Raw genomic sequence first — 125,008 nt, 5'->3', positions numbered from 1 at the left:
TGACATCGACAGGGTTTTCATTAAGTGCTAAAAGGACTATCTAAATCACTTGCAAAGTGTGGGTTACATAGTGATAGGGATGTCCGTCCTTCCTTCCTTTCGTCCCTCCGTATTTCTTTCTTCTTTCCTTCCGCTACAGGGGCACATCTCTTATACGTATTCCTCCAACACCGCTTAATGGAAGTTAATGAAACATTTATAGAATCTGTATATTATACAAGTTCTCCTCAACAATACAAAAAAAGATAAAAAAAAATTCTTTTCAATAACAGAAAACAGTATATCTTTAATATTGAACAGTAACTGTTTGATTATTCTAAAAGCCTTAATTGAATATATGAATAAATGTATAGCCTTGTCAATTAAATAAAGTATTAGTTTCAGGCACCCCCGCTCCAGATTTTCAATATGGTTGTTATTAGAACTGTTATTTTTTTATATGTTTAAGTTTGTGTATTGTGTCATAACCATTTATTGTTAATGTGTTTGAACGAATAACTATTTGTATTTGTATTACAATTGTGCAGATCCTATTTTATATTTTTATCCGAATCAATCTGGGGGTTTTACATAGCAAAACATAGATATTTTGGGACGGCGCGTCGTACCTAAAATTCTTAATTGTCAAAAACAACAATACTTGTATTTTACTCGGTAACTATTTAAAACAAAATCAAACATATATGCTATAAAATATACGCTTCTGAAACATACCTAGCTCTGAAAGGCCAGATAAGAGAAACTGGAAAAACTGAGCAATCCTCATTGAGTTTATACCCCCAATTCCCAATTTCACAACATGCACATTTTGACTGCCAAATTGATTTGGGTCAAAATCAAAATAGTAGGAACACAATTAGAATATGTAATAGATTCTGTGCAAGTTTCATTACATTTCAATTAGCAATGTAGGAGGAATAAGGCTAAGCCTTGGGTCTCCTCATGTCCACATATTCATAAATGACGAAGTCCATAGTTTGTTATATGAAACCCTCAAACTGATTCAGATCAAAATCTGATATAGGAGGTGCACAATGGGAATGTCCAATAAAGATTCAATTTGTGACAGTTTCATTAGATTCCATTCAGTGGTGTACGATCCAGAAATAACGGATATATAAAATAAGATATGTGTCCCCAATGTGCTAACAAGATTATTGTGTTTACTCCTGTTGAAGATCCCCGTGCAGGTCCGGGTGTTTAAAAGAATAGGCCTGCAGCAGCGCTAAGCTTGTCGTAAAAGGCGACTAAATAGTGCTCAGAAACCTAGCCGGTGGTTAGGCGCTCTGCCCACAGAGCAACTGGGATGTGTGCCCCAGGTGGTGGAATGGGGTACCCCTGGCATGTTACATGCTGGGGTTGTCAGGCTATAATACGGAAAACCTGACCGCAAACCATAGTGGTGCACCGTGTTGGGAAAGATGCCACGTTCCTCGCACGTTAAAGAACCCTGCTGTGGTATTCGATAGGAGTAGGAACCTTTGCGCTCCGCCACAGGAGGCTAAATTCCCCGACCTTGCCCATCCCCCCTTTTTCTATTGGCAATCAAAATTTGTCGACCCTGTTCTCCTTGTGACTGATCCTTTTTTTTATCATTTCATGTTCATTTTATCATCCATTTCATGTTCATTGTCTGAATATAGCTGAAATATTGCTGCTCGGACGTTAAACCCCAACAAACAAACAAACAAACAAACAAACAAACCTGTTGAAGACCTTATGGTGACTTCTGAAGGTATTTATCGATTTGGATTAAGGATTTGCTTCGTTTCGCCATATCCGTCCTCCCCGGCATCTTTTGTTGGTACATAGGCATTCTTAACGGTTTCTGAATACATGTATTAATGCTGGTTTCCCGTTGCATGACCGATGACAAAGTCCATGCTTTAAAGCGGTTTTATAGGAGTTACGTATTAGAAAGATGGTCCCCTACCCTAAATTGGTTTTCCAATGACAAAGTTCATGTTATGTACTAGTAAATCCCTAAAAAGTCATTCAGATGAAAAAGAAGAAGGAACATGGGAAGTGCACATGTGCACAATGGTATATGTGATAAAGAATTTGTGAAAGTTTTATCAACGTTTATGATGAGTTGCGGTGTAGAAAATTTATGAGGCACCGTTCAACTTTGTATTCCCTATTTTTCTTATATCAATTTTTTATTAGAAAATCAATTTCTTGATATCTAGAAATGTTTTGTGATATAAAACACTCGATTTTATACATATAAAAAAATAAACCATATTTACTATAATCAAAATTTCATAATATCACGAAATATATTTTTTGATATTAAAAAATCAAATTTGATAAAAAAAAAAATACAAAAGAATTTTTTACATCGAAAATTCTACTTTCTTACATCAAAAAGTTATTTTCTTACATAAAAAAACATTTTCTGATATCATAAATTAAAAAGGCATTCGTGTGTATATTTATGATTCAAAGACTGACTGATTCAAATTAAGTTTTTGATATCATAAAATCATCAAATATGTTTATTAGAACAAAAAATCCTATTTAATTGATATAAAAAAAAAAGCATTCTTTTATATCCGAAAATCGATTTTTTTTTATTAAAAAGATTTCTTGATAACAGAAATTTGAATGAAAAAAATTGAATGTTAAAGAAGACAGGAAAGAGTAATCAAGGGAACCAAGGTTCTAGCGGTAATCAAAAGAATGTAATCCAGGGACAAAGACCAGACATAGAAAACAGACATACACCACAAAAAAAATATAAAGTAACTAAAACCATACAAACAAAGTAACAAAAGCAAATGAGCAACCGGACTCCACTAAAAACTGGGAGCATGGGCCAGGTATACCGGTAGGGTAAGCGTCCTCTGCTTTTCTAGAAACACCCGCCGAGTTTCTCATAAAAGGTCAAGTCGCGGGTAGACGAATGAGGAAAGGAAAACTATGAAACGTTCAAACAAATCAGTTTTCATGGCGCAGATGGATACACCGTAACGATCTACGAGTTCATGATGTCGACCATAAAACTTCTACATCAGAAAATATCTTCTTGGTAAGATAAGAGTAACAACAGAATTACCGAACACTAATCCGATTCATAATCAAATCAATTAAGTCCAAAATAAATCCGACAAAATAGATATTACACCACCGAAGCAGATGGTACCGCAATTGTCCTGACTTGGTACAATCACTTCGAACGAAATGGTGGGCTAAATCTACGTTTTACAGCGCGCTATACCTCCCTCTTCCATTGCGGCATAACTATACCAGTGGTGATTAAAATGCATTTGCACGCTATTGTCATAATCCGCAAATCAGCGGTCACATCGGCATAAAAAAAAATCATTACTCGCTGTTTTAGAAGAGAAAATCAGAGTAGTTAGCACTTGCACTAGCGTAGCGAATCAATTGTGAAATATAAACACCATATGCAGGAGATGAAGGTTATTGCTGCACAGGTAAGGAACATTTTGATATTAAAATTAAAGTCGTCTCTTTTATCATAAATCTTACTGCTGAAATTACCAGTGTTGTCAAATTCGAGATGCAGGTCAAATAAAAAATGCAGAACAGGCTGTTTCTGTATTCTCCTTTATCTCAAGCTGTGGTGGATATATTGACGGAAACCATTTACCAAAAGAAGGGATGTTGATGGACAATATACATCATCAGTATATCTGTATGTTAAGTTAAATGAGTTAGGATCTTTTATTTTTTTTATTCCTTACGAGGTTCTGAAGAAATTCATTTTCGTATGAATATAAAAACAAATCGGCTAGGATAGGAGCACAGTTAGTGCCCATTAGAATGCTAACTTGTTGAAAAATATCTCCTGCAAATGTGAAAAATATGTTATCAATGAGAAAATCAAGCATATCGCAAACCTGCTTTTCTGTATAGCACACTTTGCCCTTCTGCAATGTTTTAGAAAAATATGTGGATTTATTACCAAGAACAACATATTATTTTGAAACAGCAAAAGATTTTTAACTATCCGCATATGATTAATGCCACTACGAGAGTATGTGGTACTGCAATAAGCTTGCTGTCCATCTTTCACTGCGGACAATATCTCTGTAAGATAAATTGACTTGTCCTTCGTGGAGCAAGATGAAGATCCTGCTATATACCTTTCTTTGTATTGATTCTTAGGAAGTTTGAGAATCCAATACAAGTATATACTGTAAGTCCTTACATTTTGTTTCGATGTTGAGAGAAAACTTGGAGGACTTGTCGTTGTTTCATTTTTATCAAAGGTAGTACGTTTGTATGTTGCATTACCTGGGATATTACTATCAATGCACAATTCCTTAATAAGGCAACTGATGTAATGAGTTAAACAAACAAATACAATGTTGTTTGAAGCTTTGTCCGCAGGGACGATAACATATTTCTCATATAGTGAGGAAAGGCATTTAAGTGCACCACGATCGTTAAATACGGTCTTTAATTGACATGAGAAAAACTATTCTTTTCATTGAAAAAACGAAACTTTCGATATCCGGATATCGAATGTTTGATTTCAAGGAAGGATTTCTTGATATCAGAAAATAAAAAAAAAGATATATTCTGATATCAAGAAATGTTTTTGCTATCAAATAATCGATCAATAAATCCCAAATATTCATTAAGATGAAAAAAAATAATAATAAAAAGAGGGTGTACAATGATATATGTGATTGAGAATTTGTGAAAGTTTTATCAAATTCCTTTTAGCGGTTTAGGAGGAGTTGCGATTTTGAGAATGGTCCCCGGTCCTAGGTTTATGATGCGCCGTTTAACTTTTTATTCCCTAATATTTATATTAAAAATGATTTATATCAGAAAATCGATTTTTTTTTTCTTATCAAGATTTTTTTTTATATTACCATATTTTCTGTAATCAAAATTTCGATTTTTTTAAATCACAAAATGATTTCTTGATATCACAAAATATATATTTATTTGAGATCAAAAGACTGCTTTCAGAAACTAACTTATCAAAGATGTTCTCGAACTTGATTTTTTTATATTAGAAAATGTTATTTTGATATCAGAAAAAAATCATATTCATTAATTTCAAAAATGGAATTTTTGATATTCGAAAATTGAATTTTTTATATCAAATTACTTCTAGATATCATCAATTCGAAATTTTGCACAAAAATATTCTGAATTCTCCCAGAAGCTGTCATGCCATTAAATATATATGTTATTTCACTTTCAGATACAGAAGAAGATATTGAGAGAAAAACAAAGATGTCCCACTCTTCCAATGAAAACACAAAGAAGATCATAATAACTAGAAACACAAACAAACAAATTATGTTAAAACAGTTGCGAATGAAAAAGGGGTGCTGTGGCGTTAAGGGGATCGTTTGTCCTCGTTTGTCTACCCCGGACTTAACTTTTTATGAGCAACTCGGCGGGTGTTTCTAGAAAAGCAGAGGACGCTTACCCTACCGGTGCACCTGGTCCATGCTCCTAGTTTTTAGTGGAGTCCGAGTTGCTCATTTACTTTTGTTGCTTTGTATGTATGGTTTTGGTTACTTTATGTTCTTTGTTGTGTATGTCTGTTTTCCATGTCTGGTCTTTGTCCCTGGATTACATTCTTTTGGTTACCGCTATAACATTGGTTCCCTTGATTACTTTTTATAAGACAGTAGATGCAGTAAATCATGAAAAGAATTTCTATTTATCTGAGAACTCGCAGAAAGAAACACAAAGCTTACGCTAATGAATTTTCAACGCACATCATCTCTTTTTTTTTAATGCGTTTTAATGATGACTTCTGTCGTCTACTGAGCTACGTTCTTTCGGTCAGTGGCCTTCTATTGCTGACCGAATGTAACCTGCACTGAAACAAGGTTGGGGTTAACCGAGGTCGGTCACCAACGCTGGTTCAAATCGATTTTACATGTCACATTAGCAGTCGTGGTTTGATATCAAATTAAGCTTTAAGCTTGACGGAATAACGATACAAAGAGCAACCTGGCGTGGGATCTTCATCCATGGTTATATCCATTATATATCTTTGCTGTAATTTCAAATGCAAATGGAAGAGTCAAATAATGATTCAATTCAATGAGAATAGACTATGAGTATCAACGTAGATGTAAAAGATCATGGACAATTCTTAATATTATCTTGAAAATTTGAACGAACTACTGATGTGTCTATGTGAACAACAACAATATTAATATACAGAGGAAATCATAACTGTATCGTCAATGAAAAACTCTATAAAAGTAAAATTATTATTTTTCACTCAATGAAAGTGTCCATCGTGCTTTATTTCAGCACACAGATATGCGAGGTATTTTAAAGTGAATTTGGAATTTACAATTCAATTCAATATCAAACATTTTGAACTATATAATCTCTGTTTTTACACATTTACGGTTCTCGATTCTGTTAAACACATACATGTAATTCAATTGTTCTGTAGGCAGATTCTTCAATCTCAACACCAAGTGACACGTTTGAAATGAATAAGCTTTCCGAAAAAAGCTTGCACACCGATATCATTACTATTTTTTTTCATTGCAGGATTTTAACAGGACTGAGTGTTTGTGTTGTATGACCCTTATGTAGGGCTTGGTCATTTTTACCAATCATTATTGAAGAATATTCACAAATTAAGATGGTTAAAAAAACAAGTTCGCATGGTTGGGCAATACATTTTAAACAAGTGCCTTATTGATAGTATTCAGATATATTAGACCATTTTGAACTGTTCAGTCTTGTACTTAAAAGTAGTTGTAATAGATGTTTTTGTATGTAAATATGAATGACTATAGCACTTTCTATGCCGTAATGCACCTCTTAATTGTTTGGTTTTCTATCTGAATGACTTTTGGGGTTTCTTGATTCAAAACATGGACTGTATCATAACAGAGTAACGGCGTAAATTGCTTATAAATACCAAATAAGCCATTTTTTATTGAAGCATAAATACTCGAGAGGTTTTGACATTGAAAAATATGTCAAATCGGCGGGGTAGGGTACATTTTTTTTCATTTTACCGCCAACCCTAAATATTACCGCAACTTCCTTGGTACTGTTGTAAGTTGTAAAGCTGAGGCATTGGGCTATACGATGATACCTGTATTTGTTTAGTTTATTCACACATGCTATCCTAGGAAGGCTAAGACTCTCAAACAATTGAGTCACAAAAAATCTTGGCTTTTTGACCCAGAGGGTTACAGATATAGGCTTACATTGAAAAAGAATCCGAGAATATTCTTTGGCGACAAATTGATTCGGTAATGGGAGGTATAAAGGTACTAAAAATAACCATGAAGTTGATGAGTGGGGGTGCACGGTGGACCCTCCCAGGCCATGGACTATTTCAGCCTTCTTTATTTCATTCAGTATTAGACAGAACAGTTGATGAATACCATGAAAAGATATTTGTACCACACTAGGTCAAACTAATGTCGACATACAGACATACAGACAAATAATGTGATAAAACCTAGTATATGATTCGGTTTTTCTTAATATGGCAATCACTTTCCCACGTATTTCATTCATAAATATACGGTTGTAATCTACGTAACAAATAAATATCAGCTTAAGCACCTTCGTCATATGTTGACTTATTCATCCGCCTACTATTAAGAGTAAACAACTTATGAACCTCTGGTCTAATAGTTTAAATTCCGTCTGCTTGTGTCGATATTTCGATTGAAAACACACTTTTTGCACTGTCAAATGGGAAATTGAATCTGCGTGAACATGGAAAAATTCCAATCAGCCGTCTGCATCGTTGATGGTGATCAATACAAATGTACCGAACTGGGACGAAGGAAGAAACATACGAAATCATGACGTAAAACATAAGCATGTTTGTTACTCATTATCTCATTGAAAATGTCAGGTTGTACATCCTAAAATAGCTGTTATGAAATAAAATAGAAATTTGAATTTCTCTTGTCCAGCTTCAAGCGGGCATCGTAGCTGAAATAATCAACCCGAAAAAAGATAAAAAAAGATTAAAGAATCTCATTTATTTGGTTAACTTCTGTGGGTAGATATAGTGACTATGTTTTACTTGTTTGATCATGTTATTGTGATGAATATACATGAAAACTGCTGTTTTGACGCTTAATAATTAGCAAGTATACCTTATTGTAAATGCATTGAATGCAAGTTTTGTTAAATATTTTGAATTGGGAATTTGTTCACGTACACCTTCCATGGACTGTTATGTATGTCAAGACGCTCGCTCTGGAGTACAAGATGGGATATTTATTTGATTTGTTACGTAACAATACACCAGTCTGTCATAAACACTCACGATGACCAAATATTAAATACCTCCATGGCTGCCTGAAGGCAAACGACCACCATTTCACGCTATATTAAGTGAAATGTAGTCTATTTATAATACAGGAAACTTGTAACAAAGAACGTAGAAACGAGACAATGTTAAATATGAAAGGTCCATAGTTAACTCACTAACACATGCAGTCGGTCATTCATGAGATTATCGGTGTAATCAGAACTCCTTCCGGAAGGACTTTCCAAGATTTACTAAAGAACTTAAACAAGCTGTGATCCAAGACTTTTGGTCAACTTCAAAAGGCTTCATACAAACGGAAAGATTGTCATCTAAAGTCCTATTTTTTCACTACTTTTGATGGCGTTACATTCGATTTGGACGGGTCGTGGGGTTGGTGAAAAACACCGACTTGCATACAAATATATTTCTGTTAGTTATACATCTCTCACACATTCAATATTTTGGCGAGGACATATATTCTGGCAAATATTAAGTCACACAGCTGTTATACTATTTTCATTGTATTTATTGAAACGTAGAAAACTGGATGATTCTGTAAAATGAAAGTTGAAGTTTCTAAAAATCTACAGGAATGTTGTAAATTCTACTTTCTCTTTGTTTAAGTATACAATGAATGGTTTTAAAATGAAAATACAATATAAAACATCATCTCATGACATTAAAACGCATTCATTTTGGTTTCTGAAAATTTGCATATCAGAATTGTTGAAGACATTCACCTCTTTTACTAAAGATAAAATGATTCTTCCTTTGTCATAATAATACGTTCACTACAACAGTTATTACATTTAGAGAAACCATACTGAAAACAGCTATTAAATGAGTATACAAATTCAGATTAATGTTGGAAATGGTTCCAATCAATAAAAAAAAAAGTATCACATTTTGCAGCACAGTTGATTTTAAGTTTTTATTTTGGTAAAGACTTATGAAATATAACTGATTTTTTTTTAAAGTTTGAAAATGGGTTTAACTTTCTATCAAAATACTCTACGAAATGACAGAGTTCAACTTAAGCCCACAAATGGTAACAAACCAAATTTACATGTCTATTCCAGAGAATAAAGGAACCCAGGTCATGAACCCATTATGAATTATTTTAATCAATAAGGTGAATGTCCGTTGAGGACACTGACTACCAATGATTTTACCAGATGCTAACAGACAATCATGCTTTTAATGACTTGTAAAGAAGTGGGTCAAACTTTTGGCAGTTTATTTTTGTTTTAAAGTACATTTTGAACACATACTTCACTACAAAAAAATCACAAAGAAAATGTGAATTAGGAAATATGTGAAACTGATTTGTTTATGAGATGAAATTTTAATGACAAAATGGCAGGCGTTGCTTTAATGCATTACAATTTACAACAATTATAATTTTTAAGATGTTACAGTGTAATGTTTAAAAATACAAACTATTTCACTAAATTTTGCATTAAAATTCTTCCTACTGTTACCTTTCATACTACACAACACCACAGATGTCTTAGAATCCAAACTGATCAATATTATACTGTCTCGCAGAAAACCATACTGGCCATATTCTATGGATGGAATAAAAATGGAGATTCATAAGGGACACACAAATCTTCATGAGGGGTTTTGTAGATAAAGAAAAAGTAGTGTCATGGTCTTGTCTTACACAAAGACTGAGTATAAATAACAAAAACAACACTAGATTAAGATGTAAATGATGAACTTCAGGGACATGAAGTATTTTGACATGACTTGTGAAAGAATTTCTTGGCTGAGCTTTACTTTGGAGAAGGGTAACTGTCGAATTGAAAATATGAAGCACTAGCATGTATGAGACACACACATCATTGCTGAAACGCATGCCAACTAGGTTTCAGTTTATCACATTCTCATAACAGATATATTTATACTTTCTATTTCAGGAAGCTTATTTAATAAAGGCATGAACATATCTGGAGATTACTTCTCACCTATGAAATGCTATTCTAAATAAAAAAAACTCTGTACAGTTCTATATGAATATCAAATTATATGAACAACATAACAAATGAATATTGGTAATTAAAACTAAATGTACTCAACAAATGCTAACTGGTAGTCTTGGCATTTTTAAATTTGAAATAATCTAATCTTGTACAGTTTACTTGGAAAAAAAGAAAACAAGTATTGTTTTTAATACTTTTTATACCACTGTTGAAGTACTTATACTCTGAAATCAATTTTGAGGTTTTAAGTTTTATCTAGAACAAGAATCATAAAATAAGGAAATCCTATCTATTATTCCTTTTACGGCAAGATGATAAACCTCCTGACGGTCTATTTCAAGGTAAGTTCCACCCATCCACTTAACCTCCCAAGCACACACTGTTAAGGATTAACATTTACCTCTATAGCCAATAAAATTATCCTTAACAACCGGGTATCTGTATTGAATCAAGGGTTGAAATAGGGTATTCTATGTTAAAGTCAAATGGAGACCATTAGAAAAAAAGTGTTGACATTAATCTTTTCAAAACACCAAATGAAAGATATATTATTAGAATTTAGAAATGAGTTAAATAAAATACTTTGTCCTTACAATTAGACCTGTATTTCAACCCTTGTAATAATCACTGGGAAACTCATCCACTGTCTGACTAATTTGATCTGATAGAGAAATCACAGGGTACATCATCCAGTTGAGGTATATTTATAACAACAGAATATTTACAGAAACATTAGGGACCACACACCAACAATACACACAATGGAGCAGACTATACTCTAAACAATAGCTATTGTTAAAAAAGAAAAATATGGCAAGTAATACCAGTACTTCAAAGAAAAATAGTGAAGCCAGAAAAAATACTATATATTAATCCTAGTTAGTTTTGCAAACACAACAACTGATATCATACTTTTGCTCATACTAACCCATTTTATTTATATTTTCTGCAAGGGAAGGTTTACTTTCAGTTTTGTTACATTCCTTCATCATGTACCACACATATCATCTAGTTTAGAAACATCTGTCAAAACATTCTTTATCAAAAGATATAAATTTTCTGACCAAAATATTTCCATAAATATCAAATTCATCTCTAGACATGTGGCTACTTTGACCCCAATCTGGGGCCATCTAATAAATCCTGAGAAGACCAAACTTGATTGAATATTTGCGTGGTCATGTAGGACATAGGCCAGCCCAGGTCGAACCCCATTTAAATCATTTGTTTATCAAATATTTGAACAATGACTGACCAGGTCAGTGTTCAGTTCAAATTGTTGTATATCTGGTAAATGCCACATGTCTCTTTAAAAAGAAAATCACTGGAGCAGTAAATTATCACTACAATGCTAAATTAAAATCCACACAGTTAATGAACTATTACATGTATTGCCAAACAAAGGTAAAAATCTGTGACTGTCAAGTGTTAAAAAATATTTTTTTCCAAAAATTGGTTTTTGTCAAAATATTGGTATTGGTTCTATGAGACCTCATTTATGAATTTAAGTCTGCTACATTGTGTAGATTCTGTATTTACATTTCAAACATGGAGGTAAAAATACTAACAATATATCTATCTACAGCCAACATGAACACACTGAGATCTAAATTTTTTACAGCATAATATATTTGGTAACATTAATAATTTAAGTAATAAATAAATTAACTATAAATATATATATTAAGAAACAGACAACAATACACCGGTCTCCATTTCAATTTGATCAGGATAGTATCTTAACAGTGTGAAAACTTAGGCCATATACATATGTAAATCTTATTCTAAAATTTTCTGATAACTTCCCATGAAGAAAATTTGAACTTGCACTTAAAGTCATCCTTACAGGAGTTTTGAGTCAACCTTCACTCAAAGTATGAGTTCAAAAGGCATATCTTTTAACATGGTTCAAAACTACAACAGAGGAAGTCAAAATAAATGTAATATTTCCACAAAAATGCAGCATGTTTTCCTAATTTCTTAATGCATGAAGAGATGAACTTGAAATGTCAATGACGAAAGAACCAGAGAAATTATACTATATGGCCTAAGAACTGAGGTACACTTACAATCAACCAACCACTAATTTCTGTCCAATATTAAGTACAGTTTAAAGTAACTAAATGGTTTTGATCAACCTGCAACTTCATAACAAATATTTGTGGTTTCAGATGAACTCAACTTGCCCCAAGATATACTGAAATTAAAGAGTTTTTTTTATTTGTATGTGGATAAAACCAGATGCTTTAGGTTTAGGGATGCATTAATCCCTGAATATAACATTTGATCAGAAAAAACTGAACATAACAACTATTACAACTTAGTAGGAAACACAAGTTTTAGTTGTTCTATATTTACAATGCTCTTTAAGATCACCTTTCAAACACAAAATTACTTTTGAAATAGAGATAGGTTGTGTGGAGAGTTATTACAGTTATTTACAATTCACAAACTGGAACACAAAACAGAAAGAGGTGACATATGGTAGTGTCAACAAGACACATAAATAATACTACCAGAAAATAATATGATGACATTTACATAACTTCAATGTACAGTTCTAAAAAATTAAATAAAGTTTTAAAATCTTTACCAACAATAACATACTTTAAATTAAATAACAGATCTAACAGAGTTTAATAAATAAATGACTATTTACAAGTTAAAATGATGTTTACATGATAAAAGAGAAGATTTGGCATGTGATTGACACTAAACATATTCTTATGAGTATTTCTAGACCAATCTAGAACTGTAGGATCTTGATTTCTCCCTGCTTGCCTCCTTTAATTATCTCAAATAAAATGGGGTTATATCAATGATTATACTCAAGTCTTTCATATTATTACTGGATATTTGACTGCACTGTATTTACACATTTACATATAAGGAAAAGGAAGTGACTTTACCCCAAACACCTATCATGTTCAAATTGAGGCAAAATGTAAATCAATGCCAAACCATGTTAAGGTGTATTATTATAGATGCAAGTATAAACAACATTTATCTACATTCACATGTTGATACACCTATAAAAACTACCAGACCATTTCTACAACAAAGAAGTTCTTCAGTCTACATCAATGTTCTGCCTTTTTGTAACTGTACCCCAAATGTTTACAATTAACATAATCTGAACAACATTGTTTTCAGTTTGTGACAATGTATAGGTCAAATTAACAGACAGGATAACTCTACAAACAGAACTATTGGTTCCATATTGCAGTCTGCACCACTGGAAGATGATGGAAGACTATAAATGAATCATATAATGATCAGATCAGGAACCCTTTCAAACAATCCTTCAATTTCACCCTTTAAATACTTCAGCTTTATATCATTTCATAAAACTGGAACAAGAATCCAGAAGAACACTTGCTTCTTTTTACATTCAATTTTTCATTTACGAGATGAAAGCTGATATAAACCAGACCTTGTTTGAGGCTTTCTTCAAAAAATGATACTCTGAAGAGATGTACTATAACTTTTAGTGCATTATAGCTTAATATTCTCTTGTAAAAAATAAGCACTTAACTATTTTCACTCATCAGTTTTCTTCAATGACAGATGTAAGTTGGATTATACATATCCTAATAAACAAAGATATCTTATATAATACAAGTAAATAAAAGGTCACAGTAGTACATGCTTCTTATAAGTAGGACACATTGTACATATCATTCAAGCTTGTCCTTCAAAACATCTTTTATAACCTTTCATATATTTTAACATATTTTTTTTACATATTCAGTTATTAAAATTTATGAATCAACGTATGGGAACCAAGACACACCATTTCCTTTCTTTCAAAATCTGATACCCTTCACAATTGTCAACCTGAGCTGAGCTTCACAAATGAGTTTGCTGTATGATAAATGAACTGGGGATTCACATAGCAAACTTAAAACAGTTGAAATTTCCAACTAACAACATCACTTTCATACCAATTAGTTACACACAGAAGTACCAGCACTACAAAATGCAAAATGTCTTGTCAATATTTGATGAACGTTTGCTAATAACCTGAGTATTTGTAAATAAGAAGTTTTGTGCAAATAAGGGCACATGGTGTGATGAATTAATAATACTTTTTATTACCTTAGTAAAACTTTCATGACATTTCAAAAACTTGAATGATGGCTAAAATGACATAAACACATCACAGAACACACTTTTGCATTATTTAATGTGGTTACAAAAAGCCACATTCATTTTCAAGCTATTTTATACCTCATCAAATATTTTATAGCATTTTTTTTGTACTAGGTACATTAATTTTATTGAAAAAAAAAAACTTACAAAAACACCTCCCTTCTGAAGGAAAGTAAAATGCTGCAAAATTAGAACCATTGGAAATATTTCACTTCTGAGCAAACACTTCAAACACACAAATTCACATGTATTCCAGAGTAATATGAGTAATCCCATCACACAATCTATTGCACTAACTGAGGTAGTCAACTAAACTGACCATTTACTTATAGAAGTTTTAATCAAATATTGAATTAGTACTCCCTTAAGTTAGCACATTTGATTCTGTTTCAAAGAGTGTCCTAAAAGACAAATTTGAACATGTAGGCAAAAGACAAAAGTAGAGCTTGATATTTAAGAACACAAATGCCAAAGTTATATCATTAAATGATGTGCACGATATGATTACTGGCCATTTTGTATATTTTGTCTTCAGTAAATCATACATGTTGTCATGTGAGCAAACACATATCACAGTTTTCCCTGAATGTTTGAGACAACAATATTATATTTCATGCACCATTTTCAACAATCAATTCTTACCCATATTAAATATACCAAAAGAAACTATGGAAGATCCTTGCTTTGAATATGAGCAGCTGCCTTGGGCATAGCCATTATTCACTTAATATCCTTACTCAAAAGGGAGGTAACTTATAAATGTGAACTCCTAGGACCTCAGTTTACATCCTTACAGTGGAGAACTATGACTTTGACTAGAACATTTTTTATATACAGCACTCATGTATACTGGCAAGATTCATTCACTACATTTCACATCCATCAACACTCCAAAGCAAGCGGTGGTGGCTGATTATATGAGCTTAGTGCAGAACCGTCTGCACATGGATAATTAGCAATTGTCAGATCGGGTGGACTGTTTTCAGATACAATGTCCATATCTTCAGAGTAACTATTACTACTAGTTGTACTCTCTGCATCTTCTGTTGATTGACTTCTACGTAGCTTTCCGGGCTGAGATTTACTTCCCTTTGTACAGCTATAACAAGGATGTAATAACTGTGGATCAACTAACACCTCTCCATTCAAACCTTTGAATATGATGCCACAGCATACTTCAGTTCTGAAATGAACAAAAATTATTAATCAATACACAAGTTACATCATCAAATGACTTGTTCATAAAATATTTCTAGCCTGGAGGCATTTCAAAGTACCTATTATGATGTAGACTACAGTAATGTGATAGACAAGGCATCATTCAGGGGGTTTTGGTATATGGTTTCTTAACATTTCAATACCTAGGTATTCACTTTAAATAATCAATGAAATTTTTTTATGCTCTTATCTTTCTACCAAATATAATGATGAAAGACAACAACACCATGATAAAATAAATATAGAACACTAATTGTATAAACATGTTCAACTCCTCCACTGTAGGTTTCAAGGTAAAGGTTGAGCCTACCAGTCTCATCCATTCAAGCTTCAGACAGCGTAGGTGTTACTTTCATAAGAAAAATGTGTCACAACTTGTACAAGAATTTCTCTGTTGTAATACTTCAAAAAACTTCCCAAAGCAGGTTTCTCAGATTACACTGACACAATGATATACTGAATAAGCTTTTTAAAAAGAGATGTTTTACAATTCATATAAATTTCTTATGTTCTTCTTTTTTAACAATCACACCTTTGAAGTTAAGTTTGCTTGAGGATAAAAAAAGCCTATGTGATTTAAATCAGATGGTGGGTGTGGCTTTCTCACCTGGGAGAAGAATAAAATATTTTCATTGTGAAGGACATTGAAATTCAAACCACTTAACTTACTACTGACTGTGTGATTCTAGCCTGATTGTAAAAACTTTATGACCTTAACTTGACATAAAATTGAACCAAGCCAGTCATGGGAAAGTGAACTAATACCATTCTTACGTGATCTGACACACTTTGAATCATGTAACGACTAAATTTGATATAGTTCATCATGCTAATCACATTTAAATGGAATTAAAATACATTTTGGGTATTTTTTGCTAATTAGAGAAGGTAACTACATGAAGTAGAAAAGTCCCCTTAGAAAGAAAATGCCAATTAGACACTTCAAGTTGAAACAAGGTCAAATATTGTAATTTAAATATTATTTTCTTTATACAATGTCAAAATGAATGACAGTTCATTAATACAGCCAAACATGTATCCAAGTTATTAATCAGACATGTAGTGATTATGAGAAATAAAGTCCATGTTAGTGCTTCAAAGAAAAATCTATTAAAAAAATTTGAAGTCTGTATGGGTTGAGATATCATGTGCACCTACAGAACTTGTTCTTGTCATCATCCAAAATGCCCAGGTTTAACCCACTCTGCATCTTTTAACTGTTTTTGTTTTTTTTTTTAACTCGCATAGCAAAGCCATAAATTTGAAGAAAAAGGAAAGGAGCATTAGATCCTTTAGAAGTCACTGCTATTCATCCACAGCAGAAAAATATATAGATTTCACCATGGCCTTTTTTCTACAGGATTCCATCACTATACAAGCTCATCTACCCACAGCTGAGCAATACCAATGACCCTTAATTATAGTACATTATCGATCAAGATAGATAATAAAGCATCAGCATATGACCGATATTACCATATAAGGAATGGTCTGAATCAAAAGAATAACCTTGTGAAAAGTTCATAAAAATTTTGCTGTTCTATTGGCCATCGACCCTGGGAGAAAATCTCATTTTCTCAAGGATAGTGACAAGAGTTAATTCAAGGCTGTGAAGTGATACATAATATATTGATTGTATGGTATACAGATTAGTTCTGGTATGGTGAGCGGAGAATGGATTGCTATTTAACTTGTATGCCCAACAAAAAATAAATAAATTCTGAATATAAAGAAGGATTTTTGTCTGCAGCATTCCATATCTCAAATTCAATAGAAATTGTTATTTTTTCTAATGTTTAAGTAGAATAGATGGACATTTATCCAATATCATAAAACTTGGTGCATTTAATGTAATTTTTAGCAATTCATCATTAGATACAAAACCAACACAATTTTAGAGTCATCTAAGGGCCATATCTCATGCTTTACCTACTTTTCTAGTACATAAGATATAGAAAAAATGTATTCTGGGATCTATGGACTTTTCTATTTGGTTTCTTTACTTACTTTTTCCAGTATGTGAGATCTAGGAAGGGACTTATTCTGGGATCTGAGGACTTTCTCTTCTGTTTGGTTGGTTTCTGTAAAGTAGGTACAGGGACTTCTTCCACCTCTGACTCCTCACTCTCACTAAACATGTCTTTGTCACAACTGTCTTCATTGACTGAAAAATTAAATAATTGATTACTGCTCAATCTATTCAAACCAAGAAAAAATGATAACCAGGATACAGCATTAATCTTCTTTATTCTTCAATGGCCAACTTTCCTTCCAGAATTTTCAAAACACTAACCTGCCTCCTAGGAAAAGTTTTATAAATAATGAACTTGTCTGAGTTACTGAAATTTCTTCCTTACAACTATAGACAATTATAGTATCTGAATTTTTTTGTGAATCCACATGAATTTTTGTAAGACTGTTTTCTGTTTTCAACTTTTTATGTCTTCTATCATTAATTACATCTATAGTGTATACATTGTAGTTTGCCCTTATAATCACAGGTACACATCAATTACTATCAATTAAAGCCATCTTTATATCTTATTTATTAAGTGAACAGAAATCTGAAGCCAATCATATGGAGGAAAAAAATCAATGTCTTAATCTAAACCAACATGACACACATACTCAGAAAATCCTCTACACACCATGCACACTTCAGCAAACCATCCTTTAATTTTACTATCAGATAATCAGAACACATGTTAACATCAAAATGTTTGAATAAAGAAAAATATTAACTATGAAATTGTTGGCAATGTGCAGCTTTAATCAATATTTCCATTCCAGGAAGTTAGCGTTGCAGAAAAATCTAATTGTTATCCTGTTTCACAGACATATTCATCAATTTATCCACCAAGTCAATACTTTGTTTAGTAAAATTTTAAAACATTTTTTGAAGAATTTTTCACAAATTTGTTATATAGTGTATTGTACATAATGTGTACTAAAACAACTCGTTGCTTGAAAGAAGGAAGCCAAACAGATACCAAAATATATACTGTTTACTGTTAAAAATTATATTCTGTTACAATTTATTTTTATATTACTTCTTGGTTTCAGAAAACTACTGTCAAGCAATCATTGAACAGGCCAGCAAGGTCCACTCTAGTAATAAAAGCTTATTTCAGATTTTAAACGACCAAAGACAAAAATGTCAATACTGAGTTTCTGCTAGCTGTCAATGTCCTAATGCCATTATTGAGTTGACAAGATTACCCTGTATTAGTAAGATGAGGCCTTACAATGAGTAAACAATTATTTGAAAGTGGAAATCTCCAAGGTAGGAATTATAGGAGACTGGCATTCATAGTGACAAATGTGTAGAATTCAATTCCATTCAATTACACTTTATTTCAGGAATCCAGATTTAATATGATTATGACAAATATTTTAGGTAATCAATGATCTATCATCGAATTGAAGCATCACAATCATTAGTCATTGAAAGTAATGGGTTTTTAATCAATAAGTACACTGTGAGGGCTTTAACACACTTTTAAGTGTAAAGGATACACAAATCAGTTATATAACTAGGACCTCTACAAAAAATAGATCAGAACTTGAATGCCAGAACTGTGTTTTACTTTGTTTAACAAGTATTAATTATGACAACCTTGTGCAAATGTTTAAAAAAATATTTGTCCATTTTTAACCATTAGTTGAACCAAAAACTGGATACAACATTGAACACTTGCCCTCTTACACACTGCCATTATTATCAATAGTTCGGGGCCCCATCACCTAAAAGCCTTGTTCACGTAATTGGACATATCTCACATCCTACTGCTTTCCTACCAAGGATGTGGGTTTCTGATTAAGCCAGAGAGAACAGATGTCCTTCATGATCCTTGCCCTGACAGATGTTATTTATTATCATAACATACTCTGTGGTCATAGTGACTGATTTAGTTAAATCCTATCAAAATATCTCTCCATAATTATCACCTAAGTGTGCATATAATCACACACTAATTAGCATAAATCTGATTAACTGATTCATATTATGATAATTTTTATGGACCACTGACTAACACAAGACCAAAAATTACAACACAAACATATGTGATAACGATGCTTCTCCCATCAAACTACCCTAGCAACACAATGTAGCCCCTTCCCTTAAGGAACCCCATACTAGTTAAAAATCATTGGAATGCATCTTGATCAATGACCTCAGATACTCTGTTGCACAAATGTTGATTAGAATAGGGTTCATACAGCTTAAGTTTCTATCTTTCTAGGTTATCAATATTTAAATACTTTGACTGCAGACAGTGTGTTATTGCTGACATACTGAGCTAAAAAAAAACCAGTCAAGCTTCTTGAATCATGTAAAATACATTAAGAGATACACATAATTTGTCATAAATTTTCTCTACCAACACCAATAGTTTGCTAACTAGACTCAATTCAATTCTCTGCCTAGAGTAGTTTTTTAGCTACCACTATTGATTGACTAGATAAAAGTAGGTCAGTAGGACACACACAGAATTTACAATATTATAAAAAAAAAAATAGTAAAAATGATGGACAAATTTTCATTTAAATTTTCAAGTGCCAACATCATCTTTTACAACAAGGCACACCCTAACTCAATGATAATGTATTCCAAGGACATAAAACAGTAAGACAAATACTCATTGAACCATGCAGTCTGACTCTTATGTACCTAAACGAATATATGATTTTAGACATCTTCAATGTTTCTCTTTACCTTAAAGTAAAAATCAAGCTACCAAATTCATAAATTGTTCAAGGTAGGTATGGAACACAGGTCATATGGAATGAACCACACCAAATCAGACTGAGACATCCTTGTAGTTCAAGTACAGTGTGGGAAACCACCACTCGCCAGCTCGCCAAATACGAGTATATGTGTAATTTGGTGAGTTCTCATTAGCTTACACTCGTCAATTTGCTAATAGACATTTGATTGGGGAGTTCCAAGGAAAGTTAACCAGCCAACAGGTTATTTAGCAAAACATCCCTTAACAACATACATTAAAAACATGTTCCCTACATTTTAAGAAGTTTAGCTTTAGATCTAATATGTCAAATGAATTTTGCCATGATATGCACAGTTTTATTGATGTAAAGCATTGTTCACGATCTGCCATTTTAATTTCTGGTAAACGGGATGTGCCAAAACCTACGCAACGGACCCGATCTCGAATTAGTATTCAAATGAAATTATCTTGGTAATTTATGATATGTTACCTTAAATTTATTTGTTTATTGTCAAAATAAAAAATGAACAAGAAGCAATGATCAATATTTTCTTGTTTCATAATGATGAATCAGTTGAAATATAATTTTATTTTTAAAATATGAGTTCAGAAATAGAGTACTTAAAGTATTAGTCTTTCTAAAAATAAGGCAGAAGGTGATTCATGCAAGTCAAAAACCCACCAAATTCAGTTTTATTTCTTGTTCATAAACAGTAACTGATCACATAACCAGTCTTAGTTTTTCATTTGGTTGTTGCACTTTTCAGATAAAAATTATATAGACTGTACATGAAATTTGCACTTTGCAAGAGTTGTCGTTCTTGATTTGGCTTTATTTGGTTGCTTATAGTGGGAGATAAATGTATGATTTTCTCAAAAGTGCAAATATGAATACAGGAAAGGTTGTTGTTATGTGAAAGTACAGCATACATAGACTAAGAAGCATCGTTTGTTTGGTGAGTTTTTCTTGACCATGAATCACTTTACCATTGGTAGTGTCTGAATTTTATGTGGACTGGTACTTCAGTACTTGAAAAACTTCAACAGGAGGGAATATTTGAAAATAGAAAAGTTTTTGATAAATTAAGAAACAAATGAAAAGATAGTTGAAGAAAGAAAAAGAAAGGCAGAAGACAGTCAAATCCAAGAGAAAACAGATGATAGTACAAACAAAAGAACAAAAAAAAATTTGGCTAGTTGAATTTCTATTTGGCTAGCTAGATCAATATTCCAGTAGCCAGTATGGCAAGTCCGGGAAAAAAATTGTTTCCCACACTGAAGTGCACTAACTGTGTACTTTGAAGGTATATATCAATATATAAAGAGGTTCATTAAACCCTGAGAAGTCAAAATTTTACTCACTTGAATTTTCATCAAAGAATGAGGAAGGACTTGAAGCAGGAGTATTGTAAACAGACTGAGACTTTCTTGTCTTCAGGGGTGATTTGTATTTTCCTGTTGTGGGACTCAACTGTTGTTTACTCTTTAATTTTGTAGTTGATTTGATTCCTGGACCAGCTCTAGCATCAACAACCTGGGAAAACAAAAAAAATATTACGTTTTTAATAGTTTAATACATGTAATGTTAATACATTCTACATCAATGATAATAACAGACCTGGTTTTGCTTAAGGTCCACATACTAAGTGGATATAGGCAAAATCAACAGGAAATACATTTCATACAATAAAAAATCTTAATGGTAAAAAGCAGAATTCCACTTAAAAGGGAAGAAAATCAGGTCTGTTGTAAGATAAATAAAGGAAAACAACAAAATCACCAAAATGATAAACTCTAGGCAAAAAGGAAGTCTGTAATATTAATGGCACTTGTCTGATCTACAGTTAAACTCTACAGAGGTGGAAAAAAATATGCTGTTTTCTTCCATTTTTTGCCACTACATTGCCAGAAAAGATTAAACTGATTAGAAACCTACCTCATAAAAAAATATGGGGTTAGCAATAATCATTTAGTACTTAGTAGAACTAAATAACGCTTAATATTTTTTCTTTTCAAAATCAGTGTACCGGTTAGACACAAAAAGTTTTTTTTATAACAATTCTATAAGAAAAATAATTGCCACTAAAATACAATTCAACTCATCATATATAAAAAGTTCAAGAAACCTTTTGATCAAAGAAATAGAACAAAAGTCATCTGCTCTTCCACACTACTTTTACAACAGATAACAACCTAACAATTGATATAATTATGTACAGTTACTTCTAAGGTAAACCTGGTACTCTACTCAAGTTAAACTTTTATAAAATTTGGTAGCTTAACATTTCAGAATGATTCCACATAAAAAGCTTCACAAAGCTAAAACTTGGAAATATACATTTGCTAATGCCTATGTGGGATCATGTTAACACTTGCACAAGAATTGAAGGGTGGAAAAAGTTAAATGGAATCTACATCAAAACTGGACCAATATTAACACCTAGAATGTCAAACAACTATATATGTATTTGTTCTTGTATTCATAGTACTAAAATTAAACATTTAAGAAAAAGCTCAAATGTCAATATGCTTTCTGAACATATTATTATAAAAGTTATTTATACAAGATGTATGACCAGCCCATTTATAAGGAAGTGAAACAGACTGCAATCACATAATCCTACTTCTTCAGATGACATGACCCAGATTAATTATACATGAAAACAGGATGAGCTTGTCTAGCTACTCATTCTTTTTATTCCAGAGGGGGATGTAATGGCCTTAGGGGGTAATAAATGTAAACTATTCTATCAATACATGGCAAAAATGTGTTATTAATCCTCAAAGTGTCATTTTGAATAAACAATTATTGATCATGATACTGATCAAATTGATCTTAAACTGGCCAATAGACTAGAAATGTACGGATAAAAAATGGTTCAAAATAATTAATCATCATATGTAGTCATGTATTTTTTTCAAATAATAAGAATTTTCATGCTTTAATTACACCCAAGTTCATAATGGACAATACCAAACTATATACTTTATAAAATACTTAAAACCTGTGACTTACAATGAAATAAGCAAAATCCATATATTTTTTAATCCACACACCTTACATAAAGTCAAGTTAACATGTGGAATGATTTCAATATGTACAAGTTATCTTAGTTAAAAACCAATAACCAGTATAAAAGAATACAAACACTATAAGGATATAACCACTTGATACTTGTTAAGAAATTACAGGTAAGTTGACCCAGTTATGACACACATTGATAAGTCTGTTAGGAATGAAAAGAATTTAAACAATTGCAAACATGAAGCCTATTTTTAGAATAAAATATTAACCCACACACATTTGATACATTTGACTTTTTTTTTTTCTGAAAGTGAATAAAAATTAAAATAGAGGAGCATAAATTCACTAAATAAAGACATGCAAAACTAAACAATATATATAAATTTGTTATAAGTATTTGATTTATGATTGACTTTGTACTATTGAATTCATAAGCAAAACTTACATGATGCCAGTGTCGATTTGTTCCCATTGGCAATTTTTTCCATCTCTTTACTAATAGGACACAGGCATTACAAATTTCTCCTGACCGTCTTTCTTTAATTCTAAAGCAATTTTCAAAGTCGCACTCATATCTCTTGCTGTCAGTAAAGCGAGAACTAGAGGATTTTGCACGGCATATGCAACAACCATTATTGCTCCTGTAGATCTTTGGCTTATGAAAACTAAACATGTTTGACCTCTTTAACTACTGGGTTACCTGCAACCAAGAAAAAAATATTTATATTGTTTACTGGTCAATATTAATTACATGTAGATGAAAAATTGGCAGTGTCTATTGATAAAAATCTATCATAACAACAAACCCTAAGCCAATAAAAAATATTTTAAATAAAAATACCAAATATTTATTTGTTTTAACACATTTACAATAATTGCCGCATAAGCAAAAATAGAAAAATGAACAGATTTTAAACAACATAAATTCAGTAACTAAATTAATATAATAATATATATTTTCAATATTAATTCAACTTTTCTTACTTCCATGATCACTGAACAACTTAAAACTTCACGAGGATTTTCTTTGTTGATACGTAAAAGTTTTTTTAACAGTCAATGTCCTGTCCTCTGTTACATATATTCTAATATACTATTCAATTAAGACGATTCTCGAGCTGACTGGGTCAATGACCGCCTCGGACATGATACGCATCAAAGCGTTTTCCTATTTTGGAACAAAGGAATTTCTGATTGGCGCAGGCCCAGATCAAGTTCATCGTGTACATACATGACATGTGCTTACAATCTTTGATTTCATCACAGAAAAAAAATATTTCATCTAACCATGATAAAAATGAACAATCCATAATATAAAGTATTAAACCGTAGAACTGTCAGTTGAAAAAAACTTGATAAATTTAAAAGAACAGAACCGCTCCTTATAGATGCCGGTATCTTCAAACGAGACATCAGACATGTAATTACTTTTAATTTCAGATAAACACATTAACAACTCACAATTTTGGATGAGAAATGTAAAAAAGTACCAAAAGTACCAATTTCAATTCATTAGTTCTTACCCGAATGATTTTTTCAGGACTGTCAGACCTTTTTTCTGTCCGTATGTGAGGAACGGAATTTTCTGATGATCGCCAGAAGTGCAACATCAATGAACGCGCATGCGTATTCAAATTTATTATGACAACAGTGCAGGTACATTTAATTTAAAAAAAAATGTGTATTGGTAATATCAATTCATTTTTCACAGAAATAAAGAAAAGACTAAAACAGAATTTAAAAAAAATATATTTAAAAAAACTATAGTCTCGTTGTCGCGTTGAAATTTGATAATAAGAGAATCAGCGTCGCCATTTTGTGAAGTGCTCGTTCCCGCCTGACATGATTATTTCTAGAATTATATAGTTAATTCGATGAATTAAGAATTAGTATGCTGGCATAAAAATCTTTACACTATACATATTTATATGCAGACAATGTCACGTTCCTAAACGCCCCATGATGTTGACATGTCACTAGAGAACGATACTTACCATTTGATGTTGAGTCATTCGCTTATGTTTACAGGCCAAAAATAATATTTAAAAACAATCATTTCAAGGTAATTCCTGGCATAGTAGCATCAACAATCACCCTATATTTATATTTGTTTATCCAGTTGTTGCCTGGACCTTTTGCATTATGAAATTGCAGCTGACATTTTATGCCATCCCCTTGCTAACATAGTTTCATTTTCGAATTGGTATATTGACTTTCATTATGATGTATAATTTGGATATGAAACTTCAAAGTATTAACCTTGTCAATTTTAAGCATTGGTATGGGCAATCTGGTCTTACATTTTCCACTATTTAAAAACAGAAAATCACTCATATTTGACAAATTAGGAAGAGGTAAATACTGTTTATGAGTTCAATACTAACATTAATTTTGTGAGCTAGACCTAGTTTAAGATTTTAAGGGGACAACAGTTTGCTTCTAAGGTGGGGGTCTGGCAAATTTTTTAAATAAACAGAAAATAAATATTCTGACCTCATTCCAGATACTTAATATAGTGAAATGGAAACATAATTGTGCCCTGATGCGGTTGGAATTAAAATCAAAATCAAATGGTCATTTCCTAATCATCTTTGGTAATTAGGAAGGCCACAAAAAAGTGATTTGGATAGAAGTTGCAATGGCTACAGATTACACATTTTTTTATTACATCCATATATAATTTATATTTTGTGTTTTCATTTCATAATTTTAAGTAGGTTTAGCAAAGTACAATTTAGCTGTTCATTATTTATACCTTTTTTTCTGTATGCAATTAAGAAAGATCATTTACTGGTTAAGTTTTGGCAACATAGGAATACAATGGAATATATTCTTTTTTGCTAGCACTGTAAACCGGGTGAAAGATATTTTTTTAAACACTTCTGGATGCAGCTGAATTAGTACAAAAATCTATGCTATTTCTTTATTAAGATCATTATGTCTTTCTACACCAGATTTTTCTATTTCTTTGAGCTAAGAACATTCCTAGGTTTCATCTTGGACGTTGAGACAGGATGTGTTTTCCCAAAAAATGTGCAAAGAATGAAGAGTTTTCATACATGTATCTAACCAATAATAATAATTGTAAAAAAATTATTTACTGCACAAGGATTACTGGCACTTCTGTAGAGAGATCATTGGAAAATTGTCAGCAATTCCACTGGAAAATCACAAGACCAGACCTATCGTCCATACCTCTCTAGCTTCATCGTCTATTTTTCTAAATCAAACTTGTTCAAGACCATCATTGAATTCTACAGAACCAGTACATATGTATTATTTCTACCAGAAAACACTTGCATCAAAGCAAACCACCTATTTACAAAATGAACATGGCTACACTTGAACGAAATATCCCTAATATCTTCAAAATGAACACCTTCCATGGCCACAAAAAAAGAATAGTTAATTTTTACTATTGAACATTTGGACCCTTCATAATTCTGTCAGACATGTTGGGTCCCGTGCAGGTCCGGGTGTTAAAAGAATAGTCCTGCAGCAGCGCTAAGCTTGTCGTAAAAGGCGACTAAATAGTGCTCAGAACTCTAGCCGGGGGCTAGGCCGCTTTGCCCACAGAGCAACTGGGATGTGTGCCCCAGGTGGTTGAATGGGGTACCTACCCCTGGTGTGTTACATGCTGGGGTTGTCAGGCTATAATACGGAAAACCTGACCGCAAACCATAGTGTTGCACCATGTTGGGAAAGATGCCACGTTCCTCGCACATTAAAGAACCCTACTGTGGTATTCTCACGAAGTAGGAACCATAGGGCTCCGCCACAGGAGGCTAAATTGCCCGACCCTACCCACCTCTCCCTATTTCCAGTGGCAATCAAAATTTGTCGACCCCATTGTCCTTGTGTCCCATCCCAGGGTTCGACATTAACGGTTGCCCGATTGCCCGGGGCAAGTAAATCGCCAGTCTGGGCAAGTAAAAACGACATCAAAGTTGCCCGACTGGGCAAGTGAAAAAAATATGTGCCCAAATTACATTATTTCTGATCATCGCAGCTCTAAAACATCGAAAATTACTTCTGTATAGTTTGCCGTTCTTCCCGACCTTGCTGACCTAGATTATCATTGGATAGTTTTCTGATTTTCCCTTTGCCAAAAATAGATCTTATGATATTAATGTCGACCAATCAGATGCGTCCAATTGTACATCTATTTTCGTTATCCAATTGAACATCGCGATTTATTTATGGAATTTCTTACTTTGGAAAACTGTAAGAAATCTGTATCGAAAACTTCGAAAATATGATAGAAAAAGAGAAATAAAATTCTATTGAAGATAGTTATTGTTGTCCATTTGTTAAACTAAAGATGTGAAATAAAAACTCCTCACATGAATACTTGTAATTTCTTTGCTTCCTGTTTTACCCCTTATTCCCGCAAAAAATATGACGGCTTTTCGATTTATTTAAACAAGGGTTTCTGGTTTAAACACTATATAGTGACACAAAGTTCCGGGCAAGTATTTCAATATTTCGGGCAAGTGAATCACATATGTCACTTGCCCGACTGGACAAGTGAATATAAAAGTTAACGTCGAACCCTGCATCCCTTTTTCATTTCATCATCATTTCATGTTCATTTTTTCATCAATTTCATGTTCATCGTCTGAATACAGCTGAAATATTGCTGCTCGGACGTTAAACCCCAACAAACAAACAAACAGACATGTTGGAGGGATCAAAATACTTTATTTCACCAGTCCATCGCTGGAACTTCCCTACCATTTCTGAACACTACACAAAAATATAGTCCTAATGCAATTCCTTTCTATAATTCAATTACTCTTATAAACAGTAAATCAGTTTCTTGCCATTAATCATTTTAATAATGTTCTATTATGTCTGTAAATAAAATTTGAGATCTAGTCTTTATATTAAATGAAGATTTGAGGGACTCCTTTTTTGGCCTTGAAAGATATTTGGTAATAAATTTACATTTAGGAAATTCATTTCTTGCAGTAATGCGTCTAGAAGCTTAAAATGTGTTAAGCATGTTCATTTTGACACACTTGCAAGTCAAATTCTCCATCCTATCATCAATATTTCACCATTTATAAACAGGAAGTGAATAGCAGTGATTTTGACCTAGTAAAATTGGCGGGAAAATTCAAATTGATAAAAGTGTCTAGTTTTTGAAAATCTTTTGAAATTAATTTCTTAAGCTGAAATTGGTTTTATTTGTAGGATATATACTCTGTTAATATAGTATTGAATGAAAATGCACATTGATTTTTGAATAGGTTTAAAATTGGGTAGAAAGGTGAAATGGAACAAAAATTTGTAAATGTGTGTGAAGTTGTATCAGTAGTATGGATTAACTTGCAGTTTATTTATATTATAAAAAGGATAGTTCTTAACAATATTTAAAATGAAAATGTATGAGCACAATTTTATTACACATCATGTAATCTTTGAAATTTTGTTCATTTTACATGTTACAATTTCACAGCCCCTGTGCAGGTCCTGGTGTTACAAGAACAGGCCTGCAGCAGCGCTAAGCTTGTCGTAAAAGACGACTAAATAGTGTTCAGAACTCTAGCCGGGGGCTAGGGCGCTCTGCCCACAGAGCAACTGGGATTTGTGCCCCAGGTGGTGGAATGGGGTACCCCTGGCATGTTACATGCTGGGGTTGTCAGGCTATAATATGGAAAACCTGACCGCAAACCATAGTGTTGCACCGTGTTGGGAAAGATGCCACGTTCCTCGCACGTTAAAAAACCCTACTGTGGTATTCTCGCGAAGTAGGAACCATAGGGCTCCGCCACAGGAGGCTAAATTGCCCGACCCTACCCACCTCTCCCTATTTCCAGTGGCAATCAAAATTTGTCGACCCCATTGTCCTTGTGTCCCATCCTTTTTTCATTTCATCATCATTTCATGTTCATTTTATCATTAATTTCATGTTCATCGTCTGAATATGGCTGAAATATTGCTGCTCGGACGTTAAACTCCAACAAACAAACAAACAAAACAATTTCCATAGGAATCAAAACACTCCAGTGCTGTCAGTACTTTGATTATGTATCATGATAGATTAACTGTTGTAAGAATTCTGAGTAAAACAGCATTGAATTTGTTTTTTTTTTTTTCAGATACCAAAATGTTTTGGAAGTTTAATATAATATCTACATCAAAGATTGATACCCTTCTAGAAAAAGATGTAAGTTACTTTGTGAAACTCAAGGTCTTCTAAACTATACTCACTTTAAATTAAAATAGTTGGGTTCTAATTAACATTTAATACAGTGTGGAAAAAAGAAGAATATAGAAGTGCTCACCTTTAGCCACTAGCCTGAAGCTCAGGGCTAGTAAAAATTGATTCAGGCTAGTGAAATGATGTGTACATTTCTTGTTTTTGGCTAGTTTAATCCTATACAGTCCTCTATTATTTGGGCTAGTCATTGAGAATTTTGAAGGAAAGGACTGATATAGAGGTATGATATGAGATTGATGAAATAAGAAGTGAAATCTGTGTATGTTTATAGTTTAACATATTCAATTTCACACATTTATTAAACATTAGTTTTTTGTTACGACATTTCATGAATTGAACTGTTTAAGTAATGTATTGAGTAGCTAAAATATTCTAGCATAAACTTAATTACACTTAGTGTATTTATCATGTTAATCAATTTGAAATTTCATTGTAGGATGTCACACTTCAAGAACTTATGGAAGAGAATGATATCTTACAAGAATGTAAGGCACAAAATAAAAAACTACTGGATTTGTAAGTGTCATTGCTTTTTTCTGCTTTAGATAAGTCCTTGTACATGCAATGTCATGACTTGATGAACTGTATGTTCAAAGAATTTAAATCAAGGTGCCCTTTTTATGCCTGCTACTAAAAGTTGTTGGGGGGGTATTATTTTACCCTCATATCAAGTACCAAGTAACCCCTGTACCAAGCAAATTAAAACTTTTGGAAAATGTATATATCCATTATATCCATATTGTAAAGCTTCCTTTAGTTTTTTTGTTTGTTTTTGAGTCATGATAATGTATTCATATCAAAGATGGAGGGCCCCAGCTTTTGCTCAGTAGTTTAAGATTGCTTTCACCAATTTAAATGAAACTTGGCAAAAGGGTATGTATCCATATTGGTAAGCTCCCTTTAATATTTTGAAAAATCAGAAATTTCTGTTTTTCGTTTGAAAATACTTCCAGCAACTTGTGTGATAAACCAAATTTTCGCGATGATCCTTATCAGCATGGTTAAACTATTTCTAATGTTAATACCGCTCCATATGTAGTGGTGAGGGGTAATGTGATACCCTCCAAAAAATTATGTGTCTGTCCATCCTAGCGGTGTCCAGTTTATAACTTGAAAACAGATCAATGAATAATTTTGAAACTTTGCACAGTTGTTGCATACCATGAAATACAGGTTAAGATAAATTTTCAACAAAATCCAAAATGAGATTTCAAGTGAGGTCATTTTAAACATTTTTCCATCCTCCCTTTTTATATGCCCATCAAAATTTTGACGGGACACATTATGGTATACAAATGTCTGGCATACATCTGTCCTTTGTAAGCATGTCACAAAGTAACGAGAGCAACTTACCCAAATTTTGTATAACTTAACGTAGTTGTTCATAGTGATAGTCAAACGGTCTGAGGGGAATTCAGGAGGTGCATTAATCCTTAAAAAATATGTATGGGTGGTTGGGTCATAAAAACACTGTATTCCAACCCTCCATACATTTATTGATGGAATAGCCCATAGAAAGAACCAATATGGGGAAATTATTTTAGAGAAATATTATACCATGAACATGGAACATGTTGTAACAATCTTTTTTCTCTCTTTTATCAACTTTCTGTTTCGTGGAACTAGAAATTTTCCAATTTATGTATTGACATGCAAAATTTGCATTGCAATAATCCTTAATCAAAATTATTTCTTCAATTTGGTATCATATAAAGCATGTTGTGAGCAATTTTTGTCAGTCTCTTATATAAACTCCCTGTTGAGCGGGAATAAAGAATAAGTCAGGATATACTTAGCATGATATTCTGTACAGCCCTGTATTATTCCCAAAACATTTATTATGTTGTTTTTTTTTTACTAGATGATGGGCATATCATGTGTTTTTACATTGAGGTCCATTTGTAAGGGGGTTGAGTATTTTTTGTGTGAGATTGCTTGCTTCATTGCTAGTGTTTTTTGTTATTTTTTTATATAGTTGAATACAAAATCAAGAATTAGATTGAAGTGAAGTTCTATTTTTCAGCATTGTCGCTCCAGAGAATATGGATCTGATGGTTAGGATGGTGACTCTTGAGCCAGAAGAGGAAGAAGATGAAAAAGCCAAGTACAAGTAAATTGATATCCTTGATAATTTTTTTGTAAAATTAAAATTTGAATTAAGAGGAAGGGAAGGGGTTCAAATTTGCTTTCAAGAGTGGAAGGTCCTGGACTTTTTTGCATCATAAATGAAAGATCTGACAGAAGAAAATGAAAAAGTTCTCAATGAAAGTAAAAGTGAAACACGATAAGTCCAGAATGAGTTTCAATGCTCCTATGTAAGAAATTGTGGGTCCTAGACCTCACAAGAGGATTAGTTGGATCACTTGTATTAGCTTTTCTTTATGGGTTACATCTTTTTAAACTTGAATACTAGTTAGATTAGTAGCAGTTGCACTACTTATTCTCTATTTTACTTAATAAAGTGGCTAGTTACTTAATTAGATCTATTTTTGACATAAAAACATTATTCTATCTACATTTAATTTCTGATTTTTTATATAGATACCCCAACACAGCATGTGAACTGCTTACATCAGATGTCCCTCAGATAACAGATGCACTAGCAGGAACGGAAGAACTTGTTATTAAATTATACAGTTTTTTAGAAGGGGAGAAACCTCTAAATCCATTGTTGGCAAGTTTCTTCAGTAAAGTAATGGGCTTACTCATCACGAGGAAAAGTGAAATGGTAAGAAGTGTACATAATTTGCTTTTATACGAGTTAATGCGACCACCAACAATTTTTTCAGTTGTATAATGTTATCACCCTGCTGTAGTTGTTGGTGTCTTTTAACTTATACTTAAACAAAACTTATCCAATCTTCTTGTAATTTTAACACATTGTTTCTAGGGACATGGTGGAGGGCCCTATAGATTTTTGAATTTTTTACCCTACCCCTTTTGGAATTAAAGAGCTTTAAGGTGGAAGAAGGTGCTATTATTAGAATTCATAGGAAAAATCTTATTGTTGATCAGATTTGTTGGTTTTTTGAGTTATCAAAATACCTTATGTCACCGTTTCATGCCTGGAACTTCTCTGCTGAACACTACACATAAATATAGTCCAAATGTAATTCCTTTTGTATCATTCAATAAATCTTACATAACCTGTAAAAAAATTTCTGGCAGTTATTCAGCTCCATGGTATTCTATTATTTCTGCAAATAAAATTTAGATCATTTCATCAAATGATTGAACGATTGTTCATTATATTTATGATTTCAATTTGGGTTATTGATTGTATCAAAATTAGAAGAGAATGGCTGTATCAGAACAATCTATATGGCTTGTCAGGAATTTAATTACTTGCTACTATAAAAACAACTCTGGCTTGGTCCAAATTTTAATTTCAACATTTCTTGAAGTTTTCAAGACAAACAAGTATACCCATTGCAGTTAAGGAATGTTGGCGATGCAGCTGTCAGAAATCTGTGCGACTTACAAGCGGGTCAAGGCTAGGTTCAGAAAATTTGGTCTGAAGATGGGATCCGACTTTAAGGCAGATGGACTTGTATATAGATCGACTCAAGTATATACGGTGATTGAAATTACCACACCCAAGACATGTTTAAAAATCACAGTACAAATCTTATCGTCAGTCAAGAATCGTGATATGTATGGGATCGTGGCAGAGTGGAATCGTTGCACTCCAATGAGTCAGTCTGGGTTCCAAAATATCAGATGTTGATGTTTTATATTTTTTTTATTTGTATGTTTGTTTCAGAGCAATTTTTACATGCCTGCTAAAATATCATTGACCTCATCTGGAGACATTTCGTTTCAGTGTGATAACTTAGTTGTGGTTGACCAATTGTTATGAAATTTTGATAAGTTTTTACTAACCACTAAAGGAAGTAAATTTGAAATCAACTGCAATACAATATTTTAGAGGTCTGGAGTTTGTGGCCCTATCGTTTTAGAATAAGGGACCAAAAAGGGTAAAAATCCTATGTAGAATGTTTGGTTTTCTTCAGATTTTGATTATTCTAGTTTTTGTTTGTGTGTTCCTTGTTTAATTCTGGTAAACAAATGTATCAAAGCTGATTTGATGTGTTTTGGACCATTTTCAAGTTAAAGAGGGTCAAAGTTGGGCATGGGCCTTGCTCAATATTTCTTTTAAGTGTTCCATACAACATAATATCCCATGTGCTAAGCTGCCGTCATTGTGTAGGTAGTCCCTATGCTTAAGTATGTCAAAAACTAGCATAATGATGACCATGTAAAAAGGTGCATTTGATTTTGAAGGAAAAAATGGAGAAATGTTGGTTTTTTTTTTTTTTTTTTAGAATCAAAACCTATGAGTGTTAAATCTCTAAAATATTGTATTGCAGTTGATTTAAAATCTACTTCAAAAGATAATTTTTTATACCCCGACTCAACAAGTGGTTGGTATATTGGAATCGCCTTGTCCATACTAATTTTGTTGCAATTATCTTGATTCCCTGTGGATTCAAACTTCGTATGTAGCTTTATATAAATGGGCATACCTTGTAAGCAATGTAAGTTGCTGTCCAATATCAGAATATTGTATGAGCTGGGGTATGCCTATCATGACAACACATGAAACTTCATGTAGAAGGTGAAAGGAATGTGTTTAGTAGTGAAACATAAGTGAAATATTTTGATTTCGTTCTTAAGTCTCTTCCGAATAGTAAGCAAAACGCTCCTTTAGGATGCTTAATTTTACAAAGTCACCCTTAATTTTTGTCAGATACATTATCTGTCTTTGGAATTAGTTTCGTGATAGTGAATAGAAAGTAACTTCGTTTGTGACATGATGAATGTGCAGTGGGCTTTGTGATCAGTTGCATTTTTTGTATGTGTACCTTCCATGCACACCATTTATTTTATTTTTAGATATTTGAATTTTTGAAGTCAAGGAATGACTTTGTAGGACAACTTCTTTATCATATTGGTACCTCAGCAATAATGGATGTGCTGTTAAGATTATTAACTTGTATAGAATGGGTGGAACTAAAACGTTTAGTGGTTGAGGTAAGAATTATAACGACTACCGGTAATTACAAGCTAAAACTGTACAATGGAACAAATCTAATATGCAGTAGGCATTGATGTAAGAAGCTCAGCATTTCTTTTTCACCAGTATTTGGTTTCACTGTAAACAACACATTGTTATAGCACATGAAACTCATTTTTCTTTCTATTTTATTATATGAGAACATTTATTCTTTTTTCTTAACTTTTTTATTAGTATGTATGGTTCTGATTTGAAACAGTTGATAAATGCCACCATAAAGCCAAGCTCGAAATTTTATGAATACTTATTATGTAATAACATTCTTTTATTCATCTTTTTGTTAAGAGACTCAATTCATACAAAAATTTGGAAATTATCTCTTTATTCAGATTGTAATTCAAAATCACTTGTTTTAATGTTCATAAAACTTGGAAATTTGCATAGAAATTTTGAAATGCTTCTTTTGACATATGATTCGAAGAAATTGTTTAGAATTGGTTAGTGTCTAGGAGACCTTTACATGTTGGGCCAGGGATTATTAAAGACTATTTCAGAGTATCATGCTGTCATGTTCAGCATGGTGGTTATCCTTAGACATTTTATGTCTAGACAATAACTTGTGTATAAGTGTATAATTGTCTTAATATAGCACCATGCCACCTAAGGAAGGCAGGGATTAATTTTTGGGGTTGTGACTTACAACCATATAGGAATTAGGGGTCAGAATCAAGCATTTTCATGATGTCTGGACAGTAAATTTGAGTACAATGAAAATGTAATTCTGAAATTGTTCCACTAGTTGCAGTACCACAAAAGGATATCTGGGGTTGTGATTTAAAATGATTGGGAGTGAGGGGCCTGAACAAGCATATTTCTGATGTAAAGATAATACCTCTCTCTGAAATTGCTTTACAAGGTGCCACACCCCCAGAGGTAAGCTGGGATTGATTTTGGGGGTTATGCCAGGAACTACTTAACCAAATATGTAATAACAATAAAAATTCTGCATTTAATCTCATAATAAGCTGCAAATCAATTCAAAGACACTTGAAAGTTAGTATGCAACATTAGTTAGGTGTCCTATACTGCACTTTCATAATTCAGAATACTTCTCTTTTAATGACTCCCTGTACTTTTCAAATATTTTAGACGATACATACTGAATATTACATGTCAAAATCTGTATCACATGCAGTATCAGCTTGAGATTCTGGTGGCCGGTTGGGTGATACAGGTCAAGGGTTGGTACCACATGTGGTACAGATTTTGACATGTTATGTTCATTATATCATGTATTTCAACTTTGCTTTAAGTATGGTCTGTGAAGGGGGGCGTTTGTTTGTTTATTTGTTGGGGTTTAAAGTCCGAGCAGCAATATTTCAGCTATATTCAGACGATGAACATGAAATTGATGATAAAATGAACATGAAATGATGATGAAATGAAAAAAGGATGGGACACAAGGACAATGGGGTCGCCAAATTTTGATTGCCACTGGAAATAGGGAGAGGTGGGTAGGGTCGGGCAATTTAGCCTCCTGTGGCGGAGCCCTATGGTTCCTACTCCGGGAGAATACCACAGTAGGGTTCTTTAACGTGCGAGGAACATGGCATCTTTCCCAACACGGTGCACCACTATGGTTTGCGGTCAGGTTTTCCGTATTATAGCCTGACAACCCCAGCATGTAACACGCCAGGGGTACTCCATTCCACCACCTGGGGCACATCCCAGTTGCTCTGTGGGCAGAGCGCCCAACCCCCGGCTAAGGTTCTGAGCACTATTTAGTCGTCTTTTACAGCTTAGCGCTGCTGCAGGCCTATTCTTTTAACACCCGGACCTGCACGGGGCGATATAGGGTATTGGATATAGGTCTAGGGGTGTGATATAGGGTATGGGATGTAGATAAATAGGTGTGTGATATAGGATATTGGATATAGGTCTAGGGGTGTGATATAGGGTATTGGATGTAGATATAGGTGTGTGATATAGGATATTGGATATAGGTCTAGGGGTGTGATATAGGGTATGGGATGTAGATATAGGTGTGTGATATAGGATATTGGATATAGGTCTAGGGGTGTGATATAGGGTATGGGATGTAGATATAGGTGTGTGATACAGGATATTGGATATAGGTCTAGAGGCTGGATATATAGAGTTAAATCTAAAGCAAAGTAACATTGTGCGGCACCATCCCCTTTCCTCAGAATGCCATGTCCTTTTTTCAGGATGCCATGCCCTTTTCCAACATGCCAATTGCCATTTTGGTCGCGAAATTGTGCCCCTGTTAGAATCTTAGCCCTCTTGAAACCACCTAACTTCTCCGCCATTTTTGTTGTTTACCCAACATTATTTATAGGTCAAATTTTGTCGAAATTACCTAAAAACTCGGAAATCAAACCCCTAATTCGCGTTTCAATCTCATTTCTTTAATTAAAAGAATCATTAATCATAAAAAAGGTGTTAGATGCTGTCTAAATAGGTAAGGCCTAAGGGTAGGTTTTTTGACAGGTAAATAATTGCCGAGAAGCAATCAGCTGATCAGAGTTTGACAATTAGATAATGAATCCCGATTGGATCTACTACAATTTTATCAACAGCCAATTATTTTCTAAAGATTAAATTCTACTCCTCAATTAATTTGACAATACAGAGAAACTTCTCCAAACCGGCCACCACTGGGACAAGAAAAAATGGACGGTTTTGTGAAAAATAGCAATGCATTCTAAGAGCTGTTTCCATTAATGTGGTCTATAACTGTACACCTTGTCAGTTTGTTGGTTGAGACATTTAATGCTAATTCAAAACTTTTGGCCTTTTTATTTCATTTCAAAGCTTGCATCGTTTGTAAATGATTTGATTTTACAAAACGGTACTGCCAATAAAATAATGTTCGTGGTTTTGAAAGAATGTGTATTAAAGATCAAAGGGCTATTGATGGTAACTTGTTATTTGTACTGTTTTCGTAAATTACTATCAACAAAGTCTAATAATTTCACCCCTATGTTGTTTTGGCTTGGGCACAGGTCACATTAATTGACAGTTAATAGATCGTAAAGATCGTACTATTAAATGACCTGGGTTGCCTGACATGTGTACACACCAATTAACAGCCAACCAGTGACAATATGTAATGTTTGGATTAAATTTGTTGTTTAAACTACTGTCCCCTTCAATTACCATCTGTCCACTGATGAAGTGAATGAATTATTAATTACGTAATATTACGTAATCATTGACAGTTTTGTTGACACATTTATTACAAGTGAACAATAACCCGGCGGCCTAATTTGAGAGGTTGTTTTTATTTGAAATATGTAACTTAAACTGTGAAAAACTAGCTGGTGTATGGTTTTAGGGGGTGGCCGGTCTATTGAAGAAAAAAACCCCACAGGTTTTAAGGTATATCGGCCGGTTTGAAGGGAAGACCGGTTTTCTGAGGGTCCGGTTTGGAGAAGTTTCACTGTATTGTCATCTGAACAGGTCTTGAAATTGTAGAACCACGTGTGTAAACAAATTTTAAAATGGTCAATGTTTGTACAAAATGAGTTCCCTCCCCTGCAGTCTTCACACTTCCTGTAATTTCAACAATGCAGTATTTTTCCCAAAAGTTTTGTTTGCAATAGTTAAAAAAAATGTTATTCCTTTCAAACAGTGATGATTTTGGAAATTCAGTTTCAATATTCTTGAATATTTGTTACATTTCCTCGTATGCTGCACCTTCTGGTAGCATTTAATGATAAGTAACAGTTGCCCAAGTTTCCCTCCATCTGTACTTGAGAAACTGTTCAGCGTCATGTTATTGTACTATCCACTTTTGACTTAATTAGCCCCAAAATACTTGCTGAACTGTAGAATTCAAGTTCTCAACATGAATATGATGAATACTAACTCACCTTCAACTGACACTAATGGAAAGAAGGAAACAAGTATTCAATGTATTATTTTCAAATAGTAGAAATGAATTTGATTGTAAATAAATTTTCTCATTTATTTTTTTTTAATATGAAAATTTTTTTATTTTAAATAGATTTGGAGGAATCCAGCACAAAATAGGGGGCTTACCAACTACAATCTATAATAGTGCATGCACATATTGTTCAACTGAAAGAGACGCTTTAATGCTATAGTGATTGTCTCGTTCATACATTACTACAGTAAATGCATAATATATGTCCCGATAATGTTGATTCATACGTTGTCCCACATGAAAACCCCCATTTGGATTTTCAAAAGTTGGCAGGTGTATGACTTTCTCAAAATAAGTTTTAGTTAAAATAAAAAAGTGTTTTAGTTCAGATGCATTTTTAATTTTGTAAATTGTATAACAATTTTTAAACCAATCAATGTGCCCTAAAAATCAAACAAGGCGACAAAAAGTGCCCTTTTGAAAAAGAAAATACCATGCCCTTTTCTAATCCTAGATTTAACACTAGATATAGGGTATGGGATATAGGTCTTGAGATGTGATGTAGGGTTTGCGATGTAGGTCTAGGGGTGTGATACAGGGTATGGGATATAGATCTAGGGGTGTAATATAGGGTATGGGATATTGATCTAGGGGTGTGATATAGGTCTTGAGGTGTGCTATAGGGTTGAAAAAGACACTTATAATGCATATACAATAAAAGGTTATTTTAATCTGGATGTATGATACAATGTAATTTGGGGAGAGTATGGAAAGTTAGAGGTCTCCCAAGTTCAGTAACTATTTAATGGTTTTTTGTTCTTGACTAATGAACCACAGGAATAATAAGTTAATTAATGGAAAAAATGAATAGTCATAATATGATCAGGAGTGCCAAAGACCACCCATATTTAACAGGTGGCATGAAGGAATATATTTTGATTATTCACAATAACCAATTGATTATCCTATTTATTATATAGGTTTTCTCTATATTTTATTGCTATTTTTGACATAAATTTAATATTTTGTGAGTGGTGATTAACATTTGTATTGTGGTCTATTGGTGAAAATATGAAGTGAAATTACGGATTTTTTTTCATATGTGATAAATAGAAATTTATTATACAGGGAACATTTATTCAATTGCTGCTATTTTATAGTAAATAATAACTATGTTGGTTTGTTATTGTTTATTGCAGTGGTTGAATGAGAAACAGATTGTTGAAAGATTAGTTGACTGTTTGATTTCGTCAGAAACGGAAGAGGTATGAACCGTTTATTCTTTTCTGACTTGCTACATATGTTGTACATACAAAGCCATGGACTAACCATTTTATATCACAATTTAGGCCTTGTAAAGTTTAATACTTGGTTTCCAGGTCCTAGTTCACTTCACAACCAATTATTATTGCTAATCAATATAGTAAACAAAATAGTACTTTCCCTGTTATTCTTTTTCTATTAATGAACAATTTCAATGAAAGCTCCATTAACACATGTCAGGATATAAAATGGTGAGATCAGTTATTGATTTACATGTTAATGGCCTAAGAACCAGGAAATTCAGTTTGGAATGCCTGATTTCAGTTTATTTTCTGCTGAGATATACATATCAGTGATCAAAATACTCCAGCTGTATTGGCAGTTAGATGTAAAATGCTAGCAATACTTGTTAATTTGTCATATTAGAAATATTACTAAGCACACAAAAGAATGAATCACACAGTCATAAACAATTCATTTTAGTGTCTTAACAAGAAGTAGACAATTCGTAGAACTACAAAAATTGTGTGTAAAACTATCTAACATATATGGTGTTTCCATTTTCTGTGAATTATATTCCTTGAGGAGATATATATATTTTTTTCTATCACATAAATTTGCAATCTTATTCATTGGTTTTATGTGTGTGTGTCCCTTTTTTGAATGGTATTATTTGCTAATATTGAATGAAAGTTGATATTAAACAGCTGTAAATCTTATATTGTATACAAAGCCAATGAGATGCCCTATGTTGTTGAATAAAAATGACCACATTGAGTATTTAAATCTGAACAGATATATTAGTATTGTTTCATTGACTTTTTACAGGTGCACTGTAACTGTGCCCAATCATTGTGTGATATAGTTAGATTAGGCAGGGAAGCTCTTAATCAGGAATTCCCACTATTGAATGCTGTTGAACAGTAAGTATTATTTAAATGAATCAGGAATTCCCTCCATTGAATGCTGTTGAACAGTAAGTAGTAGTAAGGGCTGTTCCAGTAAAACATACATAGATGGTGGTGGGCACACTTGAAAATTGGGGTAACCTCCCATAGAAATGATATTTTTCCACTCCTACCCACCCATAGAGGTAAAATCCCAAGCTTTATGGATCCAACAGAAGCAAATTAAAATTTATATATATTCTTTAACAGTATTCCCATAGTGATACATTACTTTTTTTTTATATAATTCAGCTGCATGTGACATATTTTATACAGATAATAGCTAGACATTGCATGATTTTATGAATGCTTCATTCCATTTATACATATTCTGTAGTTTTGCCTTTCACTTGGATGTTGCGCATATTCATGTATAGACTAGCGCTTTTACTGCTTGCGTTCATTTATCTGTATATTAAAATTTATATATATTCTTTAACAGTATTCCCATGGTGGTGATTATAATTTTTTATATATTTCAGCTGCATGTGACATACATGTATTTCATACAGATAATAGCAAGACACTGCATGATTTCATGAATGCTTCATTCCATTTATGCATAATCAGTGTTCTAGCTAGGATTTGAAAATAGAGGGTGCGCAGGGAAGAGGGTACTTTAACACATAGTATGTTTTTTTCAACCAAAAAGGGACATTGGTTTATTTGAAGTACCCTAAGGGGATACTGAGTAACTCAGTAGGGGCTGCTCGGCCTCCATTTTGCCTGGCTAAGACACTGATTAAAAAACATGTATATTCACTGTTTTGCCTATTTCTTGCATGTTGCACATATTCATGTATAGACTAATGCTTTTACCACTTGTGCATTCACATATCTGTATATTATAATCGTTTCATATAGTAACATTCATTTTTATGCACACATATCCTTTTTTCAATGCACAGATAAATCTTGATTTTTGTCTTGCCTAAGAGCAAATTTGAAGAAGGCAAGAATATAGGGATTACCTTTCTGGTATTCGCAATTGTAAGAGTATTTGTCCATATCATATTTTCAACAACCACTTTATATCACAGGTCGATGATATTTGGTATGTGAATAGAAATAGAAGATAATGCAAAAGTTGTATTGATCCACACTGTACATCAGTGACTGTATATGAAGCTGGTGTATTGCCATGAACTATTTTGTATCTCATCTAACCAGTTGAAATTTCTGTGTGTATCCATATGATTGCCTTGATAGTTGTGTAATGTGACCTAAAATCCATTTGTTTTATCAGGGATCTATGATTTCAAGAAAACTTCTCTTCTTGTATACCTAGCACTTTCAGCTGGAAATCTTCACTCAAGTTTGCATGTACTCTGTGCTGGTGAGGAACAAGAGAGTATAAAGTAATTTTGATGTTTATCATTATTTGCACACTGGAGGCTGTCTTGTTTAAGGGTATGGAAATTTTGTCAATTGTTGTCAACTCTCTGACAATTTCTAAGATGAAGAACAGAAGTAAAAGCCCTGTTCTTTGATAATTTGGTGTTTTTGTTATCTACACATTCACTCCATAGCCCATACGGGGATACCTTTTCATTTTGAAGTTTTGGAATGGGTTATTCTTGATATCAATATGCAATGACTACATAGTGATTTAACAACTGTTCAAATTCAGTTTCAAAAGAACCCATAAAGTTTAATTGTGGAAGAGTTGCTTTGATGATAATTCAGACACAGAATAGGTACAAGAAAATGTGGTATGAGTGCCATTGAGACAACTCTCCATCCAAGTCACAATTTATTTAAAGTATAAACCATAATAATAAATGTAAGTACGATCTTCAACACAGATTCTTGGATCACACTGAAAAGTAAGCTATAAAGGGCCCCAAAAATTATTAGTGTAAAACCATCCAAACGGGAAAACCAACAGTCTAATCTACATAAAAATCGAGAGACGAGAAACTCTTATGAACCACATCAACAAACAATGGAAGTTGACATCTCGGGTGGCAGCATTGCTCCACAGCAGAACGCTGAGAATACTGGAAGAATAATGTCAGATCAAACATTGGGCGATTTCCATGCGGAACACCTGTAAAAATGGTGTGAACTTCCAGCAACAAAAGCACGTAACTCAACTATACTAAAGGTTTATACAATGACAGGGATTCATTTTGGACCATTTTTAGAATGTAAAAAACAACTTTCAACAGAATGTTTCTTCATTTTCCCAACAACCACTCACAGAAGCGAATTTCCAAGCCCAGTATTATGCTGTAGATGCATTTTCCACCAACCTACAACCAAGTATATATTTTTTTTAAATGCCATCCCAGGGTCCCATGTATTTTTTGCTGGAACAGCCCTTAAATGAATCAGGAATTCCCATTATTGAATGCTGTTGAACAGTAATTAGTAGTTAAATGAATCATGAATTCCTGCTATTGAATGCTGTTAAACAGTAAGTATTAAATGAATCATGAATTCCCACTATTGAATGCTGTTGAACAGTAATTAGTAGTTAAATGAATCATGAATTCCCACTATTGAATGCTGTTGAACAGTAAGTAGTAGTTAAATGAATCAGGTATTCCCTCTATTGAATGTTGTTGAACAGTAAGTATTATTTAAATGAATCAGGTATTCCCTCTATTGAATGTTGTTGAACAGTAAGTAGTAGTTAAATGATGTTATTTGCAGTTTGCAGTTCTCTGTAAATGTGTAGGATCATCTGACATTCTCGAGAAATTTGAGAAGTCATCACCAACTTTAGGTGTCAGATTATTTTACAAATTGCTCCTTTGGTAAGCTTTACTGTAACTTTATTTTGAAAAAAATGTCTTTCTGTTAAAATTTGATTGTGGAATTTGTCTTAATGGTGACTCACAGAACCACTGAATACTCTCAATTAATTCCTGACAATTATATGCACACACAAATTAACCAAATAGCATTAGACACAAAAAAACTAATATTTTGTTTTTAGGATGCTATAATGATTAGTAGATCATTGTGACAGCTTTCATTCTCTGTGTCATGAAGTGGGTAGGTTAACCTTCGCTGTGTTAATGGCTTTTTGCAATAAACATTGGAATTCATTGTATTAAATAAGGATTTAATTTTCTGTAAAATTGCTGTGCAATTAAAGTTTTCATTTTCCAATTTTTGGTTAAATGATCTGTTTGATGTTCTGTTTTCAGAGAGGAGACAGTTGCTAAACTATTAGACAACATGCTTAGTCCTGACAAAAATGAATCTGTTATTGTAAATGGTCTTTCTGTGATACAAACCTTGTTAGAGTTTAGAAAACAAAGGTAAGACTTTTCATGGAATTTACACTTAGCCCTGCATTTAGTTGCTAACAATTATATATATAACACCATGTTTCAATTAACTTTGTTTAAGGGATCCAAAATGAATAAATTTAAGGCACTAATTTTGATTAGTCCACTTCTTGTGAAAGTATGTCATAAACTCTTGGCAGTTCTAATTTCTGACTTATTCTGTAGATTATCTATAGATTATAAAATGTGTATTCTGTTCGGTGATCTTAGTTTATATTACCTTGTTTATTTGGACAAGAGCCAACAACATTCCTTGAAAATTAAATTATTGGCTTAACTGCTGTATTTGCTTAATCCAGTTTGTTTTGTTTTTTTGTTTTCTTTTTCTTTTTGTTTTTTTTATTTTAGAATTCAGTATTTCATTTTTTCAGCCCTGAAGGTTCACAAGAGCACATTGCTTCCATAGATACAGACAGATTAGCACAGGGTGTCAGTAATGTTCTATTAGCTGTTACTCCTAGATTAAAAGATTTTCATAGTTTATTGGTGGAGCCCCCTCAGGTATGTTGAAAGCAAACATATTTCTGAGGAATGAACAGTATTGAGTGAAAAGTATATCCCAGAGTATATTTTTATTATATTATGATCGTAAAATATCATTATTCTCCCTCCAAGAGATGTTGGGTGAGATAAGGTTTCAGTCTGTCGTACATATTTCCTGCAATTCCTTTTTACATTACTCACTGAGGTTAGATTACATAACAATACAGAGAAGTGCATATTGTCAGGACTTTGTTGTCATTGAAAGGTCTTGTATAAACTTAAATATTTTTATACCCTCAAAGTTTTGGGAGGGAGTTTTTTTATAGGAATCACTCTGTTTGTCCATTCTTAATTCGGTCAACATATCTTTCAACTGCAAGTCTCTTAAACTGCTGAATGGATTTTGAAGATATTTTATATGAAGACTAGGCAGTATGTGTTGACTTTCATGAGAGAAGGAAATTGGTGTCCAATGTCTGACTCATGATTTGAACTAATAATATCTATTCAAAGTTATTACAGATAACCCTATAATGCTCAGTGTTTTCATTTCAGCAACGGTTCAATTCAATGCCAACCACTATAGGACATTTAGAACCACCCTTAGGAAATACAAGGTTACAGATAGCAAGATTAGTATCAGCTTTAGTCTTAACCAATACACATTCTGTCAACATAGAATTAGCTCATTTAGGGACCATAGGTGTTTTATTTGTAAGTTTTAGTGATAAGTCACCAGCAGTTAAAACAAGCAAGCCAAGAATTGTTGATTTTATAAGTTGCTGCGAAAATTATGTTTTAAAGAAGATGATTGCATGTATGGATAGATAATATCTTTTCTACCTTGAATGGCATCAATTATTGTTGGAATGCCATGATGTTATGTCTGTGCAATTAAAATTAGGGCATATTATAGTACCTTGTCTGTCTGTTCGTCCCACATTGTTTTTGTATGATAACTAAAAAAAAATGCTTGCACAAATCAAATTAAAACTTTAAGGAAAAATATTTATAGTGGAAAGCTCCCTTAATATTTTCAAACTTTTTATTTTTGAGATATTGTAATTTAGTCGTAGGGAAGGGTGTTTTTTCTGTTTTCACACAGTAACACAAAACCTCTTAAACCAGTTATAGTGAAACCTTGGGAAAGGGTACTTATCTCTAGTTGGAAGCTCCCTTTATTTTTTTGTTTTCAAGTTATTGAAATTTATTCGTAGGAAAGGGTGGTGGTTTCCAGTTTTCTTGAAATAACTCAAAAATGCGTTCACCTATTATAAAAGACAAGGTCTTTCTTTCATGAAGTTTATAATCTGTGTTTCCAGACTCAAAAATGTTTCTAGGATAGTCTTTGACTGTTTTGGCTAAACAGTTTTATCCATGTAGAGTGCGGGGCATCACTTTACCTAGTTCTTGGTAATTTTATGTTCATAAATATAAATAAGAATAATTTGAATTAATTTTATAAGCCTTTTAATTGGCTATTTCTCTTTTGAGTAAAATCGATTATTTTCGATAGACTAATTTGGTACTGTGATGTCATTAATGTTGATTGGTCCACATTACAGAAATTCTGATAATTAAAAACTAAATAAGGCCTTGATCAAGCAACAAATTTTGATTTTAACTGGAATTGATTAGAAATTAAATTATATGTAGAAGGATTGTTTTTAATCTTTGACCAAGTTATGTTTGCATAACCAACTTCAGGACAGTTAAGTCTTGTTTATATACTGCTTCAAGGTTCATGAAGGGTAAACTGCACGAAAGATGGTCATTTAGCATGATTTGGATTAAAAAAATGATAATTCTTGAACACAAAGGATTGGTCAGAAGAAGTCCAGGGTCAGTAGAATAGCTGTTAGGTAATAAAAAAGATATATTGTCAAAAGCTGTGGTGGAGTTTTTCATGGAAAATACATTTGTATTTCTCTTTTGTCTGATATACAGCATGAGGAAACTAATTAATAAATATTGTTTGTTCAGAAATTTATAAATAAAACAAGGGTGGAGAAAAATATTACTATCGTTTTTTTCTTTATTTCTTTTCAGGATTTGTTTTTTCAGTATGTATGGAATAATTTTTTACATGTCCATGTAACACAGTGTGTAAATACAATACTCTATAACTCTCCTGTTGAAGTAGATGGTAAAAAAGAACATCCTTTATTAGCCCAAGTGAGTATACTTCAATACTTAAAGTTCAACAATTTTACATACGATGACGACATAACTTTTTGTAGGTTTAAACTGGTCTGGAGCTGGCATGTCAGTTAATGTTAGGAGTCCTTTGTTTATGCATTTGTGTAACATATATCAGTTCATTATTTCTGTTTTAACAAGGGACTCGGACCTTTTTGAATTGATTTTTAGGTGTGTTTAATTGGGTGATAGTTTTAAAAAATTTTTTTTAATTTTTGCGCCTGTCCCAAGTCAGGAATTTCTGGCCTCTGTATGTCTATTTCTTTTTTAGCTCACCTGGCCAAAGGCCATGTGAGCTATTGCCATTACTTGGCGTCCTGTCGTCGTTGTTAACAATTATATAAAACTCTTCTCCTCTGAAACTGTTTGACTTATTAGAGCCAAACTTGGTATGAATGTTCCTTGGGGTATACTTCATAGAACTGATTTGGGGATTTTTGATTCATCAAAAAACATGGCCGGCATTACTAAAAATAGAACATAGGGGTCAGACGGTAGTTTTTCACATGTATCTCCTAAACCGTTAGGTTTATCCAAATTCTTTCAATAGCTGAAATGATTCATATTACATTGTATTAGGACAACAAAAGTCTTCAGACTCCTTGTAAGAGTTATTGCCCGTGAAAGGGGAAAAATATTTTTTTTTAATAGTTTTCAGTCAGTATCTTGAAAACTATGATAGATTAAAAGAAACTTTCAATTGTTGAAAAGATATTGTGATAGTCCTACCAAAGACTTCTTGAGTCAAAATTGTTAGACAACTTCTTGTTTAATTTATTGCCTTTGAAGGGCAAAATTCAACAAGGTGAGCAATTCAGGCTCCTGGGAGCCTCTTGTTCGCTTGCAGTTTACTTTTATGTTGCTGGAGTATATTGGAGTATATAGGGGCAGCTGTTTTGCTGTGCCTGTTTATAATGTTAAGAGACCAGCTGCAGTCTGCCCTGTAGTATGAGGGTTTCATTGTTGTTCATTGAAGACCCATGGATGGCCTTGAGCTGACATTTTCATCCTGGTGGGGTTGTGTGACACATTCACTATATCTAATCTTGTATACAGTACCTACTTAAATTTTTGAAAAGTTTGGACAAGAATTTCCCATTATTATATACATGTGCATGAAGATAATGCTAATGTGCAGAGTTTTTTCACAAGGAAAAATTCTGATATTTCGTACATAAAAATAGTCTCATTTCACTATCAGACTTGATGACACCTTAGAGTCACTATACATGCTGAACATGATAAAGTATATAGTTTACTACTGAGAGTTCTCACATTAGGGCTTTTCCATCAAAACATATTGGATACCCAGGGAATGCACTTTAATTTGCCTCTATGGTAGGTTATTTCTTAACAGTTCAGTGTAAGAATTCAAAGTATTAAGAATCCTAATTTGCTTTTATGGATGGTTACTCTAAATTGAAAGTGCCTTCCCTGGGTACCTCATATGTTGTAATGGAACAGCCTTCACTGGAATTATGGCACTTGCAATCATATTTCAGTTGTTCTCTTTTTGGAATTAATTAGGTGAAATGTTTTAATTTTTTTTTGCATTATCTGGTCACATTCTGTAGTATGCAATTTGTTCTTTTATATTTTCAGTTATTTTCTGAATTTCATATACTACAAAAAATAATAGATGTTTGGGAAGAAAATGATCAACAACAGTAAGTATGAAAAGTTAACTTAAAATCTTGTGAATTGTCATTAATAACATAAAATGATAAGTGTTAAAATATTGTTTTAATTGTATTATCTTTCTTTTTATATTAGGTTGTTTTTGGGAGAAGTTTTTTGAATGGTTTATATTAAAATATTTTAAGTTGATGAGAATCCTGCCATTTGATTGGTTTGTTGACAAAACTCAACATTGTTTCAATTGTATAAATTAACTTGCTATTTAGGCCACACCCACCTTTTACGGAACTATTTTTTGTTTGTCAACATCCAAAACAGCATTTTCAGTCACATAACGTTGAAACGTTTTTGTGACAATAAATTATTAACTAACTTCATGTCCGCCAGGTTTATGTTAAATTCCTGCTTTAATAACTGTGTCTTCAATTTTGGAAAATAACTGAACATTTCCCAGTGATGAAATGACAGCGTCTTGCCGCTGATTTTTAAATGGCGGCCAATTTGTTTACTAGAATTACTTTGGCGGGAAAATTAAAGCTGCTGTTTACTCAGTGTTAATAAAGTGATGGATATATCATTTTTTAACATTTTTAATAAAAATATAATGAATGTATTGAATTTCTGATTAGTTTATACGCTATAACCTAATTTGGGTCCGTTTATGCTGAATAATCTGTGAAGCGTATAAACTAATCAGAAATTGAATACATTCATTAATTATATAGGTACATACTTTGCATTAAAAGTAAGAAGAACAGGATAATAAATTCAAAATTGAGTTTAATGAATAAATGTTTTGGAAAAAGTGCCTTCCAATCTCACTGCATTTAATCTATAATAAAAGGAGATTGAAAGATCTTTTTTTTAAAATATAATTTCTTATCTTATTCAACTTCTCTTGTTTTATTTGTAGGAGTAGAGATAAAGGAAGAAGGCGGGGTTACATGGGTCATCTTACTAAAATAGCCAATGAAATAGTTGCTGTTGTTGAAAAGGGTGAAAATTCAGAAATTGTTAAAGAACAGATAAGTGGTAATTAAGAGATATGGTTTCCACTTTATTTGACACTAATAAGTTCCCCTCTTCAATCAGTTGTAACTGAAATATGCTGTTACATTTGATAAATGATGTAACTACACAATTTCAATAAAAGAAACATTTTTTTAGGCTTTTATTACTAGGAGATATTACTAGGTTGATATGAAGACGAAAGCTTAAAAAGAATACCGATGACAAGTGAAGACCGTTAAAGGGACAATTTTAGTAAATATTATACCACCCTCTTTTCAAGCAAGGGTATATATAATGATCATGCTGTTCATCTATCCCCAGTTCCAATATGTAACATCTTTAAAATCGCTGGATTGAATTTAATGAAACCTTCACACATTCATTATCACCTGATACCAATTTTGTGTGATAATTTTTTGAAGCCCTGTAAACAAAGTTTTTGTAGAAGGATATATAAGAATTGTTATTAATGAAAATATTTTGTATTGCAGATACTCCAGAACAGTATAAAGAGCAGTGGGAAAAATTTGTTTCAGGGTCATTAGCTGATATTAATAAAAAGAATGCAGTAGAATTAGTAAGTGATCAATGTTTTAATATGAGGATGTTATTCTTGATAGAGAAAGTTAGGATGACAAGTTTATAACATGTACAAGTAATGATAAAATCTCATTCCCTGTCTAATACTGGATATTTATCTTGAAAACTCAACTTCACTGAACTACAATAATGAACGTCTTTTACTAGTTATGGTATGTTCATTTCAGTTAAAATTGTTTTTATCCTATTCATACAACCTATAAGGTTGAAATTCCTCCATACTCCATCCTTTTACTTCCTAGCAATGTCTTGCAAGCAGCATGTTCCTGATGAGGAAAACCAGCAAACCTGGAAATCCTTTACAAAAGAAGTTTAAATGATTTTTGCATTCCATTTTTAGCATTTTGAATGGGCACATCTGGTTAACAAAATTGTGCATTTTAAGTTGTGAAATGAAACTTAAGAATTAACCATTGAAATGCCACTACCCAATTTAGTTACGTTGAAATGTATTTTGTATTCCATAAAATATGTGACGTAATTGAAAATGAGTGGTCACTTTGAAAATCATCTATAATTTAAATTGTTTTCTTGGGATTGAACCAAAATTTAGGATTTTTATCATTTAATTTACAGTAGGTTAAACTTCCTCTTTGTAATTAAAAGACATGAAATATTTTTAAAATCCTGTTAAGCGTAAGCAAATTTACGGTGACTTCTTGTGTGTCAGATGGGCTTTAATAAAGTCAGAAAATAGCTTGCCAGACAACCTCTAGCATTGCTGTAGTAGTATTTATCCCTGCTGCAAACTTTTTAGTATGATAAAATATTATTCTGGTGATAATTTTTGTTACAGATAAGTGGTCACCATTTAGCTTCCAGCAGTGAAGATGATGACCCAGATTTTAAAGATATTGCTTTCCCAGCAGATACAGCATTACAACAGGTATTGGAAACTGATATAATAAAGCATCAAATCTGTAAAGCAGTTCCATAAGCTTGAGAATAAGACCTGTCTGATGAATATTACTAGTAGCTGAAATCATATATAGCAAAAATTACAGCTTATAGTCAAACTTGTCCTCCAGCTGTAAAAATTTAAAACATGATAATGTGGTTTCATTATTATTATTCCTGTAGTATTTTCATGGGTGTTATGGAATCAGGAAATCAATAATTCAACAAACATTTATCTCTATGGATAAAACAACTCAGACATTAAAACTTTAGTGAAATCATACTTGATAATTGATTTTAGATAATGTCGCCCCACAAACCACAAAGTCAAGTACTCCACCAAAAGTTGATTTTCCTTGAACAACGAAATCAAATGAAACCACAGTACTTTAACTTAGACCAATCCGTGAGTGTAACATGTTTAGGTTTGAATTTCTATCCAAGGTAATATATTTTAATAACTAGAATGGCAATTCTGACCTTAATTGATGAATGACTTATTTTCTGCATGATTTTTAGGCCTTCTCTGAACACCAACTACAACAAATGACTAGTAATTTTATTGATCAGTTTGGTTTTAATGATGAAGAATTTGTGGAGCAAGATGATAAAATAGAGTGAGTATTACTTGAGTCTTGTTATCTGTTGAAATCTATTCAGTAATCCTGATGTATTGCATTTTTTAAATCCACTTTCGGCATACAGTGAAGTGTATTTTCATATGTGGTTGTCTGATATAGAAAGTCCTGTTTTTTTAACCTGATGTAAAATTAGCCATACACTATGCTTTCCAAATTTTTATGATCAATTTCTGCTCATGCAGTACACTTTTACATTTGTCAGCATTTGTCATGATTTAATGTTCTCTGTATTTTAGTTCTTCGTTTAATGAAAGAATATCCAGTATAGACTTCAACATACAGGCTAATGAAACTGATGTAAGTAGTTGTTTATAACAGGAATGGGCATTTTTTTTACTGAACAGTCTTTATTCTGCTATCTATTTGGTGACTTTTAAGTCAGAGATTTGTCTGAAATTGTTTTTAACCAAAGGAAAGGGAATAAAGCTCTCTAGAAAGGATCTTCCATCTTTGCACGAGAAAAATTGTCAGTATTACTCTAAAGAAAATCAGCATTTGAATTTCAGTTCTAGAAAAGTTCTAGAAGTGTGTTGTCATTGTTAATAGCTGTTATGACTTTGTAGCACCAGACACAATCAATGTTTGAACAAGCATGTAGTGAACGTATCCAACAGTTTGATGATAATGACAGTGATGAGGATATATGGGAAGAAAAGGAGATTACATTCTCTCCACAGGCTCAGCAACAATTACCTAAAAGGTCTGGGTAAGTCTGTGTTGTGGCAGGGTGGCTGGTTAGTGTAATTGTTTCTTATGAAAACAGTTTAGTGTAAAGTGCAAAACTTTCTGTTTAAGAGACATAGCCTCTTTTAAGAGCTTTCATTTACTTCACTGATATCTGACTTCAAGTGAATCATTACATCATCTGCTTGATAGCCATTGACACATTTAGACTTTAATAGTGTATTGGTTAGATTACTACATATAGATTTTTATTCTCTCCTGAAAGAAGTTGTGTAAAGATATTATATTGAAGCTACCATTTATCTTTTTGTAAATACAAACATACCTTGCCAATTCCATGCAAATTTCTTTTTTTTTTTTTAATTAAAATTTAAAAATTTCCTCATCCTGGAGGAAATCTGACATAGCAATTCATAGTCAAAGGTTCCTTTTCTTAGTGCTTATCTTACTAGGTTTGAAGTATTTGAAAGCTCAGAAGCCAAACATTGATAGTTTCAATGAAGATATTATATTTGAATTCTTATAAGTTAATTAAAGAAATTGATGAAATGATTTTAGTTGAAACAATTGCATAATTTGTAACAGCTTTAATGGAGCTTTATTACTAGTTAGCTATCCACATGTTTTATTTGACTAAATCTTTTGTGCCTCTATCATATTTCCTTTTTTAGCTCACCTGGCGGAAGGCCAAATGAGCTTATGCCATCACTTGGCGTCCGTCGTCGTCGTCGTCGTGGTGAACAAATTTTAAAAAATCTTCTCCTTTGAAACTACTGAACTGACAGGTTTTAAACTTGGCATGATTGTTCCTTAGGGTGTTTTGCACAAAATGAACTTTGGGATTTTTGATCCATGAAAAAACAGCCACTGTTACTAAAAATAGAACATAGGGGTCAGATTGCAGTTTTTTTGCAAATAACTCAAAAACCGTTGCCTTTAGCAAATTTTTGGCAGGATAATATTGTTCAGCATCATGAGACGGACTACTGCCAAAATTTTCAAAACGATTGGTCAACTGTTGTAGGAGTTACGACCCCTGAAACAGTTTTTTTTTTTTTGCATTTTTTGCATGTGCAACTTTGAAAATCTTCTTATCAAAATCCTTTGCACAGAATTTAATGAAAGTTGGAGTTTATGTTCCTTAGGGTATTACACACAAAAAATTATTGTTGGGATTGTTGATTCATGAAAAAACATGGCCGCCAATAACTAAAAATAGAACATACAGGTCAGATGGCAGTTTTTTGCAAATAACTCAAACACTGTTGCCTTCAGCAAATTTCTGGCTGGGTAAAATTGTTCAGCATTATGAGATGGACCTATGCCAAAATTTTCAAAACGATTGGTCAACTGATGTAAGAGTTGCGGCCCCTGAAACAGTTTTTTTTTTGTATTTTCACATGTACTACTTTGAAAACCTTCTCAAAATCCATTACACTGAATTCAACGAAAGTTGGCATATATGTTCCTTAGGGTATCCCACACAAATTGACCATTGGGATTGAATCATGAAAAAACATGGCCGCCATTACTAAAAATAGGACATAGAGGTCAGATGGCAGTTTTTTGCAAATAACTCAAAAACCATTGCCTTTAGCATAATATTGGCATGGGTAAAACTGTCAAGCATCACGAGAAGGACCTATGCCGAAATTTTCAAAACTATTCATTGACAAATGTAGGAGTTACGACCCCTGAAACAGTTTTTTTGTTGTTTTTTTTCCCCATGTACAACTTTGAAAATCTTCTTCTAAAACCATTTAAGATCATTGAATGAAAAGAAGCGTAATAGTTCTTTAGTGTATTGTGCACAAAATGACTTGTGATTTTTAATCCATAAGTAGATATGGCTGCCTATACTAAAAATGGAACTTAAGGCTCACAAGACAGGACCTATGCCGAAATTTTCAAAACTATTCATTGACAAATGTAGGAGTTACGACCCCTGAAACAGTTTTTTTGTTGTTTTTTTTCCCCATGTACAACTTTGAAAATCTTCTTCTAAAACCATTTAAGATCATTGAATGAAAAGAAGCGTAATAGTTCTTTAGTGTATTGTGCACAAAATGACTTGTGATTTTTAATCCATAAGTAGATATGGCTGCCTATACTAAAAATGGAACTTAAGGGTCACAAGACAGGTTTTTGAAAAAAATTCAAAAATTGTTGCACTTAGCAAAATTCTGGTTCAGGTCATGAAAATGCTATGAATAATTTTAGTTGATTTTAACTTAGGCTGTCTCATTCCTCAAGTCTTTCAAATAAGCAAATGGTTAACCAGGTGAGCGATTCAGGCTCTCTTGAGCCTCTAGTTTAATTATTGTTGACTTTTAGTTTAACCCAATTTTATCCAAAAATTTGCATGGCATGGACAGTACTTAACAATTAGTGCATGTAGTAGTGCTATTTTGTTGGGAGTGGATAAAGGAAATAACTCTATATTGACTTGAAATAAAAACAGTATACAGATGATATTTCTTTATACTGCAATCCTTATCATTTTTTAATCAATTTATATTTTTATATGACGTGTTGTTTACATTTCTTCCCTACTTGTGGCCCTCTACAGTGAGGCTACGATAAACAACTAGTTCATGCAAGGGTAGGAAAGTAGGCGGGGCCTAAGTGTTATATACTGTCTCTGACAGTATATCACCAATAAATATACAGTCAACACATTTTTGTTGCTCAAATAGAACGATTGTAGTCTGAATGTATATTCGTCTTTTTGAGTAAAATTAATTAAATGATTCCTTCATAAGTTAAGGCTTTTACTGGGTTGTCTAGTAATTATGTGAAATGGTTGTAGCATTAAAATGCCTCACATCACTGATTCTTTCACTGTAAACCATAACAATTTTGAATACATGGGTTAGCATGAGGCATTGCTTGTTACACCATACTGTGACAGTACTTTTATTTGTATGTACCAATTTTCATGGTTTTGGGAAAAATTGTCATTACATAGAATCTTGAATTCATGGATTTGATAACTACCATTCCAACAAATGGTAAATTTCCTTTTTTTTGCAAAGCAAATTTCGTGGTTTACCCAGCCCACAAAAACCACAAAAATTTGTACCCCTAGAACTATAATACTTTCACAGTAATATAAGATGACAATTATGGTACTTGTATTATTACTCATGTTGATTTTACTTAAGTATAAGACATTCTAACTGTCACTGATGTGAACTAAGTTAGGAAGGTTATACTTTGATTCCAATAATTTCAAAAAACTTTTATGAAGCTTGTAGGTTTGCCTGAATACATTATACATTATATAATACTCAACTGAAGTTTTTACTAATTAAACCCACCCCCACCCCCTCCCCATCCTGCTTGAAAAGTGGGAGGTATATAGTGGTCAAGGTGTCCCTCTGTTGTCTGTTAGTCCCCCGCTTTTATCCACAACTCCTCTAAAACCACTAATTGGAATTTCATTAAAAAAAAGCTTTCATAGATTTTTTATTACAATGATGCCTGTTTTTATTTGCAACTCCTCTGAAACCACTGAATGGAATTTGATGATGAAACTTTCACATATTCTTTATTACATGATGCCAATGTGCACCTTGTTAGCTCACCTGGCATAAGGCCAAGTGAGCTTATGCTATCACTTGGCGTCCGTCGTCGTCATTGTGGACAAATTTTTAAAAATCTTCTCCTCTGAAACTACTGGACTGACAGACTTTAAACTTGGCATGATTGTTCCTTAGGGTGTTCTGCACAAAATGATCGTTGGGATTTTTGATCAATGAAAAAACATGTTACTAAAAATAGAATATAGGGGTCAGATTGCATTTTTTGCAAATAACTCAAAAACCATTGCCTTAAGCAAATTTCTGGCAGAGGTACAATTTTTCAGTATCATGAGATGGACCTAAGCCAAAATTTTCAAAACAATTGGTCAACTGATGTAGGAGTTATGGCCCCTGAAACAGTTTTTTTTTTTGTATTTTCACATATGCTACTTTGAAAATCTTCTCAAAATCCATTACACAGAATTCAATGAAAGTTGGCATATATGTTGCTTAGGGTATCCCACACAAATTGACCGTTGGGATTGTTGATTCATGAAAAGACATGGCCGCCGTTACTGTAAGTAGAACATAGAGGTCAGATGGCAGTATTTGCAAATAATTCAAAAACCTTTGCCTTGAATGAAGTTCTGGCATGGGTAAAATAGTTAAGCATCATGAGAAGGACCTATGCCGAAATTTTCAAAACTATTCATTGACTAATGTAGGAGTAACGACCCCTGAAACAGTTTTTTTTGTTTTTTTTTTCACATGTACAACTTTGAAAATTTTTCTAAAACCTTTAAAGATCATTGAATGAAAATAAGCATAATAGTTCTTTAGTGTATTGTGCTCAAAATGACTGTTGTGATTTTTAATCCATAAGTAGATATGGCTGCCTATACTAAAAATGGAACTTAAGGGTCACAAGACAGGTTTTTGAAAAAAGTTCAAAAATTGTTGCCTTTAGCAAAATTCTGGTTCAGGTCATGAAAATGCTATGAAAAGCATTTTCTGCATTTGACAATTTAGTTGATTTTGACTTAACCTGTCTCATTCCTCAAGTTTTTTAAATAACAAATGGTTAACCAGGTGAGCAATTCAGGCTCTCTTGAGCTCTAGTATTTTGTTTGTTCACCTCAATTCTTAAATCACTTACAGGATATCCCATTTGATTTCTTGGGAGGGAAGTGGGGGTATCACCAACTGAGCTTTGCTCATAGTTTATCCAGTATATGGAGATGTGCATACTATTAAGACATTATTTTTGGACAAAATTGTAGAAATAATGGCTGTTGAATTTGGGTATTTTTCAGCAAAACTTGGGCTCATGGACTTGCAGGATTGTTATAAAACTTAATGGGGTGTTAAAATACCATATTGGAATGTGCATATTGTCAGGAATTTATGTTTGGACAAAAATTATAGAAATGATGACTGTTGGAACCAAGTCATTTTTCAGCATTACTTGATCAGATGTATTGTTCACAACTCCTCCTTCACAACTTAAGAGGATTGTAATGAAATTCAATGGAGTGTCAGGAATGAGTAATAATCTGCTATAGTGTTGTCAACAACAAAAAAATAGTATTGATTGTTGTTTGAGTTGGGTGTTTTAGAAATGACTGCAAATTGTGTGTCAAAAGTGCTTAATCTATCTACCATAAATTTGTGTCCAATATGAATCTTTTGTCTGCCATGGTTCCTAAATGTACATGGTTCAACCGGCTGCAGGGGGTATTAATCATGTCAATATCTAGTTGTGCTATGACTTACTTTTCCATAAAAGTGGGTCATTGTTTTGTTTTACCTTTTAAGGAAATATCCTCAGTTGTTAAGTGATTTGTTATTTGATTTTATACTACAGACGTATGGCAGAAGCTAATGAAGAAGATTCTAGTGATACAGACAGTGAGGAGGAGCTGGACTCCCCTCGAAAGATCGTACAACAACCTACCAGTGAAAACATGGATGTTGATGCTAATGATGGTAGGTATAGTAGACTTTTATCTGCTCATGCCGGGTTTGACATTTACTTTTGCACCAACTTGTTCACTCAGACAAGGGACACTTGTCCAAAAGTCAAAACTGCTACCCCTGATTTTCAGTGCAATATTAGTTATGTAGGTACATTATCAACCATCCTTTAAAAAATTAAAAAGTTGGTTGAACTGCCAGACCCTGATGACAGACCTGTAATTTTGCAGAAATATTTATATTAAAAGTATGAGTTTTACTGGGAGTAGTGATTGCACAAGTATTTTTCTTTGAATTTTATTTGTAAATGAGCCTTAAAATATATCAAAAATAACTGCTTACTTTGATGAAGTTTTATTGCAGTATTTTGTCGCTCATTCAATATTTTGATCACAAGAGCTATATATATTTCCTTGCTTAAACAACAAAAGTAACCAATGTTTTTCATTGCCTGACAAAAATAACCAGGTGGCACACACAGCAATGCTGTGTGACTCTCATGATTGTCTGTTCAAGATAATGTGATCTCTTTTGGGATAAGAGTGTTTTGGTAGTTAAGAACATATTTACACTGTCATTTTTAAAAAAGGAAATGATTTTACTGACAGTAACAAAGCAACTAAATGTTTCAATACATTACACTTTTTTTACTTGAACGATTGGACAAGCAAGGTGCCATTTAATCACATAAACTTGTCTAGGGCAATCATGCAACCGTTAATGTCAAACCTTGTGATATTTTTCTTTTAATTTTGCCCATTTTCTCTTCATATTGACATTTTATTGAGAGCAATAACCTTCAAGATTTTTCATTTGTTGAAGAAAAAAAAGCTACCATTTTTTAGAAAATGAAAGTTCATTTCCATTTCACAAAAAAGCCTCTTAAAATTCACTTGATGATGGAATTGGTATGATTTCAGCATGGACAGCCAACTTTGAAGATGCTCAAATGGATGGCACTCCTGTTGCCATGGATACATCACCATGGTCAAGCACTCCTTCATCATCTGCTGAAAATCTACAAGAAAAATGGGCAGATTTCTCTGACAAAGTACCAAACACTGCGGAGGAGAAATGGGCTGACTTCAGCAGTATTTCTGATATGAGCAGGTATAAAAATCTCAATGTCACTCCCTGATAATAGTGTATATTTTATGATTAATTGTTAAAATTTGGAACTGTATCAAATTTGTATGCTGAGTCCATTTTTGCTGACACTATTCAGGGTTAAACCTCTGTTGTGGTATCAAGCTGTGCTCTGTAAAGCATTTTATTGTTTGTATACCATAAAAAATAAAAACTGTTCTCAATATTGAATATTCTCTTTCAAATGGGTGGATGCTAAAAACTTGTGTGGACAGTTGTTTAATGTAAAATTACTCTTAAAAACCATCAAAATTACCTCTTATTAGAATTTGATGAATTTTCTATAAAAGTAGGATGTAATGAAAATTCTCAATTTTTTGTCTTTCACATTTTGGCACTTACTGAAACATGAAAATTCTGCTGTGGTCTAGTAGAAGACTTGCGTTGTGCTTAATTAACACTATATGATTTTTCTAGAACGGATCCTGGTCCCAGAAGTAGTTCCCCTGTAGCTATGGATACTACAGAAGCCAATACTAGAACCGCTGCCTACTGTAAGTTATATCACAAAGAACAGTTGAAATTTACCTTCTCTAACATATTATTATAGTCTGATATTCTCGCAAAAAGACATAAAAATTATCATGTAAATGATATGAATTGGGATTTGTATAAAATGTAATTCATAAGTAAGTTGAGTTTCTGCTTCCATGATATAATACCTCAACAACTTGCATAACTTTGAAATAACTTATTTTGATTTTTGCTTAATTTTTCTAGTAGCAAAAACATCCCCTGCTGATCTTTTGGTTACCTCAGTTGACAGTACAGAAGGTGAAGATGGTAAGACTGTTCAGCAAGAGGAGGTATCTTCTTCTGAGGATGTTGCTCCATCATCATCGGAGGAGGTAGTTCTTACCACAGATGCCACTCCTTCATCATCTCAGGAATCACAAGATAATAAATCAGGGTTAGCATTTGTTTGGTTCCTTTATATTGGAATCCTAGGTCTGAGGTTTTCATGGCTTTGAAATGAATGAGAAATCATGTAAAATTTAATATGTCCATGAGTATATGAAATGTTATGAATCATGTTTTAATTTTACATTTTTATCAACATAGAAAATTATCAAACAATGCAGTATTTTATATACCATATATACATTCTGAACTATAAAAATAGGATAAAGATTTTTCCCTATTAATTGTTTATAATGCAGTTATCCATTGCCTTTTTCTTATAAGTTGAATCATAGTTGTAATTAGATAAAGTTGATACAATGGGATATGTTATTGTCTCTGTAGTGAATCTGATGTACCCAGCAGTTCTACACAGACTGATCCTAAAGAACCCACTGAGCCTCAAACATCTGATGACAAGACATCTGAAGATGTATCTAGTTCCTGTAATCCTGAGGACAAATCAGAAAAGTAGGTACCATAGACACCTAGAAAGAAAATTTTAAGTTCCTTTTGAATTTTGTCAGCCTAAATACATTTCTTACAATGAGTTTCACAATGAACAGTGTTTTAAAATTGGGGATCAGCAGACCATTACACATTATCATGTATTTATTGTCCTTTTCATACATATTTTAGTTAGCATCTGTACATGTTCAATTTTAATATCATGCTGACTATATTATATTACATCAAGAATGTAAATGTGTTTTGCTGCTTAAAGGTGCGACTCCACCCAAGCTGAAGATGAGCTTAATGACAATTTTAAGTGAGTCTTGTGCTTATAAATGGTGCATGGCTTATATTATGTTGTATCTTAGGTTTTGTGTGATGCTACCATCTTATTGTGTACCATTTGGTGCAAATTCAACAGTTATTTGGTTATGATTTATTGTACCCCTGTAAATAAAGTTAGGAAAGTCTGCTTTTGCTTATGTCTCCATATCTTATAAATTCAACTTGGCCTAAATTGCTCAATAGATGTTAACCCTTGTCATGCTTAGTATTTCTGAAAAAAGTATAGATTTCGATATTTTGCAAATTTATACAAATTGGTTGCACAATGATACTGATGTTGATTGTTATATATAAGTTTAAGATGGGTGATGACGGGTTTGGGTCGTGCGAGGGTGGACTGGCAAACACAGTAAAATGGGTCTGTCACTCAAAAATGGTCATTTTTGTCCATTTCTGGCCATTTTTTGTTACCTGTAGGGTTCAACAGGAACAAAACAGGAACCAAAGCTTATTCATCCCGCAGCCTGTATCCCGTGAAGGCCACTGAAGCCAAATAAGGTTTGCTACAGTCACGAGTGGGGAGGTCAGGAATCGTCTGAAGGATTACTCATGTAAAAAATGAGGATTTTTTAATTTTTGGCCTCTGGCCTTAAACCGGAAGTAGTCTATACATGGGGTTGATAATAAAAATGGTGGTGACAGACACCATTCTTATTCAGATTCCAGGCAAATTAGAGCACTATAGATTAATTTTGCTCTGTCAAGGGGCCAAGAAATGAACCTTGTACCCTAAAAAATCTCACTTTTTTGGACAGTGGAAACTCATGTCCTCTTCTTTCAGCTCTCTAATCATTATTTTTTTTAACAAACTCTGTATCAGATAGCCTCATTTTAAAGCACAGTCATAATGCAGATGGACACAAGTTGTGCTTTCCTAAACTAAGATTAACGCTGCAAGAACCAATAAATCGGAACCAGGGTCAATCCTGTATAGGTCTGGGGGCAACAAGACAAGGTTTAATGAAATTTTAGAGGAGGGTTAGCAATTCTATGAAGTTATTCATAAGAAACATAATTAATTTTTGTCATACTGTCGCAAAGGGAGATAATCCAAATTGTGGTTACACATTTCAGCATTATATAGCACAACTCTTTTTGAAGAGTTCAGTGGATTATGATGAAAGATTTTTAACAAGTTTTTCATTTATGCTCATATGCCTTAATAAATATTAATAGTATCAGGTAACTGGGCAATTATCCAGCTAAAAAGTTCAACATGATTAAGTTCCATTTGATGTGGGGGTATTCTTTTTGTGAGTTTGCACAGATTATTTTCAGTTAATCATTAAATGTAAAATAATATCTACAGTTCTAAAGTCCTAAACATGGGAAATTGTATCTGGTTTGTTGTTGTTAAATGTAGTAGGCTTTACAGTGTAGATGAATTCCCACTTTAAGTAAATTTTAAGCAAACTGTACAAGATGTTCAGGAATGGATACTGTAAGCATATTAATTTTCATGGTGTTCTAACTTTCTCTATTTTTGCGGCTGCCTCAAGAACCTGCAAATATATTCACATTTCTACAATTTTGAATAGAAACATTGTTTTCTGTAAGGGTCTTATTATTCAATGCAATCAATGAATTTATAATAAGTCTGTTATAAAAACGTATATGATAAAAAACATGTGGGTTATAGTTTCTATTTTCATGATCTTGTTTATATAATGATTTGTATCAATGATAACAGAGAACCTATCAAATCAAAGAATAGAATACTGTGCAAACATTCTATTCACTAAAAGAACAAATGTAAATGTCAATCACACGCTGAGAATTGTCAATAAAAAGTTTATTCGTAAACATGCAGTTAAAGTGTCAAAAGTCAATCCCAACAATTAGCTTTGGCTTGGGCAGTTAAGTGAGTTCTTTTTAGTTTTAAATAATAATATACTGTTAGATTAAAATGGCCAGAGGAAACTTTATATGTTGACTTGTCTATTTGTTAATGTCATATAAAAGACAGTCATTAATTTATTGAAATATTAATGGTAAGAAATCAAAAAGAGGAATCGCATATTGTTGAGACTATTGAAAAAACTTTATTTCTTCAACCTTGAAACAGCTAAAATTAATATGTTTATAGTCTTACATTTTTCCTGGCTTACCTACCTTGATTGTAGGCTTCAAGTTCCTTTTGTCTTTAGATTATTATGAGAGATGTAATGATATTATCTTCACCATCATTGTATTCTGATTGTACCATTAAACAACATGGCTTGTTGTTACTCAGAAGATGAGTGATTAGGTATCCTTTTCTCTTTAAAGTTTTCTTTTTGATTAAGCATACATGTTTTATGTTCATTATGAATCAGTTTCAGCAATGAATGGAATGCACATATATTTATACCCCTGTCAACAAAGTTCGTTCGGTACATAGGAATCACATTCCTGTCTGTCCATCAATCTGTCCACATTTTTTGTATGTGCATTTCCTCCTTCACTGCTCATTGGATTTTTAGGAATGTTCAATATCATGCATGTACGAAGGTGAACATGGAAGTAAATGCACTGATTTCCTGTGATTTTCTGTTAATTACATAGTTTATTTGTCAGAAAATAATATGCAATTAACAGAAAGTAACATTTTAAGGGAAATCACCCAGTATTTTCAATGTTGAAATGGGATATATTCTTTTGATGCCTGTCTTCGTGAATAGTCAAAGGAAACAGAAAATATTGTTATGAACAAATTATAAGCCAGTAAAGTATTTTTGTTTTAGCTGCATTTTTTAGTAAGTTTTGAAAAAATGCTTATGAAGTTGAGAGGAAATTTATGTTATGCAAATGAGAGGAATGTGTTGTATAGATAAGTTGGGAAAAGTTTCTGTGTGATTAACAGGTATGCAATAACTTTTAAGTGGAATCCACTGTAATGAATGTCTGGTCATTGGTCTCACTAACCACTTCTAACGTTTCCATTACTTTACATGTTAAAAAAGTAATTTTCAGTTTCACTGTGAATTCCCAGGACAAATGACACCTTAAAGTTGCATACCGTTGCAAAGTTTGGAAAATAAGGCTTCCAAAATCATTATGCTAATGGTACAATGATTGTGGAAATTCTTCACAAAATTTACTTAAATAAATAATACTGAAAATCCCCATTTTTACCTGTTCTACTAACTGACAGCATGGAGGCAAATTACTCACACATGTAAACAATATTCATACACTTTTGTAGTTAATTACATATATGATTTTAAAGTACACATTCTCAGCTTTATTTTGACTACTTTTAATCATAATACACATAAATAATGCACTTGCATTGCATATATCTAGGTTCAGTGTGTTTTTGGTACTACATAGGGGGGATGGCCAATTGACCCGGAAGTGGTTAGTGAGACCTTAAAAACATTTTATGAGTTTTTATGTTTTTTTTTTTACATTTTATGAAAGCTTGTGGTATTTTGAGTCTAATAAGACCAAAACTATCAAAATCAGACATAGGACTACAAAGAAATGGTCCTTTTTATATCATACTCCTCAGTGGTATTTTCCCTAAATTACTAAAAAATTACAATTTTAACTAACTTGTCACACCAAATTGATACCTATGATAATTCAAGAGGTTGTAATTGTAAATATCATTTATCATTATGAAAAAAGAACAGATTTCAACAATTTATATCATACCTATTTCATTACTGTGTTATTCTAAGTCTGTGCTGTGTGACTGTTTGAGTACTTTGAATATCCCAAGCAGTGACGTTGTGTATTTCATGGATGACGTCAAGTTATGAGTCACTGTTACTGATAAAAATCTTGTTGCTATGTTGTTTTTTTAAAATACTTTGCACATGCACCTTTTAAAATATAGCCAGATTACCAATATCACCATACTGATTTTATGGGAAAATGGAAATAATGACCAGTAAAGGCAATTTTCCTCAAATTATGCATTTCTCTGAAATATGCCTTACTTTAGATTATGGTCTCACTAACCACTTCTAACATTTCCATTACTTTACATGTTAAAAAAGTTATTTTCAAAGTTTCACTGTGAATTCCCAGGACAAATGACATCTTAAAGTTGCATACCGTTGCAAAGTTAGGAAAATAAGGCTTCCAAAATCATTATGCTAATGGTACAATGATTGTGGAAATTCTTCACAAAATTTACTTGAATAAATAATACTGAAAATCCACACTTTTACCTGTTCTGCTAACTGACAGCATGGAGGCAAATTACTCACACATGTAAACAATATTCATACACTTTTGTAGTTAATTACATATATGATTCTAAAGTACACATTCTCAGCTTTATTTTGACTACTTTTAATTATAAAAGACACAAATAATGCACTTGCATTGCATATGTCTAGGTTCAGTGTGTTTTTGGTACATGTACTACATAGGGGGGGGGGGTGGCCAATTGACCCAGAGGTGGTTAGTGAGACCATTGCTAGGGTTGATTATTGGTCCTTTTAAAGCAGGAAGTATTATTTTTTGGAGCTTTCTCATGGTATTTCTAGCTTTCATTTAGCACTCATTGAATCTTATTTTGTGTGTCTGGGGGTGCTCATTTTTCATCATTTTCATATGCAGATAATTGATGAGTTCTTAACTATAAATAACCGGCTTCCTATGAATGCTAGTTCAGAATTATTAGAAGTTACTGCTGCTAGTGATGTGTTTTGAACAAATGGTGAATAAATAATCCCAATCAGATTGGTCCAGCTATTATCAAATAAACTGATTTTGTATTTTGGCCCTAACATTTTACTATCCTTGTTTGTAAACAACAAGTAGAACATGTATATTTTCTTTAATATATGAAGTACTTGTTTTATTTGACAAGCATTACTAACCATGGATATGTGTAGCATGAAAATTTAAGCCATATGTCTTTAATCAGGTTCTTTGTGTTGTGTATAAACTTCATGTATTTTGTTGTTTTTCAGTTTTTTAGCATCAACAGGGCTACTAAAAACAGATAAAAATGTTGAAGTTAATGTTGTAGAAGTGAATGGTCCATCCACAACAAATTCTACTAAACTGTCTTTTGAAGAGGATTCTAGGTAATTCTGACCTTTTATGAAGATAGATCAAATTCAGAATCATTGTCGGCGATATATGGATCACAAACTCTATAGAAGAACTAATGACAATAGCTGTCATATCACTCCATCTTATGCATGTATAAGGATGATATCATAATTACTTGACATTGTGGACAGATTTTTAAAAAAAGTTAAATTTTCAAGGATAAATAGTATGACTTGCTTCTTAACATAACACTCTATCAATACATTTACTGTTGATTATCTTCAGGAGGAAAATTTTTGCACAAGTTAGAAAATCATTCTGAATGAGGTAATTTTTTTATAGAACTTCACTAACTTTTTTTTTATTTGTCTTTTTTTTCTTTTTTTTTTCAGTTCTGAAACCAAAGAAGAAAAGACTGATAGTGTCATAGTACCTGTTGCTAATGGTCCAGTATGAAACTAGTTAATAATTTAATCAGTGTCTGTGATGTGAATTAGCCTTAAAACTGACAGATATCTGCAGTATTGACTTCTGTATAAGGTGGTGCTGAAACGTCCGTCGCCAAAATAATTGCTAAAGCATGGCGAGAAACTGTGATGAGAATCTACGGGACCTGCCGCGACGTCAGCTCACTCCTACTACAGAGTTTTATATATTTATTTTTAATGATAGAGTACTAGCAGTCAGTTGTCGTCTCCCCTGCATGTCAGATTTTAAATTTGTTAATTTGTTTTTGTTTTTTATATGCAAGTTCATTTAAATTGATGTCTTAAGTTTTTGTTCTCAAGGCGAATTTCTCAAGTTCAAAAAAAAAGCAAGTAAGTTTCCTCTGTTTAGTATTTCTTTGTTATTTGTTCTTTTTTCTGTCTATACTTCATCATGTTGTACTTTTTCTTTTCTCTTGTCCTTCATCTTTTTCTAATTTCATATGATGTGTCTGTAGTAATGTTTCCAAATACTGGATTAAACTTATGTTATTTGTACAGTCTGTATTTATTTGGTTATGAAATCAATGTAAGTCTAAATTAAACAGAGAAAGGTTTAATTTCAGTTGATGATTAAAATGCTTTTATTTTTTTTTGTGACTTTTACAGTACTACTGTAACCAGTTAAATAAAGACATCTGTAAAAACTAGAAAACAAATTTACCTTATGTACTGAAATATGTTTTATCATCATTGAAAGCAAATTATCAAATTGAATCTATTGCTCACCAAATAGTTTAGAGAAATCATTTCAATATGTCATTATATATTATACATGGCGTCGTTGACTTTTTTTGTTGGAGTTTGTTAGAAAAGGTGTTATATTTTGTGTGTGTGTGGATGACAGACATAACTATTATTATTTATTGGACCATTTTGTGGATGAGTTGTTTCATATGAGTAAAGAATTATATCTTATTCTTTTGAGTCAGTAAATGTTTTGTTGGTAGAAATTCATGTACTAAAAACATTGATCTTGTTTGGCTAAAGGGTTGAAAGTTGAAGCATAATATCTCAATAGGCACAAATTTATCAGCATTTCAGTTAATAAAAATACATGTATCTTTGATGGAAAGTCAATGTATGTATAATGTAAACTATTTTCAAATGAATTCCGGAAAGTAATATAGTTGGATCTGCTATAGATATTATGATTGGCCAATGTTTTTTAACTAAATAATAACATATTAACATTATTTTTGGTAGTCAGAAACATTATTTTAAGTAAGTGTACCAAAACCTGCTAAACATTAATTGTTTGTATAGATTTATCATATTAATAGTGGTATTGAGTAACACAGATATTGCCATATAAGGCCAAATGAAAAAAAGATGTGTGTTTCCTATTACCCTACCAATCCTTTTTTTTCTGGCTAAATATAGTGGACCCAAAAACTTTTTTTTATTACTTTTCAAAATGCTCTGCTAAAATCAGAATGTTTCTTTCATAGAAGGACGGTAAATTCCTACCTATCCTCTTTTTTTTTTTTCAAAGGTGTAATAGGAAATACACATATTTCTTTAGCCTAGAAGAACCAATTAGGTGTAGAAGGATCTGAACAACCGGTGATTTATAAATGAAACTTTTGAGGTATTCTTTTATCATCTTACAATTTTCATGTCAACATACAATCAAACCCTTTTGACTACATCCCACCAGTTTTATAGTTTAATCCTAGTCATGTGACATATTGATATGTCGTTAAAAATTTGGCATTTAAACATTTATTTAATTTATTGCTGCATTGCTTACTTCTAAAGTGTTTGGTTTAAAAAATGCCTGTATTATTTTTCAAATTATCTTATATTTAAAATAAAAGTTTTCTCGGTAGAGGTCAATGTTTAATTTAGCGATATTGTTACTGACATGGGTCTGTCTTCTGAATTAAGCACACATTCCGAAATTTTTATCTAATAAAAATTCTCTTAAAACATTTCATATAAATGCAGTTTGTCTTCTTTTCTTTTTATTTTTGAGAGAAAGGTATTGAGGAAACTGCACTAATCATCTGTAAATTTATTATCTTAATGCTGAAATTGGCATTTGATTTTATGAATTTGGTAATAAGCATGTCAGGGCATATGGTAACTTGATAATGCAGTTTTTCTATTTGTTTTGGTTGTAAATTATTTTTTTCTTATCAATAGACTAGTGCTACAATGTTGAAATTATTTGTAAATAAGTTGAAATGAGAGCATGTCATTGTCAGACCACATAAAGAATATATTCTGACAGATTATTTTGTAATTCTAAATGAACTCTGACCCCTAACTACAAACCAGTGAAGTAACAATACCTATATATATATATATATATATATATATATATATATATATATATATATATATATATATATATATAAAAGGTCTATACAGAAAATTGAACAGTTAAGTCTTCTGTTCACTTTGAATCTGTATAAGATCTGTAACATTCTCTCTGTGGTCTTGTCAATGTACATACAAACAAGGCAGGGTATTATAATGTATATTTAAAGAGATGGTACAGTGTTACTAGAGGGACTACACTATACATACCATTTTGATTGCTGTGTGTTAAGCAAAGTAAGAAGTAATTCATTTTGATGTTTGTGTAAATTGATATAAGCTTAAATGTTTCAAAAATGTACCTTGTTGTTCACAGTCTTTAGATTAGGCAGGTTATAAATAATTTTTAGTTAGATTAAAGTCTTAAAGATATTTTCACCATGACAAACATTCATATAGTGATGTCAATATGAGATAACCTGAAAGACTTATTATTGAAAACTGAGAGTTCAAAGGGGGAACCTGAATGCAGAGATTATGATAGGAATGTGTATGTAGTGTCTTAAACCATAGATGATTTATCGCTTGAAACTAAGCAGGAAGTTTTTAATACAGTAGTTTAAGTTCTTCAAGAATTACTGGTGTGTAGTCAAGTGTCTAGATTTTTTGCCCAAATTAAACCCAGTGGTTGTGATAAATTTATTTGAAGTCTCTGAAGAAATGTTTTCACTAAACATTATCTGTGTAAGTTATAGGTTGGTTGACTGGTTGATATGTTAGTGGATAGTGGTGTTAGTATTAATGAAATCAAATATTGCTTTCTGGATTTGTGTAGTAGCTAGTCAAGATAAGATCAGTTTATAAATCTATACAGCATAACATTTCAACATTTTTCTTCCTGAGTGTATAACTTTGTATTCAGTGAAAGACAATTTTTCTTAGGTACATATAAATTTTGATTGAAACTTATCATAGATAAGATTCTAAGAGATGTTATTATTTCATATTAGTAATTTCTAAACTTATACATACTTACTTTAAGCAAAGAGTTGAATGGTTAATAAGAAATATTTGAGTGGTGTTAGATGTATTCATCTTTAATCAGAAGTAATAATTACCATTTTTACCATGCTTTAACTTTCGATTATATTTAGCCTTTTCCAGCATAATTATATTTTATTAATTTTCAAGTCTGAGATTATTTAGGTCACAATTTTTTTGTTCTTGCAAACTATAATTCCTTCAGGTCTAAAAAGGTGTGTGTTTCTCTGATTTTACTTAATTTTATGTTGACATTCCACTGCATGGAATTGAATGTACATAGGGCCAGTTTTATCTTGTTTTAACATTAGGGAGCAGGTCCCAAATTAGTATATGCAATTCCAATGTTTTATGAGTGTAGATAATATGTGTAAAATAAAATCAAATGGAATTGTCCCAATCATAGAGATTTCCATCAAACTGTACATGTAATATGAGTATTATATTAAAATTGAATTATGAAAAGAATTACATAAAATTTTGTGTAGGTGTTTTTTGTTGGCCTTTATCTAATTTGTCTAAGCTGACATGGGTTTTGGCATTAAGATGCACCTTGATCACATTTTTGAATATGTAAATATTCTGGTTTGTTGACTCAAGCTTAATTCAGCCACAGAAACAGATTAAGGGAAATCCCAATTATATATATTTTAATATATCAAATTTCTGTATGCTATAAAAATGTTTTAAGCAACATTGGAATTAAATACTTGAGAAGGATGTTCATGATTTGAAAATAAATTATAGATAGTATTCAAAAGCAAAAATATTGCAATAGAAAGCGAAAATCCAGCACAGATGAGTTCCACCTTAGAATATCAAAGGTGTTACAACATGTATCTCTATTTTTAATACAATGATTGAAGCCTCAGTATTTTAAGGGTTTTCAATTTTGTGTTGTAAATTTCGGTATTTAGATGCATCGTTCTGACAACCAGGTTGGTGAATACCTTCAGATATCCGTGGTCCGTCAGCTATTGAATTGAGTCCAGTGGTTTCTGAATTAAAAATACCAGTCATATAAAAATTGGAAATTTCGGTATGCTGTACAGCTGTTTCAGTGATTAACTTCTCATCAACAGTATTGGAACCATCTGCTTAGAAATTTCAAGATTTAAAAAAATATATATACAAGAAGTACTTGAAACCAAATATCAAAATAGAACGTCGGCTGAGATATCCCCCCCCCAATACACTCATTAACTCCAATATGATTGTCAGGCACCCTAATACCTACTATTTACAATAAATTTGTAGTCTGAATAATAAACGTTTTTGTATTTTTGCCACTTTTTATGCCAATCTTTTTACTTCTAAAAAAATGTATATATTATGGTATCAACAGGCAGCCCAATATCTTCGCTTTCAAGTAGTACCACGAAAGTTAGGGAAACATACGGTCATTGAGTTACATGCAGTGAATGTGCCCCTATCTCACCAAAAATGGTACAAGTTAATAATTTTCCATGTCCAATCTTCTACTGGCTATAGAGTTTTTAAGCTTCAGTTAAAATGCTTATTTGGTATTTTCTATTAAGTATTATCACAACTTATACTTCAGGGGTTCTTTCGATGACTTGTGGCGCTTAAAATTCAAATTTCTTTGAAGTTAAAAAAAAAATATTTTAAATTGGACTCTTCGAGTTATTGCACGACGAAAACGTCTTAAATTTGGTGTCATCCGATAGATAACTCCATTATATTGACAAGGAAACAATGAAAAGCTTATTGTAGGAATTTTCCAAGAAAATTGAAAATGTTTTCCCTTACCCCTAGAAAACAGGTCGATATGAAACAAAATGCATATTCACAAAATACGAACACTGCAAAACTCAAATTTGGGCCATTATAGTATAAAAAAAACAATGTCTCTGATATCTACGTTCTCGTTTTGGGGTTACAATATTATAATCCCACCGTACAACCACTATCATTTCGATCAACAGCAGCATGATACGTTCAACATTGTTTACCTGTGACATGTACTTATCGTTGGTAAGTAAATCTTTATTATTTACTTTTAATATGAAAGTTATGAATTGTGTTTTGAGTGAGAATGATGATTATATGCTATTTTATGAGACTATTTCTTTTCTCTTATCATCTGCATTTTCGTAGACTTTGAACCACTTTTTGTTCAAAAGATCACATCAAACCTTAACGTAATGAACTTCCACTAATTATATTATAAAACTACGTACTTTCCAAATTATCAATGATCATATATATGAAAGTATTATGTATAACCTTCATTTTGAGGTATGAAACATTATCCTATCTTCAACCGTTTTAGTGTAATTCGCTCTTATATAACGACTTCTGCGAAAAAAAACTCGTACGATCATCGATATATTTTCCTTCGTGATAAATTCAACAGCAGTGTTATGATACGATCAAAAGCTGTATTGTAAAATGTCAAACCTGTCGTTTTCTGTAAAATTGTGAAGATATTGAATGTTTTGATTGACACGAGTCTTAAGTTTTTGTTTAGTAACAACAGTTTTCTGTACCGTATGTGGCTCGATAGTAGAATTTCTTTTGAAAGAGTATATCTGTCCAAACATTTCAAACTTTTTTCCAATTTTCACTGCACTATGAGGCATAGCTTGAATTGCTTATTATAAATGTTGGTGGGTCCAATCTTCCGAAAATAAAGTGCAATACATCAGCAGATAATGCGATGAACTTTGAGGGTCAATAATGATAAATGAAAAGGGTGTAAATAATCAATTCCCCATAATCAGCAATAGTAATGACGAGCACTTTTTTACCTTTCTTTCCAAGTTCTTCTTTGTATGTTGAAAAATTGGCCAACCATTTAGATGTCTATTTGTTTCGGTTTTATTCGTTTGTTTCTACATTACAGGGAAACGGGATAGCCAGAGAAAATGTGAGGTTTCGGTACCCATAAACAGAGTTTGGGAAAAGAATAATATTATGTCAGTCATTCGGACTTTTTGTCAGTTCCTTCTATAACTTACACAACAAAATCCCAAATTTTGTGTTGGACTTCGGAATGACATGGTGGCAAATGGTGTCAGTCAGGCATGATTTTTGTCAGCAAAAACCTTCGGACTGACACTTCTCAGGAAGGCTGCATAAACCTGCTCAACCCACTGGCTTTTTCTAGTGCCGGTACCAAGTCTGGCTATGCCGAGTTCCTATATATATATATCGGTTTGTTGTTTTCACTGTGTGTTTGTGTTTTTGCGGAGTTTTACTCGGTGGGTGGTGTTTTAGTTGGTGTGTTTGGTCATTGTGAGAATTTACTGTCATCTCTTGTTTACAACATGTATATGTCCCTCGGATAGATAAGAAACTAATTTCTGTCGGACACCGACTCTTAATATCATTGGCTTAGGATGTGATTGCATATCCCCCAACTGCATTTTCTTTATTTTGTTCTATGTACCGTAGACGCCGTGGAGATTTCAACAATTTATTCCACAGTAATAAATTCAAAGTCCAGTTAAACTTTATTTAAACTCACGGGTTAGCAACATAAAATTTTTTAATATGATTTTACATAAATTTCAAGTGGTTATAAAAGGCAGTAAATTTTCAGACAGCTCGATAAGTGACAACTCTGTTCCGGGTCCCAAGATTCATTTCAAACTATTCAATTCCTTTTCCCTATACTTAATTTCTTTTCATTATGTTTGACACTCAAATGTTCAATTAGGTAGGAAAACTCATCACAACCATTTTCACAATAGTAGCATATGTAGTTTTCCATGACTCATCCTTGATCTGACCGGAACGAATAAGACAATTCGTGATAAGTATTTGTAAAAGTTAATTCATTACATCTATTACTCAAATTTATTAACCCATGTTGGTCAGGGGCAATTATATCGGGATCATTCGTCGTAAACTTGCAAAAAATAAAAGAAAATTAAGCCACGCCGAACTTGTTCGATAAATTTGAGTAATAAATTCTCTTGAAAGATTATAATACTAATTTATAATTGCTAATATCGTTATATTTTAATTATTTCAGATCGCCGGATATAAACATTGTTCTGCATGCGATGAGAGTGAATATTAAAAACTGTTTGACATCTGAACATTTGTCTAATATAATTATAGTTTCCTGTTCACTATCAAAATTTGTATTTATTATCTTTCCTCAACGGCAGTTGATCATATCACCACTAAACGAATATCTGCTGTTGGCTATCATGCATCGGACGTTGATCGTATCATGTATTTCACACGAGCGGTAGAATAAGAGTGAATTGCACCAAAACAGTTGGATGTGGAGCGATGTTTTATACATCAAAATAAAGCTTATATATAACGCTTTAAAATTAATCTTGATTGACTTGTAAACAACTACCACGTTTTGTAATATGGTCGATTGATGTCACCAAGTAGAATTATGTACGGATTTTTCGAAAGAAAACAGGCCAAAAAACAACGAAAAGGTCAATGATGGATAAAATTAAACGAGACATTACTAAAACAACATAAAGTCATCATTCTAAATCAAAACTCAATTCATAACTACAGAGGACGCTTACCCTACCGGTGCACCTGGTCCATGCTCCCAGTTTTTAGTGGAGTCCGAGTTGCTCATTTACTTTTGTTACTTTGTACGTATGATTTTAGTTTATGTTCTTTGTTGTGTGTGTCTGTTTTCCATGTCTGGTCTTTTTCCCTGGATTACATTCTTTTGATTACCGCTATAACCTTGGTTCTCTTGATTACTCTTTCATATTAAAAGCAAATAATAAAGATTTACTTACCAACGATAATGCACATGTCACAGGTAAACAAACAATGTTGAACGTATCATGCTGCTGTTGATCGAAATGATACAAAGTGGTTGTACGGTTGATAATGTTGCTTTCAGAATTTCTTTTATTTCAGTCGTTTTGGCCATTTTGTGAATATATCTCAATCCAAACAAGCTTTTATATGATACATTACCGTTTATACAGTGCCTTAGCTTTCAAATAGCCCAAGTAATAAATCTATGAACCATTTTAACTCCATTTAGATGAAAAATTGCCACCTCTATCACATCAGCATGAACCAAAATGCTCAACACTGAAAAAGATATTTTGGGCGCCATAAGAATGGATTCAGAAAAAAACCTTGACTGTTTGACCCAATGGTGTAAAAAGGTATGCATACAGTGTAAAGACTCCGAGAATATTCTTTAGCGACATATATATATATATATACGAAAATCATCATTTAGTTTGGGTGCACGGTGGACCCTCCCTAACCATGGAATAAAAAAAGGCAGGCAAATCCAGTACCACTAGTCTTTCCGTCCATTTCTCCCGAGCTATATAGTGACCACCAGCCTTTCTGTCCATTCCTCTCGAGCTATATCGTGACCATCAGCCCTTCCGTCCATTCTTCCCGAGCTATATAGTGACCACAAGCCTTTCCGTCCATTCCCCCCGAGCTATATAGTGACCACCAGCCCTTCCGTCCATTTCTCCTGAGCTATATAGTGACCACCGGTCCTTCCGTTCATTTCTCATAAGCTATATACTGACCACCAGATTTTTCGGTCCATTGACTCACAGTTGTAGATTGATCTTCAGGTAAGCATCGCCATCCATTCGTCTAGATTTAGTGGCCCCACAGGGACTTGCTCCCACTATCAAATATGCAGCCCACTAGAACATAACATATGTTACTAGTGGGGCTGCATATTTGATAGTGATAAAATATTAGAAAATGAATTTTTAATATTACAAAATGAATTTCTAATATTACAAAATGAATTTCTAATATTAAAAAATCTTTCCTAATATTAAAGAATGATTTTGTAATATAAAAAAATCATTTTCTAATATTACAAAATATTGATTTTTGTCCACTTCGGCTTGCCATACGTTTAGAGTCTATAAACATATGTGTATTGTATAGACTGATCTCCAGATGTGAACAGAAGCCACTATATAAAATTATGCATTTGTATTTGAGACCTTATTAAGTACTTCAGAGCCGCCGAAGAATCGGGCAAAATCTTTATAAGGTGTGTTACATGAAGGAAAAACGCAAGGATTTTATTGCATTAACCAAGTGATATTACTTTATAACCTCCAGAAATAACCACCAGTGTATGCTAAATTTGCCTTTTTAAAATACTGATAGGTAAAATTTAGTAGAAATGCAATATGGAAAAATGGCTACGTCACGAATGATTTATGATAAATTTAAATAGATTATTGTTTGTTTCTAGATGTATTGAATATATTTGAGGCAAAAAAGACCAAATTGAAAATAATGATGGGCCACCCTTGCCTGATTCTTGCACAGAAAGGTTCTTAAATGATTGGAAGCGGGAGGGTTAGTGTGCTAAAAAACCTGATTTAACAAATAAGGACCATTGCGTGGTTTCCAACTTTCCAGTTTTACCGTGATATTGCCATTTCTTAAACGGACCTTTAATTCCTTAATGACTTTACCAGTTCGATAATTTTGTTATCACCCTTCATATAAAATCGAAGGAAAAAAAGATAGACATTATACATAAAAGACTAAAGACCAAAGTGCATATATAAAATTAGTCAAATTTCTACGATTCGGTCAATAATTTTATAGATTTGTGTAAAACAGATATTTATACAAAGTATTGATCTTAATTCTTTTACTTTCAAATAGTGAGTCGGCTATGTACTCGTGGCAAAATTCAGTGGTGGAATTTCAATATATAATTATATTCAATTATAAAACATTATTATCGAGAGCGTTTAATAGCAGACTCTTAAGACACAATGGTTGAAACATGATTTAAGGACTCTACAAATGTATGTACACTTTCAGGAGTAATATAACACATTAAAATGGGTATCACCCCATATGAAATAACATGTATAAAAACTCTGCGCAAAGTATGAATGCTATAGGCTCGAGTTAGAGATTACACAAAGTAGGCATCAATTAAGCTTGACGAAAGAATAATAAATGTATATAACTGCAATATTAGTTAAAGTAATGCCACGGTGGTAATGCAGACGTAAATGAAGAGGAATTCTGTCCTGTTAATGTTTGCAATGACAGCAATAGGCAAAATAACAAAAACAAAACGAAAACGAAAAAAGAAAACAAAAAACAAAAAATAAATAAACAAAATAATCCCCAAAAAAAGCGTTTTTTCTTGATTCCAAATAATAATAGTAGCATGAGTAAAATGTATGGGTCTCAATGAAATTGTACCGTAAGGTTCAATAACATAAAACAACTGTTTTATAACCTTTACTGTTTAGGAAATATAAGTTTATGTGTCACCTGAATATAGCTGAAATACTGCTGCTCGGGCGTTAAACCCCAACAATCATTCAATCAGTTTATGTAATTAATTACTGCATCTAAGAAATTGCATAAAGAAAGAGTAATCAAGGGAACCAAGGTTATAGCGGTAATCAAAAGAATGTAATCCAGGGACAAAGACCAGACACGGAAAACAGACATACACAACAAAGAACATAAAGTAACTAAAATCATACATACAAAGTAACAAAAGTAAATGAGCAACTCGGACTCCACTAAAAACTGGGAGCAGGGACCAGGTGCACCGGAAGGGTAAGCGTCCTCTGCTTTTTTAGAAACACCCGCCGAGTCGCTCATAAAAAGTCAAGTCCAGGGTAAACAAACGTGGGAAGGAAAACTATGACTATAAATCAGTTTTCATGGTGCTGATGGATACACCATAACGATCCATGAGTTCATGATAACGACCATAAAACTTCTGTAGTGATGACTTCAATCTTGTAGCAACATAACCCTCTTCCAGAAGCCTATTTGTTAGAGTTCTAGCGCGATACAAAAAGTCTGCGTAGTTTCGGAAGTTTCGGAAATTAGGGGCCGACACATAACATTTTCTCGTTTTAGATAATTACTGCTCCATGAAATTGTATTTTTAGGTTCCACACTATGCTCGGGTTTTGATGAATTTGAAGGGATCGATTTAGTCTTTACCTTTTAGGCATTACAAAGGTCGTTAGCCGGTATGTACAAAATTGCCTCGTTTAAATTGATCAGATGAAAATCGGTGTGCTTGTAAACTTTACTCTGGGTCTCTGGTTGGTTGTTTAAGCCCAGAATGCTTGATTACATTATCATCTGATTACCCGATATGAAGTTTTTATCTCGCAGAAGAGACAAGATCCCTCCAGTCACAAGTTATTTGATGTCACGTCTTTCCGGGTTGGCAACCCACTCGCTTGGCTTGTGATACAGTATATGACGGGTGCCAGTAGCAGAGAAGGACATGCTTACCCTTCCTGAGCACTTGATGTCACTCGCGGTTTATTTGTGAGAGATCATATTGCAAATGCTGCTTTTTGTGCGCTGTCTTCTTTCCATTAGCCTCAGTTTTCATATGTACTTGTAATCGTATTTTATTCTGGTCTCTACATATTGTGTACATATTTCTGTTTTCACTTGTATTTTGAATTGTCATTCAACTTTTATGTTAATTTACTGTACGCCACCGACGTATTGGTCTAAATACAAAACCGGCGTGGTTTGTTTGGAGAACCTGTCATTAGGAATCACGAATAGCTTACGTTGATTACGTAATTGATCACGTCACAAACAGAATCGATGACCTTCACCCGCTGATTTGTAACGAAAGTCTGTGACGGTCGTATGGATCCTGAAGCAAAGTGTCTTGACTTCACTAGGTATCTTGTCTCATTGTCGTATGTATTGACCTTCAAGCACTGTATTTGGCAATCGGATACTTACTAGTTTACCCTTCGTTTCTTGTTGAGTATGAATGATCACGTTCCAACTTCCATATTCTTGTATACCGTCTCATATTTCCGTGGACACATAAAATGATAAATCCAATGACAACCTCCCTTATTTACTACCACATAAGGGGCGGGGCTCTGTCTGAAACAGAGGCCTGGAATAAATTCGTCTGCATGGTTGTGCAAAGCAATAGCGTGGGGTGACCACCACCCGTTTTATAAGAAAATTTCGTCAGTTTTGTGCCAAAAAAGCAAATTTTTTTCATGGTACCTAATGTCTGGTTCGTAACCGTCACATACGAGGCAAGTTTTCAAAACTTCCAAAATTCGACTGTTAAGGTGTTTGTAAATCTGTCTTTGTTCTAATGTTGTAAACATTTTGTGGGTTTATGACTAATTTGTCTCCATTTTTCTATTTTTCCTATTTTTCTTTTAACAAAAAAAATTTAAAAAAGAGAAATGAACCATTTAACTTTTCATTAGACATATATTTTTTTTTGCATTTGCATGAATAAAGTTGACACTGTGCAGAAATATATAAAAAGGACGTCTGTGTAGTATATCAAGTATAAAATTCGATATGTGATGTAACTGCCTTATGATTACTAGATCTATATTACTCCCTTTACAATACCAACAGAACCTGAGATACATTTGAAGTGGATTATAATAAGCGAACTTACAACATGCTGGCATACCAGAGTGAACAACTGTTCCTAGTAATCATCGGATATCTCGGATTGAGTGAAGCTGTAAACAATACAGCCGACAACAATACATGTAAGTGGGAAGCCATTGTAAGTGCTGACTTCTTCTTTAAGCATTTTTTTTCTTGAACATGTTATAAAACCTAATCATTATGTTTATAAACAAGAACTTAAAAACACAAAACAAAGCTAGCCAGAGACAGTGAACCAACAAAACAAAAACGCTGGCACTGCAAATTTTCATTCACTGTTGTTCTGAAAGAAGAGAAGATTTAGACATTATTTTATCACGTTTACTCTACGTTAAAGGCTAGACAGGGCCCTCTTTGTTGTATTTATCTAATTTGTATGCTTCCACATCTCTGTTTTATCACGAATTTGAAAAAAAAAGAATGGGCTGATATCCGCTGTACCTGCTACAGGCAGCACCCATTCATTCCACGGGATACATGACAGTATTAAATACCTGAAAGGTGTGAAGTTAGAAAACAGATAGAATTAACCATTGCAATCAAAAGGTTGTTCATTGCCTTAAAATTTACTTGCAGCAAAACATGTACTAAGTATTTATAATATTTTTCAGTGGTGACATATTACACACACCATGATATTGATGCTGAACGACATGAAGACCTATTGATGGGAGTAACTGTGGCATGTTGTCTGTCTGGCGTATTTCTAGTTGTAGCTTTAATATCATTTTACTATTACCGTAACGTTAAAGCATAGTAAAAATTTTAAAAGTGTGGACTAATGTTGCGTTTGCGGAGTTTTTAAAAGAGCTGTACTTGTAGTCTGAATTAAAGTGCGTGGATTAAAATGAAAAATCAATTAAGAAAATCGTGTAAACCTGTTGTGATTTGATTGTAAAGGAGAGTAAAGAAACTTATTTTACATGTAATAAAACCCCATTATTCACATCCGAGTTACACTAATGTTTATTCTGATGTACATCGACGTCCTTTCAACACTGTCCCGAACAAGCCCAGTTTAGATCTTTTTGGGACCTGTTTTCGATAACGCAAGATCGCGGACGGGCACTTTGACGAAAGGTAGGTGTCTTATATACCTTTCTGGTACTACCTTATGCATACTTATAACTGATTGAAACTGTAACGCAAAAATGCCTTTAATCTCAACAGTACATCGATTGAATTCATGTTTATTGCGAAAAAAAAAATGAAATCAAGCGGAGGGTCGAGCATTCTTTCCATCATTTAATCTTATAAGCACCCATATTTTTTACATCATCAATATATCTGTATGTTAAGTTAAAGGATTTTACGTCTTTTAAAGTTTTATTCTTTACGAGGTTCTGAAGAAATTCAGTTTCGTATGAATTTAAAACAAATCGGCTAAGAGAGTACAGTTAGTTCCCATTGGAGTACCAACTTCTTGTTAAAAATATCTCCTCCAAATGTGACAAATATGTTATCAATGAGGAAATCAAGCATATCGCAAACCTGCTTTTCTGTGTAGCACACTTCGTCCTGTGATGTTATAGAAAAATATGTGGATTTTTAACCAAAAACAACATATTTTTTGAAACAGCGAAAGATTTACGAATAAGTCCTTTCAAACGAGATTTCAATTCATCATATGGTATCGTAGTGTAAAGAATTGAACTGAATATAAATTGCACAAATGTACAAACTAAGGACTACCAGCATTTAATTGACACGCCATACATCATAAGTCATACGATAAGAACACAACCCGTGTCATGCTGAAAACTGCTTTTAACTGTAGCGTATAATTTTTATATAAAGATCCAATGAGCGAATCAATGTTAAAACAAAAACAAAAAATGCTGTCCTTAACGGCAAAACTTCTACACCTTACGAATGAGCTTATTCAACAGTTAACTTATTCGGTGAGTATCGAGCTTTCGTTCTTTGTGTAAAATACTTCCGTAAAACAAATGGTGGGAGATACCCGCATGTATTAATCATTTACAAGTACACCTGAACACAGGATCTTGCTTCCACCATCAAATATGCAGCCATCACTAGTATATAACATAGGTTAGGTTATATACTAGTGGGGCTGCATATTTGAATGTGGGAGAAAGCCCCATGTGATCTGTATTTGAGAGGGAGTTCCTTGTATCGGTTGAAAAAAATTGTGAATGTTTTTACGAGCTTGTGATATCGAAAACCTTCTCGGTTATATAAAAATTCTTTTCGTTAAAATTCGAAACATTGTTACAAATACGAGCAAAACAAACCAGTTGTGATATGTTATCTGTTATCACCATATGATGGTGACAAGGGAACGTCACCATCTAAAAATGGATAGTTGATAATAGTGAATGAAGAATCACCCCATTTATCGTAAATTTTAGTATTAAGTTTACCATTATCGATATGATTTATTAATACTAAGATCAAGAAACGGACATTCTTTATTATCAGTATTTGCTTTTTTCAAAGTCAGTTCTAAATGACATCGTTGTTTAGAGCCAAATATCTAAAAATGTTATTAAATTATTCTTCCAAATGTTGTTTGGGAGGGTCTTTTATTCTAGCCATAAATTGTGATTCGTAGCAATACAGAAAGGGGTCTGTAATAAGTGGTGCACAATTGTCCCCATGGTAATTCCAATAAATTGACGATAAATGGTGTCGCCAAAGCGCACGAAAATGTTGTCTAAGGGGAATTCGAATGCTGTAAGCATATCAAAACAAGTCCAATTAACGTAGTTTTTATGTTTTTCGTTACTAAAATTTGATCTAAAAGAGTTCGAACAAATATATTCACATCCAGATTTATTAAATGACCATTTGATAAGATATGTGAATTTTTGTTTTATGACATTATGTGGAAGTGTAGTGTTTAAAGTTGAGAGGTCAAAACTTTTGTACATTTCTGCCATCTTGAATAAAGTTGAATAACTTTTGGCACTTAATTGTAGTTCGAGTTGGCCATAATAAAAACAAAAAGCAACTCGCAGAATGAGAGTTTACTTAGAGTAATCAAGGGAACCAAGATTCTAGCGGAAATCAAAGGAATGTAATCTAGGGACATATACCAGATATGGAAAACAGAAAAATACAACAAAGAACATAAAGTAACTAAAATCATACATACAAAGTAACAAAAATAAATGAGCAACTCAACACTCCACTAAAAACTGGGAGCATTGATCAGGTGCACCGGTAGTGTAAGCGTCCTCTGCTTTTCTAGAAACATCCGCCGAGTTGCTCATAAAAAGTCAAGTCCGGGGTAGACGAAAGAGGAATTGAAAACTATTACACGTTGAATAAATAAGTTTTCATGGCGCAGATGGATACACCATAATGATCCATGAGTTCATGATGACGACCATAAAACTTCTGTAGTGATGACTTCAATCTTGTAGCAACATAACCCTGTTCCAGAAACCTATTTGTTAGAGTGCGATAAAAAGTCTGCGTAGTTACGGCAGGCTCTGGCATAACGTATGAGTTGTGATATGAAAACGCCGTGCGCAGGTGCTGAAGGGATGTTGCCACAGATGAAAGAAAAGTTGACAATTCTGAATGAAAAGTATCACGTTTGTCTTAAAGTTTGGTCTATAGTTTTCCTTTGCCATCGATCTCTAAGTGTACTAAGATTAAAGGTTCTAGCTAAACGATATTCTTTCTTTCGGATCAGATCAGCTATAAAAGTCAGCCTCCTAAGAGTGAAGAAATAGGTCAGCAAGTAGAGGAGCACAATTTGTTCCCATTGGAATTCCGACCGGTTTTTTTAAAAAGGGGTCCACCACACTGGACAAATATGTTGTCGATAAAAAAAAGCATTTTGAAAACATCTTTTTCTGTAAAGTTGAAATATGATTTGGAATTATATTTGACAAAGTATAAGGAATCTCTACCAAGAACTATTTATTTGTATCTAAGTAATTCAACGTTTGATATATGCAAAATTTGTGAAACCCCAAAAAAATTTGGAAAAAGAGTGTGAATTCTACTGAATACCGGCAAAGTACAACCGAAACTTCGAATTCGCAGACACCAGAATCCAAAGACTTGGTCAGAATGCGAAAACAGGAAACAGAGTACAAGAGTACAAATTAAAAAAAACTGCTGATAAGAACATTACAACACAAAAAAGCTAATGCACTCTCATCATGAAACGGGAGTGGCACAAGGTAAGCGTATCCTGCTTCGCTTGCGACACAGTCATATTTCAAATGAGCGTAAATAAAATTTGGCGGGTTGTCCATTAAATCTGATAAGACGTGAAACCGAACTGAAGATATTTTGTCACATCTGTGTAACAATGAGCATATGAGCTTTCTCTCACTATCAAATATGCAGCCCGACTAGTATATAGAGCAAGGAATAATTCATATCTATCTTAAAACCACCCAAAGCATTGGGTCCCGATGTAATTATTAACAAGGTGCTAAAATATTGTGATTTCTTAATCATTTTCAAAAAGTGATTGGAGGTAAGCATTTCCATCAAGTTAAAACAAGACGGCTAGTTTGATTGAATCTAAGTACGCATGGTATATATGTAATATGGCATCATAGCATCCAACCAGTGCCAGTTTTTTTTTGAAATTCAGGTTCGTCTTCGGTTTATATGGAAGCCTAACTGAATGAACACAGACGTGTCCGAAATCCTAAATAATTGAACCACTAACGATTAGTGTGCCCTTGATTTTTTTATAGTTTAATTTCTGGTCTGCCTTTTTATTTTATACTGTAGTCTGTATTGGATTTTTTTCAAAAAAGAATCCTGTTTTTTTTTCTACCACTCTATTTTACCGAATTTTTCATCATGTAATTTTTAACCATACACCACTGTTTTGCCTTTTTATTTCAAATTTGATCCTAGCCACCCCTATGAAAATCAAATGGTCGATCCCTAAAACAAGAACTACTTTGGAATCATTGGGCATATCGGAGAGTCCAGAAGACAAATACGTTTTTCTTTGGAAAAAAAATTGAAAAGTTTTAATGGTAGATCAAGTAAAACCATACTCCAGCAGTGCTAGATGTTGTCGGGCACGCTATTTTCTGACTTGGTGCCATCCTATTGAAACCTCCAGCATCTGACATGTTGAAAGCTACCGCAAATGTGAATTAGCTAAACTTGTGTTTTAAAATAATTTAAGTCTAATTTACATAAAAGAAGTATAACCTACCGGAAATCACGCGATAAAAATCCTATTTTATTGTTAAATACCTAGAAAACATTTGTAATGAAGACAGTTATCACAGTGACCAGCCCTTTTGAATTAAGGTAGGTCATTTGTTTTTCTTCAGTGTATTCACCTTCTCCCGTGTTATAGTAAAGAAACTGCATAAAACGGTTTTAAATGGTAAATATTTTCTACTTTAATTCTGCCGATTTCAAAGAACGTCGGAACGAGCGGTATACAATATGGCGCTCGGAAGTAAGCGGTTTGGGGTATGGAGGAACGGCATTACAACCTCTTACGTTGTAGGAGTAGTAAAACCAGTGCCAATCTCAATCATTGTCTTTCACAAAAACTAACGGAAGGCCGTTCAAGACTGCACTCAGCAGATCTAGTTTTACTTGAAAAGACGTACTGTCTTTTCAACATTCCAATGAAAATTTACACAAATAAACAGAATGACTTAGAAGCCTGTTGTCTAAATGATTTATTATTAGAGGAACAGTTTGAAAGTCGTAGGATATACACACATATTCATTCTGAATTTAATGCAAATAAGTCATTTTTTAACATTTTATTCAAATAAAAGGAAAGTACGAAATGTTGTATATCCTCCTGATTTGTGTGGTAGACTTCCTGAACAGATTGGGACGGGGAACCGTAGACAATATCAAAATTACTAGATTCATTAAAACTTATGAAAAAAAATTCCATTTAATATTTTAGTCATAAGTATAGAGGAAAAAGATTCATTCGCCAACTTGTTCGTCGTTAGGGTCGAATGGTATTTGGTCCGAAACGTTCTTCAGTTTTCATTATTTCATTCCCTCGTCGATATTTCTCCCCTGAGAATCGAGTTCGCCGGTGAACACATCAATAATGTTACAGTTAAGGACAACTGTTTTAAATTTGGGCAATATTGCCAGGACAAGAACGTTTACACTTCCGCAATTTAGAAACGTGTGTTGCACACAAATAAGATTTAATCGTAAGTTACTCTTTATCAGTGCAAGGTCAACTCCAGTTTTTTTTACCAAAGAGGTCAAGTGTTTGATTTTGCAACAGCCTTCAAGGTATATTAATAAACTGCATGGAAAGCCCGAATCTCCAACCAAAACATATTTATGGCTGCTTGTAATAGGATCCATATTCGTTGGAGTAGTTCTGTTCAGTGTTATGGGGGTTTCAAAAGTGAAACGGCGCATGAGAGGTATTGAAGATGTGAAGGAAGATGCACGCAGTATGAGTAACAGCAAGAACTTTTTCAGATACAAAGGAGTTGTATTGCCCAAATTTACTGAGAAGATATTGACAAAGTTGGAAAACTTTGAAGTTCGCCCAGATGATGTGTGGGTTGTTTCTTTTCCACGCTCAGGTACATGTAGTTACAGTTTAAGAAATTTGTACAGTATGACCCTCTTGCTTTCCTTTTATACTTTCTTGAAAGATTGTACTGTTCAATTATCATGGAATCAAAATAAAAATGATAGATAAAAAATTTGCTCAGCATTTTCTCTCTAATCCTAAAAATCTTTATTTGATGAAATGATCCTTTAAAATGATTTATGAGAGAAGAAATAGGAGTAATTGAAATATGTTTGCAGTTTTATTTCTTCTGCCCAATATTTGATTAAGCAATTCTCTGATCATCCTCATCATGTTGCCTTCTAAAGTTACAGCCTAAATATGTGTCTAAATAAGTTAATTCTAACGAAATGGCAATGCTAGATTTGACAGTTTATGCTGTTTTAGCATTTACATTGAAATCATTGTATATTTTTTCCAATGATAATAAACTCTAGGAAGTTTTTCTATTAATGTGTTAAAATAACTTTGGCTTTGAAAAATCTAATATGAGCAATGATAGATTCATGACTTATACACAAGGCTCCCTCGTTGAAATGATACCAAATATTAAGTCTTATTTTACTCAGGCCACATCAGAGGTAGAAATTAACCTTAAACTTCAACTAGCCAGCAGGACCAGTAGGCTAAAAGATCTACATTGTACTGGTCCTACAGAAAATCTACTGGTCCTGCAGAAATCTTACTCCTCATCAGTAGATTTCTGTTTCTTATCTAGTTGGATATCTCCACATCTTTTCACATTTGTTGTCAAAGAAGCAAACTCTGGATATTTAACAATACTGTTATTCCCCTCTAAGAAGAAATGACGGTAAGATGCAAAACAACTTATCATCAAAGAAGGTGCAGGCACAAAGTAAGATTGTAACCCAATCAGCAAATTTCAACAAACCACTTGACTAGTTAGTAGAAAAAATCTACTGGTCCGACAGGAATTTTACTGGCCTCAGACCAGCGGACCAGTGTTAATTTCTACCCCTTCTACACTATGGAAAACATTTTATGCCATGTTTTGTAATACATGTATTAAACCTTAATATATAACACTTTACAGGAACAACATTTGCCCAAGAGATAGCTTACCTAATCAGTACAGGAATGGACATACAGAAAGCTAAGACGATGACAATAGATGAGAGATTCCCTTACCTGGAATACATCACTCCAGGAGTGGATGCTGTAGATAAAATGCAGTCACCAAGACACATTAAAACTCATTTGCCACTGAGAATTTTACCTAAGAATATTACAAAGGCTAAAGTAATTTGTTGATTTTACAGAAATGAAATTGGGAAGAAGAGTCTGTTGTAGTGCTTGTACTATAGATAGTCAGCAACGTCCTGTATATGTAAAGGGTCTGAAACATGATCAGCTCGAAATACTTCTGTTGAAAATAATGTATGTTGTTTGAACTTTAAACTCATCTGAAGAATGAACATTCAAGGAAATCTAATTTATCCAACTTCGGCAGAGACATTACAACATAATATATTACTACAAATGCCCAAACTTCAAAGCTCACATAACTTCTATACTCCAAAGGGCAAAAGATTAAAGACTGTATTGTCTGCATACTCTTGTCATAAGTTTAGGAATATTCAAAAGCACAAAAATATTTTGCCCTTCCCATTTTTTTACCATTTTGTTGTAAGGTACCACTTTTGTTCCTTTAATGCCTGATTTTTGTTCATTAATTTGATAAAGGATTCATTCTAATTTGTGGTGTTATCAATGGTGATTGTATTTGTTGATTAAGGAAATGACATCGTTACTACTGGTTTGATTTCATTGGATTTTAATATTCAAAAGTTGATCCTTCCATAATACTGCAGTTGGTGCATGTCAATTACAAACTGACCTGAAAGTTTTCTTGGTAGAGTCAGTTTGCTGACCTCTACTCATCACCAAGTGAAGATAAAAAGACTAAGTTCATATTACCGATAAATACAGAAAAAATAAAAACCATCAGTTTAGAAATTGAGATAAAAATATGTCCCAAGCAGCCCAATGTTTAGTGAAAAAGTGATATGTGATGTTCTGTCAAGACATTCAAAACTGACATAAGGTTAAAAGTTAGCATTTTACAGCATAATCATTGGAAATACATGTGTCACAGTAGCACCATGAGTAATTGCTGATACAAGTACAACTGATATGTTGCATGCATTAGAACTGGGCAATACATGTAGCACATTTCATTTGCTGTTTTAAGTACAGTGTATATACGTATTAGGCTTTGATGACTAGTTAATACATATTTACTGATGTGGTATTTTTCTTCAAAAGTTAATGAATAAAGTTATTCCATCCCAGGGGCTGTGCTGCTAGATACTGAGCAATCCAGAGGTACAAATATATTAAGTTTGTTTCATGTCTGGTATTATGTGAAATAGATAGTGGTTTATTAGTGTAATAATTGGTGTATTTGTAATTAATTTTCAGGTGATTTATGTTGCTAGAAACCCCAAAGATACAGTAGTCTCATATTACCATTTTGCTAAACTCCTGAAAACATATGATAAATCATTTGAGGAATTTGTGGATGGATTTGTAAATACTAAAGGTAGTAATGTATGATATAAGATGCCTCAAATTATTTTTTTTTAAAAGTTTTAAAATGTATATATGATATTTCATATCTGTTTGTTATGACATGTTTTAGGAGATTTTACAGTTAGTAATGACGTTGTAATCTATGTTAAAGATACAATTAAAAAGGTATTAATTTCTCTTTCAATCTCAAGCAAAAGAAGTATAAATACACTGAGCTTTGTTTATGACAATGCTTCATCTCTTTCCCATATAGTTGTTTTTGCCCATCATGATCAAAGGAAAGAACATTTGAAGGGCTTGTACCATTTGTCAATGTTCTTGAATTTGTGTAGTTTCTGATTTCCGTGGGTGAGTTTTGCAAGAAAATTAACTTTCCCATGATAAAAATCAACATACAATACTTAAAAATATAAGTTTTCCAGGGCTAAACTTCCCCTGCTCAATGGAATGAGAAATCTAGAGCCCTGCATTTGTGTACAAGTAACATATTTATGTATTACAGTGGGGTACACACCATGGACTCAACATGTGTTAGATTTCTGGAAAATAAGAGATGATCCAAATGTACTGTTTATCACCTATGAAGAAATGTGTGAGGTATCATGTTGACATTATTTTATTCATTCTATTCTCATTAAGCTGTACAGTAGTATTAAAGTCCCCCTGTTGATCAGGTCATTTGTCTGTTGCAGCATTTCATACTTTGTATGCAGTCTTTGTCTTATGAATATATGACAAAAAGCCTGAGCTAAACAAATTAATGACCTTACATGTATATAGCAATCATTGTCATGTTACTGTTAGCCAAATTCTGAAAGTCCATCAGCATTTTACCAGCCATGGCTGTCAGGCTGCTATCAATTTGGAAGACAGTATATGTAGTTTTGATATTATGATTAATGACTTTTATGTAAATGTTTTGATGTTGTCCTATTTATAGCACTGTAAGATCTAATTCTAGTTTGCAGAATCTTTAGGTTGAAAAAAGGGTATGTAATTGTTGTCACATGACTCTGTGATTTCACAAAAATGGGTCCCTATCTACCATACAAATGCATGGAAACTTTGTTATATACCGACCATTGAGTTCTATATTAAAAGTGAATCTTTCTGTATGAAAATACCAATAAAAATGACAAATAATATATATATCTCCATGATAAAAGTGTTAAGAAAAGCAATAAATAAAAAATTTGGCATTGTAACACAGCGTTTGGAGATCTGGAAGTGAACAATAACATGCAGATCAGTCAACAGATTTCCATATGTTTTACACAGAAAATTCCAGCAAGGAAGATGAAACTCTTGCTATGCATTGTCTGTAATATTTTGTATATATCTTCATTTATTATATTACATTTTTTGCATTGTATAATGGCATAAACAGTATGTAACTGTTGTCTTCCAAGTCATTATCAATAGACTCATAGTTTTTTTGTTTTTGTTTTTTGCACTTATTTGAATATATTAGTGATTTTCATAAGAATTTACAAGAAAGTTCAATGTTACAAAGGGAAGTTTTATTTTTTGGGTTATGGCACCAACTATTTATGAGTTAAGGATCAAAAAGGGACAAAAATATGCATAAAAGTGTAAAGATTCCTTACAATAACCTGAGTAAATGTGTAAAGATGTACTGTATGTGATGTTGTATACACCGTTTCTTTGTTGAAAAGGATGGTTTTGATTAACTTTCTGGTATATGGTCCTAAATATTTAGGATTAAGGGACCAAAACCAGGTATTTTTATAAAACATAACTAAATAACTTAATTATAAATATGTGACTCTCTGTGAAATTTTACCACAGGCACTATTACCACAAAGGTCAGTCTGGGATTAAAAGTGGGTATAGAACAATTTGAGGCCAAAAACAGACATTTTTTTTCTGGTTTTCAAGCAATATTATGAGACAAGGTGTATAAATCTAAGAAATTGCACTACAAGGTTCCATACAACAATGAAGAGTTTTGATGACTTATGGCTCGAACACTTTAGAATTTGGGGTAAAAAAGGAGCCAAAAAAATAAGCAATTTTAAACCTCTGTTGAAGTTGCTTTTTTCTTATGTCAAATTGCAAATTTAAAGTTCTTTGACAACTTTTATTTTGTTCAGAAACTTATGATGTGTCAAACATTAAATTACAATTCAAATTTAATGCTGTTTCAAATTTGAACTTTTGCCAAAACTGTTCTATGTTTGACTGCTGAGGTCATATCAAGCTGCCCCAACAAATAATTTCATATAGTGCTGTTGTCAATATAAAAAACTGCTTAAAAGCAGTTATTGATGCTTCATTCAGCCTTAAGAAGAAAAAGTCTGAATTGAATAAATTGATAGATGATTATATTGTTTGTTTAAAGGATTTGGAAGGTAGCATTAAGAAGATTGCCCTTTTCTTGGACAAACCATTATCAGACAAAGATGTACAATATATCATGCTTCACTGTAGCTTTGATAACATGAAGAAAAATGAGAATGTGAATTATGAATGGATGAGACATCTAGGAGTGTGGGATAATAGCGACAAAAACAACACATTTATAAGAAAAGGTAATACTACCATCAACTCATACATTTAAAAATTGTTAAGATATTTTACAGGTATTTTTAGAAACATTTCTTTGATGTCACCATGTGTTAAGTTCCTTCTCCTGACAGTAGAGTGACCTACTACTGATAAACCTACCTATAATTGATCATCTTATGATTCAATATATATTCAGTAAAAATACCCTTTTAAGCTTTAGAGTATTTAGTAGCTGTTAGTAAACACTGACAAAACGTTTTTGGATTGGCATAATCTATAAGGTTGCACAAAATTATCCATGTCACTGCCATACAGAAAAAATGTTATCAACATCTCTGGTTTTTCTGAAAATTCTAAAATTACTGCAATGGTGTTATTACTGGTATGTGAAATATTAAATGGACTTATATTTGGAATAATTTGACCTACCATTATGGAACATTTCACACTGATGTAAGATACATGTACATATATTTCTTAACTTCTCAAAAATTAAATTCATATTTTTGGGCATAAATTAAAAAATCTCAATAATGTATGCATGTAGTATTTTCGGAATTGGTGGTATATTATTAAATTTTTTTAAGAACATGAACATTTTTTTTATCTTATTATTTGACAGGTAAGGTAGGAGAATGGAGAAAGTATTTTGATAAAGATACTAACTACAAGATAAACAGAATGGTGGCACATAAACTGAACAATACTGGGCTGACATTCAAATATGACAAGGAAGATCCTTATAAGCAATATAATGGTGATAGCCAATCAAATGCTGATAAAACAGAAACAAAAGGGTCTTGATGATAGATTTTATATTAGGATTATTATTAGTTAATTATTGAGAGAGTTTGATGTAAAGGTAATGTTCGAAGGTAAATTTGAGGGGTTGTAAAAAAACAGTGATAAGATACAATTTTTTTTAAAATTTGAATTAAATTTCACAAAGGGTTATGTTCAGGCAATATCAATATCAGTCCAAAACATAAAGTCCTTTTCATAAATTTGAAAATTGTGTATTTCGTTAGTTGAATATGTGCCTCTGATCCAAAAGAAAGAATGTGGTTTAGCTAGATCCTATAATCTCAGTTTCCGCTATATAGATGACATATTATCTTTAAACAATTCTAATTTCGGGATTTGATACATCTCATCTACCCCAAAGAACTTGAGATAAAGGATACTTCAGACACTGTGAAGTCAGCCTCATATCTTGACCTACACTTAGAAATTGATGGTAAAGGAAAACTATTGACCAAACTTTACAACAAACATGATGACTTTTCATTCAAAATTTTCAACTTTCCTTTCATCTGTGGCAACATCCCTTCAGCACCTGCTTATGGAGTTCATATCTCAACTCATATGTTATGCCAGAGCTTGCTGAAACTACGCAGACTTTTTGTATCACGCTAGAACTCTAACAGATAGGCTTCTTCAACAGGGTTATGTTACTACAAGATTGAAGTCATCACTACAGAAGTTTTATGGTCGTCATCATGAACTCATGGATCGTCATGGTGTATCCATCTGCACCATGAAAACTGATTTATTCAACGGGTCATAGTTTTCCTCCTTGTTCGTCTACCCCGGACTTGACTTTTTACGAGCAACTGGGCAGATTTTGTTTTCAAGAAAAACAGAGGATGCTTACCTGGTCCATGCTCCCAGGTTTTAGTGGAGTCCGAGTTGCTCATTTGCTCTTGCTATTTTGTATGTATGGTTTTAGTTACTTTATGTTCTTTGTTGTGTATGTATATTTTCCATGTCTGGTTTTTGTCCCTGGATTACATTCTTTTGATTACCGCTATAACCTTGGTTCCCTTGATTACTTTTTCTATAAAAGACAGTTTCTTTTTACAGGTGTTGCACTAAAATTGAAGGTGGAAAAATGCACAATGAGAAAATTTGGTCAAATTGTTGTGAAATTGCTTATATCATGAGACATTTTTATGTAGAAAGTTTAGAGCACACTTGTTGAACTCTTTGATACTTATACAAAAATAGCTTTCTGTATCATTGTAACTCCTGACAAAATATTTTGTTGTTCAAAGTTTGCACTCTTTATGTTTGGATTTAAAAAAAAAACTGCCTCTTTTCTAATTAAAGACTCACTCTTGGTGAAATGATGATGAAGTGATAATCTGGACAAAAGTTATGTAGCCACTGATAACTTTTTAAAAGAGAAATACAATTATTTGTTTTGGCATTTTATTTCATTGATTTGACCAATACAAAAATTTTTGCTTGTAAATAATTGAAGATGTTTGTCCCTTATCCTTAAATAACAGGAAATAAAGGACTTAGGCCATTTCCACCAGTGTTCCGACCACAAGTAGAGCCAATTTCAAAAATTGCTCAAATGTCTGAAATTTTCATTAGAATTTACATAATAACCCTTTATTTTCCCCAAATATAAATTTGTGGAAAAAATTGAAAACATCGTTGATAATGCATTTTCAGTATTTTGTTCTAAATTGAACACTATGAGTCTGGAATTTCCAAAGAAGCACTTTTCAAACCATTACAATGTATGATTTTTTTGCATTCTGTGGTGTCTTTGATAAGTGATGGTTGGTACTGGTATATCCATCAACTTGAAGTTTTGCCATCATTTAGGAATACTATTCATAATGTATGTAAAGCTTTATACCTTTTCATAAAAATATTAAAAAAAACTCACTGTCTGCTTCTATAGTCGTGTATTTGTTAAGCAGAACGTTGAAAACGATTTTTAAGATTGCTATGATAAGAACGGCTATAGTTGTCTCTCTTGTCACTAGGTAAACATATTAACGTATTTTTACGTATTACAAGTTTGAAGAAGTAGAACGGAGATCAGTGAACCTGGATTCTAATGGTGATAAAATAAGAACGTTACCCACTTATAATGACTGGACAAAGAAAAAAGATGCACGTAGCAACATAAGTAACACACGCATTGGAGTAAATGAGCAACCGGCACTCTACTATAAACCAGGATCATTGGCCAGGAAGGCTAACGTTCTTTGCCTTTGCCTTACCGAGTTGCTCATAGACATTTTTTTTTATCATTGGAACTAAAATAGTACACAGGAAGTGAAACAACCTGTGCCTCCGATATGATTGATAATCTTTCCTACTATAATTACAAAATACTTTCTTTTTGTTAGAATTCATTATGAATCATGCAGCGGGTGATGAATAGCTTTAGCATATCATTGCTTCCAGGGGATTTCTGTTGATCATATGAGTCGTTTGTTTCTATATGTTAGTACGATTGTCATATCCTTGAGGACTTCCCATTTGAGATGAGAAGTAATGTACAAAAACATGCAGTTTTTTCTGTGTATGAATTTTCTCGCTGTTTTCTTTTCGTGGGTTCTTGTGAAATGAGTTGTTTTAATTTTCGTTTTTTACAGTCATTGTTTCTATGAAGAAATAACCTCAATCACGTGGTACACCCTGAATAACCTGCGTAGCTCAACATAATTATATAGAATATGAATTGTGCGAAGCAGGGCCCGCTCGATTGATACAGTATGTTTTTGTCCTGAAATGCATGATATATAATCTGGCGTAGGACATTAAACTATAATTTATCAGTCAATAACCGATAATAAAGCAAGATGTATGTAGATGATATATACCCCCAATTTCTGTACATCTACTTTGGCGCCCTCTTTTTATACTGTTAATGACGAAGTGAGTGGTAGCTCGAAAAGTTTTATTGATACTAAGGGGGGTTTTAACGTCATTGACTACCCTGTCGATTATAAAGAATAAAGCTTTATATCACTGATGCAACCACTCTTTTAGGTTAGTTCGCGCCCCTCTGTCGGTATTTTCGGATTCGTCACTGAAACTTTTATCAACATGTGAATAAATATATATCCAACATATGAACAGATTGATTTATTCATGAATATCAAGATTAATGAAAGTAAATATTTTAGCATGTAATTAAATCACTTATGGGCATCGGTATTTATTTATTTATGTGCGAATAAATATGGCACGTTTATATTAATGAATGATGAGTTGATATCAATAGACAAGTAAAGAAAAATCCACAGTGGTTTCGACGACATCCAATAAATTTAAATTGGTTCTAATTTGTTTTGTTTTTTTCGGTATGGTTGAATTTAATATAAGACCTGCAGCCTTGTTCGCTGTATCTTTGAACCATCATGGTACTATTAGACAACCAATCGTATGTATATAGCACTTTTCAAGTGTAATTAAATTATTCTGTATTTATTTATGGAGACACTTCTAACATCTTGATATGCTACTCGGTTGGTACTGCCATCTGAGCCTAAACTCATAACATATATTTATGCAGGATATGATTATGGAATACTAAAGGTTCTTGTCATATGTTTAGTTTGATTCATAATCTAATAAAATAATGCTAAGACTTAGCAGAGATGATCTTCCTCTAATTGCGGAGAGTCCGTAATAATGATCCTGTCAATTCCGTCATGACTCTAGTAATTACACACGATATGGCGGGAATTAATTGGACGTCTGCGTTGAAATTCCCAATATAATAACAAACGTTATTAGAATAAATGTATGATGATAGCAAGTTTTGCCTCTAGACTGTCATATTCATTTCCAGTTTTAACGAAAACATCTGATATTACAACCAAAAAGTGTGATTCTACTAATGAGCTTCCGTTCCGGCAAAAAGCCGTGTTTAATTATGCCGACAAAAGTGTAACCTTAAACAACAAAATCATCAGGAAAAGACATTCCTCATTCAAAACTTGTCAGAACTAATATTTTCATTTGTCTGACCATTGTCACACTTCTTAATAGGTTTTCGTGCCATCGTAAGACTTTTTTCCATACATGTCTTTATGTAGCTTTTAGACATTAGGCAATTAAGAAAAAAACATAAAAAGAAAACAACTCAAATAACAATAAAATTGTTATTGATGGTAGTTGTTTGTTGGAGCGGTTATAAATTGGAAAATTATCCGTTTCGAGTCGAACAACTTTTTTTAATACTTTTCGCTGACAGTGAAAATCAAAATGTAACATTAAAACAGTTTTACAATGAGCCGTTGTTGGATTTCAGCGTTCTTTGCTTGATTCACATTAAGTTTTTTTAGCCTCTGTAAGACTTAATTTTATTAGACACACTAATGTCTTTGATTGCATGAACTTCAAAAAGCGACTAAACTACTAGTATTGCATGGATCAATTTCTTCAATTTTCACAAGATGTTTTTTTTTCAGCCTCCTATGTTTTATTATTTTTATTGTTTCTGTCTTTGCTATTTCGCTGTAAGATGTTTCAGTTGGTGTACATTATTGGTCGAATAGTTATCACTTTTTACCGCTTTCAAAGCATGGTTGAGTTTTCAAAAAATTAAAATAAATAAAAATAAAATGAAGATTTATTTTATAGCATGGTGCTATTTGCTTGGATTGTCCAATTAGGCCCAAAATAAACGTCACTCAAAGCAAATATGAATAAAACGTAAACACGAATGAATTTGACTTTGATGTTTCGGTGATTTTGTGGTAAAACACTTCGTTGTTATTGGTTCTAGTAGTGCACACCATTAATCATGAACAAATCAAACAGTTACTCGTCGTCTTCAATAACAATCCAGACATTTTTACTTTTTCTTGTGCATGCTTTGTCTTTGTTCATTCTCCTATGTGGCAAGTAGCTACCTGTTATGTTTAATCGTCCTTTCAATTTCGTTCCTCAGTTATTGTTATTCCTTTGAGGAAGATCCTTCTTTAGTTGCCTCTGGGTAAAGCCTTTTTTAGACAAAGGTATAAAGTCAATCTACCATATACTAGTAATGTACAATTGTCATTACCATCACAAAAAATGTTTCCCGTTGCAATTCTTTAAAAAAAAGAAAAATACAACAAAATATATTAACTTCTTTTTATTCAGCACTATATCAGTGTCATTAATTCATGGAGTAATTACATTCACAAAAGACTTTGTTCTGGCAATGACATTATTATGACAATTGTTATACTCTACCAATTAAGGAAAATAAGCTCACCTGAAATTCGTACGAATGAGATTCGCTAATTTGACCAAATTCTTGTGACTTAAGTAAAATTTATGCAAAAAACATACGATATGCATTTTCATTATTCATGTGTACAAACCCATATGAATTTTTATTACCACATACGAATCTATATCGTTCGCACCGTATTTGATCCTTTGATGAAAAATCGGTAAAATACCAAAGCATCAAAATAGAAGGACAATTCAAAGACGTGGCACAGAAAACTAAATCACTTGCAGTTTGAACTCCCGCAAAAAAAGAAAAAAAATACAACCAAAAAAAAAAAAAAAAAAAACACAAAAAAAACCCCACAAAAAACAAAAACGAAACAAAGGAAAAAAACTCACTGGAAACATAACCAAAACAAAACAAAACAAAAACCAAAAACGTAACAAAGGAAAAAAACTAACTGAAAAAAAAAAAAAAAAAAAAAAAAAAACGGGAGAGAAATCAAATACTGCATACGGGTATTACAAGCATGTCGTGACCCACAAGCAACACTCGTCACAGTACAAGTAAGTAAAATCCGGTTGTTATTCTGATAAGATTTGAAATTGAACCTTCTCTCATGTTTGAGATGGAAACTTGATATATACTCGTCAATCATATTGTAATGACCACCATAAAACTTCGGTAGCGGGGATAACAACAAAAGTTGAACATAACCATATAGTAGGAGCTTATTTGAGAATATCTTCTAAGGAAGTCCGTGTACAAACGTATAAATGACTTGTACGACACTAATGGAGCAACTGTAAAATGTCTACTCCATGGGCTAGAGATGTTGGTATATTGTTAATAAGAAAGGGTAAATTTACAATTAGAAAGCCAAAGTATCACGTAAGTCATAAAGTTTCGATTTCAAACATACTGCAGCACCAATATATACGATAAGGTCTATATATGAAGCAGACGATGTGTTATGTAATATTAAGTTTATTTGGGTTGATAAAATATAATCTTGTTCCACCTAAGGTACAATATATTTCCAGCTGTCCATTACGAAGAGGAGAGGATATCCTATTGCCGAATTGTAGATTGTCTGATACAAGGGAATCCTTCCTTCCATCTACTATTAAGGAATGGAACAATCTCGACATTACAATAAGAAAGATTGATTCAGTATCCAAATTTAAGTCGGTTTTAACTAGAAATTAGGATCGATTAATTATACCAGGATATTTTTCATATGGGCCTAGAAGGCTAAATATACAGATAACCCAACTAAGATATTCTGCATCTTTTCTATTTCATGACGTGCCCGAGTAAATATCATCACAAATCCGGTATGCAGATGTGGTACTAACATGGAAGCTATCTTGCATTGTTCTTTATATGTAGTCCTAAGACAAACTTTTTAAAAATAATTTAAGCTGGCTTTATGATACTTACACTCTTAACGCAAACATTTTACTATCTGAAAGCCCTGAATTAACATATGAATAAAACATTTGTATCCTTTCCAGCAGGTTTTTCAGCATACAAAAGGGCCAAAAAGATTTCTTGGATAATTTGTAAATGAAGCTGTCATATTTTTTTGTGTGTTTTTGCTGTGTTAAAGATCGTCACCACCGCACCACCTTTCCTAAATTGAATGTCTCTCCAGTTGACTTTTAGCTACACTTATTATAGCAATGGATAGTTCATATATAATTAAAACATGCTCTCTTATTCTACATGTATATGTGTGTTTATTTTATTTAGGAAAGGACTAAATAAGTATTAAATGTATTTACTTTTGTCAAATCCATTTTGTTTTTGAGCAAATAGAATAGGTTTAAACTATAAAATATAAGCAGAGGAGATTATTCCGAGTCGATACATCATTTATACAATGGAAATGGAAAGAGAGGATTGGACTAGCCATTTGTCTTTTTCCGTAGCAGCCCTGATAAAAAAAAGTGCTTCATGCATATATAGAAACAGATCGACAATCATGAGTTGCACATATTTTGCCCCCATAAGCATCTTTATTGTCTGCTGGAACATCTGTATTTTTAACTCAACAAAACAATTGGTTGACCAGAAATTCAATCTTTTTAACATCAAACTCAGAGTAATTCATGTTATCATCATGTTATTTTTTATCTTTACAAACTAGCCCAGTTCTGCTTGCATCGCATTTAATCTTTTCTTAAAACAGCAAGTTCAGATAAATTTACTACAGAGACGTGGAAACATCTTTGGTAAAAGTATTGAATAAATGTTCAAACTGCAATTTTGATAAATAATATCAACCAAATGAATGATTTATTGCTCATACGATCAAAATCGTCTTCTTATTCTGGGAAGATCCATTTTCGACCTGAAACACAAACAAGTTGATTACTTTAAAGACGTTTTAATCTTCTTGATGGAACGTTGATCTGACGATCCGGTTGGTAACTAAGTCTGTAATTTCAACTGTTGCCTTTTATCCGTATAACTAGGATATAAGGCTGGTTGATTAATGTTCCAACAGAAAAGTTTGTCAATATTTAATCTCTTCCCAAAGATAGGAATTTAAGTATGCATGACTCTGATGTCAATTAGGTCAGAGAAAAGACTCAATATTGTTTGCTCATTAAGCTAAAGATAACATTACGAAATTTTCTGCAACATCGAAAATTAGATTGCCGTTAAACATATTTATCACTGCACCTAAATGCCGTCATTAGATTCGTTTTTCAGTCGCACCAGTTGTTTATCATTTTTGTTACGTGGGTCTGTTCAATCTTCCTCTCCCAATGTTTAATTGATTGTGAACAAACCCACTGCAACTTTAGTATCATTACAGATTCATGAATGTGTTAATTTACACTTAAATAATGTTTTCTCACGTTTGATAGCTCACAACAATCCATATTTTGGCATATTCAAATCGAAACATTAAAAGAAATTTCTTACATTACCGACTCACTTGCAATGTGGCTGACGCCAAAACATGATATACTTATCCTTCCGGAGCACCTGATGCCATTACCGGTTTGTTTTTTTTTAGTTCACATGGCATGTGCTTATTATTGCCAATGCTGTCTTGTTTTACTAACTTCTGTTTTCATATGTTATTGTATTTTATTCTGTTGTCTATATTATGTTTGTAGATGGTCTCTGTTTCCTGTTTCCACGTTTCCACGTTTTAGCTGTGTGGTAGCTTTCGATAGTTCTTCTTCTTGGATGATTTGATTTAATTTTTGTACGACATTTGTTATTGTATACAACGGTTATAAAGACAACTAATACAAATATTCTGCTAATCAGAATTAACCCACATAACCTACCTAACATGTTGTCTCAGTACACAGAAAAATACTTCAAGCTTTACGATTTAATATCAAATGGGTTATTTTACTAGAGAACACATCGCAATCCTGACGGTATATAGAATCTGAATAATACTTTTAATTAATTTTAAGTGAAAATGTTGAACAACAAGAAGCAAACAATCAAAAGATAAAAAAAAAAAAAAAAAAAAAAAAAAAAAAAAAAAATTTAAAAACAAACAAAATCAGCATGGCTTTGTCTTGACGCGATGATGCATTAATATTATATCCCAGAATCAATATGGTATAATCTGCAGTAAAAATGGGCTTCTTTCAGAACAACATATTAACAACGAAGAAAAGAAGCATGAAAGAAAGTAATTTAAGTTAAACAGGTTTTATGCTACGCATAGGAATCAACGCTGTGATTAACAATGATTGCCCACTCAGAAGAATTTAACTACGCTTTTAGAAGACAATAACTACTGGGGTTTTAAACAGTTATCTTTTTCGAAGAATCATTAAGATGAGTATTTGAATTATTATGGAACTTGTCTTACAGAACAAATTTAAAGCAAACTAAGAAAATGAATACGGTCTTTACGGTACAGTTTAAAAATTCAAACACCCAAGGACATAAAAATTCCAAATGATAAACAGTTGAACACTTAACAAAAGTAACGCATATGATAAAAAGTAGGAATATAGAAGGCTACTTGGCAGCACTATCATTGAACACATTAGAATATTTGGGCATGGATCACGATTTACAGTATGAATCACTGCTTTCGTTTCATGTTCTGCTTATTTCATGCTTATTTATTGAAATTTTCTAAGTCCAAGGGCCGTAATTTCCATAAAAATCATTCAACCGTAACCAAAGTCGAACTTAATCTGTAACTCATCATAGTAAGACTACATACAAAATATAAAATTAAATGGTGAAAGCATTACACAAAAAAGTGCGGAAAACTGTAAATTCACTGAAAATTTTTAAGCCCAAGGGCCGTAACTTCCATAAAAATCATTCAACCGTAACCAAAGTCGAACTTAATCTGTAACTCATCATAATAAGGCCACATACCAAAAGCAAACTTATTTGGTAAAAGCATAACAACAAAGTGCGGAAACAAGCGGACTGACGGACGGACGCCCGGCATTCCCATGTCCCCTGCGACGCGTCGCGGGAGACAAATAATGAGGTTATTGCCATAGCAACCTTTAAATTTTTGTATTGATACATGATGTTCTAGAAACTTTTCTTACTTGTCTGAAGATGCATGAACCGTCGTTGACGATACGTTGAAACAAAAGGACGGAATCTTCGTAAGCGCGAATATTTATAATTAGATACCTATTTTGGAGACACTTATCTCCCAGAATATTTTTCTTCCGCCGTAATAAAACCCCATGACTTGAACAGTAACCAGGACGTAATTTCAGTTTGTACGACTTTAATAATTGTTTATACAATTGTTGCTTGAGCGTAAAACAAATTATTCTTAGCAAAAACAACTGTTTCCATTCAATAAACATTGTGATAAACTTTCTCGCATGAAAATACTTGTTTTACGTATTATAATTTTTATTTTTAAACTCTCTCAACTGATGCCTCAGTTTTTATACCGGGACATTGGTATCTGATTGTTTATGATATTCTATGTTTCGATGATCCCCTTCCTGTGTCTAAGTGATTTTACACATTGAGAATACTCGGGTCTGTCATTGCAATTTACATATTTTTTCGGTATTCGCATACTGCTTTTATGCGAATTTGTGTTAGTAAAAGTCACAGTGATTTTATACTTTGAAAATATACATAAAAGCAACTACTCTTTTTTAAAATTATTTCTGTATGTGTTGATTCATAGCTTTTACCTTTGAAAACATCTGAGAACCAAATGTAAAAATGAAATTGCAATGCAATCAAATAATACTTATCATAAGGTTTAATCAATTTGTATATCCTGAACTCCAAGACATAGACTGACCAGTATAGTCCTTGCTTTGGTTGCGCTCTGGATTCGACAAAGTGCCAGTAAAGTAAGTTAATTTTGGCATCTGATTTGCTCGTTTCACCGTCATTCCTGAATGTAAACGAAAAATAAACTGCACAGACACACCAGTCACTGGAATGTGTCTTTTTCTAGAGTTGAAATATATCGTTTGAGTCATAAATTTTCCCTTTCTCATGTCAATGGAACATTTTCTACATTTTTTTTCTATAATTAAATGTATATTTTATTGCTTTTCTGCAACCTGCTGGAGACCTAAGTGGTCTTTTAATAAAAAAAAGATGTAGGTACACACAGAGAGTGAAATATGAAGTCCCTGGTGCACAGTAGTAGAATATATGAATGGGTATGTATTTCTTGCGGACAAATATACGGTGGGGGTGTTTTTCCAGCTCCAGCTGCACCCCGTACCAAATTTTAACAAAAGTTACCCCCCTCCGGTGAACACACCATATTGTAACTCGAATAACTCAATACTCTCAGTCGGTAAATGTCCTCTCTAAATGGAGCAATTGAGATAGGCATATATTATTTTGTGGAAAATGTTGGTTATAGGTTTGTAATATCATATCAATTCATTTGAAAATTATATTGTTCTCCTATTACACAATGTATGAGACATCAGAAATAACGGGATATCACCATTAAAATAAATTAAAACGGTATTATTATTGATCTTGACATTCATGTTTTTTTATTTGTAATAGTCTGTAATGATATGAGACAGGAACCTGCAACGCTCCCGACGAAACATAATTTTATCACTTTAGAGGCATGGTCAATATTTCAAACTCCCGAATGAAGGTGTTAACCGGATATTAATTTTTATAGGACATAAGTATAGTAAAGCCAAGTTAATAATACAATCGCTTACGCTACCGAAAAAAGAGTCTCAAAGATAAAAGTGAATTTGTATATTATCTTTAAATGTTAAAGATGCAGGGTAGTTAATCATGAATTCCCTAACTGAAATAATATAAAATAAAACGAATAATTAAATAACACTATAACAATAAAGTTGAAAGAGTAATCAAGGGAACCAAGGTTATATCGGTAATCAAAAGAATGTAATCCAGGGACAAAGACCCGACATAGAAAACAGACATACACAACAAAGAACATAAAGTAACTAAAATCATACATATAAAGTAACAAAAGCAAATGAGCAACTCGGACTCCACTAAAAACTGGGAGCATGGGCCAGGTGCACCGGTAGGGTAAGGGTCCTCTGCTTTTCTAGAGACACCCACCGAGTTGCTCATAAAAAGTCAAGTCCGGGGTAGACAAACGAGGAAAGGAAAACACTGAAAACGATATCCGTTACACCCTTCATTTCGTGCATTATAAAGCTAGGACATCGTTGCTTTGAACTGATAGTTCGACTGTCTTTGTGGAAATAAACCACTAAAATCCGGCCCCAAAAATCTTTCGTAACACGGTGTTAGCCAATCATTCGCGCGATATGAGTGACGTCATCAGCTGACTGTTCCTATACTTGGTTTAATTTTCGATTTCGTGCTAACATATATACTGTTAGACCCGGTTTGCACTCATAAGTGATATTTGTAATACACCCAGGGCAGAGAGGTTTCTTAATGCCATCATACAGCTGCAAAACAAGTACTATAGAGTAGGAAACATTTTCCGGATTTTTGGAAGTTGATAAAATTGTTTGATACAAGAATTATTGATATTGAAGTGTTACCTGTGAGCCAGTATCGATGGATTTAGCCTTAAGCCTTTATTGTAAATTTGATTCTTAAGAATTTTGAATGTGTTCTGTTGAGTACATGACTGTAAGTGGGAAAACTTTACAGTTTTTGCAGTATTATTCTCTTTTGATAAAGAACTGTTTAACTAGGACTAATGTAAATACAAAGACCGTATATATATGTAAAAAAATTGCGGTCGTATATTGGTATGGTGCTGACAGTGGCGTCATCGTTGGCGGCGTCCGTGTCGTCATATTCACTTGGTTTTCGTGCGATGACTTTAGTTATGGTTGATCAATTGTTATGAAATTTTGATATGATTTAACTAACTACTAAAGAAATGCTCCTATTTAATATTGAGTTTATGACCCCTACCGTTTTCAAATTAGGGCCATCCATGTAACTGACAGATACCACACTGCTGGTTTCTGTTAATTTAAAAAAAAAAACTGAGTCCAGAATTTTACCAAGTTAACGTACATAAAGTGAAATGGTCAATCTTTAACATGACATTTCAAGTTCAACACATCAATGCAAGTGCACATTCAAGAAAGAAGCATTGTTATATGTATATGACTTGTCTTATGGTTATGGCAAGCCATTGTGGAATTTGTTCCCCATTTATTGATATCAGTAGATATTTTGTAACATATGTTATTGGATATTTATCAACATACGCATAATTCAATTATTGATATCAATAACTGGAGGAGTTTTCTACACAATGCAAACACATTCGAGACAAAACGTATATATGTTCCAATTTGCGCTTCGGGCAATACCAGTCTGCGTCCATACTTGCCCCTCGAGCAATACCAGGCTGTGTCCACCTTCGTAAACAGATAAAAAAAATAAATGAATAATAAATAAGGTAAGAGTTGGCTATAACAATTATTCGATTCATGTGCATATAAAGACGTATAATTATCTTATTTAAGTCAACAATGTTGAATATTTCATTTCACAACAAAATAAATATTTGAGTAGCAAATACGCACCAATTAATTAATTAATTTGGAAATGATCTCACTGTTTAGTAATGGTACAATGAACGGACCGTAAGTTCATTACGTATATCGGACTGTAATTAGTTAAGCTAACACGACGTGTTCCTTGGAAGAAAAAGGCTAGACAGTAATCACGAGGGGTTTAACAATAACCCAAATTACTCTATCAGATCAATCAACACTTCTGACAAACGTTGACCTAACTGATCTAACTAGTTCTTGTTCTGAACGTTAACATTTTAAAGTGTTATGTTCTGTCTTATTGAAGTTCAACGTGTCATAGTTTTCCATACCTCTTTCGTCTACCCCGAACTTGAATTTTTATGAGAAACTCGGCGGGTGTTTCTAGAAAAGCAGAGGACGCTTACCCTAGGTGCATCTGATCCATGCTCCCAGGTTTTAGTAGAGTCCACGTTGCTCTTTTAATTTTGTTACTTTGTACGTATTATTTTGGTTATTTTGTGTTCTTTGTTGTGTGCGTCTGTCTTCCATGTCTGGTCTTTGTCCCTAGACTACATTCTTTTGATTTTCGCCAGAATCTTGGTTCCTTTGAGTACTCTTTCACCAAATATATTGGGACGAAGCTATCTATCAATAGCCTGCTTTTTAAATAAAGTTAAACCTGTCTGGTACAAATGTCAGTCAATCGATGACATATGGATGAAATCATGTCATATTTTAATTTTCCCAGTAATTCCCCTATTAAACCGCTTATAAGGTGAATTTTCTATTTTGACCTATTGGTTTTTCTTGACTGATTGGTAAATGCTTCCATTGCCCACATTTACATTATGTTATAAGTAATATAGAGTATATATGGGTTGGTCTAGGTTTGCATTGGGATATTTTTAAAAGTAGTTTTGAAAGCAAAATGATTCATTTCGTTTGTAGTACTCAAATGTATTCATCATTATATGAATTTAACTTTAAGTTTTGAAAAAAAAAGAGTTTACGCATTTAAAGCATTTTCTGTAAAATTGTAGATGATTATCACAATTTAACAAGTATATCTTGACAAATCTCTATCAAATAGCACCCTAGACCACTCGACCAGCTAGGCTATATAAAAATATAGCTTTCGTTGGCCGGGTCATTCCTCCTCTTAGGATTAATCTAGGGCTCTAATTTAGTACACGATGTATGGTAGTACGGGACAGTTCATCTAGGTGTTATTATGTAGGAGAGAGGATCAGATTAATGATGCATGTCACAACAAATCAATATTATACAAACGTCTCAGAATGTGACGACTCTATTCGCTACACTGCTCCATCGGATCAAATTGATACAGGGAAGATAACGTAAACTTATAGAATATATATATATATCTTCTGACATGAACTAAACAAACTGCAAAACCTAACAATATATGAAATTGCTCTAAAAATTTGTAATTATAAATTTATCTTTAAAAGCGCTACAACAGTTTCCTAATATCGTACAAAGGATAAGAAAACAATAAATTGCAGTGATAAAATCGCCATATGGCAGAAATATCATAATATTTAACAGTATATATAAGCTTAATCGGAAATCAAATTTTGTATATAGTTTCCTACATAATATCAATATTTTGTGATAGCATCATACTATGTAATAGAGTCAGTGCTCTGACTGACAGGACATATTCTCTATTGTATTGACAATGTGATCTCTGGCTGATAAGCATGCCAACTTATTCATGCTGTATTTATATTTTATTGTAGTAGATTAAACAGTGAACAGAAAAGAACAAATACCACACGCATCAATTGATAGCATATGGCAGATTGTATAAACGCAGAGATTGCAGTGTTTAACAAATACATGCAATGGTAGTTTATCGCTATATTCATTGCAGCATCCGCACGCAAAGTCTTTCACAGTACGATTCTCGATCTGCTGTTTTCGTTAACCTGTAATAGAAGTTAACAGATATTAACATAAGAGTTTTTATATTTTAATGAGAGTACAAATATACTACCATAAACAATTTTTTGCGACTTTTTTATGTCGTAATGACAGTACAAATATATTACCAGTAAAGTTTTTTTACGACTATTGCTTAAAATTACATTGCATCTCTCAGTAATGAATCTTCGATTAAAACTTTTACCCAAGTACCAGCTAAGTTTGGGTTTTAACTCTGATTTTGTCAAGCAATCGACAATTTTTCATATGTCTTCCTAACCATTTTCGACTTACTTTGGAAAAAACCCCATTTATTACAAGCTTTTTTAATGATAACAAATAATGCACCACGCTACTCAACAACAGTTAATTACTTTGCATTGCAAATTACAACAAACAACAACAAAAACAACAAAAAGACAAAAAAACAAAACAAAAAAAAACAAAAAAAACAAAACAAAACAAAACAAACAAAACAAAACAAAACAAAACAAAAACAAAAAAAAACAAAAAAAAAAAAACAAACAAACAAACAAAAAAAACAAAACGCAAAATGAAGATTGTAATGGTAGATCTCCTATCAACAAAAACCCTTATACTAACATGTATTACCCAAATTTTAAGTAACAATTTCAACAGATGAATGCTATTTTAATAATTCCTCTTTAGTGTGCAAATTACTTATTTTAAAGAGTTCTTTATTCAATTAATTTGCTATCCTTCCATATATTGACAGTTTAAAATGTCTGAGTTTTCAGAAATACTTATCGATTCTTAAATGTTTTTAAGTTTAGAAATTCTACATATTAACAAAGGTCGATAATCCTTTTTTAACTGCCTACAAAAAGCTTCCCGAGACACTCTTTTTACTTTTTGACCAGTTATTATTATGATTTATGATCGTAACAACAATGTTGTGAAGATCCTCCTAGGTGTGTCCAAGCGACTTAGAGGAAGGTCTAGTTTACATTTGTAGTCAATGCGATGACCATTCATGCGCCTGTTGAAAGGTTATTCTGTTTCGGCAACGTACTGCATACCACATCGGCACTGGAGAATGTATATGGTGTTTTTGGTTTTGCAAGTCACGTTGCAAAGCAGGGTGTATTCTTTCCAGTGCAGTAGTTTTTATACGTTTGGGTGTGCAGTATCTGGATACAGGTCTTAAATCATTTATCTCACATTGGCATGGTTGACACTGGCCCACTCTATTTTGTTTGGATTCGCTACACTGCTTTTTTGGATCAAGTTAATACAGGGAAGATAATGTAAGTATAGAAGGGTCTGAAAAATTCCCAACGATGTTACAAGGAAGCAAAATTTTGGTCGTTCCTACGCGGAACTCGAACTCGTACCGCTGTGACATATATGGCAACACCGCTAGCACGAGGTACAGCGCCCTAGACCGCCGGGTCATTCCTCCTGGTAGGTTTAATCACAGTTCTATCATCATTTGGAATTTTTCAGACCCTTTCATATATATTTCAGTTTCTTCTAAAATAATGAGTAATGACTGTTTTTTGCTGATCTGACCGCTGATTTTACCGATTATGACCCAATAGCGTGCAAATGCTCTTTAATTATCACTGGTATATTTACGCTGCAATGGAAGAGAGGGGTTTAGTGCGCTCTAGAACATAGATTTAATCCACCAAATTTCGTTGAAATGCCCGTAACAAGTTAGAACTATTGCGGTATCAGCTGTTCCTATGGTGTGACATCTATTTTGCCAGATTTATTTTGACTTGACTTGATTACGGATCGGATTAGTGTTCGGTTATTTTTGTTACAACAACCTTATCCTTACACAATCATATTTTTACGATACAATTTGAAACTGTGTGGACTCTGCCTATTTTCTGTACTAAGTAAATGTTAATTACAACTTGCGGTAAAGTGTTTATTTCTCCTCCAGACAGACACGATGTCAAAACAATAATCACAACTCTTATATTAACCAAGGTCAATGACTGATTAACGAATATTCTTTTTGAAGATGTTCTACTTAAACATAAAAAATATTCCGATAATAATAGCATATTCAGATCAGTTTTAACCACTTTTCTTCACCTTCACCATGAAGAAAGTTCAATGAAAATGTCTTTACTTACATCTATCTGACAAAAGACAACAATTTAAAGAAAACATATCTAATACTAAAAACGTTCCTAGAATTTAACGGTACAAAGATATCACACAGAGAGCTGTTGAGAGAAGGGTTCTTATTCAATAACAAAATTACCCACTTTATATTTCAAGCGAAAGTTTAAGTTGGTAAAATTAAATGCATATACACAGGCAAATATTTTTCATGTGAAATTCATGTGAACTTTACATGCAATTAACGTGGTTTTCACGTGAAATACACTTAACACGGCTGATGTGAACAATTCACATGAATTTCACGTGAAGGCTCAATTCAAATGAATTTGGCGTGTCACAAAGTTTATTTGCTCAATTCAGGTGAAAATCATGTAAAATTTGTGCAAAAATCACGTGAAATAATTTTGCCTGTGTATACTACGTTTAGTTTTACTCTTGCATTAAAAGGTAAAACAAAAGATAAAAGCAGTTAATATGTAATATTTATCTCATGTAATAAATTGAGGAATATGTATTACATATTTGTAATATGCTTTTTCTCGCAAACTCCCCTGGTCGAGTCACCTAGGGTGACGCATCCTGTACAAAGAGTAATATGACGGGTCAACGAAATTTGTATACAAGCATTATTTCAAAATATTAATACATTTGTTTTAAATTAAGAGGTACATTTCTCTTTTCCTTCCCTTTTTCTCTGTTCCAATGCTTTAGATACTATTCAAACACAATAAAAAATTCAGAGTACGCTATGCTCTTTTGAATAAAAAGTATCAAAATGTTTTGGTCGTACAAACATGCACCGTCTTGTCTGTTCACTATATAGAAGTGTCAAGAACCTCAATAAATCATTATCTATTTGCATTGTTTGTATTTGCCTTCCTTTTCACTGTTGAAAAGAAGGAAGCTTATACAAATATATCGAAACAACGAAGAAGCAAATCATTGATCAAAGTCATTTGTGAAAGAGTAATCAAGGGAACCAAGGTTATAGCGGTAATCAAAAGAATGTAATCCAGGGACAAAACCAGACATGCAAAACAGACATACACAACAAAGAACATAAAGTAACTAAAATCATACATACAAAGTAACAAAAGTAAATGAGCAACTCATTTAATACAGGATGAAATGAATTGTCTTTAATAAATTTTAAGTGTAGAGAAATTTAGGTATAATTATATATTTATATTAATTGTCACAAAGATATTCCAACAACCATAAAAAGTTATAAAATCATGCAATGATAAAAAGTGTGAATCGGTGAAATATCCGTCTTTCCTTCCAGTCTATGAATATAATCCACTTATTTCGCAACAACATAGTTTATATTTTTTCTATCACGGAAGTATAAAGTAGAGGTCAAACACACCCAGAGTTATTACAAACTGATTATGTATGTTCTTGTTTTGATTCTGTTTTAGCTGACATTATGTGTTTACCTCGTATACTTAAAGTAATGTTTTGCTATTCATATCATTGTTGTAAATTATAAATTAAGCCTGGTTATTTAGTCTGAATGACATTTTTCTATACTTCAATTCAACTATTTCCTGGTAAATACACTAATGTATAGAAGATTTTTACAATGTTAAATTTATACTTTAATGTATATTTTGGTACTAAAGTCGTGCATTGAATGTGACAAATCCTAAAGTAAATAAAAAATATTTTCATTAAATCAAAATAAATAACTTTTTTTTTGTTTCAGCACACTATTGATGATGAAGACTTTGTGAACCGAAAAGTAATACTTAATAATGTAAATCATTCCAGTATGTCTGTTACAAGATATTTAGGTTAGTTGCGTAAATAATCTAATACATTCACGTATTTAAATGCAACAGAGAAATGAAATATACACAATCTGCAAGCTGTTGGTAGCTAGGTTATATGAAACACTGTTGTAGATCTTGAAGAAATTGTGACAAGAATATGCATGTGTAGCTATCGTTAGTATGCTTGGAAGTTTAGAATCTAATTTTATTTTGAAGCGAATTGACCATGACATATGTTAAAACTTCTTATTACTTTGTATTGATTCTTCAACCAATTCACGTTGAATTTCATGAAAATATCTGATGTCGACAAGCTCATCTAGCATTTGTGTTGATATATAAACACACTGTCGGAATAATGCTAGCATTTTGTCAGTTTTCATCAAATAGACGAGTGATCACCTGAGTTAGTTAACGAATTCTATCAATGTATTACTCTTAAGGTATGTTTTTTTTTTTTATAGTTGGTAGCAATATGAGTTACTTTTTTATTTAAAAAAGCCAGAAATACCCATTATACTCCACACTTAATTCTTATTTTAAACCTGACAAGGTTATTCTGACAATTATTGAAGGTATTTATCACAGCATCATATCCTTTCTACTTTAGCCCAGATCGGCAGTTGATATGACCAACTACAGCTGCAGTAGTAAGTAACTTACCATCTAATTAATTGATTGGTCTCTATCCTGGTCCTGTCCAAATCTATTTTCATTCTTGATTTATAAGTATTATTATTTCGTTTGTTATATTTTGTAAGCTACCGGGTTCAGGTTGATTAGTATAACAAACTGTTTCTATTCCGCACTGAAATCTGAACGGCGCTCATGCGGTTTTGCTACTACGAAATTCTAACAAATTCTCTCATCATTGACATTTGAATTAACAAATCATGCTGTTTCGTTTTGGTTTCCAACCCGATCGTATTCGTGTAAGATTTACTATTTAATGCATCACTAGAATAATAAAAAGATGAAGAGAAAGAGAAAGAGAGAGAGAGAGAGAGAGAGAGAGAGAGGAGAGTCTGAAATATTCCCAACGATGTTAGAACTGTCAAATTGCCATGCAAATTTTTGGTCGTTCCCACCGCGGGTTCGAACTCGTACCGCTGTGACATCCATGACAACACCGCCTGCACAAAATCCAGCGCCCTAGACCACTCATTTGCATCACAATTTGACCTTTCTATACGTTTACATATCTTCCATGTATCAATTTGACCCGATGGAGCAGTGTAACATATATATATGTTGTCGAAGTTTCAGACATGAACGCTAAATTAAACGATTGATGTAAAAATAAATGAAACATAATTTCACTCCTGCATCATCTTCTTATTTGTAGTTAAAATATACGTTTTAGAACCAAAGTTTTTCCTAACATTTCTTGTTTGAAACTTGTTATCGTACGATGTGTGATATGGACTTTAAAAATGCTTTTATTGGTTGAATAAAGTATATAAATCCATAGTTGGAAAGAACATTTTCTGAAAAAAAAGTCGCAATCATGTCTTCAATTTCTATGATTTAGCAAACATAGTTCCAAATGAACTATGCTTCAGAACTAGCCACTTATATTAGATGTGTACCTTATCAATCGTGGTAGATAATTTGATGATGGCTTTTCATGTTTAGCTAATACTATATACCAACTGAACATTTTAACAACACTTGCAAAATTATTATATTGAAGGTTAATCGCGGCAATACAATATTTATGGTACAAATAAAATGCACATGTAAAACAAACTTTGAACAACCGACAGCTACATTTAACTGAATATTCAAGCCAACCTTATTTTTAGTTATCTTTGCGAAATCTACTCGAAACACGATAAATCTACCGGCATGTTAGTCTATCTTTATTTCAGCGAATCTGAATTCTTGTCATAAACCAGCATGATTCTCATAAACTATTGAAAAACTACAAATTATCCTGCTCTATGACGTCATCAGATATCAATGGTATTAGCCTGGAATGCATATATTACAGTCCATAAGTCAGGAAATCTCTTGAAAGGCTTTTGATAAATTTGAAAAGTATAAGCACTTCAGTGTTGGCAGTCAGTGCTAAAAATGTTCTTGGTAGATTCACATTTGCTTCAGTGATATAGGGACATGTATTGCAGTCAACCCGGAACCCTTTCTTTTTGCATTAGATACTAACATTACTGAAGTACCAAGTACCAAATGTTAATTTCATTTAAAAGAAAAGGTTTGTAGCAAATAGCTCTTTACATTAAAATGGAAAATAAATTTGTTTCTTTCATTATCTAAGTTTTTATTATCTAAGTGAATCAAATGTGAATTTATCTTTAACGTATCAGATAATAATGACGATCAGTGGAGATTAAGTTAATCTTAAAGTTCACCCTTTACAATCATTCATAGAAAAAAAATTAAAATAAAGTGTTTAGAAAAGGAAAACAATACTAGTATGAAATTTGTTGCACTTCATTTTTGAGTAAATTTTGTTCTTATCGGGTGTTTTCGTTGTTTCCTGTAGTAAGCTGTTCTGAAGAATGCGTGTTTTGTATCAATACTTCCTTGTAAGATACGGTAAATGCATCAGCCAAAAATAATTACGTTTTGCTCATTATAAGTGAATTTAGAATTTAAAGAAGCTTGACGTGATTTGACAAATTAGTTTTACAACAAATAACTATTAAAACCCGATCAGGAAATCCTATATAATGAATGTAGCACTAAGGTATCATGGCTCATTTAGATGCAAAGATCACCGGCAACTAAATGAATTGTGAAGACATGACATCAGTGGTGTGACCTGCTTAATTGCCAATAAACACTCTAATCACTACCTAGACTGATTAGGCTTGACGGGAACAAGAGATGAAAACTAAATTATAATCATTTCTTAGCACAGTGTAGATTGATGGATTACAGTCTCCGGCAATAATATACTGCAGGAAAGATATTTTGTCGTGTTTTAATTCGACCTTAGAAAGTAGACTGGAAAGTATAATCTCCATCCTAGTTTGTAACCACCACAAATATAGAACTCATGGTTTACTTTAAGACCACTGGGATACCAGAAAAAAAAAAATAAACAACATAAAACAAACAAACAAACAAACAACAAAAACCAACCAACCAACCAACTAAACAAACAATAAAAAAAGAATCAAACTTTAAGGGAATCAAAGACTTTAGCCAAACTTCCTAGAATATTTCCATAGAAAAAAGGCTTTTACTGGTTTTTTTCACATCACATATTTATTATATATTAAAGGTATGGGCCACCTCTCTGATAATAGATGATATAACATGATATTGTGAATATTTATCTGAATACAACTGAAACAAATTTAATAAAATGAATAAAATGTACATAAAAATATTTCGTATGTAAATATCAAAGATGGGTGCAATTTGAATGAAAATGTCAAAAATACTTCTTCAACAATTTATTTTTTTTACTCTGTCGCACTTCTTAGTTCTGATTACTATCAAATAAGAATATTTTTGTAAAAACAATGGATTTTTCCCGAAATTTCAATTTAATTCTTATGTATTAAAAAAAACCTATATGTTAAGTTAGTCGTGTAACTTCTGGTTTACAGAATACAAACAGTGTGAAAAATCTAACAAAGTGGAAAAAGTTAAACAAAACAAAAGACCATTATCCCTTAAAAAAAAGAAGAAAACCAAACTAAAAAAAATTAAACCAATATCGAAAATACAATAAAACAAGAGCACTGACACAGGTGTGTTCTAATATATCAAAACAAAAGGCTTTAAAAAATCAACATACTTACTAAACCCTTTTACGTCCATATCTCCTTGAACTACTGACTCCAAAACCAGCAGGTGTCTTTCTAATTCCAAAATTGTAAATTTATAAGTGTTATAAAGCATTCAAAATATGTCCTCGAAAATATCAGAAGGAAGTACGGACGGGCTAAAGCCTCACGTTCCCAAAAAAACTTGATTATGTGAACGATATGATAGTATGATGACAAGAAAATGTAAATTTGACTTGTTTGTCCTTCAATGTTTCTTAAGATATAATTGTGTTACCACGCTGTTCTCATGGTACCTGTAGAACAAATAATACATACCAAAATACGTATACATTGTTATAAATATATATTGAAAACTAAAGAGTTATTTACTAAACATTCGATTGTTTATGTATTTGGTATGAACTTTACCGAAACTGTAAAATAAGTATTCTGTATATATTTGTAAACTCATCTTAATTTAATAATAATAAAAAAAAAACAAAACAAAAAAACAAAACATTTCAATACCAATGCAATTGTCATTAGTCATAAAGAGTATACACAGAACATTCAACATGGTAACAAAATTATACAGTAGAAATAATGATGAATTAAATTATAAGCTGGCAACTTTCTTCAAAGAAATAATCTCCCTCATTTTGGTACATCGGTATCATACAAGTTAATGAGACTCTATTATCATAAGCAATTTTGTTGAAGCTTTATCGAGTTTTGCAGCTTTAATACAAATAACAATGCTAAGAATAGAGTAAAATACATTAACTCAAATAAAAAGATATCTGCTTGAAAGAAAATATTCATTTCACTTTCATTACATCTCGTTTAATGTGCTATGCGTATGATCAAGTTAATTTTCATTTTGTACTTTAGTAAATATCTAGGAGACTGTGTGCACTGGCATCGTGAGTTTTTTTTATGTTGTTGAATTTTTCACTATTACCGATATATGAAGCAACTGGATACTGCTAGATGTGTTAAATAACTTAAATAGTATATTTGTTTTAATAATGTAATGCCGGTGTCATTTACTTTATTAATATTTAGAACGATATGCTTTTATGGCAATTATTTTAACAACTGTGGTATCTATCAGTAGTAAAATGACAGTCGTCATCCATGTATTCTATTAACGGAATAGATTATCTTCTTGAACCGACCATGTTATAAAGACTGGGTCCGGTTTCATAAAAAAATTGCCTCAATACTTCCTCAGCTCAAATTCCAACTTATCAAATCACTGGAAATTAAATATTTGAAGAAAACACAAGAATTTGAGGAAAGTATAAATTTGAGATTTTTTTATGAAACACAGGCCTGACTGTCAAGTGAAATAGTAGTGTAAGAGACTCAAGTAAACCAAACACTCCAAAACTAAGGAATTTATTTCTTAATTGAACATGTTCATACGTAAGATGATTGAAATTAATTTTGTTTGGGACCTTGACTAAATGCAAACCACGTAAATAAAATTACCCTTTTTAGATTAAAAAAAAAAAAAAAACAGTCGAAATTATTATGTGAATACTTTTTGGCTCTCATGACCAGTTGACTTTTATCACTTGGTGTAACACAAGTTTTGTGATGATTGATACAGTGATGAAAAGTTATTATACAAGGCATTGTAGAAGTTCATGTTTTTTTTAATTCCCCGTGGATGTAAGACACGGAGTTCCTTTATCCAAAAACCCTCCCGCTTCAATCTCTGCAGATTGCTCATGACCGTGTTCACAATGAGATTTACATTTGTATACAATCCACTTGACTGTGGTTTGGTATTGTTAAATTCTGACTTACAGGAAGTAAAGGCTTTTTTTTTTAGTTTGCCTGTGTTAGTTAAACGTTTGTGAATACAAGAGATACAAGGAATGTAAGTTTATGAAGCAAATCAGGGACCCTCAAGGGACATCAACATTACGAACATGAATAATTGATGTAATTGAAGACAGACCATAAAGTATACGATGTTTTAAAAAGAGCTGCTAGAATAATATATAAATTTATATATAGTTTTAAAATAGATTCAGAAATGTCATCATACCATGCCAGTATATTTATATTCAATATCGGTAATAGATAAGAGAAATTATGTGATTCCATACTTCCTTAGTTAATTACCTGATTTGAAAAAGATATCAAAATTCTACATATTTTAGTGTAATTATCAAGCAGAATGGGGAAAATCAGATTCATGCATGTCGAAAACCCACCGATCTGATAATAAGATTTCACTCATTGATGATTTCTCTTTTTGAAAATACCACTATTTGATCTCTGCATCACAGGATTTGTTTTGAAATTTTTCAATAGAATATTTGAAAAAAGGTTTTTGGCAGAGTTATCTGCCCTAAAAATGTTCATTTTTAGTGCGTTTCAATGAAATTATAACTCAATTTACTGATATATTATTGAAAATCTTGCCTTTTTTCTTGAGTCTGATGGTGCAAAAAGTCCAATTACCATTTCAAAATGGCCGTTTTTTTCATATCATGTTTCACCCACTGCTTGGTTCTTACAGAGACTGATACTTCAGGTGGAAGTTATATAGGTCGAATTTCTTACTGTCAGAATAAGGACAATATTAAAGAAATAGATTTCATCTTCATATGTCAATATTTTCACAAAATCGACTCTCTAACGGAATGAAAGGCTTGCTATATCTATCTGTTTCTAAGTCGAGTTTGTGGGTAATAATCCATGAGATATGTTCTCATCTGTTCTCCCTCATCGATATGTCTAAATTTGGCTTTAAGCCATAAATCAAGATATATATTTTGCAGATCTATGGAATCTCTTTAAATTACTTTGGGGTGGATTATAGCTCTTGGACAAAAGGTATTGATATAGGTGTCTGTTGTTTTGGAGTATAGGTCTGTGGACAACCCGACATCTGATAATGTACTAGAAATATCGGTTGTATCAGATTTTTCATGAGTAAACCTGATTGAAGGATATAACACACCAATCAAATTTCTCGAAAATATTACTTTAAACTTGTTTTCATTTCAGTCTATGTAAATTAAGTACTACATTACCACATACTTAGTATTATGATTGTTAATTATGCACCCTCATATTTTACATTTGTACATAGGTGCTTGAGGGGTTTCATTATGATGGTCACCTTTTACTTAAACTCTCATTAAGCATATCTTATGTGCCTGCTAACAGAGAAAGGTAAAGTGAAAAAAAATCACTACTTCTGCTTTGAAATTTAGTAATGTCAGGGGGACTAGAGTTTTTTTACCAGTTTTTTATCCTGCACTGAAGAAACAAAGTTTTTATATCTAGACCACTCGGATTCATTTAGCTTTCAGAGGACACCAAGTTTGTATATCTTTACTAATTTATGAGAATAATAGGGTACAATATTGGGACTGCTTCGTGTCATTCAAAACTACTTTCTTGTATGTGTAGGCGACTGGTTTCTGAATTCTGGTATTACATTTATAATGTGACGTCGCTGATGTTCCGTCCCTATCATATAAAGATGCCATTTTTAGTAGCTTAGCATGTTATTTCGTAACAGTACTTAAATATTTTAATGTATATATGGCCATCCATTTTTTTGCGATGCTCTATATTGCGCAAAAGTTGCATCGGAAATCAAATCAGACTTATTACAGAATTTAATTCCCCTTGTAGTTCGTTCTACGATCAATTGAAAATACTCGACCGAAAATGTGTAGTGAATTACCACAAGTACTAATGCAGAGATGTGTTATGTGATACATACTGAAATACACATGATAGAAACAAAATTAATATTTTCTGTCCAAAGAAGTCGATAATCATTGCAACAATCAGAAAAACAATAGACATTTGGCAGGGTAGTTCAAGAATAACCACTAGACATGAAAAAACATACAGGAAACAAGAAGAATAACGAAGAAACAAAAGTAATTGATAAATCCGGACTCCACTAGAAATTTACAGCACCGATCTGGTACATAGATAGGGTAAGAATCTTTGAATTGTGCTAAGGTTTTTTTTTTATATTTTATTCAGTAGGGGAATTTTGCTAGCTAATGACTGATATGGTGCATGATATAATGCTTTTCATTTTGAACAAACAGGTAAAAGAACTAACATATAACTAACCAACAAACACACACAAAAACTACCATAAAAAAAAAAAAAAAAAAAAAAAAAAAAAAAAAAAAAAAAAAAAAAAAAAAAAAAAAAAAAAATTAAAAACAATTAAAATAGGAGTTATATGATTTGTACTGATGAAATGGTATTAAAATAAGATTCGTTTTCTTTAAGGAAAAAAACTATACCGTAGAGAAGTGTTGTAGAAAATCATTTTTTTAATTTACAACTGTTTGTTTTGCAACAGTTGTAGAATAGTACAAGTATGTGTACATACACAAATATTTTTCTTTAAAAAACCCGAAATAACCCATTCCATTATTTACATCTAAAACGAATTATGGTGTGCTATGTGTTGTCAGCAAATAGACTCATTATTCACTGTCTATGAGATTGTTATTTTTGTTTTAGGTAAATCACCTAATATAGTCATATTCACAAGATGTGTCAAGCTGCCATGCTTGTAAATCAAAGTTATCAATATTCTTAATCAAGAAGTCATGTAAAAGGCAGAAAATGTTGAAATCCTAGACTGACACATGAAACATTAAATGGGTTTGATATACAATGTTATGAGTTTGTCTGGGCGTAGAATATTACCAGAGCCCTTTCCTGCACGAAATGGAAGTTTGTGACGTTTTAAGGGCTGTCAGATATTAAACATGTAGAAACTTCTGCAGTACGAATAAAGGAGGGAATCTTGGTCAAAACTGTATATTAAAATGGATATGATAAGCCAATCTTAAAGCATGTCAATCAATCCATTTTATAACAAAGATTAAAAAAAATAAATATCTAAAAATGCATGTATCATAAATGTACGAAAAAAAAACATGACAAATGGTCATATACTTATACTTTCCGACCCACACAATATTGATTTTGTGTCAAAATTTGCGTTTTAGTTTACTTTACTAGAATATAGTTTTCATTTGTTAATAGTTATTCTGCTTTGTTTGACATAAAAAGAGACGTGGCTATTTGAGTGAAATATAATCTGAGAATTGGTCTCAACCGAGGAAGAGCAGGAAACACGGTAGAGCTTTTAAGATGGACATAACATTCCATAACAACTTTTCATTCCATTTTTAAGCATTAGTTTTCATAATAATAAGAAGCAGCATACACCCTAAAACAAAAGCCTGAGCTGGCATTAAATTTGGCCACGCACGAATATAAGACTAGCATAGCCTAGATACGCTGATTGTTTTAAATAGCATTTCTTCGACTATCATATGATGTCCAGTTCTCTTTGTTTGTAGAAACAATTTATTGTAACATTATTTTCGTTATTCTTAAGGTACATGAACTGGGAGTAGTTCCACGCTGAGTTGATACGTAGCGTAGGCACTTAAAAGCCATGAGAGGTCAATCTTAACAAACATTTTCTAAAATTATATGAACCCGTGCATCTGCATGAGAAATATCAACATGTACTAGTATTTCATTATTTTGAGCTTTGTTAATAAGATACACAATTTGGCATCAAAATGGTCAACCTGTTTAAAATTTAATAGTAATTTTAATTTTCATCATTTAATCATAGTAAACATATTTTAGACACACAGATGAAAATTGATTGGAGAAAATATAACACAAGATTTCTTTATAAATAGTAGATAAAGACAGGACCAAAGAAATTTATGCAAAACCAGGCTATTAATTTATCCATGCCAGACCAATTCTGTATTCTATCCTATTTCATCCAAAATATAGACCAGGTCAATCCAAACTCAGCCAATGCTAGTTAAGGCAAAGTCACATTAAAGAACACTTTAATAAATTGTTAAATGACAGGAAGAAAAGTTATAATAAATTACAACCCGTGTCATAGCTTTATTTTAAGAGGGAATATAATTAGTGAAAGACTGACATTGTGAATATGTAAAGGACCGTATACTTCTGTTTGTAGTTGGTTCTGTTCAGTATTTGTATATACAACCACTCGATTAAAGCGCGATATTCATCTATAAAGAACACATTCGTCTAAAAAGTACAAAACCATTTCCCTATTTGTATCATACATAAAAGAAAATAATTGAATTGTTTCCGCTGGTGATTTTATTGATTAAATTAATACAGCAAACATTGTAATATGTTATTACAATATTGTAAAGCTTATATTCAGTGGAAACGCAACGATGTGGTCAACATGTCTAATGTTTATACCCCACCGACCATATGACAGAGTAAGATTGTCTATCATTCATGCATCACCAAACATATGACTGAATAAGCTGGATAAGTAAGGCTGGTTAAATGCTGATAATTAGTAAAATAATGATAAGAGAAGGACATACTGTTGTGATAATAGTAAATAGTCACAATTAAAGCAACAGTAGTACCATCATAACCTAATGAACGTATTTAGTTAAAATGCCAAAAGCCATTTCCAATATTTTACAACAAAATACAAGAATGTCTTTAGAGATTTTCTCCATTTTTTAAAATGGAAAATCAAATTCCGTACAGCAAAAATCTGTTCTGAAAAAGAATACTCAGACACAACAATCAATCAAATACTGCTTAGTTGCAGTGTTCTTGACTCTAACGCGAATTGTAGGTCAAGTAATGAAAGGAAAAATTGAGGAGAAAATTGCAGTTGACTTTACCAGTCTAGATGTATTGACTGTACCAGTCTCGATAGATTGATTTCACCAGTCTCGATGTATTGGCTTAACCAGTCTCAGTGTAATGACTTTACCAGTCTCGATGTAGTGGCTTTACCAGTCTCAATGCCAAATGTTTCAATGTCAAAGATAAAATAAAAACGAAAATTTGAAATGACATTTTACGAATCATTTAGCTATTATATCAACACCCAAAACTGTTTTCATGTATCTATAAAATAGTCCTGCTTAATGGCACTTCCACAAACAAAGTGTCGACATTTTTGTGGATCAAGAACGTATATAGTTTGGATCAATATATATAGCATTTACGTGAGTATAAACGAGATTTGGTAACAACTGTTTTATGTATTTGTTGTTTTATTCTTCATACATATACCAAAATACCAAAAAAAAAAGTTCATTGAAGAAGTAAAAATGTAGCACTGCGGAAACATCATGTCTGTCATGTTTACAGTAATAATGATGGCTAATTTACTTTTGGCAATATTTCCTGGACGGTTGACAAAGTTTACCCGAACAATGCTGCAACAACTAATGTGTCCCCCCATCAACATCTAGATGCACCCGATGTTCACTTATGCACATTTTGTACTGAAATTGGCGATGAATTTTTAATATAGTACTCATAACAGGAAATTAAGGGTAAAACAAATTTACTCCACCGCAAATGTCAAACGAAAAAGTAAAAAAAAGGCAAGTCCATATAACAGATGACAATATCAAGCACAAAATCCGGTATGGACTTGACTTGGTACAGGCTTTATTCAATTAGTCGCATTTGATTCGAAATATAAACAGATCAGTGTTATTCATTACATAAATATTTTTTTTTACAAAATGATGAATTGAAAAAGTCATGACTGTGTTGGTAGATGGAAAATGAGCGATTTATATTACTTTAAAGTTTTCATGACTTATATGAATTTCAAGTAAAACATGGTCCATAATCACTCATTTTATGTTGTTGACAACATAAAATGTAAATGATGAGCTGTTAAAATGTAATTTGTTATTGACAGCTGAAGACCCCGACGGATTTGCTTGTCACAATTAAGTGTTAAAGAAGTAATCAAAAATATTCTTTTTAGTCGAGGTTATGCAAAAATTAAATGGATGAGAAATATTATGAAGCAAATATCGTTATGAAATAGCGCCGCTTATATAGAATTAAATGTGTCTTTTTAATAAGCAGGCGAGTGCTTTTTTTTTTAAATTGACGCTTAATATTACACCCACCTAATATAAAGATGATTTGTATAAATGGATAGCTCAACTTTTGCTCGGTCGTAAAGCAATGTGTAGGAACTTTTGCAAAATGTTTATTTAAACCATGAGTATATTTGAAAATTACGGTACTGTTAAATTAATTCTCAATACGATACACTTATGTTATTTCAGTTTTGGTTATTGATACAGTCTGTTGTTATTATCTTCTTGAGAGTATCTATTCAATCTTATTACAAAAAGAAATGTCTAATGATAACTTTTAAGCAACAGTTTTTCCTTTTCATTTTTTCATTTTTAAATAAATTAAATAAGGTGAATTGATTTCATGTGAATAGAGTGAACATAAGCTATCCTTTTAATGCAAATCTGATAATAGTCGACTATTTAACCATCTGTGTGATAATTGATGTAGAGAATTTCACTCAATTTTTTATTGCACTCCCCGTTGTATGATTTCGTAGTTGATGATAGAATAACTAGTGATTACGACATCCAAATGATATAACAACTAGTGATTAGGACATCTAAATGATAGCTTATACCATTAAACGCCACAGACTATCAAATGCTTCTTACTATTTACATTTACATTGTGAAAAGAATTTTAGCAAAAAAATAATAGTACGAAAGAATGAAATATTTGGAAAGAAAATTGGGGGGGGGGGGTTAAGTTAGTTGAATTTAGTCCAATGAGACTACAAAATGTAATCAGTAAACCACAATTTTCTTTTAAAGTACACGCTCTTAATTAAAACATTCCAAAATTATCTGATAGGCATAGCTGACAATAGTCCTTTTCCATATTCCAGGCTTTGAATTCGTTTTTTTTAATAATGTAAATGCCTGGAAGTAGCTACTGACAAATGAAGAATTCTCATTAAAGTACAGCAAAAGATAGCAACAACACAGAAAAGTAGAAATAGGTATCCAACTTGGAACTTTATAAATGTTTGGGCATAGAAATAATGTTCCTATAGTTATTGGGAAAACTGCATGGCGTGGAGCTGTAAATTGCGATATATATTGAATAGGAACATGACACAATGTTTTTTTTTTTTTTTTTTTTTCTTTTTTTTTTACATTTGTCCGAGTATAGAAGAGAGCTCTGTCATTTACTTCAAATGTGAAGACAATATCCTTCATGTTTAAGTTACCATTATAAGATCTCTGAAATGTAATACCCATGATGATTCACAAAACAACACCAAATTTAGCATTAGGAATAAAACAATTCCTTCACTTATTAATAAATAAACTATGGCCGTTCTTCTGAAGTATTAGTGTGCACCTTTTCTTATGGATATTAACAAGCAGAATGACATTGCAAGAGATGTCGAAAGACTTTTCATTAAAACAATGTGCTTTACAAATTAGAAAAAGGATGAATGAATTATAGAGAAGTATTCGTCGTCTTCACAATAGGATTAAAAGTAAATTCATGCCTAATTTATTTGATACAGATCTTAATTTTTTCAGTTCAACAGCTGATTTGAACACATATAGGCGTTTGATGCGTGAGATTTATTTCTCAGCAGTGGTTATCAAGACAATAACAAGCTCTTCAAATTTAATTGGGCAGTAAATTATTTCAATTAGGAGCTCGTACTGGACTATAACGAAGAATATCAATCATTTTACAAGATACAAGGAACATAATGATTGAGTTCTAATAGTTGTCTATTACAACTATCAAAAGCTGTCATCTTCTACTTAATTTAAATATTTGTAATTCTTTTGTGATTGATGATCCGCATTAGAATCATTACTCAATTCATTTCTTTTGATTTCTTTAGGACATACAATTCTCTTCGTTGTTCTTAATTTACAACTGCTTAGATACGTGTAGTATACTCAACAGTAAATAAAGGTTCTTCTAAAGACAAAATCTAGGAATTTCTTGTAAAGATATTTCAAAAATGCTCCTAATATTTTCCTACCACTTAAATCGATAATGATTTATAAAAATATCATCAGAAAAGTCTGTTCTATTCTTTATTTAACATGATATTACAACCACCAAATTCAGAAATAAATGAGCAGAATAACCAGTAAAGATTGTGAAATATTCTGTAGCCTAAATTTATACTGCAGTGCAAGCTGGCTTAAACAAAATACCAAATTTGACAGAAAGTTCGGATACTTAATAATTATTCATGTCGTTATTCAGCTGCACAACAGCATCAGTTGTTTAATTTTAAAGAAAGAATAGTTTGTTAAAGCAAATCAATACAGACTTCCACTGCATAACATACTTAGGAACATGAATATATGAACTTCAGAGTTCTTGACAGATAAATATCTGGATTTATTGTAAAATATTTAGTTAGCACTTTTTTGTTGTTTATAAAATATAATGAATATAAACCCTTTTTTCACAGTTTATTTTTTTTTCTGTTTTGTTAAATGTCAAAAATGCTTTTACATTTCATGCATTATCAAGTATTGAATGATAAAATTTCAATAACGAACGTCCTAGATTTTGAGTAAGCGAAATCTTGATATAAGAAAGTTTTGATGTTTTAAGTAAATTAATGTACAAAGAATATTTCCATCCTAGAGCATTTTCATAAACCCTATAATCGAAAGAATGTTAAAATTACAAAACATGTTCTTTTTACATATAGAAGACAAACATTCAGCTTTCAAGTTAACTCTAAGAACTTGGAAGACCCAAAATTATTCCTTGAAATATGTATTCTTCAATTCATGGCAACATTATCACACTAAACTATAATATATGTCCGTTGTTTTATATGAAAAAAAAACATAATATTAAACTAACGAACATCACATGAGCATCTAGAAGATGTATTTTCTACGATTGTGGGTGTTCCGTTACATTGAGTAATCTAATCTATGTATTGGCGCTAAGTTTGCTAATTATAAATATCTCCATCATCATTTAAAAGTTTAAATATAAGTTATATACATAATGTATATGGGCATGCATCGTGTTGAGGATGTTTTTGTCGTTTTTTCTCCCCCAAGCAAAATGAGCGACAGTTTTATTCATCATAAAATTCAGAAAGAAATACCATTTTGTATAAAGAAGAAACGCAGATGTGATCAAGGCAGACATAATTTGCCTAGAGGATCAATAATTTTATATCATCAATGAAAAGAAATGAAATGGGATTAATATGATGATTAAGTAGAAGTGCTTTACAGGTTCAAATGAAATGATATTGACATACACATATACAAAGAGTCCT

The 125,008-nt window shown here is 32.5% G+C and overlaps 3 protein-coding genes and 1 long non-coding RNA gene across 10 annotated transcripts; 3 read left to right on the top strand and 1 right to left on the bottom strand.

Annotated features, from left to right (window-relative positions):
• Positions 1-12,559: 12,559 nt before the first annotated feature.
• On the bottom strand, positions 12,560-24,978 carry LOC148615034 (SIN3-HDAC complex-associated factor-like). Of its 2 annotated transcripts, none has more exons than XM_088589634.1 (5): positions 24,882-24,978; positions 23,804-24,058; positions 21,696-21,867; positions 17,611-17,767; positions 12,560-15,568 (listed from the first exon to the last, which is right to left on the bottom strand). In XM_088589634.1, the coding sequence occupies exons 2-5, from the start codon at positions 24,029-24,031 to the stop codon at positions 15,268-15,270; spliced, it is 858 nt and encodes a 285-aa protein (XP_088445760.1). In that variant the 5' UTR covers positions 24,032-24,058; positions 24,882-24,978; the 3' UTR covers positions 12,560-15,267. The 2 variants fall into 2 exon arrangements, with proteins under 2 accessions (XP_088445760.1, XP_088445761.1); XM_088589635.1 differs by lacking the exon at positions 24,882-24,978 and adding an exon at positions 24,343-24,474.
• Positions 24,979-25,135: 157 nt separating this feature from the next.
• Positions 25,136-66,916, top strand: LOC148615033 (serine/threonine-protein phosphatase 6 regulatory subunit 3-like). 5 transcript variants are annotated; one of them, XM_088589629.1, is made up of 27 exons: positions 25,154-25,247; positions 29,463-29,530; positions 30,021-30,100; positions 31,608-31,694; positions 32,126-32,312; positions 34,481-34,618; positions 39,711-39,776; positions 40,603-40,697; positions 43,880-43,993; positions 44,395-44,524; positions 45,062-45,220; positions 46,556-46,681; positions 48,308-48,372; positions 49,257-49,375; positions 49,846-49,931; positions 50,751-50,840; positions 51,371-51,468; positions 51,729-51,789; positions 52,056-52,198; positions 57,565-57,686; positions 58,595-58,784; positions 59,238-59,314; positions 59,541-59,730; positions 60,066-60,191; positions 60,445-60,489; positions 65,429-65,545; positions 65,906-66,109. In XM_088589629.1, exons 2-27 carry the CDS (start codon positions 29,471-29,473, stop codon positions 65,967-65,969), a joined length of 2,835 nt encoding a protein of 944 aa, XP_088445755.1. In that variant the 5' UTR covers positions 25,154-25,247; positions 29,463-29,470; the 3' UTR covers positions 65,970-66,109. The 5 variants fall into 5 exon arrangements, with proteins under 5 accessions (XP_088445757.1, XP_088445755.1, XP_088445756.1 ...); XM_088589630.1 differs by lacking the exon at positions 25,154-25,247 and adding an exon at positions 25,280-25,420 and having other exon boundaries at positions 52,056-52,192; XM_088589628.1 differs by lacking the exon at positions 25,154-25,247 and adding an exon at positions 25,280-25,420.
• A 10,955-nt stretch (positions 66,917-77,871) lies between these two features.
• On the top strand, positions 77,872-79,652 carry LOC148615032 (uncharacterized). 2 transcript variants are annotated; one of them, XR_015923823.1, is made up of 3 exons: positions 77,872-77,955; positions 78,668-78,807; positions 79,318-79,652. It is a non-coding gene; the product is annotated as an uncharacterized LOC148615032 (long non-coding RNA). The 2 variants fall into 2 exon arrangements; XR_015923824.1 differs by having other exon boundaries at positions 77,886-77,973.
• A 5,028-nt stretch (positions 79,653-84,680) lies between these two features.
• On the top strand, positions 84,681-91,326 carry LOC148615031 (sulfotransferase 4A1-like). Its single transcript, XM_088589627.1, has 6 exons — positions 84,681-85,239; positions 86,284-86,489; positions 87,672-87,792; positions 88,285-88,379; positions 90,145-90,334; positions 90,934-91,326. The coding sequence occupies exons 1-6, from the start codon at positions 84,744-84,746 to the stop codon at positions 91,113-91,115; spliced, it is 1,290 nt and encodes a 429-aa protein (XP_088445753.1). The 5' UTR covers positions 84,681-84,743; the 3' UTR covers positions 91,116-91,326.
• Positions 91,327-125,008: the final 33,682 nt, after the last annotated feature.

Source organism: Perna viridis, chromosome 6 (assembly GCF_037379345.1).
Source record: "Perna viridis isolate PV_CMFRI_1.1 ecotype Kerala chromosome 6, ASM3737934v1, whole genome shotgun sequence".
In the NCBI taxonomy this organism is placed as follows: domain Eukaryota; kingdom Metazoa; phylum Mollusca; class Bivalvia; order Mytilida; family Mytilidae; genus Perna; species Perna viridis.
This window is presented reverse-complemented; position numbering and strand designations above follow the sequence as displayed.

Bases quoted from the DNA above. Each gene is read 5' to 3' on its own strand.
- LOC148615031 (XM_088589627.1), top strand. From the start codon at position 84,744: ATGTTACAGTTAAGGACAACTGTTTTAAATTTGGGCAATATTGCCAGG. The intron at 85,240-86,283 runs GTACATGTAGTT...AACACTTTACAG, and splicing joins TGTTTCTTTTCCACGCTCAG to GAACAACATTTGCCCAAGAG. The intron at 86,490-87,671 runs GTAATTTGTTGA...ATTAATTTTCAG, and splicing joins AGAATATTACAAAGGCTAAA to GTGATTTATGTTGCTAGAAA.
- LOC148615033 (XM_088589629.1), top strand. From the start codon at position 29,471: ATGTTTTGGAAGTTTAATATAATATCTACATCAAAGATTGATACCCTT. The intron at 45,221-46,555 runs GTAAGTTTTAGT...ATTTCTTTTCAG, and splicing joins GGACCATAGGTGTTTTATTT to GATTTGTTTTTTCAGTATGT. The intron at 49,376-49,845 runs GTAATTAAGAGA...TTTGTATTGCAG, and splicing joins TGTTAAAGAACAGATAAGTG to ATACTCCAGAACAGTATAAA.
- LOC148615034 (XM_088589634.1), bottom strand. From the start codon at position 24,031: ATGTTTAGTTTTCATAAGCCAAAGATCTACAGGAGCAATAATGGTTGT. The intron at 17,768-21,695 runs GTGAGTAAAATT...TTAATTTTTCAG, and splicing joins ATTCTTTGATGAAAATTCAA to TCAATGAAGACAGTTGTGAC. The intron at 15,569-17,610 runs GTAAGTAAAGAA...TGTTCATTTCAG, and splicing joins GATCTCACATACTGGAAAAA to AACTGAAGTATGCTGTGGCA.